Source organism: Aplidium turbinatum, chromosome 4, assembly GCF_918807975.1.
Source record: "Aplidium turbinatum chromosome 4, kaAplTurb1.1, whole genome shotgun sequence".
In the NCBI taxonomy this organism is placed as follows: Eukaryota; Metazoa; Chordata; class Ascidiacea; order Aplousobranchia; family Polyclinidae; genus Aplidium; species Aplidium turbinatum.
The window spans coordinates 12,293,961-12,438,139 of NC_137475.1; the positions used below are offsets into that span (position 1 = coordinate 12,293,961).

The 144,179-nt window shown below is 36.8% G+C and overlaps 5 protein-coding genes across 6 annotated transcripts; 1 reads left to right on the forward strand and 4 right to left on the reverse strand.

Annotated features, from left to right (window-relative positions):
* Positions 1–21,991: 21,991 nt before the first annotated feature.
* LOC145769530 (lactadherin-like) lies at positions 21,992–32,907 on the reverse strand. The gene is made up of 6 exons (XM_082581179.1): positions 32,743–32,907; positions 28,035–28,145; positions 24,338–24,385; positions 23,792–23,923; positions 23,178–23,359; positions 21,992–22,981 (listed from the first exon to the last, which is right to left on the reverse strand). Exons 1-6 carry the CDS (start codon positions 32,894–32,896, stop codon positions 22,844–22,846), a joined length of 765 nt encoding a protein of 254 aa, XP_082437305.1. The 5' UTR covers positions 32,897–32,907; the 3' UTR covers positions 21,992–22,843.
* A 13,347-nt stretch (positions 32,908–46,254) lies between these two features.
* Positions 46,255–61,166, reverse strand: LOC145768517 (protein Wnt-3a-like). Of its 2 annotated transcripts, none has more exons than XM_082580025.1 (7): positions 61,035–61,166; positions 56,904–57,086; positions 53,948–54,027; positions 53,375–53,491; positions 51,159–51,322; positions 47,195–47,391; positions 46,255–46,665 (listed from the first exon to the last, which is right to left on the reverse strand). In XM_082580025.1, exons 1-7 carry the CDS (start codon positions 61,142–61,144, stop codon positions 46,383–46,385), a joined length of 1,134 nt encoding a protein of 377 aa, XP_082436151.1. In that variant the 5' UTR covers positions 61,145–61,166; the 3' UTR covers positions 46,255–46,382. The 2 variants fall into 2 exon arrangements, with proteins under 2 accessions (XP_082436151.1, XP_082436152.1); XM_082580026.1 differs by lacking the exon at positions 61,035–61,166 and adding an exon at positions 58,116–58,132.
* Positions 61,167–77,659: 16,493 nt separating this feature from the next.
* On the reverse strand, positions 77,660–109,194 carry LOC145768813 (transmembrane protein 237-like). Its single transcript, XM_082580412.1, has 11 exons — positions 109,059–109,194; positions 108,062–108,148; positions 107,583–107,650; positions 106,762–106,852; positions 105,985–106,154; positions 104,783–104,973; positions 104,323–104,453; positions 101,458–101,534; positions 99,995–100,121; positions 99,534–99,637; positions 77,660–79,560 (listed from the first exon to the last, which is right to left on the reverse strand). Exons 1-11 carry the CDS (start codon positions 109,154–109,156, stop codon positions 79,532–79,534), a joined length of 1,173 nt encoding a protein of 390 aa, XP_082436538.1. The 5' UTR covers positions 109,157–109,194; the 3' UTR covers positions 77,660–79,531.
* LOC145769588 (uncharacterized) lies at positions 81,067–88,159 on the forward strand. Its single transcript, XM_082581244.1, has 7 exons — positions 81,067–81,249; positions 83,863–83,944; positions 84,582–84,711; positions 84,984–85,127; positions 85,440–85,594; positions 85,875–86,050; positions 86,907–88,159. The coding sequence occupies exons 1-7, from the start codon at positions 81,113–81,115 to the stop codon at positions 87,244–87,246; spliced, it is 1,164 nt and encodes a 387-aa protein (XP_082437370.1). The 5' UTR covers positions 81,067–81,112; the 3' UTR covers positions 87,247–88,159.
* Positions 91,897–99,145, reverse strand: LOC145768812 (gap junction beta-2 protein-like). The gene is made up of 7 exons (XM_082580411.1): positions 96,734–99,145; positions 96,308–96,398; positions 95,515–95,622; positions 95,039–95,150; positions 93,673–93,847; positions 92,919–93,095; positions 91,897–92,587 (listed from the first exon to the last, which is right to left on the reverse strand). Exons 1-7 carry the CDS (start codon positions 96,826–96,828, stop codon positions 92,326–92,328), a joined length of 1,020 nt encoding a protein of 339 aa, XP_082436537.1. The 5' UTR covers positions 96,829–99,145; the 3' UTR covers positions 91,897–92,325.
* Positions 109,195–144,179: the final 34,985 nt, after the last annotated feature.

The window sequence follows — 144,179 nt, forward strand, 5'->3', positions numbered from 1 at the left end:
AATCAAGAGCGAATTGGAAAAGCACTATACAAATCCAACGGCCGTTGGTTGGCTAAGCAAACGTCTGGTAGACGCTTACATTTTGCTAAAAGTCAATGAACCGAGCAACATTAACGCCATAGGAGCTTTAGACTGCGATTCCACAAGCAAGCTTCTTCAAGGAACACCCGTAAAGTCAATAAAATTTTTCAAAACGGCCATGATAGAAAACGAGGACAAACTGCGACCCGTCGTTCTTCTGCCTTTCTTGTGCAATGGTCATTTTCGTTTGTTACATTTTTCCATCCAAAAGGAGTTGTTACATTGCTATGATTCATTAAACAATGGCATGTCCAGTGATGTTTCAAAGTTCTTTCGTGACGGCGTAGATTGTTTATTAAATGTCTTGGTTGATTACGGGCTATGTAAGGACGATTGTGCCGTAGACACTAAACACATCTTGATGCAACCAGACAACAATACTTGTGGAGTGGCCGTTTGCATGACAGCGGATATTCTTTGCAACAACAGCAATGAAAAGCTTAACCAAAGAAATTTGGATGTTGATTTTTTCACAACCTATCGACATTGGATTGGATGATATATTACATCGTTACAAACGCTATCAAAGCTCATCCTGATTTAATGATTCTATCTGGAACTCCTAATAGCAATCTTCCTCCTGGCTTAGTAAATGTAGGTAACTCCTGTTGGTTGAACGTTGCATTGCAAGCGCTTAAATTTGTAATTATAACATGTGATGTGCCAATATCGTGGCTGGAAAACGACAAAGGTATTGCAAAACTAGACAGAAATTTATTTCTTATAATGCATAATCTTATTGTTAACAGAAACGTAGAAGAAAAACTACTTAAAAACACATTGAATGATATAAGAAGTAAATTTCCACTGGATTTGCAACATGACCCTGCCGAATTTTTTAGCGAATCGTCATTGCCATTGTTATTAGAGCGGTCTGATATAACATTGGCACTGGAATACGTCACGTATCACCAGTGTATTGAATGCGGTTCAAAAAGTGAGCTTCATAGAAATAACGAAAAAGTATTATTTCTACCAATGTACCACTGGATTTCGGAAAATAATCTTTTATATCCTTATATCTAAAGAACTTGCTCGTTGACAACGAAATGTCACCATGTTGTAAATGTACAAGTGTGAACTGCACTACGAGTAAACAAATATTTAGTTTCCCCAAAGTTTTGGTTCTGTCTTTAGGTAGAAATACTGGTGTAATCAAATCCAAAAGATGTGTCACAGTAGATGAAACTTTTACTCTTGAGGATGCAAATGGCGTTGAATGTAATTACAAATTCGTAAGTGCCATTGCACATTTTGGTGAAGGGAAGGAAAACGGCCATTACATTTGTTATTGTCTAGAAGGAGCCAATGTAGTTTGGGAATTTAATGACAAAAAAGTTCGATGTATTTCGTTCTGCGAAATGACAAAGGTAATACAGGATCGCGGATACTTGTTTTTCTACGTAAAAGCTAAAGACTGAATACAGCAAAAGAATCCGCAGCATCCTACTCGATTTGCTGAACAAATGTTTAGAAGTTTATGTTGTGCTCAGAGAATACAAATTATTCTTCATTAACTGATACCTACTACATAGCCGAGTGGTGAGGTCGGCTGCATAGCCGAGTGGTGAGAACTTGGAAAGGCAATCGAAAGAGCACCGGGTTCGACACCGTTCAAGAGCATGCGGGTGTGTCTTTGGCAGGACACTTAAAGGCATGCCTGAAAGTGGACACGAAGATTGGCTTCATTGCTTTCGTGTCCACTTAATCCAAATCTTCAACCACCAGGTGTAAGTCTGGATACGACAAACAAACCTAGTGATTTCTAAATCAAATCATTGTAGATGCTGTAATCTATTAAAACTTAAAAAAATACCCATTCGAAATGTATAGCCTATAATCGCTTTCTAGAGAAATTTAAGTTTTCAAATTAGGATCTCTTCAATTTACACATCATTTTGTCAAATTCTGAAAAGTTCAATATTGATAAAGCATTAACTATTCTGTACAATTTTTTTGCACTACTCAAGATGTGCTGTATAAGCAGGTGTAATATGGCTACTGGCGACAGGTCCTGCGTTAACAAAAAACCTAACGACCGTATAAGGTTGCCTCAAAGGTGCGGTGGGAAAACCTTACAACAATACAGAACTTAATGAACAAATGTAACACAAGGAATTTATTTTTGTACAGGTCTTTTCCATTATTTTCTGCAATTTCCAATTTTTCAACTATCTTTTATAAACGCTCAATTGAAGGCTTGCCAAAACGTCAAAATCATTATTTAATTTTAAATACGCAAGATATTTCCCCCATTTTTAAATCATTCTGCTCGCGTTTCCTTCGTCTGCCCCACCACGAGTTTGCCACCCCTGGAAAGGAAATTTAATTCTGAACACGATTCAAAAATAAAATTCCGAAAAATATATCGGGAAAATATTTTTATAGACGCTTAATTGAAGGCGTGCATATACGTTAAAAACTCTATTTATTTTTAAATACGTAAGACATTTCCCCATTTTTAAACCATTCTGCTCGCGTTTCCTTCGTCTGCCCCACCACGAGCTTGCCACCCCTGGAAAGGAAATTTAATTCTGAACACGATTCAAAAATAAAATTCCGAAAAATATATCGGGAAAATATTTTTATAGGCGCTTGATTGAAGGCGTCTATAAACGTTAAAATCTCTATTTTTAAATACGTAAGACATTTCCCCCATTTTTAAACCATTCTGCTCGCGTTTCCTTCGTCTGCCCCACCACGAGCTTGCCACCCCTGGAAAGGAAATTTAATTCTGAACACGATTCAAAAATAAAATTCCGAAAAATATTTCGGGAAAATATTTTTATAGGCGCCTAATTGAAGGCGTTTATCAACGTTAAAATCTCTATTTATTTTTAAATACGTAAGACATTTCTTCCATTTTGAAACCATTCTGCTTGCGTTTCCTTCGTCTGCCCCACCACGAGCTTGCCACCCCTGGAAACGAAATTTAATTCTGAACACGATTCAAAAATAAAATTCCAAAAAATATATCGGGAAAATATTTTTATAGACGGTCAATTGAAGGCGTCTATAAACGTTAAAATCTCTATTTATTTTTAAATACGTAAGACATTTCTTCCATTTTTAAACCATTCTGCTCGCGTTTCCTTCGTCTGCCCCACCACGAGCTTGCCACCCCTGGAAAGGAAATTTAATTCTGAACACGATTCAAAAATAAAATTCCGAAAAATATATCGGGAAAAAAATTTTTATAGACGCTTAATTGAAGGCGTGCATATACGTTAAAAACTCTATTTATTTTTAAATACGTAAGACATTTCCCCCATTTTTAAACCATTCTGCTCGCGTTTCCTTCGTTTGCCCCACCACGAGCTTGCCACCCCTGGAAAGGAAATTTAATTCTGAACACGATTCAAAAATAAAATTCCGAAAAATATATCGGGAAAATATTTTTATTGGCGCTTGATTGAAGGCGTCTATAAACGTTAAAATCTCTATTTTTAAATACGTAAGACATTTCCCCCATTTTTAAACCATTCTGCTCGCGTTTCCTTCGTCTGCCCCACCACGAGCTTGCCACCCCTGGAAAGGAAATTTAATTCTGAACACGATTCAAAAATAAAATTCCGAAAAATATTTCGGGAAAATATTTTTATAGGCGCCTAATTGAAGGCGTTTATCAACGTTAAAATCTCTATTTATTTTTAAATACGTAAGACATTTCCCCCATTTTTAAACCATTCTGCTCGCGTTTCCTTCGTCTGCCCCACCACGAGCTTGCCACCCCTGGAAAGGAAATTTAATTCTGAACACGATTCAAAAATAAAATTCCGAAAAATATATCGGGAAAATATTTTTATAGGCGCCTAATTGAAGGCGTTTATCAACGTTAAAATCTCTATTTATTTTTAAATACGTAAGACATTTCTTCCATTTTTAAACCATTCTGCTCGCGTTTCCTTCGTCTGCCCCACCACGAGCTTGCCATCCCTGGAAAGGAAATTTAATTCTGAACACGATTCAAAAATAAAATTCCGAAAAATATTTCGGGAAAATATTTTTATAGACGGTCAATTGAAGGCGTCTATAAACGTTAAAATCTCTATTTATTTTTAAATACGTAAGACATTTCTTCCATTTTTAAACCATTCTGCTCGCGTTTCCTTCGTCTGCCCCACCACGAGCTTGCCATCCCTGGAAAGGAAATTTAATTCTGAACACGATTCAAAAATAAAATTCCGAAAAATATATCGGGAAAATATTTTTATAGGCGCTTGATTGAAGGCGTCTATAAACGTTAAAAACTCTATTTATTTTTAAATACGTAAGACATTTCCCCCATTTTTAAACCATTCTGCTCGCGTTTCCTTCGTCTGCCCCACCACGAGCTTGCCATCCCTGGAAAGGAAATTTAATTCTGAACACGATTCAAAAATAAAATTCCGAAAAATATTTCGGGAAAATATTTTTATAGGCGCCTAATTGAAGGCGTCTATAAACGTTAAAATCTCTATTTATTTTTAAATACGTAAGACATTTCTTCCATTTTTAAACCATTCTGCTCGCGTTTCCTTCGTCTGCCCCACCACGAGCTTGCCACCCCTGGAAAGGAAATTTAATTCTGAACACGATTCAAAAATAAAATTCCGAAAAATATATCGGGAAAATACTTTTATAGGCGCCTAATTGAAGGCGTCTATATACGTTAAAAACTCTATTTATTTTTAAATACATAAGACATTTACCCCAGTTTTAAACCTTTCTGCTCGCGTTTCCTTCGTCTGCCCCACCACGAGCTTGCCACCCCTGGAAAGGAAATTTAATTCTGAACACGATTCAAAAATAAAATTCCGAAAAATATATCGGGAAAATATTTTTATAGGCGCTTGATTGAAGGCGTCTATAAACGTTAAAATCTCTATTTATTTTTAAATACGTAAGACATTTCCCCCATTTTTAAACCATTCTGCTCGCGTTTCCTTCGTCTGTCCCACCACGAGCTTGCCATCCCTGGAAAGGAAATTTAATTCTGAACACGATTCAAAAATAAAATTCCGAAAAATATTTCGGGAAAATATTTTTATAGACGGTCAATTGAAGGCGTCCATAAACGTTAAAATCTCTATTTATTTTTAAATACGTAAGACATTTCCCCCATTTTTAAACCATTCTGCTCGCGTTTCCTTCGTCTGCCCCACCACGAGCTTGCCACCCCTGGAAAGGAAATTTAATTCTGAACACGATTCAAAAATAAAATTCCGAAAAATATATCGGGAAAATATTTTTATAGACGCTTAATTGAAGGCGTGCATATACGTTAAAATCTCTATTTATTTTTAAATACGTAAGACATTTCCCCCATTTTTAAACCATTCTGCTCGCGTTTCCTTCGTCTGTCCCACCACGAGCTTGCCATCCCTGGAAAGGAAATTTAATTCTGAACACGATTCAAAAATAAAATTCCGAAAAATATTTCGGGAAAGTATTTTTATAGACGCCTAATAGAAGGCGTCTTTTAACGTTGAAATCTCTATTTGTTTTTAAATACGTAAGACATTTACCCCATTTTTAAACCATTCTGCTCGCGTTTTCTTCGTCTGCCCCACCACGAGCTTGCCACCCCTGGAAAGGAAATTTAATTCTGAACACGATTCAAAAATAAAATTCCGAAAAATATTTCGGGAAAACATTTTTATAGACGGTCAATTGAAGGCGTTTATCAACGTTAAAATCTCTATTTGTTTTTAAATACGCAAGACATTTCTTCCATTTTTAAACCATTCTGCTCGCGTTTCCTTCGTCTGTCCCACCACGAGCTTGCCATCCCTGGAAAGGAAATTTAATTCTGAACACGATTCAAAAATAAAATTCCGAAAAATATATCGGGAAAATATTTTTATAGGCGCCTAATTGAAGGCGTCTATAAACGTTAAAATCTCTATTTATTTTTAAATACGTAAGACAATTCCCCCATTTTTAAACCATTCTGCTCGCGTTTCCTTCGTCTGCCCCACCACGAGCTTGCCACCCCTGGAAAGGAAATTTAATTCTGAACACGATTCAAAAATAAAATTCCGAAAAATATATCGGGAAAATATTTTTATAGGCGCCTAATTGAAGGCGTCTATATACGTTAAAAACTCTATTTATTTTTAAATACGTAAGACATTTACCCCATTTTTAAACCATTCTGCTCGCGTTTCCTTCGTCTGTCCCACCACGAGCTTGCCATCCCTGGAAAGGAAATTTAGTTCTGAACACGATTCAAAAATAAAATTCCGAAAAATATATCGGGAAAATATTTTTATAGACGGTCAATTGAAGGCGTCTATAAACGTTAAAATCTATATTTATTTTTAAATACGTAAGACATTTCCCCCATTTTTAAACCATTCTGCTCGCGTTTCCTTCGTCTGCCCCACCACGAGCTTGCCACCCCTGGAAAGGAAATTTAATTCTGAACACGATTCAAAAATAAAATTCCGAAAAATATATCGGGAAAATATTTTTATAGACGCTTAATTGAAGGCGTGCATATACGTTAAAAACTCTATTTATTTTTAAATACGTAAGACATTTCTTCCATTTTTAAACCATTCTGCTCGCGTTTCCTTCGTCTGCCCCACCACGAGCTTGCCATCCCTGGAAAGCAAATTTAATTCTGAACACGATTCAAAAATAAAATTCCGAAAATTATTTCGGAAAAATATTTTTATAGGCGCTTGATTGAAGGCGTCTATAAACGTTAAAATCTCTATTTATTTTTAAATACGTAAGACATTTCCCCCATTTTTAAACCATTCTGCTCGCGTTTCCTTCGTCTGCCCCACCACGAGCTTGCCATCCCTGGAAAGGAAATTTAATTCTGAACACGATTCAAAAATAAAATTCCGAAAAATATTTCGGGAAAATATTTTTATAGACGCCTAATTGAAGGCGTCTATAAACGTTAAAATCTCTATTTATTTTTAAATACGTAAGACATTTCCCCCATTTTTAAACCTTTCTGCTCGCGTTTCCTTCGTCTGCCCCACCACGAGCTTGCCACCCCTGGAAAGGAAATTTAATTCTGAACACGATTCAAAAATAAAATTCCGAAAAATATATCGGAAAAATATTTTTATAGGCGCCTAATTGAAGGCGTCTATAAACGTTAAAAACTCTATTTATTTTTAAATACATAAGACATTTACCCCATTTTTAAACCATTCTGCTCGCGTTTCCTTCGTCTGTCCCACCACGAGCTTGCCATCCCTGGAAAGGAAATTTAATTCTGAACACGATTCAAAAATAAAATTCCGAAAAATATTTCGGGAAAACATTTTTATAGACGGTCAATTGAAGGCGTTTATCAACGTTAAAATCTCTATTTGTTTTTAAATACGCAAGACATTTCTTCCATTTTTAAACCATTCTGCTCGCGTTTCCTTCGTCTGCCCCACCACGAGCTTGCCATCCCTGGAAAGGAAATTTAATTCTGAACACGATTCAAAAATAAAATTCCGAAAAATATTTCGGGAAAATATTTTTATAGGCGCCTAATTGAAGGCGTCTATAAACGTTAAAATCTCTATTTATTTTTAAATACGTAAGACATTTCCCCCATTTTTAAACCATTCTGCTCGCGTTTCCTTCGTCTGCCCCACCACGAGCTTGCCACCCCTGGAAAGGAAATTTAATTCTGAACACGATTCAAAAATAAAATTCCGAAAAATATATCGGGAAAATATTTTTATAGGCGTGTCGCGGTACTCCCCTCCATGGAACCCAAATGATAATGTGTTTTGTGCGTCACTGGGGAGACAGCTCGTAGTAGCACGTGATTGGTCCTCTTTTCCACAGTTCTGGAATGTGACGTTAGATTTAGTGAGAGCGCAGTGTTTGTTTCTTCGTTATGAGAGATGCGCTCCTCTCTTGTAAGAAGCCATTTTTATTTCTGAAACTTGAAAAAGAAAGTTAGTTCGTTTTGGACGTCTGCTTAACGGTCGCTTATTACAGTCAAGCACTGGATATATGTTTAAATGCATAATCGATTTATTTCGGATCTTGTATCAAAGTAATGGTTATATATTGGAGATACAACCCTCAACCTTTGGATGTACAGTAACGTGGAATAAACTACTGGACGCAGTGAACAGTGAATACGGTAATAAGTAGGCTACGCAGTTATTGTTATACAGTTACACGGTCGCGTCGCCGAAGCGACTTCCATCACAGTTGTTTCGTAGACCGTGTGATGCTTAGCAAAAGGCTAAGCTGGTGACCCCAACTCATCCATAAGAGGAAAGGCGACATTGGTGACCCCGACGTGATTGGATTTGGAACGTTGCAACAATTTTTTTATGTAACTTAACTTGGCCTAATTCAACCAACATGGAGTTTATTGTTATTGTAGTGTCACTTTTGGCTATTGTGACGTCATTTTTAACTACCTTACTGTATTTCGTAGTGCGTAGCATTAATACTAAGGCAAATAATAACGCCACAGAGGCTTTTCACACTGCTGCACAAAATATTATGAACTTGTCGGCAAACGTACCAGTATCAAAAAAACTTAAATTACCTGTGTTTACTCATAGCAATGTGCAATTATGGTTATCATTGTGTGAATCTGCATTCATGCAGCACCCTGACATGAGCTCACGTGATAAGTTCGATTGCATCGTACAAAAATTTGATCCTAAGCAATTGGCTGATATGACAGAAATTTTGGATAATTGTGTACATTGTGATTTACCGTATGAAAATTTTAAAACTTTGATCACTGCCGAGAATATGAAGTCTTCTACGGAGAGACTTCACGAGTTCTTACATGGTAACAAAGATCGAGGCCTTAAGCCGACCGAGCTCTTAAAGCGTTTACGTCAGTTAGTTGCTATAAACGGTCGTGTTCCTGAGAATTTTTTTCCTCTCCTTCGCATAGTTTTTCTTGACCGTCTTCCTCCTGGAGTGCGACAACTTTTAACCATCTGTAAGGGTGATGATCTTCAAACGCTCGCCGAACGAGCAGATGACATCATTGCTGCGGGAGAGCCATCTAATTCTGCTCCCACGCAAGATACCAATAAACAGCCAGAAATTAACTTCCACTTGGAGAACCGCATTTCTTCACTCGCGGACCGCCTGGAGGAGCTCCAAACCTCCATTACTGCTTCTTCTGACTCTCGTTCATGTACAACCTCGATGTCTACACTGAGCTCGCCTGCGAATTTTAGGCGCTCGGAGCCGAGTACCTCTACTCCGAAAATTACGGACTCCACCGACTTCAAACCCAAACCGAGGTCCAATGAATCAAGGCGTGTTTTATGCTATTACCACCTCACATATGGTAATAAGGCACATCGCTGTAAAAAACCTTGCTCTTGGGTCCCAAGAGGCAAGCCAAAAAACGAATAACGCCGAGGGATGGACGAGTGGGCAGCCTCGGCTCCGCAGGACCTATGACACATTCCGCTCTTTTCATGATTCTTGACACTCTTACTGACATTAACTTTTGTGTTGATACAGGATCGACCTTTTCGTTGTTGCCGCGTTGTTATACCGACGTTTCCGAACCGCAATCCAGTCTACGCGCAGCTAATCACACTGCGGTTAACATTTTTGGCGAAAGACCATTGACTTTGTCGCTTGGTTTTGACCGCACATTTGAGTGGACGTTCCGCGTTGCAGACGTAGATTTTCCCATTCTTGGACTGGATTTCTTACGCCATTTTTGTTTAACACCTGACGTTGTTAACGGCCGTCTCCTACAGACGACCCCAGCCGATCCCTGTGTATCGAGTACTGACTTTGCTTCTGATACGGATTTGTCTACTTCACCTACTGATGCTTCTGAAGTTCAACTCTATTCTGATGCCTGTTCACCTTCTGCGAGCACAGCACAGATTCCTGCTGAACTAGCTTTCCTAGAGGAAGAGTTTCCTTCTGTTTTTGAGCTGGAGAACTTCAACCGTCCAGTTCGCCACACAACGGAACACTATATTCCTACCAATGGTCCACCTGTGTGCCAACGGGCACGACGACTATCTCCAGAAAAGCTGGAGGGTCTCCGCAAGGAACTGCAGACGCTCCTTGACTTGGACATTATAGAACCGGCGAACTCTCCATACGGTACACCAGTACACCTTGTACCCAAGCCAAATGGGCGGTACAGAATCACGGGTGATTTTCGCTTGCTCAACAAACAAACCACGAAAGACTCCTACCGCATACCCTATCTTCACGACTTTGTAGACCACCTCTCTGGATCCACTATCTTCTCCAGCCTGGATCTCGTGAAGAGCTACCACCAGATACCCATAGCAAAACAGGATCGTCACAAGACGACCCTTGTGACTCCAATGGGGAGTTACAACTTCAAACGTACAGCTATGGGTCTCTCGGGTGCCGCACAGACGTTTCAGCGCTTCATGGATGAAGTGCTGCGGGGTCTTCCCTATGTCTATTGTTACATTGACGACGTCCTCGTCCATTCTCGAGACTTAGAGGAGCACAAACGCCACCTATCTCAGGTGTTCAAACGTCTTGACCACTACGGTCTCATCCTCAACAAGGAAAAATGTTCCTTTGCGGTACCCGAACTGAAGTTCCTAGGACACCAGCTCGACTCGAGCGGCATACGGCCGCTTCCTGGCAAAGTCTCAGCTATCCTGAACTTTCCTCTACCCACCACCGTAAGACAATTACGATGTTTCCTGGGTATGCTCAACTTCTACCGCATGTTCATACCACACTGTGCGGAAATCCTTCAACCTCTGTACACTTCCTTACCGCCTGGTAAGTCGTCAAAGAAACCTCTGATCTGGACTGACATCATGAAGCATGCTTTTGAGACTGCGAAACAGAGCCTCGCGAAAGTCACGTTACTCTCTCACCCCGTTCATGGTGCTCCCATCCAACTAGTCACAGACGCGTCCGATACTGCCGCTGGCGCTGTTGTTCAACAACTCATCGATGGCGAAGCCAAGCCGCTCATGTTTTTTTCTCGTTTCTTTAATACAGCTCAACAGAAGTATAGTGTCTTTGACAGGGAGCTTACAGCCATGTACCTCGCCGTCCGACATTTCTCCTACTTCCTTGAGTCACGTGATTTCACAATCTTTACAGATCACCGTCCGCTAGCTGCAGCTTTCAGCGCAACGATGGCGAAAGCCACAGCACGACAGTTACGTTACTTGGCCTACGTCAGTGAGTTCTCCACTGATGTTCGCTACTTAAAGGGTAGTGAAAACTTGGTCGCAGACTGTCTCAGTCGCGCTGCAGTCAATGCCATTTATGAAGATGGTATCAACTTCGACTTTTGTGACCTGGCCATTGCTCAACACGATGACACCTCCTTAGCTGACTTTCGTATGAGTCCTACCTCTCTTACGTTGGAAAAACGACTCCTACCTGAACACGGCATCTCCATCGAGGGGGATACCTCAACTGGACGCTTTAGAGTCCTGTTGCCGACGACGTATCGCCAAACAGTTTTTAACAAACTGCACAACCTCAACCACGGAGGAATCAAATCAACACAACGCCTTATTGCTCAACGCTACGTTTGGCCTGACATGAAGGCTGACATTAAAGCTTGGGTTAAGACATGTGTCTCTTGTCAACGCGCCAAAATTCAACGGCACGTCTCGGCGCCTCTAACTCATTTTCCTACTCCTGACAAACGTTTTGCGAATGTCCATGTTGATATCGTTGGAGAACTACCTGAGTCCAGCGGATATTCGTATCTCCTCACCGTTATTGACCGCCACACGCGTTGGGTCGAAGCCCTACCGTTGACCAGCATTACTGCACGTGCATGTGCTGATACCTTTCTCTGGGGTTGGGTATCACGCTTTGGCGCCCCTGTCACCATGGTCACTGACCGTGGTCGACAATTCACCTCTCTCCTGTGGAAAGAGCTATGCCAATACCTTGGGTGTGATCATCGTACAACTACTGGTTACCACCCTGCTTGCAACGGATTAGTTGAAAGGGTGCATCGCACACTCAAAACTGCCATCAGAGCTCAATCCAACCCAAACAACTGGTTCTCCCACCTCGGATTGGCACTCCTGGGCACTCGTGCAGTGATAAAGGAAGATCTTGGTTTTTCTTCTGCTGAAGCCACACTTGGCACCACCCTTCGTTTACCAGGTGATTTTTTTGCAGACCCTGTTGTAGGTCCTGTCAATTCCCACTACGTGCGTCAGTTACGTGATTTTGTCAACAATTTTCCTTACATACGCCCGCGTCATGGCAAACGCTCTGTTTATATGGACGCTGACCTTGACACATGCTCACACGTTTTTATACGACATGATGCAGTGAAGGGACCGTTACGTCCACCTTACGACGGGCCTTACCGTGTAATCGATCGTTGTGAGAAGTACTTTACCGTTGACATCGCTGGTCGCACTGATACAGTTACCATTGACAGATTAAAACCTGCTTATATGGACACTTCCCCTGATGAGGATTTTTCAAGTCATGCCGAAACGTCACTGCCGTTTCGAGACGATACGTTCTTAACTTCTTCGACTTCTTCTATGCAGTACGTTCGTTCCCAGGATGATCCTAGGGTTTCTGACGAGCTCCCAGTCTCATCGACCGCTTCACACTACGTGACACGTACCGGCAGAGAAGTCAGGTTACCTACTCGTTTCCGGAAGTGATGAACCCTTGCCTTTACCGTACCTTTCTGCTGTACACAGTTCCTTTTTTTTACCTTACCTTGAGTCTAGGGATTCTGTGTTCGTGTCCCTTCGTTTCTCTGGTGAGTCTTGAACATCTTTGAGTATGAGTGTGATTCAAAATTTTTGACTTACTTTAGATACCTTCCTTATGAAGGACTCTTACTGCCTTGTATATACTTCGTAGATATTCACCTCCAACACTGCTGTAGACTGGGTGACACAACTTTGAAAGATCAGAAGAAATCTAAGGACTGATTGGACAATTACGGACATTATGTCATCGCGAGCAGGGATACTCTGCATGTCGATCGCTCACGCGATACTGCGGCCGTTCCGCGGGATTTTTATCACATCCGGATTGCTACTCGGAATGACCGTCATGCTAGAAGAACAACGATCATTCTTCTCCGCCTGCTTCATGCCGTAACAACGACCATCAGCCGATTCACCCAGAACTACCAATATTTTTGTCATTTCGTTTTGTATTCTTGTCGTGTGTTCGCATAACTTCGTACCCACTTAGAGGGGGAGCTATGTCGCGGTACTCCCCTCCATGGAACCCAAATAATAATGTGTTTTGTGCGTCACTGGGGAGACAGCTCGTAGTAGCACGTGATTGGTCCTCTTTTCCACAGTTCTGGAATGTGACGTTAGATTTAGTGAGAGCGCAGTGTTTGTTTCTTCGTTATGAGAGATGCGCTCCTCTCTTGTAAGAAGCCATTTTTATTTCTGAAACTTGAAAAAGAAAGTTAGTTCGTTTTGGACGTCTGCTTAACGGTCGCTTATTACAGTCAAGCACTGGATATATGTTTAAATGCATAATCGATTTATTTCGGATCTTGTATCAAAGTAATGGTTATATATTGGAGATACAACCCTCAACCTTTGGATGTACAGTAACGTGGAATAAACTACTGGACGCAGTGAACAGTGAATACGGTAATAAGTAGGCTACGCAGTTATTGTTATACAGTTACACGGTCGCGTCGCCGAAGCGACTTCCATCACAGTTGTTTCGTAGACCGTGTGACGCTTAGCAAAAGGCTAAGCTGGTGACCCCAACTCATCCATAAGAGGAAAGGCGACAGGCGCCTAATTGAAGGCGTCTATATACGTTAAAAACTCTATTTATTTTTAAATACGTAAGACATTTACCCCATTTTTAAACCATTCTGCTCACGTTTCCTTCGTCTGTCCCACCACGAGCTTGCCATCCCTGGAAAGGAAATTTAATTCTGAACACGATTCAAAAATAAAATTCCGAAAAATATTTCGGGAAAATATTTTTATAGACGGTCAATTGAAGGCGTCTATAAACGTTAAAATCTACATTTATTTTTAAATACGTAAGACATTTCCCCCATTTTTAAACCATTCTGCTCGCGTTTCCTTCGTCTGCCCCACCACGAGCTTGCCACCCCTGGAAAGGAAATTTAATTCTGAACACGATTCAAAAATAAAATTCCGAAAAATATATCGGGAAAATATTTTTATAGACGCTTAATTGAAGGCGTGCATATACGTTAAAAACTCTATTTATTTTTAAATACGTAAGACATTTCCCCCATTTTTAAACCATTCTGCTCGCGTTTCCTTCGTCTGCCCCACCACGAGCTTGCCATCCCTGGAAAGCAAATTTAATTCTGAACACGATTCAAAAATAAAATTCCGAAAATTATTTCGGGAAAATATTTTTATAGGCGCTTGATTGAAGGCGTCTATAAACGTTAAAATCTCTATTTATTTTTAAATACGTAAGACATTTCCCCCATTTTTAAACCATTCTGCTCGCGTTTCCTTCGTCTGCCCCACCACGAGCTTGCCATCCCTGGAAAGGAAATTTAATTCTGAACACGATTCAAAAATAAAATTCCGAAAAATATTTCGGGAAAATATTTTTATAGACGCCTAATTGAAGGCGTCTATAAACGTTAAAATCTCTATTTATTTTTAAATACGTAAGACATTTCCCCCATTTTTAAACCTTTCTGCTCGCGTTTCCTTCGTCTGCCCCACCACGAGCTTGCCACCCCTGGAAAGGAAATTTAATTCTGAACACGATTCAAAAATAAAATTCCGAAAAATATATCGGAAAAATATTTTTATAGGCGCCTAATTGAAGGCGTCTATAAACGTTAAAAACTCTATTTATTTTTAAATACATAAGACATTTACCCCATTTTTAAACCATTCTGCTCGCGTTTCCTTCGTCTGTCCCACCACGAGCTTGCCATCCCTGGAAAGGAAATTTAATTCTGAACACGATTCAAAAATAAAATTCCGAAAAATATTTCGGGAAAGTATTTTTATAGACGCCTAATAGAAGGCGTCTTTTAACGTTGAAATCTCTATTTGTTTTTAAATACGTAAGACATTTACCCCATTTTTAAACCATTCTGCTCGCGTTTCCTTCGTCTGCCCCACCACGAGCTTGCCACCCCTGGAAAGGAAATTTAATTCTGAACACGATTCAAAAATAAAATTCCGAAAAATATATCGGGAAAATATTTTTATAGACGCCTAATTGAAGGCGTTTATCAACGTTAAAATCTCTATTTGTTTTTAAATACGCAAGACATTTCTTCCATTTTTAAACCATTCTGCTCGCGTTTCCTTCGTCTGCCCCACCACGAGCTTGCCATCCCTGGAAAGGAAATTTAATTCTGAACACGATTCAAAAATAAAATTCCGAAAAATATTTCGGGAAAGTATTTTTATGGTCGTTTTTGTGATGCTTACTTTTCTTGCCATATCACATATAGCAGTCTTAATAGATACGATTTTTTGTCTAACTTTTCGCAATTGCAGTTGCTTTATCTTTGACAAGTCGAGTTTTTTATTTAAATTTCTGTGTTCACTGTTCATTTGGCTATGGAAAAAATATAAGATTTGCTTTGATGTGGTAACGAGAAGTGATTTTATCAGCTTCCGAGTGTTGCTACTTTCATCGCATTGTTTATCGCGCAAATTTTTACGGATCATTTTTTTAGGCGGATCGCGCAGAATTATTCTGCCAGAATGACGGTGGTCAAATGACGTCAGAAACTTAGCGGATCAGTACTGAATATTCCCGGACAAAAGTCTGAAATACAGGTTCCGTATCGGGTGGCCCAGCTCAAATATCCTATTTTAAAACCTCAAACAAACCGAACTTATGGCATACGCTGAAGCAATTTTATTTTACTTTACGTTTAACCGCAATATGCGCAGGCTACTCGTCAAAGTTGGAGACATAGCAGTCATAGCTCACTATATAGGCTATCACTGGACAAAATACATAAAGGCATTTAAGCTCATTTTTTCAAGAAAAAAGGGGGGAGTAGCCTAAGCATTACGTACAAACATCTGTAGGATTGCCCCATGATCAGGGGCGGCGAAACGATTTTTGACTGGGGGGGGCAAGATTATGAAAAAAGGGCACTTTTATTGCTGAAAGGCTATTTTTTTTTTTAAAGTTTTAAGATAAGATATAGCAATAATGCTCATCATTGAGTAATGATACAAGTGTCCGGTATACAAAGAACAATGGCACGGAAGAGCATCATGCTATGTTATAATAATGTAGGCTAACCTACTGTGATACAGAATTTTGTGTCTTGAATATTATTTTGAGGCAGAAATGAAAGATTATAATTAGGATAAAAGCGAATAGCCTAACTGAAATTGTTAAATCTTATTGTAAAATGTGCAGTAGCTTACATGACCTTAAAAGGGCACCATTGCCTCCTTCCCCCCATCTACAGAAAAATTGAGGGCAGGAGGGCATCCGCCCCCCCCCCCCCCCAGCCAGCAAGCCCATATGGGCTGATGTACGGGCCCCATGTGAGCTGCCCATATGGGGCCCATACACATTGTGTCCGCGGGCATCACATTGCCCCCATATAAGCTTCCCATATTCATTTATGGGTTTCATGTGGGTTGCTCACACTCAACTCACAAATCTAATATGGCCTGCTCATATGTAACCCACAAATTTAATACAGGCTGCCCATATGTAGGCAGTAGGCTATATCAGGTAGGCTATATATATAACTGCAGACAGATGCCAAAGTGCTCAAACTGCAAGCAGTGAACTTTGCGCAATGCATAGCAAGGTGCCCCCAGTAAAGTGCTCAATCGGCGTAAGTCAAAAGCGTCAAGTGTTCAACTGTTTTATTTGCATCAACTGCACACGGGTACAAAGGATTGACACAGCGAGAGAGCACAAACAAACATAGCCAGGTCGAAGACTTTAGGAAACCGGCCTGCCACACCCCGCGGCGGCGGGGAGCGGCGTGATTTAGGGGTGACGATGCACCGGGAGGGGTAAGTCCACCAGCTTAGGTTGCGGGGGCCAGGCTGGAGAGTCGAGGTAGGCCTACCTGTGGAGGGAGAGTGTGGATCGAAAACGTTACATGACCCGTCTGCTAATTTAGAATGGTGGAGCGGGCCAGGGAGACAGGCTCTTTCTGCATAGCCCAGAAAGATGGCCTGCGACGGACCGGCCGACCCGTCGCGTGTGGACGCTGGAACCGGCAGTAATTGACCGCCGGGCGGCGCCCACGTCTCCTTCACGCAACCTCGGCGCAGGTACTTGACTCTTATATCCGGTCTGCCAGTAGGCAGAGCGGATAAAATTGGGGTCTACCACGAGGAAGAGAGTCAACTATTTAAGAGTAATTTGGCTCTCGTGGACTGCATTTTTTTTTACTGCAGTTTTTTTTTTTCTTTTTGCACAACGCTCAGAGTTCAAGATGGATACCACTACATCTTGCAGGTTTACAATTTTCCATAAGAAATGGATTTGTTTCCTGTCTCATCATTAATGCGTCCGCTCCGGGAGCTGTCCATACACCCAAACACTCAGCAGGCACACCATACTTACATGGAAGATACCTACCAGGGAGGCGAGGGACCCACTACGACCGAAGGGACCCACCGCGGTAGATGGTAATCTGTGGATGTAAATGTTTGGTTAGTGGCTGCCTCAAGCTGATGTGTCTGTCTCGACTTTTCTCTTGCTGATCTTGGAGCAGACTAGGAGATGGCGGGTCAAGCATGAGAACTAGCGCGTTTTGGTAGATAATTAGTTTTTATTTTATTTGAGTTTGTTTGCGTGTGTGTATCTTCTTTTTGCCCGCTTGAAGAAGGGCACCTGTTTGGAGAAGACGGGCCACTGCAGTCTACCTTCTTCTTTTCACAGTCGTTTAGTCTGTTCTCTTTTAAAGTCTGTCTTTGAGAGTTTGAGTGTGTGTATTTTTCAATTCCCCGCTTAAGTTATTTCATAATATACCGGTAGTGCCTTTTTATCGGTAATAGCCTATCGTGAGAGTTATGAAAGCGATACCGGTTACACAGTTATATAGCTTTAGAAACACGAATGTGGTCAGCTAAATTTTGTGAGAGTGGCATTTGCAGGGGCGCCGGAACGAAAATTGACTGGGGGGCAGGATTATGAAAAAAGGGCACTTTTTTTAAGTTTTAAGATAAGTCATAGCGATAATGCTGGGCAGTCGTTAATCGTTTTTCCCCTATTAGCCATATAAATTGAAATGTGAGACAGATGAAGATAAATGAATGAAATATATTGACATAGCTTGAACAAGTAGAAACAAAAGATAAATTTCACGTTCACAGCGTCACAATCTGCTGCAAAGAATAAAATGTGTCTACGGAATAATTTGTATAGGCCTACAATATATTATAGACAGTGACGATCGGTGAGGGAAAGCAAGGAAAGCAGTGCTTACCTGAGCGAAAACTATGCAAAGTAGGCTATAATGACTGAATTCTAGGTTTAACTTCTTATTATTTTTATCATGTCTATTTTAACTTGAAAATTACTGTATTCGTGACTAGAATTACTCGTAACGCTTGTGAGTAGTCTAAATCCTCACCAAACCGCATGTCTTGCCTATAAATGCCAATTAACGCAAACGCTTCTGTCAGAAACAACCACTGAGGCTCTAGGTAAGCAACTATCAAAGTTGCTTACCCAGATTCAAAAATGTCAAAAAACGCCTTCGTTTTATCCAATCATCACTCGTTTTGCAAAACGTCACCAGCTGCTTAGCCAATCAGATGTGTTATGGTAAGACCAGGTGAGTCTTGCTTTCCCAGTGACGTCAATGCATACATTCGCTAGAGCGGCTAGACTAACTCGTCAGAATGGTGCTCGTCACGGTACACAGCACAAGCATCATAATGCCGAAATAATTGTTGCTGTTTTTTGTTGTCTCCTCGCCATGTACTGTACTTTAGCTTACTAGCTTTCATAGTCATGCCTTTGCCCTTTTTACAGCGTTGATGTAACGTTACTTCGCCAATGAACGTTCAGGTGCGGCTGCAATATTTAGTTTGTTAAGCTTCTATACGCAGGAGGCAAACTTATCCAGCTTTTTGTACAAATTGCTTGCGGTTGTAATGTTTAGACCTAAGTGTTAGTTTTTGTAGTGTAGGCCTAACTGAATATCTCAGAATGAACATTCATGACGAATTAAATATTTAGACAACTATTATTCCATGTCTAACACTGGATTTTGGTCCTGCAACGTTAAAATTAAGATTGTTCATGACTTCTAAACATTAAATGGATGTATGATCACGACATAGGCGAAGCACAATTTGACAGATTTTTATGTTTGATTTGTTTTGAAAATGCTCTCAGAGCGCACCAAATTGGAAGTGTTTTTCAAAAATTTCTGGGGGAGGCCCCCCAGACCCCCCGCTGGAAGTGTTGCCTTCGGCAACACGCCTTCGAGCTTCGCCCGACGGTTACGCCCTTCGTGCCTAGGCCTACTACCTTGCTGCAGCATATTTACAAGTTGCTTTCCCAACGGTTTAAGCCACCGAACGTCACTGGTACACGATGTACTGCCCGAAGGGTGTCCACATAAACAACATTCCTGAACTGAGATGGCACCTGTTTTGCAAGAACTTGGCGGAAAATCAAAACTTGTCTCCAACAATTGGTGCATTAGAGGAGCACGTTGAACGCGTGCGAGTTCAGAGTCGTGTCTGGTGCCAAGCCACTGTCATGTGGCAACAGTTCGTTGATCCACTTCAGCATGACTACCATCAGGATGAATGTGGGATTTTACCTATCACCACAAAGATTCTACCTGCACCACAAGCCATTATTCAGCTGGTCCGATGCCAATGCAAAACCAACTGCTCAACCCAGAGATGTTCGTGTCGAAGGAACAACTTGACCTGCACCGACTTGTGCCCGTGTGGGACAGACTGCGAAAATGACGTTGACTGTAATGCTGGAAATAAGACTCAGGACAGTGATAACGAAATGTGACATATAACAACTGTTCAGTGTGGTAGTGTTTGTATGGGTGTGGTGATGTACATTGGTAGCGGTAAGTTGAAAATGATCCTCGCTATCAGACTATGCAGATATTGTAAATAACGACAGCTGTTGGAAAATTGAATTGTTTTTTGTTTGTCCAAAATATGACAGTGGTGTGCAGGCTTGTTTCTAATGAATTCCTTAGTCAATATACCTTAGCACTAGCATGTTGAATGAAGTTTATATCTCAACTACTAAGTAGTAATGTAACGAAATATAATTTCGGCGGCCATTTTGAAAACCAATATGGCTGATAATTGCAAAGTGGTTAACGCTAGGTATCTATGTATGCTTCTAATGGATGCCTTGACCCCTAAAACATAGAATTAGCATGTTTGATAAAGTTTCTAAGTTTATTAGGAGCCGAGCCTATATCAAAATATATATTTTGCGGCGGCCATTTTGAAAATGCAAAATGGCGGCCATGGTGACATCTCTGCAAATGTAATCAACGTTTTTCGGATTCCTCATGGTCTAAGCTTTCCGAAAATGTATAGGTTTGCTAATCTCCAAAAATTTTGAACGAAACTCTTTTGTTTGACATAATGAACCTAACTAATACCTTATATGTAGCTATATGGTGTTTTGTGGTCACAAATTCCTAGCGTGGCACTTTTATATTGTTGTAGCTTTGTGATGTCAATGTCTGTACTAGCCGTGATGATTGTCGACTGCACTTCGGTAGGTGAATACTCTGCATAGAAAGGTGCTTAAATTGGAAAAATAGAGTGTACTGTATGACTGCATCAAAAAGTAAACTTACTCAAAATGCGATCTTGCACTTAACAAAGTTAAGCTACAGTAAAACAACTTGACTAATTTAAACATTCTCGGTAGGCGATAGGTATGGTGTCCGGTAATTTCATCGAAGTAATTTCATCGTGGTAATATCATCGTGGTAATTTCATCGCATGGTAATTACATCGCAGTATATCACATCGTCAGGTAATTACATCGCAGTATGAGAGCTGTGTAGGCTACCAGCTGCGGGGCGACGGGAGCACCGCCCTGAAAGGGCCGGCTCCGGCAAGAGCACGGTCGTAGGGGACCCGAAAGATGGTGAACTACGCCTGGGCACGCCGAAGCCGGAGGAAACTCTGGTGGAGGGCCGTAGCGATTCTGACGTGCAAATCGATCGTCAGACCTGGGCGTAGGGACGAAAGACTGATCGAACCGTCTAGTAGCTGGTTACCTCCGAAGTTAGGGTTAGGGTTTGGGTTAGGGTGGGTGGACGTTAGGGTTAGGGTGGACGTTGACGAAGACGATTAGATTACTGACGATGTGGTGTCTTGCAATGTACTTAAAATGCGATAATGCGATGACAATGTATGCGATGTAATTACCATGTGACGAAATTACTGCGATGAAATTACCACGATGAAATTACCACGATGAAATTACCGCGATGAGATTACAGTGAATCGATAGGTATAGGCAACAGTATAACCTCTGGAGAAAATGCAATACGCTTCGAGTACGGGTCGCTTGTTTCTAATTTTCATTCAAATTAAACCTTTCAAGAAATATCACAAATGTATATTTTGCACTGTTTATTATTTTATAAACCGCATTTTGCGTTACTTACGAGTTTTGGTGGGCCACATTAAAATTGTCACTTATTTTTGTCCTTGAAATTCGGCACAAAATTAGGAAGTAACAATTAGTAGCCTACATATAGGCTTGTCCGGTTATTTTGACTTGTTGGTCTTGCAGGTTAAATAGACCTTTATACTGTGGGCTACAAGTTTTGAACTTCATACAGCTTCAACGACAAAATGCCAAAAAATTCTAGGAATCCTGTTCTAAGAAGCCTATTCTGCTCTTGGAAGCTTACTTAATTTTCTTCATCATTAAGCGATACAACTTAATTAGTAGGCTATGAGCCCAGACGACGGCGCAGAAGTTCTCGAGGATCTGATCACCCCTGATGTAGAATCTAGACACCGTACACAAACGCCTTTAGAACTGTTTATGCAATACAATATACAATGATAGTCATACAATGATACAATGATGGGTTTTCATAACAAAGCTGCACATAATAAAAAAAATTCTGTTGTTGTTCGTGGAGAAACATTTTACACAAATATAGAACCCAAGTATCCTATACGGTTGCTTGCAGTTTTTAGTTGAAACCAACTGCAGCCTTTAGTTCTACTGTAGTAGCGGATCTATGAAAAAATTTAGCTGAAGACCAGACTTTCAATGACGTAAATTTTAAGCTAAATGAAGAATGCAATTTTGTGAATAAAAAATAATGAAAAAAAAACTGGCATGAGGTCTGGAGGCTTGTCGCCTTAAAGAACTTAGCAATTTTGTTTTATTCGCTCTCTTTTCCTCTAAAAGTCACAGTTTGTCCAACCAATCATCCAAAGAAAGAGTAGATTTCTAAACAAGCTGAAGTTACAAGAGTTAGTTTAAAATTGAAGTTAATTTTCCATTTTCCTTTTTTTTTTTATAACCATGAACGAATTTCATTATACACTTATTTTCTGACGACATTTTGCCTTTCTTATAACTTAGTTTTTTAGAAAAACTAAGCTAAAAGTCGTTTGTTAAAAGGTCAGCTTTTTCCTATGCAAAAACTGCTCATGATTAGAAAAAGCGATGATTTCTTTGACAAATTTTTAGAATGCTGTAGAATCCATGGATGTTTTTTTTTTATTAGCATTTGAATTCAGGTTTTGGCCGTGAAAGCTCGTGTGCAATGACAAGGCCTATTTACAGTATTTTCTTGATCATGCACAAAAGTCATTTTGTCTGAAAATTTCTTATCCAACGTTGTCAAGCATTCAAGTTAACTTTATTAACAAGTTAACACTTCTATTCTAAATACAGGCGCTTCATGATAACTATCCACAACCAAACGAAGGTATCGAGCAACGATCGGTTTTGGAAATTTGTTTGTTACTAAGCTGTTTTGATCTCTGTTAGCTTGGAAGACCTGCAATTAACATAATAACACATTAAGTATTGCTAATTTGCTCTAGACAGATAAAACCAAGCAACCACACGGCAATTAACATAATAATACATTGAGTTGCTAATATTCTATAGTTGTATAAAAAATTAATCTAATTTGCTATAATAACGGTAGCCTATAGTTTATTCATTGTCGCTCTAAAAAAATGCACTGATACCTTTTCTGTTCCATTCTCAGTAAAAATAAACTGAAGTTGACTTAAACTATTTCCGTAAGAGATCTTGAAGCCCGTAACCCACTGTATATAAATAGGCGACTTTCGTCCTTGTGTGATGACCCCAGTAATAACGATAGGAGATCTGAAATCTATCTGTAGCCAGGCACCAGGCCGACGATTTGCTGCAATAAAGTTAGTTTAAAAGATGTCTCATGAAAATTTATTTTTTGTGACATCATATCAAGTTATTTTGATACAGTGGGCCTACTAAAAAGTTATAAACACTGAGCAGTGAGCAGTCTACTCACTACTAATTCTGATCAGCTTTGTGGTTTGCACTCACATTAGGCTTATATCTGATAGAACAAAATTTTTTGAACGTAGCCTACAGAAGTTTCATGATCGCATGACTTAATGCCACTTTGCTGTATTTTTTTTACACGAAAAAGCGTAGTATTGCCTGGAAAATGAGTTTACTAAGGCCACAACTGGAAGCTACTTTTGCATAATTTTCAAAGGACTTGTTTTAGGCAAAAATCAATAAAAATTAATCAGCATGTAAAGTAGGCCTATGTAGTATTTACGAAAAAAGTTAAACAATTATTTCATCTTACCCGGTGCCCAGCCGTCGTTATTATCAAGCCTTGCTTGCCAAGGCGCGTGAACAGGATGCGGATACGAGGAAGACGCACTCATCTGGCCATTCGCAATTCTTCGATCTTTCAATCCAGCGTAGCAGAGTTTCACTAAACAGCACAAAGAATACACATAATTTTTAATTTTATTAGCACTGTAAATTTCTTACCTTAATCAATCCTATCATGTGAGTGACATAAACTCAAACTACAAATTGCTACATATTTATGGAGTTGGGTTACTGTTAAAACGTATTGCTATGGAGTTGGGTTAAAATGTGCGGACAAGCCAAAGTTCTTCCGATGTAAACTCTGATATTTGAATAGAAAACCGCAAGCCTCTGCGGTAAAATCAATTTTTAAAAATGAACTTTTTCTATGAGATAAAGTTGTCACTGTCATCTGCAAACCATAAAGTAAACTTTGTTTGTATGACTTTTCTGAAACTCTTGCAAGTGAAAGATAAGCTCTGAACGATTGTTCAATTTTAAAAGATACTTTTAACAAGCACTTAATAAACATTACCTTTGTCTGTATGGCTGTGCTGGAACTCTTGCAGTTGAGAGATAAGTTCTGGAACAAACCGATCAATAAATACTACTTTCAACGTTAATTTTTTTGCTAATGTATTATAATTAGTCATAATAAAGCCATGACCGCTTATAATGAATGAATGTGGAAGAAACATAGCTGCGATGGAAAAGTCGTGCTTTAAAAGTCAAAGAAAGAAACAAATTACAAAAGTAAAGTTAAAACTGTTGGTAGTAGGAAAGAAATTAAAATAAAAACGAAAATAAAGATAGAGAGCCTGCGTTAGAAAGGATATTATGGAAGTGGGGTGGAAAGAACAGGATGAAATTACTTCTCGCGTGCCAACCTTCTCGTGGTGAGTTCTCGTATCTGAGCAAAAATCACGCTAATTGCAGCAAACCGAGTCATACTGTATTAGTGAATTTCAGAAGTGGTAAAATAACTTTTCCAATAATATGCCTACCACCAGACTCGGAGATTGAATGGCTAAACGTAGATGTCAGCGTCGAAAAAATCGTTCACATTGAAAAACTTCGGCCATTTTCCCTTTTCTAATTTGACCAATTTGCATTAAGGCTATAGGTTATATGCAATTTTGTAATAATAGTAAGATACCCACACACGAAAAAGACTCCTAACAGACAAAAATAAAAACGTATGCGTAATGGCGCCAGAACTTTTAGATTTGCGTGAATTCGGCAAACGAACTTTGAAGTATAACTTATACTTACATTAGGCTAATTTCTACAGTACAGATATGAAAATGGAGAAGGCCACTGAGCATTCCACCCCTCAGTAGGTTTATGTGTGCCATAGCCTAAACCTTGCAAAACAAGCACATTTCTAAATCAGTGGTGCAAACTACACAGAAATTTTCTATGGTGAAGGAGAGGTTGAAAATAAATTGTGTGAAGGTATACGAACAGAACCATAGTAGGCTAACCACCTGCTACTCCGCGCGGCAGAAACAAATCCGGCTTATAAAAGGTTAAAAAGTGTAGGCTTGTAATTATACTCATTATGTCAGAGCTGCTAGATTGTTCAGTGAATCTAATCGACTTTTTGTTTTTTTAAGCTATGTATAGGCTGAGAATGCAATTCACTGTCCACAAATAACCTATCGCGCACGATATTTGGTCGGTCTTTCCTAAGTAGTCTAGAAAAAGAATTTTCCTGAGAGTTAAGATAAGATTACATCAAAACTCTTGTCGTAGTGTTTCACTTTTTCTTTTACTTTTTTACAATTTGCTCAATGGTGATATAAACTTTTGAAAATATCTTACAGTCTTACATCCTTGTTGATGCAGCATTTCAACTTTCATGTCATATTGTTAAACCAGCATTACGTTATAAAATATTTTTTCAATTATTACAAATAATAGAGCCATAATCTGAACCAGCATTGTCATTGGCTCGCTAACAAATCAAAAAATAACCAGGGTCAAATTAATTTACACCTCACTAATCTACAATTTTACGATAAGTTAGGTGAAGTTTGTTGAAAACAATATTTGATTGCTTTTCCCGAAACATGATAAAATCGCTATAAACTAGAGGTGTTTGAAGCAAATCGGACAAAGTACTTCATTTCGTTTGAAAAGATTAACTCGAAAAGAAAAGCTGTGCAAAGACATTGCGTAATGAAAATTAAGAAAATTTTAAAATAGCCTACAGTCCAGAGGTGTGCAACCATTATTACAGGAGGGCCAGATATAAATAACTGGGTGAAACCGCGGGCCGCACGTTTATATATGATTTCTAGTAGTTGCAGGCACAGAAAAGTAGTTTTTTTTGTTATTCATGTTATTCTTATGGCATTATAAGAGATTATCTCCTAGCAGAATTAATATGTTGACGCATGAATTTGTGAAGAAAACTGCTATACAAATTTATTGTAACACCGTCTTTAAATGAGTTCAGTGATAAGTTTGCAGCTTGCTTCTTTTCCCGACGGCTTTTTCCAAATTTACTTTAATAATGGAAGTGCTCGCAAGTCGAAGCCCGTTTTCCAAGTGTTCGTTTGTCAGAATCGATCAATAAGGAGATTTCTTGACGCTCATTTAGAAAAAAAATTGTTCGCACAAATAGGTTGAGCTATTTTTGAAGCAATGGATTTTTTTGAAATGTGGAAAATCATCTTGATTGAGATGTTTTCGATAAAAATTGCCAAGATTCATTTCTAAGTACTTTGCTTTCAAATCCGTTTTCTCTTGAAGATCAATCAGTTCAAGTTGGATATCAGCTGGTGCTCTGTCAATGTCTGTGTCGAATGGCGAAAAGAATCCTCCAAACAAATATTTATGAGATTTGAAGTCCTTGAAACGAGCCAAAAATTCATACAACAATTTTTCAAATTTAGTTTTTCTACTCAGAATGCATGTGTAGCCTATGTGAGCTTTCCAAAGTCGTAATTTGTTCATAAAGCCTTTCATGTGACCACACATTTTTATGTTCCAAATAATTAAACACAATGGATTAGTGGTGGCCAGTGAGAGATTACTAAAGTGGCTAACAGAAGATGCGAAATCTACAATAAACCACTCCACAATGAATTGTTCACACGTACCAGACTAAACTAAATTATAAACACGTTTCGCAGGCCGCACACAATTCAATATTGGCACATCTTTGCGGGCCGCACAATTTTTCGGGGGCACGTGCCCCACTGCCCCCGTGCCCCTGAGACTCTACGCTACTGCTGTGTAGCATAGTGGAGCAGCACTGGACGGAGTTTATCAAATTAAATCGCCTTAGAGCTAGAAATAGCACAATTTCTTGAGTTTTGAAATGAGATCATTCAAACGAAAAAAAAAGAAAATTCACATTGTAGCTGATTGTCTAGCTCAGGGGTGACGAACCATTTTGCGGTCGTGGTCCACTTTGTCAATTACACATGAGTTATCGGGCCACACAACTTTTTAATCGTAACTTACTATGAAATCTTTTACTGTAGAAGAGACTCAAAACATTATTCATGAAAAGTAACAAACGACCAAAAATACAAGGTGAAGTTGGTGAATAGTGTTTTCACAACTTTACCTTATAGCTTTCCTATTTTCTAACTTTAAACCCTGAAAGTTAGTGTTTAGGGCAAGAAAATAGCTATGGAAAAGTGTACCAGTGAAGGCATAAAACAGCTTTGAGATGTCTCTTGTCTTTAATGCATGAGTGATTGTCAAATAGTTTTGCGGGCCGCACAAAATTCTTTGACGGACCACATGCGGCCGGCGGGCCGCAGGTTTGTCACCTATGGTATAGCTCATTGTGCTACTTTGTAGGTTATAGCACCTACAGAAATTTAATCTTTTGAGCAAAACTGTTGAGAATATCCAACAAACAAGGAGTGTTCCAACTTATTATACCAAATACCAAATTATTCACACTCAGAAAAATAAACCAAGTTTCGGGCCAGGTTCAATAAACAAAAAAGACATATGCAAATACAGCTCTCTTCGTGTTATGTCTACCATAATAATATAAACCGGACGCTTTTCCCCAAACATACAGTAGCAGTCTGCTACTAGCAGACACAACATCTTTTACCGCTTCCCGTAATACACCGTTACAAATTACTGACACAAAGAAATAAATGAGCAAGTGAGTGTGAGCGAGTAAACGAATTAATATGCGATTGAGTGAGTGTGACAAAGAATCAGTGAGTGGTAAAATGAAGGAATCAATGAAAATATACCTGATTGCTGTTCTAATTTTCTTTCCAGATCTTGGATTTTTGTTTCCAGCTTGACAATGTCTTTCATGGCGTCATCAGTTTTTCCTGGAATTCCTACATCTCCCTTTTCCCCTTCAAACCAATATTAAATTTAATTTATACTATACTGCACTACGGAGGCTATGGTAGCCTATACCATATATGCAATATTTGTCCCAAGTTTCCAAGACACACATATTTCAGTATGTGCAATTGTGCATCGCAAAGGAAGTTGAAATAAAAAGAGCAAAATTAAAGAGAAGTTAAAGAAGAAAAATTTAAAGAGACATAGTCCAAAAATTTCTAAATTTCATCACGAACTGATCAAGAACGAATAGCCTACCACAGGGGTCACCAAAATTTTTTGTATGCGGGCGCCTTTGACACTTAGGAGAGCTGTGGCGGACCACACAAATAAAATTTTAGGTAGGTTGACTCTTATGCTAGAAAAGAACGCATTTCGTACCCAGTATCCAGCGTTACATGCTGTTAATATTTATCTTAGAATACCGCAGCAACAAAATTAGTCGAACAACGCTTCTGCCAGGCCAAGCTTCTTTAACAATACTTTTGACTTCTTTAACATTGCCTAATAAACGAGGTCACTTGTTTTGCGCACTTATAGCGAGGCGAGCGGTTTCATGAGAATATTCATCGCCAAGCAAGAGTAGTGTTGTCACTTCACTTCACAAAGATATCTTGCAATTAACAGTTTCAGTAAACATGGAAATGTTTGACACATTGCTATACAGGCAACAATATCACCTGCAAACATATCAGCAAAAATAGGCTCCAATAACAGGGAGAAAGAAAATAGCACCATGAAACAAACGCTTGTGGAAATCACTGAAAAAACGTTTCTATCGTATAACTCATGAACGGTGTTCCCACTAAAAAAGCAATGAGTTGGTTTTTCATCCTTTTTGTGAAAGTCTATAAAACCGTCTTTCCTTGTTTATTAGATAACTGTGACTTGCAGTGCTTTTCAGCATGGCAAGAATTGTTGATTAACAACATTTTGCAGTAGCCTAGCCTATTAAGCTAAATATTTTTTTAATACCAGAAAATTCTTTCAATTTATAGCCTATATTTAATATTTTTCTAATTTATTATAAATTGAGTTGGCACACCGACCTATTTTGGCAACAAAAACTTGCATAAAGGAACACTGCTCGTGAAACCCAATAACGATGAAACGCACACTAGGCCTATAAGTTAGTTTTTACAGAACATTTATAAACTTAAAATAAGCAACTCTATGCTCACAGACATTTTCGAAATTCGAAAACAGACGTTTTAATCAACCACTGGGACAGTGTGGCTGGACATCGCATTGGAATAACTTTAAACGACTCCTCCCTACCTAGAACTACAATCTGATTGATCGGTCGGTGGAATCGTATGCAAAGCGAAAATGATGTACGCTTTCCGGAAAGTATTTTTTTTGCCTTCATGCTGTTTAACTCCCCAAGCAAAATATGTTTGGTTATGGCCAGGGCCGGATTAAGGTTTTATGGGGCCCTGGGCTGAGCTGAAAGTGGGGGCCCTTATCAAGTGACATTTTTCGCTAAAAATTAATGGTGGAGTGGGGCTACGACACGGGCCCAGTTGCATGTATCTGTGGCACCGAGCCCCAAACAGTGGACCAGTGGCTTAGCCAGAAAAAAATTTTGGGGGCCAAATATTTGATGAATTGAAGAGAACAACAAAGTGTTTGATTTAAAGCCATCGCCACTTGATGTGCAGTGGCGTATCCTGGTGGGTTGAAGCAATAAAAGTGGTAGAGGGGTTAGAGCGTGCCGAAGGCTCGCGTATTCTAGGGGGGTCCGGGAGCAAGCTCCTCCGGAAATTTTTGAAAAATTACACTCAAATAATGGATTATAGCGCTTTCTGAAAACACTTTTAGGGTAATATTTGTATGAAATTTATTAGCAGATAAACAGCTATTAACTTAATGAAGATAGCTTTTACACACGAACGGGCAAAAACTGCGGCTAAAATTAGAGAACACTAAAAACTCAGCTACACAAAAACTCAATAACTACACAAAAACCCAACAGAGTAAGCCATTCTGAAATTGCTTCCACGAATTAGTTCAAAGAAACGTAAATCGCGTAAATTTTGCGCGATTTACGATTTGCAAAATTTATTGGTGTCTTTCTGTGTGTCTAAAACAAGTCCTTGGGGATGTTAATATAGTCAGATGTCTTGGAAAACGATATAAATTTCTACACACTTTATTATTTTTCAACAAAGGGCTCAACTTCGAAATCCAAACTTGGAAAATTTGGGGTGGGGGCATGGCCCCTTTCGCCCCCCTGGCTACGCCTATGCAGAGGATCACCTTCTTGTTTGCCCTCGGCTTGCCACCCGGTGCAGTAGGTGGGACCTGTCAGTGTATAACTCCGTTGCGGAAGAATGTGTCAATCTGTGGTGTAGCCTATCAACGAACTTTAGAAGACTCGATAAGAAGAACTGCATCATATCAAACTGACCATCTTGTATGAGATAATGTCTTCAAAACAGGCAAACCATCTAGGAATTTTTGATGGACTTGCCAACGATGAGTAGACGAGACGAGCCATCAATAAAGGCTTTGCAACAATTCAAAAAAGCTCAGCGGTCAGCGGCAGAACGGCATGTTTCTACACGAACATTTAGGCTACCGATTAAATTAAGTGAATGTGCTGTGCAAGGGACATACTGTAATGAGCTACACTACATTTCTCGCGCAGAAGAGCTTGAAGACCGTTATACTTGCCACTCATGTTGGCAGCATTATCATAACTGTGACCCGTAATCCCTACCATTTTCAGATATGAAAGTATCAAATAAATATGTTTTTTGTTAAAAAAACGAAGAAAAATTGAATATCTGGGGTTGGGCAGGGGTGCTGCAGCACCGCAGCACATATGGGTGAGCCGCCCTTGCTTGTTTGAGATACGAATTAAAGCAGTAATCTCCAGCTGTGCAACTAAAAAAATTAGTAGATTTTTTCTTTGAGATGGGGGCCCACAAAAGTGGGGGCCCTGGTCTTCAGCCCAGTCCGCCCCCCCCTTAATCCGGCACTGGTTATGGCCTACTTGTCCGCTGATACCTTCCGCGGGCCGCACATAACGGCTTGGTGATCCCTGGCCTACCATAACCCAATGTCTAATGCATCTATCATAAGCTTACATCAATTCATTAATTCGCACCAAGTGTATCAAATCAGTTATGTTATAGAGTCATTTGTCAAAAAGTTGTTCATGCTAATTGGATTTTTTCAATTCGCTCAAGCAGTCTATACGCCATTACTACGTTTTGGCTCTTTTTCAATTTTGGTCGTAAAATAAGCAATATTTTGTTTTCGGTTTCACTTGAAATAAAGATCGTGAAATAACAGTTCCTTGTATCGAGTAACATGGTAATTTTAAGCACATTAATTTTTAGTCATGCAGACTAAAAACACGCTTACTAAAATGCGGCAATAATGCTTGACGTAGATCAGGCTACATGGTATTGCATGAAATCGCTCCGAAAAATTTATTTGAAAATTAATTATTGTGGAATAACTTCTATTTATAATACGAAAGGCAAATAAACAGACAGTACGACTCAACTAGGCTATATGACAATAAAATAGTTGAACAATGATGATTCAACTACGATATTATAACTATATAGGCTATAGAATTATAGATTATGAAAATAGGCGTGGATTTGCCGCCATAAATTTTAAAAAATAAATCAAAACGTTAATTTTAATCTTTACTTGAGATTAATTTTGACGAAAATGCAAAGCCAAATGCTTGTCTTGAATGTGCTGAACACACTTACTAATGAACCCATGTATTTGCAATTAAAATCGTCCAACTGACCCAAAATGTCGACAAGATAAGAAGGCAATTTAGCCAAAGTAAATCTCAGAAACGTTGGGACAAGTTGTGTGATTTTTGTCGGAAACAACAACACATGTAATTGTTAAATCAGAGTCGCTTTAAAGCGCTTTTTATCATACTTTTGATATTTTGAGGCCGAAAGTCTGTCTTTTTACCACTCCAGGTTGACGATGATATTTCCCGGATTGCATGAAAAAGCTACCATAAAACAGCCAGTGTTAGGTTAAATTATCCAAGACGCAAGGATCTTCCAGTTCATTAAGTGGGTTGAAGATGATATTATAATCGTAAATGATGTGATCTGCCATCTGTTCTTCAGCAACACATTCACAAAAAAATGCAACCCCCTTTAATACATTATTTTGCGGAAAATCCGACACCGTTGGGCCAATGGAACGATTCGACTGGCGTCGGGAATGAATTTGCAAGTAAGGCCACGGTGTCATGCAGTATTGTAGACAGCTATTAGATCTAGAATGATGAGCTCTGACGTTTGCTTTAGCTTTAAATCAATCCTCGACGTCCTGGGTGGAGCAACCTGATCCAGAGAGGATTTCACACGCGGAAATTCAGCTTGCTCCTTTGGTAGGAGCAGATCTACAATTGGAGAAAGGCGTAGATCAGTCTTTCGAAGACTTTGAAAGGAACAGAGGGAGAATGACGATCGATAGCTTGTTGGGTCTTCGGGTGGCTTGTAAAGCTGAGAGATCGCAACTACTGAATGAATTGAAATACTGAAGGTCGAAATACTGCAGGTTTAACAACACAAAACGTAACTTGAGCTGGGAATGTTACAAATTGATTATTACCTTTAATTCCAGGCAATCCTGTAGAAAACTGAAAGAGGGCGCTAATGGCCCCTCTTTCAGTTTCGTCATCGTCTCCACAAGTTAATTTCACCTCCTTAGCGCTTTGAGTAAGTGTCCAAACAAACACAAAGAAAAGCAAGGCTAAGAATTTCATATTTACTTTAAATGGAAAACCTACAAACAGTTAACAGTGATCTGTTAATAAAAAAGTATGAAAAATGACTCACCTCCCAACCCACGTAATTTCCAAAAACATACTATATTTACTCAGTTTTTGTAACATTTTCTGGCATAATGATTATAATTTTCAAACTGTGACTTTTTCAAAATTTCTATGGGCATTTTGCAACAGTTAGGTAAGGGTTTGGTTATTAAACTGAGCAATACTTTCATTTTCAAAAGTCTTTTAGTTTTAATTTTATGTAATGTTGTAACTGACGTCAAATAATTTATTTTCATACAATAGGCCTACATTGCCAAAACTCTCCATAAAAAATTGATAAAAACTTTTGCGACCACGGACGTATACACACTTCTTGAGATTTTAACCATGATGACCAAGGACGTATCCATACGTCCAAGTTTAAAGGGTGTTTCAAGCAAAAAAATGTAAATGATGGCAGATCCATCCATAATCTTTACCTGTCCTGATTCATTCTGCTGTATCTCCTAAGGTATTGCGGGCAGAAGCGAAGTAAAATTTTTCTCATGTGCAGAATTGTTTTGGCATTCGATTAAACTAAATCTTTTTCATATTATTGTATCATGCTTGGGCAGTAAAGATTATAATGAAGTATACATTTCTGCCAATTAATTTTTAATTTTTTTTAGAAATTAGAAATTAGAAAAAATACCGTTTGGAAAGTTGCTAGTTGTACATTGAATGTGTTAAATTTTATTGCAAAACTTTGCATCTTCGGGTAGCTGAAGGTGTATGCTTTCATTTGATGTCAAGATTGTGCGTCTACGTCGATCACATGAGATATTATTACGGCGTAAATACAACAGGTTTTTGTGAAAAATGTCTGGTTATTTAGATTAAAACGTCGTGACCTCAGTGGTTGCGAAAGAGTTAAGCCGACTGTTTACAAGCATGCTGAAACTTCTGTACGAAATTGCTTAGCAATGTAACAAGTTTGCGTATAGGTCTGGTGCTGTACTGAGTTAGGCTGAAACATCTCTACAAACTACAATGTCAATACTCAATAACTTTTAAGTCACTGTTCAGTTGAAACCGATAAACCAAACACAAGTTTACCCAAAGAACACGACATGATTGCTGTCAAAGTGAAAATAATACTTGGAAAAGATGCAGTTAAAAGTTACATTAAACAAGAGAAAAAGTTGCATTATGAATATTTTAAAAGCAGTCCGAATCATCTTATAGTATACGGCAGGGCTTCCCAAACTGGGGGTCGCGACCCCCCAAGGGGTCGCGTAACGAACTTCAGGGGTCGCAGAAAGTATATCAATTTGCGCAAGGTACTGCATAATAACACTTCTGTGCGAGATGCTGTGACAGTTATTAGCTTTATTAAAAGTCGCGCACTCAATAGGCTACCTGTATTTTTGAAAATGTGTGAGGTGAAATGGAATCGGAGTTAAAAACTCTTTTACTGCATCGAAGAAGCTTCAAGATCAAGTGGCGCTGGTTCGACTCTCGGGGTGTGCGCTTGAGCAACGCACGTTAAGGACTGCTCTCTATTCAGCGGCATCTAATGAATGGAATAGTTCCCCGGCAACAAGACTTCAACAATCGGAAACTTCACTTTGTCAATCTCGGTGACCGGGCCTGCGTCAGTGATTCAAAGCCTCTACAAGTATGCGAAACTGCCAGGATTAAGCTCTGCAAGAAGCTTTCCCAGTCCGAGGATAAAGATTCACTCAATCAATCAATCAATCAATCGTGCAGTGAGGTGGCTTTCAAAAGTCAAAGCTTTAAAATGGCTAGCCAATTAACGTTGAAAACCGATATCGTAATTTTTCCAACAGAATAAAATTCAGTCTTGGTCCACCACTTTCGCAATGACATCTAGCTTTTAAAATTATGTTAAATGTCAAATTTGCTTAAAAAACTAAACGAATTTAATTTGTCCCTCCAAGGAGAAAACATCAATATTTTGCATTGAAATCTAAAATTGATGCGTTCATCGAAAAATTGAACATCTGGAAACCAGAATTTCAAAATGGTTTATCTGAAATGTTCTCACTTCGCCTCCGGTCCCTACAGTTTAATGGTAGCCTACGGGGCCGGGAAAAATTTTAGGAGATTAAAATGGGTAGCGAGCAAAAAAGTTTGGGAAGCCCTGGTATACGATACTGATTGTTAAAATCCTTATTCCCTATTTTTGTATACTTGTAGAGGCTTTGAATCAATGACGCAGGCCGGTCAACGAGATTGACAGAGTGAAGTTTCCGCTTGTTGGAATTTCTTAACCTCAGCGTTAAGGCCTTAGTGTTGCTCACATGTATCAAATTAATAACACCATAGACTTAAGCCTAGCTGTTAAAGTATGAATAATTTTGATCACGCTTCTAAACTAACACAAACTGCATCTTGACTTCAACATAATCGCTCTTTGTGGTGTGATAATTCAGGTTCCATATCTAATGCCCATTGTAGAAACAAAATAATGAATTTTTAATTTCTTCGACAAGATGGGATAATTTTGTCAATAAATAGATGTTTTTTTTTAGTGGTATCTTCTATACTTTTTTTGCTAATGCTTGCTTTGCTCAACTAAACTGTTGTCACAGCAATTTTATGGTGTCTGGAGTGACTCTAGACAAACAAAATTTACCGATTTACAGCCTATTTTGCTAAATGTGTGATAAAGGTTTCGTATAGAGAGTTCGCTTTGTTGAACCATAGACAGACAAAACAAAGTAACTTCAACGCGTTTAACGTATTTTATTACACAAAGAAATATAACATAATTAAAACGAACTCAAACGTTTTCAATACGAACTTGTGTTCTCATCAGAAATTTCTGATAAGGACACAAGTAGCAAACGTGTCGAAAGCGTTTAAGTTTATTTTAATTATGTTATATTTTTTTGTGTAATAAAATATGTTAAACCCGTTAAAGTTACTTTATTTTGTCTGTCTATGCTAAATTTGAAATAATAAATATAAATAGGCCTAACTAAAAAACCTGACGTCTTCTTTTTCATAAGAACTTTTATCTTCTTTGCAACTTCAAAGGTTAAGGAGCTTTATCTTTTACTACCCTTGAGCAGTGACGGCGACTCGGTCAAGATGTTTTGACAGATGTCGAGCAGCCACTGAATTGACTCTTCATCCAGTTCACTCATACCATTTGGCACATGGTGGATTGCGCAGTTGCAAATGGTGGTCGGCGTTTGTTCTTCCTTGCCACACTCACAGATTGCTGTTCGAACTAGAAGCTGGCTAGATATTTGAGTTGTATAATGAAGGGCGAGGTTGTTGTTTTCAGCTCATGCAGCCAGACTTTCGTCCCTGTTAATGTACTTGTAACCCCAGTCGGTGTGCTGGCAGTTGAAATCGCTAGCGTAGATATTGGGTGAAGGGAGTACTTACATAGACAATGCATTTAGACGTGCAAATGATGACTTGTATATATTGATGAAGCTGTAATTTTCAGAGTTTAGGCAAATTCATTCTTTTTCATCATCGGCGGAGTTTCTAAGCGTCCAATTCAAGCTCTCATGAACATTGAACAAACGTAGCAAGGCTATGCGTTCTGCTTTGAATAAATCCAGCTATAGCGAGTATAGTGTGGAATTATTAGCTTATCTGCAGAAGCACATTGGGTCTCCTGAAGGAGAGTGACAAGAGCTCGGTTCTTGTGAATGAGCTGGTCAACTACATCAATCTTGCTGGATGTGATGCCGTCGGCGTTCAGCTGAAGCATGGTAGGAAGACGGTATTTGTTGACAGGGGAACTGCCGCGCTCTGAAAAGAGTGGTTCCAGTGAAGTCTTCAAAATTAGTTCACCAAATCACACCTGAGATGGATATTCATACAGTATTTCAGTTTCGGGACATGCCATATTTTTTGTGACACAGTGTGAAGGAAAGGGCGGGCAGAATTCTAACAAATTTACAAAAAATTGGTACTACAACGTGAAAATTATGAAAAGTATAACAAACGATAAGTTTCTGGGCAGCCGATTGTAGCATCGAATAGACAGCGATAGACACGTGTTTCGCCCATGAGGCTGGGCTCATCAGTATCGCACCGTATTCTTGCCACTTGGGTAATCGACCGCCGCTTTACCAGTCAGTTTAACTCTTATCCTTGTGGAAAGAAAAGAGCCAACAAAACCAGCAGGTTCCAGGGGTAGGACATGTGAAGCCATCCTACCAGAGGTAGGACATGTGAAACCAGGGGTAGGACATCACAGTATAACAAACGTTGATGCACATTGTATTGCAAAATCATTGTGAAGTAGAAAAATTTGGAGCTAATAATTTTACATACAGAAATAAACAGATGTTCGAAGTCTCTTTCCATTTGAATTTTCTCACCTGCTTCTAATTGTCGTAAGGACAAGGTCAATTAATATCTTTCTCAATATTAAATCATTAAAATATACTTAGGTTACTTGATAGTACCTATACGTAATATAAAAAGATAGCTTTGATTTGATGATTATTGTGAACAGTATTAGAGCACAAAATGCCCACAATGCAACCCAAAACAAAATAAAGTTGTTCATAGTTGTTTGAGGTTCAAGCTCTTGAGTCCCATACCACAGTATAAGATGTTAATACTTTTTAAAACCTTAATTTTTACAATTTCGATTCTCTCTTAGAAATTGTGCTGTACCGAAACTACGATGCCCTCCAAAGTGTTTTTCTATAGATCCTTTACTATTGTTAATATGATCATAACATTATTCCTGTTGAAGTTTCATCGAATGGAGTTATTTCTGTTGTTTTTAATGCAGCGATTTGCAGCAATAAAAAAAGTAGTAACAAAGCAGTTCCCAAGCTCAGCATATGTTGCAATGTAAAGTAAAATACAGTAAGCTACGATATATAATTTTCAAACACTTGAGTGCTTCACTAATCATTATTAGTTATTACCCGTCTGGATCTCTAGTCACAGTCACCAGATTTGCAACATGCCATCGCTACCGTATAGCCCATGCTTTATTCCGCACATCTGTCAAACAGGATTACTCAAAAAATCAACTGCAGCAACTAATTTATCCTTATCGACCCTAACGGCTAATACTCCGAAAAATAACTAACTGCTATCTGCACATGGTCTATATCGGCGGTTCTTAACCGGGAGTCCTCGAAGCGTTTTCAGGGGGTCTGTACAAATTTTATAATTATTAGCATGGTTGAGAAATTACGAAATTTAAAAATTGGTTATGCTTTATTTGTGTATTACAGTGACTCTCAAACTGTGCGTCGCTATCCGCCCAGGTGAGTAGGTTGAAATTTCAAAGACTGTCCCACAAAGGGGCGTTTCCATAACTAAAAAAAATTAATATAAAAGAGTTAGCCAAAATGTTTTTATAAGGCTTTGTATGTACAACTTAATTCGTTCTAAATAGCGGACTGTTGATCAACGCTTAACTTAGAAACACAAACGTGAGGCAACAGCCTGATAGCACTCACAGTTTTGTCATGATTGTGACGACAACGGAATATTGATTACAAATGAAATAAAAATAGAAATTCATTGTAAAAGTCGCAAAAATTCTATTAATTTGCAATAAAATTTATTGAAAAACATCAAATCATATATATTACTGACTTTTGATCAATGTATGCCAACGTATAGCCTGGCTTATAACATAACTTCTTTAATGTCATCAATTGCCATAAATGCGTCGCGAGTTCAGCAAATTGTTCTAACTGTGTCGCTTCGAAATTTATAAAACATTTGTTTTCGTTATGATAACATTAGAGACTACTAGAGACAATAATATTGAGATGCAATATAATAACATTTCAGATTTTTTAGAAGTCCGCGACCGCTTCGAGGTCACCAAAAGGGGTGCGCCAGGACAAAAAAGTTGAGAACCACTGGTCTATAGCGAAATATTTTTTCTTAAAAACAATAACACAAATTAAAACTAACACCACCGATGATTATTTTGGTCATAGGCAAGTATAGTTAACTCACCTTGTAGCTTGTCTTCTTTATCGTCCTATAACCGTGATTTGTTTCTGAGATAAGTCATCAGTCAGCTGAAACTGATGATGAACCAGTTGCCATTTGTTAGAGACAGACAATTTGGATGCAATGCAGATTGCAGTACAACATTATGTTGAAAGCTGCACACCAATCACTTTCATTGGGGTTATAGTAAAGACGTACTTCTACGCTATATAATGGTTATGATGGTGTACAGTACAACCAGTGTTTTTTTTAAGGTGTTTTGGGGGACCGAAACGGTCCCCCAAATTTCTCCAGCGGTTTCCCAAAATTTGGACTTGCAACTACAGTAGAAAAGTAATGGTTGTTTCTCGCTATGTCTTAAGCAAATATGGCTATTTTTTGGTATTTAAATGAAACACTTGCGGTCTCTTAAAACTACTTAGCGGTCACCCAAACCAAACCTTCAAAAAAAACCTGTGTACAACTATGCAAAAAGGCTACTCTATGCAAAAAAATGGATATTATTATAGATATTATTAGACAGAAAAAAAACCCAAACTGTTTTAAATCAAGTCAAACAATCTACTAAAAAATATCAAAGAAAATCAACTTCAATTTTTAGGACACGTGCTGCGAAAAGGAAAATTAGAATATCTCTCACAGGCAAAATTGAAGGGAAGCGTGCCCAAAGCAGACAAAGATTAACCTACTTAAACCAACAAGCCGACAAAACTAACACCAACATACACCTAATACACACAGCAAACAACAGAGAATCTTGGAAACTTTTCATGCAAGAGGCAGTCAATGCTTAGAATCAAGTGCGACAATAGAAGAAGAAGAAGAAGAAGTCTACACCCTACAGTATCTAGCCTACACCCATTCCATATTGGTGACCAGCCCTACATACTCTAAGTGATTCAATGCCTCTGCAAGTTGGCTATGCGAAACTCCAAGGATTAAATATTTGTAGGACTGAGAGTAAAAATCATCTTATTTAATCAAATTGCACATCACAAAAAAATTACAAAGAAACTAATTTTAACTTTAACCAAGACAAAGCAGTTTCTTTAATATTTTGTTTGAAATACCTCAAAAGAAATACATCAGTTGTTTTCAATTTTAACTGAGAACTTTATAAGGCGGCATGCACTTTTTACTTTAAGTTCTTTTGTTTATTTTGAATTTTCATCCCACTTCATTTTATTTCAACCCGTGTTTCAACTGTACACGAAAAAGGAATAACATAGATTTCAATGTAAAAGAATAAAAATAAAAGCACTTTGTATTTTTTCGAAAATTCTTGAGCCTTTTCAAAACAAAGTCAACTCCGGAAAGTCTAAAACCATATAGTAAGTAAGCCTAATTGTCCAATTAAAGCAAGTGATCACAGTAAATGGTAAAAAATACCTAATTAAAAATAAAACAATCAAGAAACAATCCTCGCCGCATGCCTTCTAACAACAAAAACGTTGGCCAACTAAGCTTCAGTACACAAAAAATGAAGAAATTCCGATTTTAGCTACTATACTGCAATGTCTGACTAACATTTTGTTCCATCACAGACAATTTCTTGGTTTATAAAAAAGAATAGACAAAATAGTCTATTACTATGACAAATCAATCAAGCTAAAATCGTATGAAAACAATAACTGCTTTTTTTAAATATGAAAGTTAGTGGGAGAGAAAGTGCATTCTCAATACACCCTTGCATAGTCTCATGACAATGACTGACAGTTGCAACTGTTATTCCAGGGTTCCAAACGTCGTAGACTAACTTTTTCTGTGTATGGTAGCCTATATCCGAAATCTCATTGCTCATTCGAATCCTATCATTGTCTTCTTATCTAGTTTTTAATTTGCAAACTTTACTATTATTTTAGCATGATATTGTCTTCCGGGCTTTATTTACTTAAGTTGTCTTTGCGTAACGCGTAGAAGCTTATAAAGACATAACGGAAGCATCAATAAGTTGCCTCATCGTTCACAAAGCCAGATAAAGCTTTTCTTCCGGTATTATTCAAACTTCCCAAGCTTCCGAAGAAAAACTTTGTTAAAACTTTTGATTTCTGAAGTTTTATTGTATGGGCGTAAACGCTAGTTCCACTAAAAGTCTAAGCCAATAATGTCAATGCTTTTGATAATAATGCATTCCCGGTTTACTTTTGTTATTTTTACCTATTCCTCCAGTTGCATCATTAAAATGTTTCTGTGGGTTCACATAGGTTGAGACGTGGCTGCTTCATTACATTTTGTTTTCGTTGAGTTTTCTGTGTAGTGCTGTGTGTTGGGATTCGTACTGAAGGAAATTTAATCTTTCATGTTTACTCTAGAGTTGGATCAATTTAATTACACGTTTTCATGCGATTGTAATTATAATTGTAGCCAAGTAGAAACTTTTTGTTGTGTTATTGTATTTGGTAACGATGAAATGGCATAGCGGATAAGGCGTTGGCTTTCCAATCATGTAAACCTTGTTCGACACCCGTCTAAAACTCACTTCTACCCAGAGTGTACTAAATTGGGCAGGCGTAGTTGCTGAAGGAAGGTGGAAAGAAAAGAACTGGCCATTCTACTCTCGTTAAAACCGAAGGCTTAGTGTGATGGAGAACCTTATCTTCTCACTCCCCGAAGCTCAGTAATAGAGTATGGGACCAATTGTACCCATATAAAATTTAGAAAAAAATTGGCCAAATGACAATCGCGTTTGGTGCGTTGCAACCAGTGGCTCCGAGAGGGGGGGGAAGTCGGGCCAGTTTCCCCCCTAGCAAAACATTATAAAGGAAAAACGAGTAGTTTTTTGTTTTTGCACTTTTGAGGGGGGCCCATTTTTAGTACTAAAGTAAAAATGTACCAACTAAATAATCAACAAATTCTTAAATGAAGTGCGTAGTTCCAAGTATTTCTCAATCATTGTAAATGTCACTCTCGATGCTTCTCATCACGCACAAATTATTTTCGTGTTAAGGTGGGCGATGTTGAACAGGTTCAAGACGTAAAATCTGAAGCTGAAATGATTTCTGTATTACTGAACGGTTTCGATTGTATTGATAGTGTCAACTTGAAAACTGGTGCTGTTTTGGCTAAGCGGGAACTATTTTTGCTTGACAACTGAACCTTAACTTCAACATCTGCGTTGGCCAGGCATAGGATGTTGTATCCAATATAAGTTATCTGGGAAAGTTACAGGTATCAGTCCAAGCACGATTAAAGAAAGTAGCCTAAATCCTGTATATTTTTTGTTTATGGATCATCATCAGTTATCATCTCCGCCTACAGCAGATTGCGCATCAACATAAGTTATTTGCTTCCAAGAGTGGCGATTTTGAGCCAGCTCGCCCAGTGTCGCCAAGTTGAGTTCGGTCCATGGTTGGATGTTGTCTTGTCATCGTTTTGGTTGTCTGCTACGTTTTCTTTTTCCTTCTACTTTTCCTTCTGTGCAAACTTTGCTGCTTCCGTATTGTAATCTTTTAGTGTGGCTGAACAGTTTTAAAACTTTTGATTTTATTAACTTATTGCTGCAATTGGATGTAATTTTGTCATAGTTAAAAGATCTTCTGTTTTCGTGTGGTCAAGTAGCCTTTTGTTGGTCATGCTTCTCTTGATGTGATTTTGGAAGGTAGTGATTTTTTTCTTTATTTGAGTGTTTTGTTTATGGATGTTGTTGCTTAAATCTAGTTGGAATTCATAATGTTGCCTACAGACAGCGTTGTTCAAATGTCTTATCATTTTTGGAGTAATTGATTATCTGTAAGCTAGTGGCATCTTTAAAGTTATAGCCCAGTCAGAGGAAAAATTCTGAAAAATCTAAAGAAAGCTGTCCTATCATCTTGCAAAGAAAATTGACTTCGAGAGGACAATCAAGGCGTGGTGCAGTCAAACCCAATGCTTTACATTACCCTTTTGCAATTGAAGCTCTAAAGACGTTTCTTAAATGCATCAAGTTGGAACCAACAAGAGCTTGATCGGAAGCTGAGTCAATGCTAAAGTAGCCTACAACTAGCAGTTTTAAATTTGTGACTGCTTTGCACTAAGTGGATTACGGTCCTAAACAAGATTCACTGATTAAGTTAATGAAATTTAAGGAAGATGTAATCTAAGTAAGAGAAAGCTGAGAAGAGTAGGCTACTACTCGCAAGCTAAAGTTGCATTGGCAATTATAAATTTAAAAGAAAATGATTTTCTTTTCTTGAGAACAGAACGCTTTTATAACTCCACTTAACTAGCTGAATCATTCGAAGGAAATGTATTCTATCGTACATTGCAAAGGATTCGATGGTTGTTGGAATTGACGAATGTATCAACAAACTCAAACATATCGTCCATGAGTTTGAAGTTCCATGAAAATTTCATCGTATGTCTGTTGTGCAGTTGCGGCATGTGGGACAAATTTAAACCATTTGTAGGCTACAACAATGACATTTTTCAAGACATTTTGGATGAGTTGGTACTTTTGACAGAAAGCCACACAGCAAACTTCAGCTCCAAACCAGAACGAACCACCCCATAATCTCTACACAACGAATCATTGATTTGCAACTTTCGAAAGGTTTTTCCAAATAGTTTTGTTATGATTTTTTTGTGTTCCGATAGCTACCTCCAACGGTTGCGTTTTGACAACGTGGTTTTAGCAATTATTGAAATTTGTAAAGAATTGTTTGCGCTCCAGTATAGGCCTATGACTCAAAACCGATTGAAAAGCCTAACTATACATGTTGTGCATCAATTCAGAAGTCGCAAAATTTTATCATTTGATGCTGTGATCCGTAACTTTGCATTGCAAAAAAGTCCAGAAAGGATTGAATTAAATCAGGGATGTCCAAAGTCTGGCCCGCGGGCCAACTCCGGCCCACGAGAAGTTTTTATATGGCTCGCGCCTGTTGTTGTACAATGTGCTATTTTTGGCCTGCAGACACACAAAAATCATATAAATTCAACTTGCAGTTTTTAGAAAAATTATTGTGGCTGTTGGCCGCGAAGACGTATTATCAAATCTGGCTCGCGTGGGAAAAAGTTTGGACACTCCTGAATTAAATGCTTGGTTGAACTATTTTCGTTACTTGTAAGCCTATTGTTTGTTTACAAAGCTTTCTAGACAAAATAGTTAGCCTCAATGGCATTTTGTGGTATTATGATTTTTACATTGAACGAAGTTCTTTTTATGCTGAGGAAAGTAGGCTAATTTCAGCTTAACACGAACATGCAAGGCAACATTTACTAAAAAATATTATGGGGCCCATTTTTCGTGTTGTTTCCCGACCAGTGCTGACTTCTCTCGGAGGCCCTGGTTGCAACCACTACGTAGTGTTAGGTTAGTTATCCGTCGCTCGTTTTCATTCAAGGTGGATTTCTACATATGGGAATAGCGACCTAAGCAAAAAATGTTTATGAAGAAAAGTAGAAAATTTTTTTTGCGATGCTATGTTAAAATGTAACTATGATAACCAGCTTTTTACTTCACGGCTGAAATGAAAGTAGATTTAAAGGGGACCTGAAATGAAAAATTAAAATTTTTTTGGTGATTCTTTAGTGTTTAAGTATTATATTTTTAGAAAAATTTTTTTGATATACCTTTTTGTATGGGAGATATAACCAAATGAAAATCGGCCACCTGGTGGCGCTATGTGTCTTTTGACGTCATCGGCGGGCAACCAATAAAATAGCTTCACGCATTTGCCTTAGAAACGTCGCATAGGTCATTGTACATTGAGTAATAGAAGATCAGCACAAACAAGATGTCTGAAACTAGACAAGGTTTTCTTCTTTGAACCAAAAAGACGGCGACTTGACAGCGAAGAACATCATTCTGATTCGTGCTCTGACAACATCAGTTCGGACAGCAGTCGGATGGAAAATTTGCATTGAAGAAAATGCAGGAAAATAATTTGCTTGAACCAAGTGGTTTATGTCAACTAAAAGTAGCCTATGTATTCAGAGTTGCCTACCCTGCCAATGTTTTACCGTCCTACTGACCTGTTTCAAAGTCTTGTTGTTTTCTCTCTTTGCTATTCGATCCAAACGCCCGATCGCACTCACAGACCCGTACCTAGGTCGATCGAGTTTTGTGGGTACTGCATTGACAGTGGCTTTCACATATCTTGAAAAATCAAAGACAGAAGGAACAGGAACAGCTTCAGGAATGAGCAGGTGTCTGGACTTGGTGCCTTGTAGCTCTGCCTGTAGATCACGTTGGTAATCGCTGGCCAGAAAATGATTGCTGCACACACGGCAGTGCTTGTTTACAGGTGGGTCTTTGAGTTTCATCGGCGAGATCCATTTCTTCAGCTTGTCGTCATTATTCAGAGGTAAACGATGAAAGGATACCTCTTTGACAATTCCCCGGTTAGTAGGCTACAACCGGGAGCCATACAAGAAGCCACCATTTTAACGGCGTAAAAACTCCCTTAGCACAAATTGTTTGCTGTTTCGGTAGCCAACGCGATTTGTTTCTTGTGCTTGCACGCAAAACAGTAGAGCTTGGATATGACATTGCCGGCCAATGACGTCATCAAAAATTTTGACCAATCAGAATCATACAAATCAAAAAAGGTTTTTTAGGTTTTTTAATTAATGGTAACACAAAAATAAAAAAATTGTTAAAAAACGTTTTATTTCAGAAAGATCTACAAATACAAAAGCCATGTATTTTCGTTGCAGTGCACCTCTAAATTTTTTATTGCGATTGCATTGATTTGATAAAATATTCGTGTTTGTGTGCATGCAATTGATTACGATTTTTGGTGTGTATGTTTAAACTGTACTGTTCATGTATTTCACTGAAGTTTAATTAACGTATTTAAAAATCATTTGGAGTCAAAATAAATTCTTGTTTTAATTGATAAAGAAATATACAACTTATCCGCAATGCGGAGTTTATCTATAAAATCAAATTCCAATCATTCACAAACACCCTTCAAACTTTGCACCCATTTCACTAGAGTTATTTCAAGCAAATAGTCTATACTGTGAAATTTTGTTGCTTTTCATATATTTTTGTCTTGGTGTTGTTCAAATTAAGCTTTTCCTGCAAAAAAAAATTGCTGCGTTTTTGGCTTAATTCCTTCAATCTAATTCCTTCAACGACTTTGAATTAATTTTGTAAAAACCTCAGAAAAAATTCACATGAAAGTACGTCCTACTGCAAAAATCTTGTATGGAAACAACTCATGGAAAAACGTTCTCGTAGATGGGACAACGAAAAAATTGTTTACCTATAAACTAACAACCTGATAACTAAAGCTGATTTATTTGACCGGTGTATCTGGCAATTTGTTAATTTTAAACAAACCTTATAAACTTCCGACAAACCCGTGAAGATTATTTTTACCACTCTCTGTACTGTAACACCAAGAACCAGAATGAATCCGAACATAAAACCAAATCTCATATTTATATAAATAAGCGCCAGCGCAAAGGCATTAAAATCAAAGCACACGAATAAGTTGTCAGCAACTCTTCTTTCGTCATCTGTCATCCCTCGTGACGTCACTTGCTTGTCGAGCTTCACATTTCAGATAGCACGTCATGAGTCGTGATGTCACTTGCAGGTGTGCTCTTTGTAGCGAATCTCACACTCCTCGCAGGTAACGTTGCAACACCAATGGAAGACACACTTGCACCTTTCGATGCGAGTTTTAGTCACTGTTTTGAAGCCCCTTCCACAACATAAAAGATCACATCCATCTGCGCCACTCGAAGTCGCGTTGCACACTCTGCCTCGAGTGCCTTCTATACCGAGTCTCTTATTTTTGTCGCAAAAGTTGGGAGAGTTTTCAAAAAACATTAAATCTTTGGTCCTTGGTGGTTCGAAAAACGGGTACCTAAAATACAAAAGCTTCTAGTTATCAAGCATTTATTTAGTCGTCATGTTTACATACCCATTAAGCATTTATACCAGGGTTACCGGTACTCAACTAATGTTAACAAAGGTCTAGTTTGACAAGTTGAATATTTTTAGCGATCCGGTAAATAAGTTATTTCACACGCAACCACGAAAGTTAAACTATCTGTACCAAACCACTTTTTTAGGTAAAATGTAACTCGAATTGGATTTCTGAGAAAGTGTTGGGGAGTCTGAGAGTCGAAGCCCCACAGCAACTAGGATAATCACAGTAAAAATTGCTTCCTCCCGGTATAAATCTGTTTAAAGATGCTCTGAAACGTGGCAATGAGGTTATTCTTCCAAAAGCTCAAGGTCCACCATCTACACCCAGAAGGTCCGGATTCGGACCAATGTCCGCCAGTTGAGTAGCCCTGATTTATTAGTGTATATCCGTGATCCAAACAAAAAGTGACAGTATTTTCTTGCAATCTACATAATTATAATGAATTTCAAGAATCCAAACGTACTTTGGTTCTAATGTTTCGACAGTTCCTCTTGCCTCGTGGTGGCGCCTTACAATCATTTCTGACGCGTCATTGTAGAGTCTCTTTAACGCTTCGCCAACTTCTTTAAAGTTAGGCAAAGCTCGCCAACAAGTTTTCAACTCACAACTTCCAGACAAACCATGACATTTGCATCTCAGTCGCATTTTGTCTTTCAAAACCTGCAAAATAAAGATCACTCTGTAAACTAAGCTCCCTCAGCGGTCTTAAAAGTGGGCATTTGTCAAGTGAATGGAGTAGGGGTAGGTCTATGAATGTGTTCTTGTTTCACGACTTCGAAATATTGAGTAACCTTTGTTCAATTTTTATACGATGATAGTAGATTTGTGCTTTAAATCGGAAATCAATTGCTCGGCCAACTACTTTACTTAAACTTCTTCGCTAGATAAAATAAACAATTTAGCCCTGTTTGAACGAAGAAGGACGCCACGTAATACGTTATTTAGTGGAGGCTTGTTTAGCAGGAGTTGCAGGTCCTCTAATTGTTTTAGTCTAATAGAGCGGTCTAAGAATTATTCCAGCTAAATTAATTATTTGACTTACTTCATTCATTACGTTTCATAGAGTATAGGCAGTTTGAATTGCAGCCCATCAAATACAAACTTTTAAATGCATTGATACAATTTCCTGCCTTGCTCTTTTTTTACAAGCCACGTCACAACAAAACAAACGTCATTCACAAGAGCTGAAATCCAATGCAGCCCATAACTTTAATACAAAAAATAACACATTTTTGAATAGTAAAAAATAATATTGTTATGGTATTATTCTAGCTAAGAGAAATAAAACATAGTACCTTTAGCGGGTTTAAACCCAAGACCGCAAACTAGGTTTAAACCCGCTAAAGTTACCGGGTTTAAACCGGGTTTAAACCCACTAAAGTTACTATGTTTTATTTCTCTATGGTTCAACAAAGCAAACTCTCTACCAAAGCTTTATTATTCTAGCTAAATTAATTAATTGGCTTAGACTAACAATATTTTGTTGTTCATACAACATACACTAACAATGATGTTTCTTTGAAAATTTAAGCTATTGAGAAGTTATTATTTTCATTGCTACAATTTATTTTATTCTATTTTTTCACAGTTTTCTGAATTCAAAATCGTCGCTTTGCATATTTACAGTAGAACGAAACGTCATTGACGCCGAAAACAATAAAAAATAGTCAGACACATTTTCAAAGTGTTGGTGTTAAAGATGCATTGCTTTTCTGTTAACTGACGCAAAAAGTGAGGCAAAATCATCATAATCCTCGCAACAGTAAATGGAAAGCTTCAATTTTACTGGCCCTTTCTTTTTTGTAATTTTAATCCAATTATCCACCGTTTTACTTCGTACATGTTATCATGCTAGCCCACAATAAGGTTGAACCTTGATTTTCTCGTGTAAATTGATCGCGTTTACACTTCAGACACAATGCCTTTCTTGTCAACATAAAACACCATAAATAGTTTACAATTCTTCAGTAACATGTTCTTATACAATGCATATACACTGTGTTGGAACGTGGTTGGAATTTATAAATATGAAATCAAATTCTTGATGCTGTAGAAGTTCAGCGATGCTTTCAAGTGTTAAGCTAATGCTTTTTCGAAATGGTCAAGTTAGTTTGTTGGAACTTGTTCAGTGGTGTTTGCGGTTGCGGTCTCAGGTTATAAACGGCTTTTGATTTGCTAATTTCAAATTTATTAGAAAAACGTCTTGATTCATCCCCCAACTTAGCAAATATCACAAATTTTAAAAGTTACGACTATTAAAAACCAGACTAACAAAAATGTCAAATTGATATCATTTAAAATCATTTTATAAAACTATCTTCGTGTATTTAGAAGATGTGAAAAACTTTTAGCATTTAATATTGCGGACGCAGACTCATGGAATGTCAGAAAATCAAAGCAGAAAATCTAAATGATAACAAATTTATGAAGTCATAAGCATGAAACAGTATCATCATTATGTTACATTAGAAACACTTAGTCACTGAACAAAGTGTTGGTGTCAACTGAGAATTGAATTAAGTGACTGCATACTACTTAAAATTACATTAATTTTACGTTCCTAGTGAAATCATGTTCGCAACGTGCCTACGTTTTGACAAGTCATCTGCTTATAAACTTGGAGTTGGCCATGGCTGTCAACCAACACAGGTGCAATAGGAAACGCAAGATAAAAATCGTCTATTTTTTGTCATTACAAGCAATTATCAATTTGTAAAAGCTCCTTTGACAAAATCTTGTTTTGTCAATGACTAGCCAAAATTTGAACATTTTCTTACGCCTGGTAAAACATAACTGTAAAGGGAGCGGCGTTTCTACAAATATAGACGATAATTTAAAATATCTGTATACTCGCGAAACTCCAATCTCGAAAGTGTGATTTATAATTTCAAGCTTTAATTTTTAATTTGAAAGTGATACGTCAACTTTAACACCTTTGTTGAACTTTGGTTTAGAAAAAAAAAAGATGTAGTTGCCTAAGTCTACTACAACCAGAGCCGGCGTTTCCATTAGGCGAATTAGGCAGTCGCCTAGAGAGCAGCCTTCAGGGGGGGGGGGGGGGGGGGGCGCAGAAATTTCTTTTTTATGCTTTTTTAACTTTGGTAATTTGTTTAAATAAAGATGTCTTTTTCTTTCAAATATTGTCGTACGAACTGCAGGCCTAAACTTTAATGCATTAAACTACAAGTTTGATGAGCTCCTCTGGAAATACGGACTTGCATTAATTTTGCAAAGTCGTCGCAAGAGCTTGTTCTACTTTTGCAATACGTTGGTGCAATCAAGCAGGCACCTTGATGCCAATAAGTGGAGCTGTGAACTAACAGCAATAACGAAGAGCGAAGCTGGTCAAAGTTGAAACTCATCAAAACGATTGTAGCCAAAATGATATCGGGCCCTGGTCCAAAAGTACTCACTGGACTATCTATTCATTCTATATCTCAACGCTAGTGGCTACGATATACATCGAGCCGGGCTATGTTCTTGCGCTCAACATGGCGAAATTGGTAACCATTGCGTAAATTTTAACTAGCATTCAATTTTGAACTGCTACTTACTACTGTAAAGTAACTTAATCAACAACAACTTGAGTTGCAGAAACCGAAAAAAATTCATAACTGTTATTGTTCACTTCTGTTATTGTCGCGTTATTGTTCAAATTATAAAGATATGGGGAAGGCCTTCTTCCTGCAGTGGAACAACAATGTCTGACAATGATGATGATGATGATTGTTCACTTCATACAGTGAAATGTCGAGCCAATGGGGGCGCAGAAACTGAACCTTGCGTAGGGTGAAAGTCTAGCGCCAGCCCTGACTACAACCGTCTGCCAAGGCAAAACTCAGATTTCAGACAGATCTCACTGCCAAAGAACCATGTAACGTACAGTTTGTTTAAACAATGCAACCTGCTCCTACAATTGCACAAAGAGATAAATTTTGCAAGCAGTTTCACAAAGCAAACACAGCAAACTAGTAACAGAGGAGTAGTTGATGAAGGAAAAGGTGTTGAACCAATCAAAGCCAACAGTGGAAGGCAAAATCGAAAAACTACACCCCTTTCAATTTTATTTTGCTTGAAAAAAGTATATGCATCAAAAGTATGGCCCTTGTCAGGTTTGTTAGCCCTATTGAAACAAGCTTGACGTTACCACAACGTCGTCAAACAATGAAGGAATGCTCATGCAATGAAGTCAAACGTCAAACAATGAAGGAATGCTCATCACATCAAATAGCCAGACACTAGAAGTGGCATTTTGAGCAATAGAGTTATGTGAGAGGGAAGGGTTGAATACGGCACTTCAGAGATCCAAACCTCATTTAAAGATCATACGAGTGTGATGCTTCAAACATAGCATTGCTTGCACAACATGACAACGTGACATTACGCTTGAGGTTTACGTTTTTTGTTACAACTATAGCAAAGCTTACCAATCGTCCAGCTTCATTGTTATGACGATTCATGATGGCTCGCGCGTGCAACCCTTGATCCCGCGCGTCCGCGAACTCTCTTGAGACCCCGATGCCAAATTCAACATCATGGTTGCACCCTCCCCATCTCCAGCCCCTCTCTTCTACGACTGAATTATCTCGCACTGCAAATGAATAAAAGAAAGTTGCAGATTTAAATGTGTGTAGATATTTATAGTTGTAGAGTGTGTAGGTTTGAAAAAAAAAAAAACAGTATTCCCTATGTCTAAATATGATAACGCACGCGCAATAAAATCGATTAAAAAATCTATGCTAACAAGTCAAATGTATGAGGAAGCCATTTTAGTTATCAGCTCTCCGCAACACCACTTTTCAAATTGCAAAAGCACTACCGAGGAGTGTAACAATCCACTTCAAATTGCGAAAATGAATGTTTACTTTCCTGTCACAAAACTACATTCTAAAGTCTGCATAATCAGACAAACTTTTATTTTGCATTACTTGCCGTAATTGCTTTTCGACAAGGAGAATAGTAACAAGCCTACGCCCTACAGCAGCAACTTTTGAACAGTGAAAAGAAAAAGAACAAACGCTCGTTCTGACAACACAGAGAATAAAACAGTGGTCAGCTCATGTAGGAAATAAACTTTACGAACTGCATCTGTTGATGTCATGAGCTGTTTTGTTTTTTAATCCATTTTAATTTAGGTAAATCCAGATACTGTCTGTTTGAAGATCTTCAAAGCAGGCAGTCAATTAAACAAAATTCGTTCTTTTACCGTCGACTCAGCCGAAGATGACGTTAGAGCGGCAAGGTAGGGCCAATCTAGTTCAAAGGAAGCTACCGTGGGAAATGACACTTTAAAGTTAAAGCTAATAAGAAAATTAAAGATTGTGTCAATTACAAACTGCCTGTGTGTTTCATGTTCTTCAGAATATGTTAAAATAGCTTGGATATTATCAGGAAAAATGATGTTGGTTCAAATACAACAAAATAGAAAATTAAACGTTTTTCCATGTGTTGTTGGATTATAAAACAAAACAACATTTACACATCACTTTTTAGCAAGAGTTTGAAGAATATTCGTAAGTTTTAAAATATCTTTTTTTTTTCTAAGTGATTCAAAATTGCGTGACTTGCTGACCAAAAACTTTCTATGCTGACCAACGTCAAAGCAAAAAAAAAGAAACTACATTTAGCGTAACATGTGTAATAATTTGTGTATATGTGATGTATCCTACCATACTACTTTACCATACAAATATATCTAATGACTTGGTTTGTTATACTGCCATGTTATAAACAAGTTCTAAATCTCATGCAACAACAAATAGAACTTGGAAAGAGCATGACTCAAAAACTATTTCAATTTTTAGGGCACATTATCAGAAAAGAAAAGTATGTATCTGTGCTTGGGTAGCTTGATCATGCCCGTTGAGAGAGTACGAAATTGACAACCTCTCACGCCTATCCAGGTCTGAGGTCTTCCGCACTTTCTCATTGCATGCACACTGCATGTATTCGTTTTCTTTATGTACGATTTGTTTTGTATCCAAACAAAAATAAATGACTGACTTCCTAGGGAAGATTGATCATAGAAGAAAGAAAGCAAAACGTTTTTTGAACTCTAAAACAATTAGACAGCCAGCAGTACTATGGGACACAGTCTAACAATGACCAAGGGCTGTTTACGAACTCAGCATCTGTTTCGTCAAAGGTCGTTCATCTTCTATTTTATGATACATACGATGATCTAGCTTAAGATGAAACTGGTTCTTTGAAGGATCTCAGGAAGCTCAGGAAGGAAGCTCAGGATTTCATATACTGATCACATCACAAATGCAGAAGTTTTAAACCAGGTACATCCAAATAAGGAACTATTGAACAACATAACTCCAAGGCAACTCAAGTTTCTCGGTCATATCATCAGAAAAGAAGATTTCGAAAATCTTTGTCTAAGCGGTCGCCTTCTCGGAAGACGTGCTCGTGGCAGGCAACGAACAACATTTATATCTAATTTTCAACGAAATGCATGAATCAGCCAACCAAGAACACTTTGGGACACTGCACGACAAAGGGAACATTGGAAGAATTTACAAACTGAGCATCTAGTTCACCAAAGGCCGCATCGGCTATGATACTGTAGTACCGTAGTAGGTTCTTTGAATCCAGTTGAACAACACTTATTTAATTCACTGATCTCAAAATGACTTACTACTTCTTCTGACGTCACAACCGCACGACAGCATCTTGCCCTTTGCGCATGCGCGAGTTACAGCATGAGCGACCCCTGCAGCGGCAATCGAATGGACGAATGCGGCTTCTCTTGAAGCTAGAACAGTGAAAAGTATTAATTATGCCTTAGCTCAGAAAACAACTATTGTTCTTAAAAAAGCTTAGTAGCCAAGTGGTTTTGCCTTCGACTCTGGTGCTGGTAGATGTGAGGTCGATTCCAGGTCGGATCTCGCCGAAGGCTTTATAAACGGCACCGGTTGTGTTATTTCTTGCATAATGCAGTGAGAATAAATCTGGTAATAATGTGATGACATCGTAAACCTGATGAAAATTTAAAATGCGCCTTGTCGTTAAAATACCTTAAGCTGTTGTAAAACGACGATAAATAAAACCAATAACATTATTATAATTACTAATAAGTTATTTGTACTTAGAATGAGCCGTCAAATTCAGATCAAGCCAAAGTGGTATCAAAAGTGTGGGCTAGCAGTCATCTTCTGAACATAATCAGTTTAAAAAAAGACATTTAAGTCACATGTTTGTTAGCTCTCACCAGTTTCAAGTACAGGTCCGAATACGCTCCTTCTTCTGTTGGGCTTGGTACGTCGAAGCGGTAAGGTGCTGCAGTTCCATCTGCGTTCACAAAGAAGTTCAGTTAGACAATGAAATTCATGCGCATTGGAAACATTGTTTTCAAAGTTGCGTTTTCTTAAACCAACTGAGTTGGCAAAAGATTGGATTCATTATTATTTCGTACCGGTCTTACGTCCGGTGGTTGAAGATTTGGATCAAGTGGACGGGAAGGCAAAAAAGCCAATCTCCGTGTCAACCTTCAGGCATGCCTTTAAGTGTCTTGCTAAAGACACAGCCCAATACTCTTGAGCGGTGTCGAACCAGCGCCCTTTCGAGTAACGTACCGGGGCTCTCACGACTCGGCTATTGGATTGTATACAACAACCGATCAAAGAAACAACAAAACTTTTTAGTCTTTCTTTTGTAGTTGTAAGGTTTAATGACCGTGCTAAATCTGTTTTGTTTTACAGATTTTAACCTACAACCTACTGTATGTTGGATGTAGCCTACATTTTAAGTCATTGTGCGTTTGCCAGATTTTTATTTGGTTGGTTTTGTTTTTACATATTGTTATTCAATCGTTTGTTTCTATATGCATTCCGACAATCAAAAATAAACTGAATCTCAAGCTCCTGAAAAATCTTTTTTGAAAAACAAAAACGAAATGAAAATGTCTATGATACAAAGTAAATACAGATCATCTGTAGTTTGTAAAGAATAAAGAAAATCAACATTGACTATCAATCAAGCGAAACCAAAGGATGAGACACTTATTTGTTATTGCTCGAGAACCGGCTGACCAAGCACATGCTGCACAATGGCCAGCTAGTTATACCTAATTTATTAATCATTGCTGGTGTGTATCTAACAACAAGTGATGATTGGTAGATAAATCAGGCCACCCGGGCAATCTGTTTTTTCGCATAGATGGTGTGAAAATGTTTGCTGTTTGCGTGATGTAATAACAATAACTGTGAAGCATTTCGTCAGTAACCGATTCGGCTGCAGTGCCGAATGGTGTGAGCCCTTGCACTGGTTCGACACCGCTCAAGAGCATGCGGCTGTGTCTTGGGCAAGGCACTTATAGACGTGCCTGATGGTGGACACGAAGATAAGCTTCCTTGCCTTCCTGTCCACTTAATCTAAATCTTCATCAACTGGTGCGAGCTTGGATACGACAAACAAAAAAGTACTGCATGTACAAGTTGGCACTTTGATAAAAATGGTAGGCGCAAATACAACTGAAAACTACTTGTTTTTGTCGCTACTGTAGCCTACTATGTGGCTTACCAAGACACATAAGAAAATTACTGTTGTCCAAATTAAGAAAATTTTTATTCATAAAAAATACGCTACTGCTGTCACCTGAAAGAATTTTAAACCGAGGCTTTATAAAATTAAGCTGTAAGATTTTGCTTTACTGAGTTTTGAAGTCACCGATACACTCCCAGTGATCGAGGTTGCCACAAAAAGTGCCAGTGTTTTTCGTTTACAAAGGCGGATGTGTAGCAAGCAAATATTACTAATATTTTGCAAGCCAATTCAGCGGCAGTTTTGGTCGCTCATGCTCAACTCGGTAACACAGGTGACTCGGTAACAAACAGGAAAAACAATATCCGATCAAACATAAAATTGGCTAGAGAGTTATTTTTGGTTTACCTAACTTTAAGCATTCATAGGATTAAACACATTTTCTTGTATCAGAACATCAAAAAAGATTTTTGCAAAAGCGTCAACAATTTCTGTTCGTTTTAACTAATCTTACGATAATAATACGCAAAATGTACACAAATTTTAACTTTAAGACCGTATTAAAATTTTCATGCCGCAAAAACTCTGAAGATTTGGCAAAACACCAACTCCGAACGCTAATCCTGCAATCATATTAGCATAGAAACGATTTTCAGCAATTATGGTGTGAGATCATAACCTTCTTACTCTTGCCTACACGTTCCTCTCATCTGGCCATATGTCGATATAACATTAAATGTGACGTACTTACGACTAGTTGTTGAGTTGTTGTTCGAACAGCACAAGTTTTAAGAAGAGGTTAAAAGAATGAACATTGGAATAGCTAAAAGAAAAATTAATGGAAGAAGATGCACAAATGAGGGAATGTCAAGGATGTTGAGGACACAAAGAGAAGTTAGATAGAAACAAGTAAAGGATCTACAAAAAAGTTAGGACACCAGAGTTTTCACAAAGCAAACAATGGACGGTAGAAAAGACAATGGATGCTGGAAAGGTGGAGTCCGAAAAGGAAATTACTTTGCTAAGAGATTTGAGGAAGCCTGCCTCCAGAATATTTTGACAAATTTTACTTTGTTTTGCCCATGTGCCCAATGCCACCGGGTAGATTAATGAACTGTGAATTGAGCAAGCAAGAAAGTTTTGCAAAATTGGAAAAGATAACATTTTTGGGATTTTGGGAAAGCATGTGACCAAGTGCCTCTTTGAATCCGCTACTGTCTGCAACTCTACTACGGAATAAGTTCTTGATGGATGTGATTATGAAGGCTTCGTAGCTTACACGTATTAGAAATGATAGTTCTAATTTTAAAATAAAGAAGAAGACGTATAAATTATGAAACAAAGTAAGCAGTAAAGGATGATTGCACCAGCATTAGATTATTTACAAATTAAGCAAACCGGTCAATAAAGAATTTTAATTTACGGACTGATTTTTCGTCTTACCCCTCAACCATGATTATAGTAACCGACTACTGATCCACCGATGAACTTTATGCAAACCGATTAGACAATTAGCTTAATCGACTGTTTGAAAGATTTACTATTGATTCATCCAACCTTAAATCTGCCGATTGGCCAAAAACTTGGTTACTCATTAGATTTTATATTGCGGTTATGAAAGAACTGCCTTAGATTGCCAATGAATTCAAATTCCTGATGTGCTGTTTTCCTAATCGCTCTTTTACCTTCGTGTTTTAAATTGATATTTGCACTGATCGATGCCAATCTTTATTCCAGTGGCGATACTTGGCATCAGCTCCACTCTTCGAGAGCAGTAGCGCAGTTGCTTGGGAACCAGTCCTGGTATCCTTGTGCATGTGATTGAGCCGGTGTTGAGAGCGCCATCACGCGGCGCCATTGCTAAAGACCTAAACAAAAAATGGAATTTACTTTATACAGTTTGTTTGCAATTGTTCGTGCTTTTATGATCGAAGTTAATCAGCTAAAGCCATCACCGTCTGATAACTGAATTGCCGTGTTTATAATCTGACAAGACTATCATGTAGAACCAGCCTTTTGTTGTTGATTGCGCGAAGTTGGAATAAACAGAAAGTTGTTTATGATGTAGCTGTTTGTCTACAATTCGGGGCAGGAAATTCAAACTTGAAAAATAAAATTCGAGGAGATTAGATCCGCAAAAATTCTCACAGTGTCGGAACACGAAGTTCACTTCATTATCAACGAACTCGAACTTGCAAACACACTACAAACTTGATATTAATAAAATGAATAAGGTTTAGACTTTTGTTTGCTTAAAATCATAATTAACTGACAACATGTGTGTTTCTTTTCCAGTTTTTGCCTGGTAGCATACATTGAAGCAGCTGTAATTCCTCACTACACAGTTTCATGACGAACTAATTTTCCAAAACCCTTCTTTACATATCAAGCATAGGAAAGCAATGCCAAAAAGAAATAAAAGTTGTTAGAATGACAGCATAAAGCACAAGATGTTAAACAAAGCTTTGGAACCACAAGCACACCAAGCAATTAACAAGGATTTCTCGATACGTTGATGACAATATGGATTTGTGTAAAAGTCAAACATGAACTTGGAAAAATCAAAGCAACAGAAAAAGCAGAAAGGAAGAGTGTTAATATGGTAATCAAAAAGAACAACTCAACAACTAACACACTTCTTCATGTTGGTTCAACATGAAACGACATAAACACATCCAAAACGTGGATTAAAGTATGTTAAGTCAAGTAAAAGTATGGTACAAAAAGTGTTAGTTTAGCCTGCACCAATGCATGAGCTTTATTTTGTTTCAGAAAGATGATTTCAAAGCTTGAAGCATTACAAGAAATAAGACAGCCCCAAAGATGTGTTGCTTGCAGCAACCAAACCAGCGGAGACATCAAACGAACCAAATGGTTGCCACCGACAAGGAACTTACTGATTTGTTGACGGGACCTGTAGAAATTTGATGATATTCCTGTAACAGAATAATCCGTTCAGTCTTACATGGTTGGCCAAAGGTAGACTGCTAAGACTGGTATGTTAGACGAGTGCTCGTTCAAGCATTAGCATCAACAAGTTTATTTTGCCCAATAATTCCATAGAAGAAGCTGAATGAAAAGACATTGCATTGTATTTTCTCGCAGCAACTTTATCTTCTTATAACTTGCTACAGCTTCAGTTCAAGGGACAACTTTTATAACTTTGCTATTTATTAAAATTGCATTGCAGACTATGTTTTGATCTTACAATCATGAACAAAAACAAAATATTTTGAAATATGGATAGCAAAAACTGCTGTTAAATTACTTTAATCAGGGTGTGCATGTTCTCAAGGGTGTGACCATAAGCTGGTAATTGGCTTCAAATTGAGCAAAATATTTCGAACAGAATAGGACAGGCACTTTAATGAGCGGATCACTGGTTTGATTTAGTTTTATTGAAACTGACAGATAAAAAGCGTCAATCTACAAGGAAACATTTCTTCGTTGAAGCAAAATGGTGAAATCTGTGTTACAAGGTGACTCACTCTAAACAATGACATCACCATTGCATTATTTGTGAATGAGAAATCGAATACGCACAATTATGACGAAATCATACAGACAATTGCTTTATTGTTAGCAAAGGTATCTGGAATGGAATAAATGTATCAAGTCAGAAACTTTCTCTCAAATTTCTCACGGCACACCAGTCAAATTGAGATCTTATCTGGCAATTTTCAAAGTTGCTTCAATAAAAATCCACTTCTGTGAAAATGAGATAAATTGAAAATGAAAAAAAGCTTCTCAGTATCTTCACGCCGACGCGTGTGTCCTAGTTTTATCTCGAGCTAAAAGTGACGAACCGTTGTCATTTGGTCTCACTTCATTAGCTTATCCAATCAGGAGATCGGTAACATAAATTTAAATTTTTTTGGATAACAAGGCTTGTGATTTCTACATGTAATAACATTGAAATAGCGTAAAAAAAATACGCATTTGTCAAGAAAAACTGCTAAAAGGAATTATCAAGCGTTATTTTGTTTCCAAAACAAAATATAACATTTGTCAAGATTATATACTTTGCACGTTGGTCAAAGCCAACTGTGCAGACGGGTCTAATTCAGTATACAAGGCTCCAATCAAATGTCTTTGCCGAAAAAGTAGCACTTTCGTAGTTTAGGGTATGGCAGTTAGCAAATATCTCCATATTTCGCTTTGTTTAAATCAGTGTTGTATAATAATCTTAAAAATGAAGTTGCTTGAAAGAAACCACTTCATGTTTGAAATCACGGCAAAAAATTAGTGCCTCACAAGCAAATAAAGTTTAGCTACTCCTACTTCTGAAATCGAAATGCAACAAGACATTGCTAACTATTTTACATCAAGTTATATCTATAAAGATACACAATCCTGATTAAGTAAGAACTGGGTATGAGACACCGCTTATTCGACTGTGAACAGATTGATTGTAAATCTTCATAAATCACAACCTTGACCCCATTAGCTATAATTGTAGTACGTCGTGCGACTAATGATAATAATTTAGTAAAGGGTGGTTTTAAAACAATCTCTACAAGACCATTGAAAAATGTATTGAAGTGATCGTTATACATCAGTTTGATGATAGAGAACGTTGTTTTAATGTTGCTTCGTGATCCATGCCATAACCACCTAACAGCAAGACATCTTTGTGGCAAAAAATTAAGGAAATTTACATAAGTGCTTCACCATAAAAACAAACTAAGCGCACACTTTCAATGAATAAACAATTAAGTTATTGCGTTAATTTTCTTATCTTCAAACAATTGGTGAGTAGGCGAATAAGAAAAGTCATGACACAAGACAGAATAATGAAAAAATTGGTTTCAAGTGATGACATTTTTTTGGAATTAATTTTTTAATTTCTCAAAAACGTATAGTTTTATTTTTACTTAAGAAATGTCGGTAGGCTACTGTTATTCTAATGTACGGAATTTTCTGGGTTCCTTGTTCGAAAAATCATGAAGCAGCTTTCACAAAAACACTACTTACTTTTAAAATTGACAAAGGTATAAAACGCGCAATGTTTTTATACTTCTGTCACTCTCAATTGTGTTTGTTTGGCGGCTGCAAGCCAACAACAGGTTGACAAAATAAACAAAAGTTATCATCATTATTATTTGGGAATTCGAAAGCTTTTATGATATTTGATAACTAAACTTTTATTGAGATGTTCATATTTTCATATTTTTCGCTTGTAGTTTTATATTTCCACTTTTGTAAACTACCGCATTTTCGGAAACTGACCAGTGACCAACGAAGCTATTGTGAAATTTATTGATACGTTTTTGCATTGTTTTTTTTTTTGTTTTTTTTTCCTGAATACAGAGTAAAATGCTTAGTCATCAAGAGAATTCTGCTGACCACAGGTCAATTGCGGTGCGCCAAGATTTTGAGACCCACCAGAAGCGCGAACCGTTGGAGATTGTGAGTAGCCTTTCATCTAAAAAGTTGTTCTCCCCAGGTTTGGATGGCAGGCTTTTGTGGGTTTAATGCAAGAAATTTTAAAGCAGTTAAGTCTGAGTTTAAATTCAGTTACCAAGGCAGAATAAAAGAGGGTTTCAGTCTCCTTTTTTGGACAAGTTAGGTGTCAGCTCGTGGTGACCTCTAGTCAGGCCTGGTTTTAAGTTTGACCCGGTAATGTAAGTTGAACTTGGATTATTACTCAAACTGCCTTCTTTTAAGCAAAAGATCAAGTTTCTTTGATGGAATGCATTTAACAATCGCTAGGCTCTGTTTACATCGACATAAAAATAAAAACAAAGGTAGCTTTTACTTTAGTTTGACAAAGCAAACAAAGTCTACAAAAATTCAAAATTGTTTGTGAAACTTACCACCAGCGAGGAGCACCTGAGCGGGCTTGGCAGTATGACGACACGCTGAGCACAATCCAAATACAAAACAATGAACGAATTAAAGACGTGACCTTGAACATGAAGGTCATGGGTCAAAGTTCCCTTGCTGAGCCACCTCAATCGGATCAGAAACGTTTAAAGTTTCTTATTTCCTTTAATGCTGAGACAAAACTTCTCTTGTGGTCTGTATGCTGGGACGTTAGTCTGCAAATGATTCTGCAGTCTCTGGTGAGAAAGATTTTTCTGTTTTTGTTAGTTGATTTGTTAGGCGTAAAAGTCAGCACTTGATTAATTTACAACGAGGTACACTTATTCAGCTGTTATGGAATACAAAAGCACAGTTGGCATTAGAGAGTGTGATATCTGAATTCGCTAATGAGAATTTTTTACATCTTCATTCCCATAAATACTTTCTTTGTTTCAAATAGCCTCTCTCACATGTTTGGCATGAAAACTATAAACGCAACATAAAGATCTGTTCTAAGTGTAACTCTTTACAGTAGCTTACTCCATGACCTATAGTATACAACTTAGTTTGTCTTTCCGTGAAAGTATGATGGTTAGTTCACTTAAAATTCTCGTCAAATTTTGCTTATTCGTTTAACATACTTTTCCAATAAAAAATTATGTATTGTTTATTTCAGTTCACCGTACGCATTATATTTCCATAAAAAGTATGTTTTCTCGGCAACTAAACTTCAATTCTCTGATGTAAACAAACCACAAATTTGAACTAAGTGAAGAATTGGAAAACACAACAACTGATTTTTAGTTTACAGAATAGAAAGTTTATGAAATGAAAAAATGTTTAAATATCCCCTTGTTTTTTAATGAAATAATAATTCATCAAAACTACCAAAGCAATAATTGTACCAGAGACAATGCCATTATCACTGCCAAACTTTCACAAAATAGATTTATCCTTACTTTTGAAATTTTGCAATTTAGATCAAAATGTTTTCATTTGTTACGACTTTTTGCAGTAACTCTGAGCATTCGCTCCTTGCTGGCATCGTATGAATAATAGTTTTTCTCCACGATCGTTATTTATTCGCTTCGCCTCGCAGTTTATGAATCAAAAATTTTTGACTCAGCCTTAATCAAAAGCCTTTTATCGATTAGTACCTTTAAAACTTCGCTTTCGCTCTCGTCTCGACAAAGTCTGAAATTGTAACGCAACAAAAAGTTTCCGGCCAATTAGCCACGGAACAGTCAATGATCGATTCTGGATTAACGCTTTGCCTTGTTTGACAAAGAGTCTACGAGACTTTGCAGCTAGCCTACTTCTTCGCTAAGATAACTATAGAAAGCGCTTCACTGATTTAAAAAAAAAACACTTTTCGGCACAAAGTTGCCATCAAACTCATTTGGCATTTTTAAAGTAAAATCAAAACAAAGTTTCAAATAAAAAACTTTACTATGACTTGTGTCTGCGATGAAATTGGCAGCAATGCACACGATATCCTTCTGATCGGTCTGCATATGATAAATGAAAGAAAAATGATGCGAGTCTGTTTAAACTCTCAAATCGCCTCCATAGATATTTTCGGAATCGAATTACAGCCAAATTGCCGATCGTTTTTTATCTCAAATTGTCCGCTTCAATATTGTCTGATTGACCCTTGATATTTTCCACATGTGTGAATCGAAACGGTTGCTATTGTCGCGTCACAATATAATGATGCATGACGACAATGGGTTAATAACTGGTTAATGGAAATAATTACTCGTTAATGACTGCATCTCTGCTGTGTGCCGCACAGACAGATACAACCAAATTCGAATGACGTCATCAACTCACGATCCGAATGCGGAAGAAAGGACCTGATCGTTGAAGTAGAACTGAAAAAGAAATAATTACATCTACTCAACGCCTTTGGCCAACTCAAACAACGTCAGAGCAAATGCGGTGTGAGGAAAACGAAATAAAATCTCAAAAAAGTTCTGTTCGAAAATTGATCTTATTGCATCATTTAAATAAAATTGAAAATCGCAAAATAATTTAAAAAAACCTAAGAAACCTGAAGCACAAATGGCCGTTTCTGATCACAATCTCAAACAGGAAGAAGTTCATTGCGACAAAATGAACAAAAAGTTGAATTAAAAACATGATGCCACTGACACATGTGATTAGGTGCAGCAATATTAATAAAAGCGATTGAGTAGGCATATTATTATTTGTAAACAAAAATACGAATGTTTTTATACCATAATTACTGTAATCACTGTCGCTCTACTGTGGCTTTGACGAAATGTAATTACTAAAATTTTTAAATCACACAAATTAACAGAATAAGATATTACGTGTTATTGCGTTTTATTGTCTGAAATTATTTTAATAAACCGTTTGTGATTTTTCGTTACCAAGTACCGAACACAATTAAAAACATAGTTATTCAAATTTTATAATAATTACAGATTTAAACTCGCTAGTAAGTCACCAAATACGCCATAGAACAAAATAGCCTTGTTCTCAGTTTGATGTTTATTTGAACATTACTATATTTTTTACTTTGCTTGATGCTTTTCATATCAAACAAACAGCAATGTTAGAAATGTTAACTATCACTGACGAGCAATCTATCAGTAACTATTGGATCTTTGTAATTTTTTATAAGTTACTCACTTAGTAATGGGAAGCCTTGAAGAATTCGGCAAGAACTCTCCTGCAAGAAAAAATCAAAGCATGAAAATACCGCTTTACGTGGAACAAAGAAGAATGCAAATTACAAGACATCGCTTTTGCTTTCATTTAAACCTATGGTGTCAAAGATAAAAATTTTCACCACTTACGAAGATTTCCCGAACTACACAAAGAGGCTGCCAGAGAGCACCCGGTCTTTTTGGCATCTTTGTCCAAGACACGAAGATCCTTCTATATCCTGCTGTGTTTTATGGATGGAGAGTGGTACAACAGTGGACTCTAAAGAGGTAAATAGATAAGTTTTATGAAAGTTTGTATCCTTGGTCTCAGAAAGTCTCTTCAGTGATTTGACTGGCGTTTTCGCACACTTATGAAGACTTGAGCCAATGCTACAAGTTCTGTGACCGAGACTGACGCCAAGAAGTTGCCACTTGTTAAAATTTTTCTGTAAATCAACAAAGCAAATGTTTTTTTTAGAATGTAGAATTGTATTCATGTTTGTTGAGTATCTGCTGACTTGCAGAAGGCGAGAACCATAAACAAAACGGGCTTCCATTAAAAGAAAACAGCTGACGGAACCATATGCAGTGCGAAGTAGGATTTTGTCAATAAAATTTAAGTTGTAAGCATTTGTTTACGTTCAAGATTTTCTTACAAAAAGCTTGCATTATCACATGTCGGATGACTCAAGCCATGTTATGTATCCATTGACAGCAAGGTTTTGTAAAAAGCCATGCATGACTTTTACTGTAGCTTGAGAAGCTATTATGTCATTGGTTTCTGCGATATAAGTTACAGTAGGTTATAGGTTTCGCCAAGCTGCTACATATGTTTATGTTTTCATGGGTATTTGTTTGAATTTTTCTATAAACAAAACAAACCTGTCCCACTTTTGTCTAGCGCAATCATGAAAAACTAATGCATGCAATTTAGATAGCCACGCACTTACGTAAGATGACGGATAATAATCAAATTTAGGTTGTGAGAATTTCTGTTCTCCTTGCTCTGCTAACCACCGCTTTTGGCGCTTTGAATAACCATGTGTCATACTTTGTTGTAAACAACGACGCACATTTTTTTAAGAATCATGTAATGTATTTTGAAATGTTGCGCAAGATGTGTTTTCATGGAGAGAAATTTATTTATATGCAAAATGTTTCGTAATTCCGAGTTGGCTTTTGTATCACGATAGAGATTTTTATCAAAAGTTTAAATTGTGAAGCTCAAGGTAGGGTTGTGATGTTGCGAACAGTTTCATGCAGTCTAAATCAAAATTACAAATTCTGTTTAAGTTTGTCAACTTAAATTTTGTTTTTCATAAACATATTCTACTTGCAACCAATCCTGAGCAAAATGAAATGTTATAGTTGTTAAAAATTTAAACAATTCCTTAATTTTTCTAATGATTTTGTCAAGCTAGCATAGCTGAGAATGGTGACTGAACCAACCAAAAAGAGATAGTTTTCATTGCTATCTGAAAATTGCCACGCTTTTAGTTTAAGCCATTGTTACCAAATTATATAGTTAAACCATCTCTGGTTAAACGTCCTTTCCAAATTGTCCTGGTTTACATCAAAGCAAGAATACCATGGAGTTGATGTCACAGTTAAATGACATCACAGACGTCAGATATATGACGTGATATTTTATGCGTATTTTTAGAATTTCAGTAATGTTTAATTATTTTACTCACAGTGATTTATCTGATGTTACAGCAGAGGTATATTACAAAAAATAAACCAACTATATATTGTAAATCTTCATTAGTGAACATGAAAGATTTAAATAACAAAAAACAAAACAATAGTATGAGTCAAAACCCAGACCGCAGTGCATTAACACTAGTAGCTTTTTCTTGCATCTTCTTCATTAAAATAGACAGTTTAGAAATTCCCTTTTCCCTTTTAAACTATTAGAGCATTAGGAGGAGGAAAGATTCTACCCTTTACCTTCTGAGAGTTGTTGTACACATCATCTTGATCTGCATTTTATGGAAGCCACTAGAGAACACTCTTCATGCAGCAGTAGGCCTACAACGAATTTTGTGCTGAAAATACTTTTTTAATCTCAAACCTAATCATTTATTGCACTTTTGAAAGGTCCTTCATTTCTAGATCTCATCAACGTCATTACAGACAAGAGCTTTCAGAGCGACTGCATCATGAAACGTATATTAACATTATTTTTGGTTTTTTTGAACAAGCTTTGCTGGTGAAACCCAAGTTGAAATCTAAAATAGAGCCGAAGATAGTTAAAAGTTTATTTTACAAAATTTTGCTTACACATAACTAAATGTTGTCTTTAATTTCTTTAAGCGTTCCTAAGCACTGTATTGCGGTTATTTTGTCGTGTGAAGCTTTTAGGAAAGTTTGTGCATGTAACGTCTTGAAAAAGCAGCGCATTAATACCGCCATAAACTGGAAATACTATTTTGTGGTTAGTGTAAAATGAATTTTACAACAATCATTGTTGATACAGGAAGGCATATGTTGCCCAATTAAATTAAATTATTATGATATTATGGACGACAAAATGTGAACATTTAACAAAAACGTTTGACTTTATATTGATCTAAAGTTTTTTCTGTATCTTTTGAAGTTTTGGTAAATAGATTTCGGTTAGAATACTGCAAAATAGAAAAATTTAAAATTGTTTTACTTTAGAATTCTTATTCACACGTTGTCATCAGTGTGATTCGTAGCTGGTGTAACACAAATTAGCAGTTCAAAGCACTTGACTTAAAAAAGTATTATGAATGCCAGTTTCCATACTGTTCAAACCTTTGTTTTCTTATTTAACAAGATTTTCTTTCGACGTTAACGTCAAGCCACCAAACGTCAAGTAGACGTTATAATAATGAATGAAACTGTCTGACATGAAATTAGAAAATTTTCCCCGAAGATGACTAAATATCCTTTAATCTACTGAATTTCTTTCTTCAGCCTCCAAGAGCGGTCGTCAATCACCGGGGAGGAAAGAAAAGCGGAAGACATGACGAAGCTCTTCGCCTTATGGGTCCCGGATGTTTTTCTCGGCCAGCCAGAGCTTTATGACTGATAAAAAAATTTTAGCCTATCACTGCATCATGCTGAGATGTGAATCAGTCACTTTTGTTGGAAACTTTGTCATAATGGATTCAAAATCGCCTGAACGCCATTCATTAGCGAGATTTGTATATCTCAGCGAATTAGTGGTCCTATTTCGTAGACAATCGAATTAAGCATCTTACCATATTTTAATGGCATTGAAAGAGAAAATGGATTTTACTAATTTTTCTTTTATTGAGTCATACTCACCATCAAAGACATAAATTCAATAATCAAATTGTAACAGATTAGCAAAGCTTCTTACACATGCAAAATCTGAGCAACAACATGTTTTTCTATAACAAAGAAACGCTAAGAAAATAAATCATGACAAGACTAGGAGGCTACTGTGATAAACATCAAAATTTTATTTCAATCTTATTAAGATTTGGCCTATACACAATACATAGCCTACACTACAACGAATAAATTATTGAAATCGTTCTGTGGTTGCAAAAAAAAAAATCTTCAAAACTTAACTTCAATTTTAAACCAAAATTATTATGACAGTCCAGTTTTGATGAATTTTGTCAAGTAGAAAGTGTGCGTCTTAATAAAAAAAAAAAAAACAAAAACATTATTGGCCCTAACAATGCACAAAAAGTCACCAAAACAAAGTTGAATATTTCAAAATTTTCTGGGGACAAGCCCCCAAACTACTTTCCACACTGTTTTATTTTTCAGACATTAACTTTTACAATGTCCTTTTCAATTTACAAATTTTGCTTTGTTGAAACTTTGGATCTCCCCCAAAATATCGCTACTTAATTCGACGAACACTTTCATTAAGCCATCTTGAAAAGTCCACTGCTCCGCACTGCCGTTAAGGAGTTTCAGCCTAAATATTTTTGTACTTGTAGGCCTACGCTCTAGCCTACATTTAAACTGTTTCAAACTCAGTTAGAAGAAGATTGAATTTGCAAGCCTGTACAGGATAATTGTGTGTGAAATGCTTGAATGAGAAAAGTTCGTTATTTTGATGTTCACACTTATTTAATTTTGTACACTGGTGCAACAAAATGTTCGTTCGTTACTAAATTGCTGTTAAAAAAAGCGTTTTGCTCAGGGCCGTTGATAGGATATTTTAGGCCCGATACCAATGAGATTCTTGGGCCTCAAATCATGATAATTCTAAGGAAAACGCACTATATTGAAAGAATATGTTGTTGGTTTTTCTATTTCACTGGCTTCCAGAAAAAATTGCAGGCCCCTAAAATCATCCGATCCCGGCTTTAAAATTACCCCGTGGACCCCCCGTCAACGTTACTTGTTATGCCTATTTGCCCTTATTGCTCATATGCCCTTTTTCCGTAATCGATGTGACTCGTGAAGATTTTAGCACTGGCAAATTGATTAAATTTACTACAACCACGCAATCATAAAAGCGACACCTGTTGTTGAAAAGCCTAACTTCTTTTTTGTTGTAGGCTATTCATAAAACATCTCTGGATCTTGTCTTGGGGATTTCTGAAATTAATCACTAATTGTTCGGACAAATTTAAAATCATCTGTCATCACTAAACTACGTCCCACTTCCTAATTATTGGAGCAACTGGCATATTTCATTTGAGAAACAGCGGTTGACACACTGCGTACTGCAACCGAACTGTAAAACGCTGCTGCAGGGCCGATGAAAAAATTTGGGAACGGTACTAGTGCGTTTCTTGGGTCTCCAAATCAAGACATCTTTTCAAAAAAAGAAAGAGACTATTTGTCAAACCATCGAGAAAAGGGGTAGCATTGGGTCTTTTTTTTCGAAAAAGCAAGAGGTCTCAGAGGATTGGATGCAAAACTATACCTAAACAACATCCACTGGTTTCTTGCAAATTCCTGGGCCTTTTTCGGACTTCTAAAATTATTTCGGGCCTAGTCCAAAAGTACCAGTTTCCACCTTCTCTCAAAGCCACTTGCTGTAGGTAGAGCAATGATTCGAAACATTGGAGTGTGGCATCATACAAAAAAAGAAAATAGCATATAGCCTACGCAACTCATCGCTAAATGCACAGACTTTCGCAATGAAGCTTTATGTTACAATAAAAAAAAGCATGTTGAAGGCATATCATAAAATTGTAGCAAAATAGTCAATGTGGTATTTTCGTCTTGTTTGTTGTGACATAGTGCGGTTTAGCATAACATATCAGCGTATGCTACTAACAAACGACTGGCGTCATTCCTGAACACTACAAAGGGCACAACAGGGTGCCGCGGCATCACCGAGAACCAATCTTAGAGATTAAGTTAACAAACCTTTGTTTCTCGGCAATCGAGTGTAGCAAGAACAACTCAGCGATAGACACGTGCTTCGCCCATGAGGCTGGGCTCATCAGTACCGCACCAGGAAGATCGCTCCTTCTCAATTTATCAAACCTATTCGATTTTAGCACAAGACTCTTTATATCTACTGTACAATGCATGCGTTACTTCAAGTTAAACATGAAAAACAGTCGAGATATAATTAAAAAAGAAAATAAAGAAAAGATTGTTTGATTATTGTTGCTCTAGTCTATGCGCAGCGCTGCATAATGAATTGTGTCAGGCACAAAAGGGCTACAGAGGACATAATGAAGCGGTAGCCACTTTACCAAGTCGAAATTCTGCCACTAAAAATAACTAGAATGAAACCGCCAACCAATCATAAGCTACGGTTTAAGTGACGTAAAAAATAGCAAAAAGAAGATGATAGAAAGCAAATTAAGTGATGGATTTTTGTCAGCTGGTTGGCTTAGGGTAGGGATGTCCAACCTATTATTATAGTGGGCCGCATTGTCACTTGAAATAAATCAATGGGCCGCAGGACCTATTACATTTCAAGAAAAATAGATACCGTACATCAAGAAACAATTAAAAACCATTAATTTCATCTTTGAAAATAGGAACAAATAACACACACATAGAAAGAAACAAAAATTTATTTCTACAACACAAAGTCAATGAGATTCTTGACATTGTTTTCCAGCTGAGAGGTTATCAACATTTGCATTAAAGGACGTTGTCTTGATTCTTAGGATGTTTGCTAAGTGTTTGTCGGTCAGTCTGTGTTCTTTCTGCAGTTTTGATGTTTTTCATGGATAAAAATAACTGCTTGCAACAATATGTGCTGCCCCAAATAAACATTACTTTTCTGGACAAATTAACTAATTTAATAAATTCATTGCAAGAATGTAATTCTTTGTAAATTATAGGAAGAGTGTGTTCTCTGTGGAAAGTTTTCAAACTTTCTCGACTTAGCACTTCAATCAGTTCAAGTTGGAATTCGGGTGGCGCTTTATCACACTGAAATGAAAATGGGTTACTGAATAATTTTAATATTCAATTTCAATCTTTTTAAAGTCAGAAAATCTGACTGTAAATTCTTCAAGCAAATCTTCACATAATTTAGCATATTTTTCATAGCTCTTTGAGATCTTTCAGATTGACTACGAAAATGTACAATTTCTCCAGTTTTCAATTGTGCTATGAAAAGTTTTAATATCCTGGTAAAGCTACTTATTCGCTCGAACATTAAACTACACAACTGACCTTTCTCTTGTAAATGCAATTTGAGCTCAGCTAGCACTTCTTTGAGGTCAAATAAGAAAGACAAATCATTCAACCATTCTTTATTTTCTATAAAGTTCACATTTTGTTTCTTTTTCTCCATGAAGTTAAAAATACTACTTGGAGTGAAAATGACTAGCGGGCCGCACAATAATCCTAGGTGGGTCGCAGGTTGGACATCCCTGGCTTAGGGGTTAGGGCTAGAAAGTAGTCATTTGATTGACGCGGCTTCGATTCCCATTTCATCCCTTCCTCGACAATGTTATGAATATAAAGGTTGTGTACAAACTTTTATTGGTGTGCTGTTAGCAAGCTAACCACTCGCCTACCTCTCTTGCTAACGAATTTACACCAGGCTCTGAACTCCCCCGGCTTTGGACACCCCACATTAGCCTGTATAATATACATTTTTAATATACGTATAATATTTGTCCGCCCCGTTAGCTCAGTGGTTACTCGCCCGGCTCAAGATCACGCGGCGCTGGTTCGACTCTCGGGGTGTGCGCTTGAGCAACGCACTTTCAGGACTGCTCTCCATTCAGCGGCACCTAGTGAATGGAATAATTCTCCGGCAACAACACTCCAACAATCGGAAAACTTCACTCTGCCAATCTCGGTAACCGCCCTGCGTCAAGAGCCTCTGCAAGTATGCGAAACTACCAGGAATAACCTATCAAGGCTTTATCAGTCCGAGGATAAAGATTCAAAAACCAACCAACCATAAGTTTCTACATTCTCAAATGCATATAACTGAATTATATCTGCATCCTAGGCAAAGGCTATTCTTCATTACACTTCCTTACCTTTTCCATGACCAGATCAAACCCGATATGCCAAAAGCATGGTCATTTAACAAATCTTGCGCAATCTTAAAATTTCCTGAACCGCAAAACTTACTATCTTTATCTAGTGATTGTTTTTTTGAACTTTTATTTGTCACATGACGCTAGAGTATTACTTCTAGATTCCATTGATGTTTCACTGGTCATTCTAGACTGACCAGAACAGAATTTACAGCAAATTTAGTGTAGAGTCTGTAGACCAGAGGTGTGCAACATACGGCCCGCGGGCCAGAGAACGGCCCGCGGTACCCATTTACGTGGCCCGCACATTCTTCATCAAGTAGCCCATTATTTTTAAATGCTTTTCACTGTTAGATCGGAAGATGTTGTTATTTGTAACATCATCATTAGCGTTATTGACTTTTAGCATTATTACATCATTAGCATTATTGTTGCGTCATTAGTAAGCGTTGTAGAAAACCGCCTTGTTCTTCTGGCAATGATTCAGCAAGGGAACGTTCAAATATTACGTAACGCCTTCGAGGGGGAGGGGGGGTTTATGCAAAGCGTTACGTTAGCGTCACATCGGGGGGGAGGGGGTTCAAGCAAAACGTTACGTAACGCTTTCGAGTACGGAATGGTAGTTTTTTGTGCTGAATTCGTAGTGAAAAAGCGTTACATGGGGGAGGGGGGATTGAAAAAAGCGTTACGTTGGCGTTACATGGGGGAGGGGGGGTCAAAAATTCGGAAAAAAAAGCGTTACGTAATATTTGAACGTTCCCTAACATAAATCTTACTTTATGGGTGCAGTGTGGTGAATATATTAATATTTATTCTACAAAAAGCTTAGCATAGTAAAAATGTCTACAAGTAAGAAAAGGAAGGTTGATTATGAAAGCCGGAAGTTCAACAATGAGTGCTGTATAAATTACTTCGTTGTTCAACACAATCTAGATGTTGTTTGCCTGATTTGTCAAAACACTATAGCAGTAGCCTAATGAAAGAGTACAATATCAAGCGACACTACTGTGCAAAACACTCTGCTAATTATTATAGCATGATAGCATTGCATTATGAGAGCAGTTCTTTTCAAAAATGAAGCTGTTCAAGACAAAATGCAGGAATCAGCTTACAGATGAGCACTTGTCAAGTCAACTTCGAGTTGCCACTTCCTCCGTCAAAGCTGACATTGGCAAGATCTCTGGACAGAGAAGATATCAGACATCTCATTAATCACTCACTCAATGTGTAACGATTGTGTGTACGTTTCCATTAAATAAATTTTTCATATAAATTCATATGTTATTCGATAGACTGGCCCTCAGCTTCATTATAATTGTACGTTGTGGCCCATTGAGATAAACAGTTGCACGCCCCTGCTGTAGACAGTCAGAAAGTTTTCAATTTGATTTGAGAATGGTTTTTGGGCCTAGGTCAAACATTTGCTGATGGCTGAAATCTGAAAAGCGGTTTTGGTCTAATTTTTAATGCAGAAATAGGTATAGCAATCTTCTTACCTGTGCCATTTCAGTTTTTGAGCTTAAACAAACATTAGCCTGTTTATTTTGAAAGTCATGTATTATTTCACTAAATATTTGTGGTTAGGGAAATCACTGTAAGCCTACTGAACTAAACTTACTTCTCATTTTACTGATTGGTGGCTGAAGCAGTGGCGCCGCCAGACCATCAACATTGGGGGGGCAAAATATTGACAGTGCAAGAGACTATGACAGTAACGTAGTTAGGAATTTTGAAAGGGGGGGGGGTGTTGACGGCCGGCAGGCGAAGCCCGATGGCGTGTTCGCCGAAGGCGACACTTAGCGGCGGGGGGTCTGGGGGGCCTCCCCCAGTAAATTTTGAAAAATTACTTTCAGTTTAGTGCATTCTGAGAGCATTTTCAACAAAATTGTGGGTATGAACATTCCTGTAAAATGGTGCTGTCCAGTGGCAGAGCAAAAGGATAAGATCATGTTTTCTTCGGCATTTTTCGGAAATAAAGCTGAGTCTCTATGTTTTCTTGTTGCTATTCTTGGCTGAGATATTTGAATGTTTGGTATTGGCAAAACTCGCTCTTTTAATGCAGTTTCGTTTAAAATTAGGAAAACTTTGTTTTAGAGACATAGCCTAGGTTGATTGCTTTTTTTTTTGCGAGATTATTATAGTTTTATTATTTATCAATTTTCTCCTTGGTTGATCCAAAAAGCGATCTTATTCCGGTAAGTCACTAACTTTTATGATTTGAAGTCAACCCAAAGTTTAGAAAATGTAACGTCATAGACGTCATACATCTTGATGAGTGTCGGACAAAAAGCTTTGAGACAATGAAGTTACTTTATTTCTTATATATTCAAGTTTTGTATAACGAATAGCTGTTTAGACGTTAAACTAGATAGAACAAGCGATCTCAGCAGTTACAGATGGCTTGCATCCTTGCACAGTTTGACGTGAAATTACATCATAGGCTAAAGCTTTTCTTGGAGACAATGTATTAACATCCGTAAATTCAATTTGAAAAGTTGAAACCCCCCCTCCCTTGGCTACGCCACTGGTGCAAGACAGTGATATATTATTTAATTTCTTTTGTTTTCTACTGCTATTGTCTACTGCAATATAGCGTACCAAAAGTCCCACATTTTTGACATGTCTGATCTGATAAAACAAAATAAAATTAAAAATAAATCACAGTTTGATTCCGTATGGGACTTGCAACTGCCATGGCTAGCGAAATTCTGCGTAGCTTTTTCCAGATTGAAAAACCATTTTTTACAAATGCACTTTCTGATTATCCAACAGTCTGTTAGTTAAATATGCCTCATGATTTTGACTAGTCTGTTAGTTGACAGAGAAATTATCAAATACTGCACTGAAACGCTGTGAAAACGTTTTTCCATGCTTGGAAAATACAGATGTCAAAACATAGTAGATATATCAAACGCAGAGGCGATCACATGCGTATTGCGTAGCCTATGACATTGTGAGAATTGAGGCTAATAAAAGTTAATGGAATAAATATACTGTGACGGCCACCGGACGTAGTTCAACTGCAATAAATAATCAGCCGGTGTTAAATGATTTTTTATTCTTAATATTTCTTCTTCCTATCCACGAAGATTTCATCAGGAAAATGCACAATATCAAATGATAAGTTTAAAATACAGCATTAGAGAACAATCTTTACATTTCTTATTAAAATGCCAAAAATGCAGTATGACTGAACAATACAATTAAAGTCATCATGCTTCTACATTTATTAGACGTAAAAACAAGCTTCACTGAAAGTAAAAATAGTCAATTAAAACGCCAACCTCAGCCAGCTAAATCTGCTGATTTTACATCGATTCAACGTTGTAGGGCGTTGAATCGATGTAAAAAATGCACAATCTTGCTCGCGGGGACGCAAGTGTTCCAATTTAAAGGCAATAAGCAACGCAATATCTTCAGAAATAAAAGAATGAGAAAAGAATTTTACTGCAAGTGAAACGTATTTTAACGTCTAATAAACGTAGGTACATGTTGACTTTAGTTTCATTATTTCGTCATACTGCATTTTTTGCATCTTAATACGTATACAATGTAATTGTTTGCTCATTTTGTGTTTAAAACTTTATCGTCATTATATTGCGCATGAAATCTTCGTGGATAGGATAAAGAAACATTAAGAATAAAAAATCATTTAACACCGGTGGAGCATAATTGCAGTTTAATAGAATAAACTTTAACTAATATTAACAGGGCTATAACACACCAAGTTGTTGAAAACTCGACAGGGAAAGCAAAATGTGGCCTCCTTAGCTTCTGAATACTCCAGCCAGAGATAGTCATCAAACCACTGGTTACTTAGGCTACTATACTACTTTAGTAGACTTCGTTGAGTTAAATGTATATTATATCCTTGAAACATTGAATGACCCACTGCTGTATGCACTGCCACCACTCAAGAACCAAGCAAGAGCCAATCTGCTGAACACTAAACAGCCGGTAACAATGCGTGGCAGGCAGCAGGCGAAGTACGTGAATAGAATCACAAAATCGTAATAATAACAGCAGCAAGAAGAGCAAGTTTAAAATAAAAGAGAAAGCATTTACCACCCCCTTGCGTCTTGAGTTTACTTCAGGTTGACTTTAGGTTGGGATCCAAATATTTAAAAAAAATAACAATATGTAATAATATAAAAAAATTAAAAAGATGGTACCCAAAACATTGGGGGGGCAGCTGCCCCGCCTGCCCCCCCTCTGCCAGCGCCACTGAAGTGGCTATTTTACCATCAGAGAGCTGAAGTGGGCCTGGTACCCGGAAGGGGGCCCGGTACTTTACCATCTGACGGCTGAAGTGGCTGTTCTAACCTCTGATGGCAATTCCTTTAGAATTTAGATCTACAGTATATTAAGATCTTGATAATGTTTGAAGTCGCGGAAAATCTTTCAAAATCTAGGCGCCTTAAATATTCCGGGCCCGGGTCCAAAAGTACCACCTAGACCTCCCTGTCAACGCTCCTGGTTAGGCTACTACACCGTAGCCTATAGAAGACACGTTATGTCAATACTACCTAATGTAGAAACAGTAGGTCTTCATAGCCTACCTACTGCACAGTAGGCTAGACTTACTGCATTGTAGTTCAGAAATAGTCTTATGAATTAGCGCTGCCTTTTCGTATTTGTGCTAAAACATTTAGTTACTTTATTGAAGATGGACGCTGAAAAAATGTTTCTATTGGTAAAAAACCTCGATGTAGCCTATTATTTTCAACTTTTAGTGCAATCGTGAATCCAGAGGAAGGCACTTAGTCAGGTGCCCAAAAATAAAAAAAAGGAATATTTTTCTAGCTTAACTTCATACAACGACATGGAGCGCGCTTGCTTCAAATCAGAAATGGATAAAGAGAGGACGAAGATGTTTGGCCATGCTCTTCAAAAACAGAAAAGTGCTGTTTTAGCGATAAAAAATTCCCATTTATTAACAAAAAGTTTGCAAGCAACAAAAAAGATTGTTAACATCTTCTTGTAATAAACGTTGTTAAAAATACCGGCTGCCTCCTTGACTTGTTGTTAAAATGCTTTCGAAGTTTAAATTTGATGTAAAAGCAAAGTTAACATAATAGTTTTGATTTTAAGATTATGGAAAAATAGCCTACAGAGTGCGTCTTATAGGCTGCCAGAAGCATTTTTATAGCCCAAAAATACCTACCGGTACTTAAAAGCAATCAACAGATACCAGCAGACTGCATGTGTTAAAATATTTTTGGGACGAGCCCCCAGCTTATTTCTGTATTTCTCAAATTATTGCATTGTCTTTGACAGAACTCCGATGTTTCCCAAATATGTTTTCTAGATTTGCTGATGCTTTAGAGTTTAGAAGTAGCTCATCTGGCTTTAACAAAGCATTGAACTAAGCATTGGGTTTAACCAGATTTTAGTGTAAAAATAAATGAAAACGAGTTCGTAATTTAATGGTTGGAGTGTTGGACTCTGAATCTGTAAACATTGATTCGATACCCAGTCAAATCATACCAAAAGTAGTAAGCTACTGACTTCATATTCTTGTTTGGCACTTAGCAGGGAACGGAATCAGGGCAATAATGTACACAGCAGGGCTTATAATACCCTATGCCTATACGGCTACTTTGACATAGTCTACTTTGCGAACCATTAAGAACGGCGTATATCTCCGATAAGTAGCTTACAAAGCTACATAAAAACATAAATTATTACTATTGAAAAAACACAATAAAGTAGCTTATATATATCATTGTTTCGGTTTTATGTATGGCATATTTGGATGAAACGAATCACCTTAAAACTTCATGGATAATGTTCTGCACAAAAAAGCTTTGGAACATTTTGGCAGAGTGGGCTGAAAAAATGAAAGACGCCTAAGATACAATATTGAGTGCACACCATTGAGTATATTAATGAAACTTAAAGTTTTCCTTCTCCTGATAGGCAATTAGTCCAAGTAGCCCACACTGTGGAATTATTGCTCACAGATGTTGAGTAAGCTAGTGATTAAATGTAGAATTCTTTTATCACGGGACTGGGAAAGCTTCTTTGAGAGCTTAATCCTGGTAGTTTCGCACACTTGTAGAGGCTTTGAACAACTGATGATCACCGACTTTGACAGAGTCAAGTTCCCACTTGTTGAAGTGTTGTTGTCAGTAAATTATTTCATCTACTAGGTGGCGCTGAATGTAAAGCAGTCCTACAAATGGGTTGCTTTGGCGCACTACAGCAGGCGAACCAGCGCCGCTTGATTGTGCAGTTTCTTCGTTTGTAAAGTCAGGCGTTTAGTTTATCCAACTGAGCTATATGGGGAGGACAGTAGGCTAGTGCTGGTGAATACAAAATTAACTTTGACTTCAGCACAAGTCGTTTGCAAAGATAAATCCAGAGTATTTATTACAAAAAGAGAATTCTAAAAAAGCCATAGCCTAATCTTTTTGGATTCTTAGCTTATATAAAAATATGTACGATTAATCAACGAACCACCTCAAAAGATCAAACAAATGATCAATACCTACCTACTTCATTCTACAAGCATGCTAAATTACGAAATTCTAGGATTAACTAAATTGTATTTTACACGAAAACCAAACGATAAAGCAGCACATAAGAAAATACACGACTAATAGGCTACTGTTTTTTCAAACACATCAAATAAAAACACAAATTTTTTTACACGTTAGCCTACACCAGTTGTGCACGAAAGAAAGTTCTCAGAAAGTAGCTTAAAACTTCGCACAGGCACAAAAGTATAAAAATACACAAAGAACTATGAAGCGCAAGGGAACACTTAAAACTCAAGGCTGCAAATAGTACAACTTTTCCTGTACCGATGCCTTATCGTATGTCAGAAATTGTACTGGTTACATGGTTAATCAAAGCAGAAGCTTGTCAGTAAAAAATCTATATTTTTTCACAGTTGTTTCGTACAGAGAACCTACAAAGACAATGTAGACAGTAGTTCGTAGATTGGAAGTTTCGCAGAACAGCAATTTTTGCTCGATTTCTTAACTGATCACCGATGAGTAGCCATTAGCCAACGTAGGCCTGTTTAAACGTTTAATCTTCAAATGATGTAGCCTAGTGACGGCAACAATAGCGGCATGGTGACTGCGAACAATGAGTGTGTGGAAGCTTTGAAGATTTTTCAATCCTTTGCACAAAACTCGAATGCTACTCAACGTTTTAAGCAAGCAAACGTTCGCGAGTCTCCTCAAGAGTGGCATCGATTATATTAGGAATAGAACACACTTTAATAAAGATGATGTTCAAAATCTAATCACCACCACACACTGACGACACCCAATGAACCATAAATGGTATATCAATTTCAAATATCGTTTTTCCTGAGCAAATGAGTTGTTCTAATTTTATTATTGAATGCAAATATTTTTATTATAAGACCTACGTGATCGTCTCTTTCTAAACTTTTAGGCCTATAACAACAAATTTCGTAAGATTCACTAAAAAATTCAGGGTTTTGAAGTTAAAACCTTAAAGGGATACTAAAGGAAAAACCTGACTTGGCGATTTTCCACGTTCTTTGTGTTTAACATACTACCATAAAACGATTTTCAATAAAATTTTGCCCCATTGCGGTCTGACCACCATTGCGCGCGTGCTTTTGTCAGAGCTTTCAAAACGAAATTGGCCTGAGCAGCGAAGCGTGCGACTGTACACTGTACAGTTACGTCACTACAGACTATAACAATCAGCTAATCGCGCAATAATTGTTACTACGGGCGATTTGACTGTAGGCTATGTATGTATGTACATCAAAACAACACATTTCAACATCAAAACATCAGACAGTTTGCTCAAAACATCAGATGTGGTAACGTGGCTTTTGTTATTGCTGTCTTTAGTGACGTATTCTCGAGTAGTGTTTGCACTTTTGGTTATTTTGAAAAAAAATGAAACATTGGACTTTGGGCCTTGCCAGCGCCTTTGAAAACGAATTTTTTTTGGTAATTTTTTTTGAAATGTATTCTTGAATGTTCAGTTTACTCATTTTAATGCTTAATTCTCGTTTGAAATTTTCATTTAGTATGCCTTTAAGACACTTTTATTTCAAATAAAACTAGAAGTAACGTGCTTGGTTATGTAACCTAAATTATAATGATGTCAGTTGAACACAAGTTTACAAAGCCAACAACGTCTTGCGTTGAAGGAAATTTTACAAAAAGAATGTGAAATCAAAGTGTGAAGCACAAGCACGCAATAATCAACTGATAAAAATTCAGAAGTTTCTATTTCTGTCAACATTTTATAACTTTAAGTCACTACAATAACTCCCTGCGTGTACGCCAAAATTGGAACTACACAACGGAGTGTTGCACTAGGCTAGATAGGCAGAAGACGATTCAGATGCTGCATGTTCAAACAAGCTCCACTAAGAATCAAGCCATCAAGGTTTCAATCAACTTCAATTTATGTTTCATCATTGGAAGTAAATAAATCTGAAATAAAAAAAGAACGTTTTACTTTGCCATGAAAGTGTCGTCTGTTACAAATAGTGGTGTTCTGAAATATCACAAGGTCAAATATAAAGTGAATGGTAGTTAACAAAAAGAACACAACATATAGTCAATAGGTTATACGAATCGACAAATCCAATAGCCGACTGCATAGCCGAGTGATGAGAGTCGTGGTACGAAGCTTGGAAGGATGTCAGTTCGACAAGAATAAACGGCTGCGTCTTAGGCAAGACACTTGATGAAATAACTGAAAGTGACACGAAGATTGACTTTCTTGCCCTTTCGTTCACTTGATCTAAATCTTCAACTCACCGAGGGTAAGTCAGTACATCTGAGATCCATTCTCTGGACGATGCGTTGCTGCAATATAACAGGCTACACAACTCCACCACAATACAAGGCCGTTCTACTCAAGAGCAAGGAAATTATGAGGTCTAAAAGAACAACAGACCCCATACTGAGCTGCATGCTGCTCATCAACATGCGATTTCATTGGGATTAATGCATACGGATCTATTATTGATTAATCATAGATTAATCATTCATCATTTTTGAATAGGATAAAAAGAATAATGATGATAAACTAAAAATCTGTATTTTACGTTTACTCAGCAATATCAAACGCAAAATAAATGTCAAATATGAAAAAGAAAAAGACCAAAACTTAAAAATCAATAAAAGTCCTTCTACACTGACTGACTGACTTCGCAATGGATAAATGACAATTGAGAGAAACAATTCCAAAATCACTTGCTCATTCAAACATGAAGGAAATTTTTCAAGCAGTTGTGCATGCAGCAAAGTCAGGGACTTTCTCAACCATTGTGATATGCATGCAGCAAAGTCTACATAGCGGTGGATGCCAAACCTAGAGACGCTAAGCTATGCGCGTAAACAATTTGATGGTAATTATAGTTGGATAGAATGACGTGATACCAGGAAACAAAGCAAAGTGTGGTACGTTATAGCGTCATGTGCTTGTTAATTCAAGATCAAGATATTGATGAATAAGTTGCTCCGCCCATTTGTTCTAATTATTGATTGGTTGAGCGCGGTTGATCGAACATTCTCGCTCTTAAGGATCCTAAAGCGACCACTAAGTGGCACAGTTAAGAGGTTAGTTTACGTCACGTTATTCCATCTCTTTGAAAACACGATATTCATGTAAGAAAGGTTCCCCAGTTGCGAGATCATATTGAGCAACCACTGGAGCAAGGGTAATGATCTTGACGTAGGTCAGAAGAGGTGACCTTGCATAACGCCATCGGTTTCAGATGAAAGCAATTGAAATATAGGCTACCCTCAACGTCGTTGGTGCGTGTAGATGCGCAGAATCAAACTTCCACGCAAGCATTAATTCCTGTTATTCATGCGTGAGAAATTCTGTAGCAATGACTAAAACTTTGAATATCTATAATTTTTAGAGAAGTGAAGCTATCTATTGTGTACAATCAAACAGTTACTCCTTCTATAGAAAAATAAGTTTTCTCAGGCATACACATGACAGTTTAAAACATGTCATTAAATTTTTGACATGACTAACGAGGACATCAAAAATCTCGTGAGCATTGATGAAGATTCAGAAGACTTCAGTGATGATGAAATAAAAAAGAAAAACAACAACAATGAATCAGATGAAAAAACAATTGATTTATTTTTCTCAGAATGCAGGTAAAATCACTATTATACATATAAGACTAAATCAAAATATAGTTATTACTATTTGAATTCTTAACAGCCTGTTTCACTTTTGTAGTATTAATAGTTTTCATTGTTTTACATATAAGACTATATGTACAGTAGCAAAGTCTTCAAATACAATCTAATAACTAATAATATCTGCACAATGTGCACATGTTTTCGCTATATTAATTTGAAAACTTTAAGGCCATTTTTACAGCTTGATGACAACGTCTGATAGTTGTATAATAAGGTACTACTATCTTTGTATTGCTTTGCGTACAACTACAAACCATTTGTTAATTGGGCAGAAATTTTACAACCAGTAAAAATATGTATCCTAAAATCTTAATAAGTTAAATACATAATGGTATATAACTAAATCAACTAAGTGATGTGTCATAATTTTTTCAGTGTCTTCATATGATGCCTGTTGTAGTGACATTGATGGTAGCCTGCAGTGTATGATAAAAAAATGATTTTTTATGATCTTCAACTGACCAGCTCGAAAGTGTTCTGAATGTTTTGAAATTTTTGAGGACACCATTCTTACGTGAAACCCGCTGTTGTTTGTACGATTTTCATTGTAAGCAAGGGGCTGCAACTCTTCTTACAGATGGGTAGAAAGGCAACCCCACAAACATCACTTGTTTGCTACGATGTGGCAGTGTGGGCCTAGTGTATAGCAATGCAACGCACAATATAACATATATCATTTAGATAAGTGTGTTTCATAGTGCAGCGTGCCTCGAAGTTGTAAATTAGACTCGATCAAACTTTTTCGGTCAAGATTTTTCGAGGCAAAACAACAATTCGACAATTAAGGAAAAATGGCATCTTGAGTTTTCCTACTAAATGACTGCCTAAAATAACAAAGCAATACTGTAGGACTAGTGTTTACAGTTTATAGTTTTGTGAAAAATGTACTTCGCTACACAACATGAAATTAACGGATTATTCCGAATTTCATCGGCTGAGAAATGTAAAAGGAACATTGCATGATGCGTTGATATGTATCGTTGACGGGGTTCTGGTGTAGTATGGGACCTGGGTGGTATAATTTAAAGTTTTGTGGTAGCACGACATTAAGCCTAAATCTAATATAAACCCAGCTTAAACCTTTTCCTAAAGGCTAACCGTGAATCAATGATCGTCCCTGAGGTTGGATTAACCACTCACTACAAAGAGAAGACCTGGGAGTTGATCTCACTCTGAAACCTCTTCAATTCAGATCTAAAGTTATACCAAAACACAAATATACAGCACAGACTACATTCGCAGCTTTTTCGGTGCATCGAAGGCAAATTTTGGCTTAAAAGTGCAACACAAAATCCTGATCGTGGATCTCAAACAACAGTGAGCTTGACAGTTAGTGATATGTGTCGTTGGGAATTATGTAAGGGTTGGAGACTGTATCGATTGTGTAAAGTGGATTTTAGTTCCCTAGTGATCGAGATAACGTCCATGATTCGGTTAAGATGGCAAAAACAAAATCTACATGTTGTGTTCAAACATAATACAGACACACAACGAAGTTTACATTGACTCAACGTAAAATACGGGGACGAGTGTGAAAACAAGAATGACTTCTTTACGTGATGATTGCATAACTTTGTATTATAAATGCAAACAAGCTCGCAGAAATAGTGGAGAAAAGCATATTAGCAATCCAAAGTAAAGGTAGTATGCACGTTTTCACTTTATGCCGTTTTACATCATGAATAAAAACTTTAATAGTTATCACTGCATTGATTTGGAAGATACTTTGTTTCGTATAGAATAATACAATAATATAATATAAATATAACATATACGTTTCGTGAAGATCAGAACGGCATTACGGAGATGACGTACCAAACTTTCGCGACGCCAAAAAAAAAACTTTTTCGTTTCATGTGACAGCGTTTGGCTTGTTCGGAACAATAACATATTCTTTCGCATTGTTGTCGTATTGCAGTTATCATACCACACTGCAGTACGCAGATGAGTGGTGTGTTCAGTGCAACCAGTGGCTGGGTTTTGTTGCTGAAGTCTTATGAGATGCTATAAAACACTTTAAAACAGTTGTGAAAATTCCGGTGCAATTGCATCACTCCAAAGTCCAATTTGAAGGTCACCAGAACAAAGCAACAACTTATCCCAGACAGCAAAATCCGTCATTTTTGCATTGATTGAACGTTTGCAGACGTTGAATAAATGTAAAAATGACGGATTTTATTGTTTGAGAAGCGGTCTATCGATTTCTATGCGCGCAAGCAGCATACATCACTGAAGCAATTAGCAAAACAATCTCCATTAATGGAAGGAGGACTTGCTGCAGAAAAATAAGACAATTTGCGCTGTTTCGACGCGTTTCGTATACAAGCGACCGCTTCGGCAAAATCACGCTGGAGTTACTTTATCAGCAGAATATTTTAGCTAATAAGACAAACACCAAAACAGCACTAAACCACTGAAATTTGTTTATCATTTCGCGACAAACAAAGCATAAAAAACGTACTTTTGATTAAACTGATTTTAAACTAATCGCTCAGAACGATGTGGTGAAACCGAATTGCTGCCTATTTACCACCACCACCAACCATTCAGTCGTATTCTTTTCAGGAGAGGCACCATAGAAGGCATCCGGACCCTATTTCAACAGTCACTCCCACAACTTGTCAACAGTTGCAACAAGAACGGCCAGGTAAGAAGCAACTGTCCTTGTGCTCATCAGTATCGCCCCACTAATTCATGCCATAGAACTCTCGAACTCTACTTTTACCAGTCACTTGAATTCTTATCGTTGTTACAACTGCATCGGAGAACACTGAACAAAAATGGTGGCGTAAATAAATACGTTAGATGAAACTGCGTTCTCAATCGCTAAGTAAAGCAATTACAATCGTATCTCCTTTATATCGGTTGTAAAATGTTGCAAAAGCTAACAAACGTGTTCTGGAAGTTTCCTTCAGACGTACTAGGCCTACCATATGACAAAAACGGTGCTTCACGATTCGACAAGGACACGTCAGTGGGAATGCTATAAAATGAAAACTTGTCGTATTCCATACCGAGCTATATTCTATTTTTAGATGTGAACTAAAACGCCAAGCATCATTTTAATGCAATGACTTTAATGTGTCAACTGCTGCTTCTAGCATCATCGAATTTGTTATTTTAATTGGATACACTGCTCAGTATTTCGACTTGTTTTCACCTGGTTCATTTGAAATAATATCGTAAGAAGAGTTGACAGAAAAAAACATTGCAATGACATCGAACTATGGAATTAGGGGTAATGGGAGAGTTTAAAAAATAACTGATGATTAATATGTTGCTAGTCGGGAATAACTTTGGCTTGTTCAACCAACAACATCAGCACACTGAAAGAACTGGTCAGCGTCAGCACCACTGACGTCAATATCGCTGATAATGATGGAAACACCCCACTTATGATGGCAGCGCAAGCAGGTAAAAAGAGAGTACATAATGAAGAAGTTTTAGTTAGTTAACAGCAAAAAATAAACAAATCTGCCAGGTAAATTAAGTTTTAAACTTGTAAAGCTTTTTGCAGTGTTTGTTGATGCTGATTTTTAGCAGTAGGCTAGAAGTGTAACAAAATATTTCAATCAATTTTTCGAGAGAATACTGCAAAACTAAATACCTAAGTTTATTAGCATCTATACCGTAATTCGTTTTGTTTGGAAAAGATACACTATCGGATTTGTATATCTTTTTCTCAGGATATGATGACGTCATTCGTTTCCTACTCTTTTTTCTGCGTCCGGAGCTTGATGTCAACGCAGAAGACAACAAAGGTTTCACTGCACTTATGAAAGCTGCTCTTAGAGGAAAATCCAATTGTGCACGGATGCTGATAGTGGCAGGTACAACTTCACAGCAGATCTCATCCCATATAGAATCTGACGCCAAACGAGATGAGATTGTTTATTTATTGATGCTGATGAATAACTAAATGATGTTCACTGTTCGATAAGTTTATAGACTACTAAATGGCGGGGCTAGTTACAATTTCTGCGCCGTCAACAACATAAATCGAACAGCAGACTACTACAAAATGTTTATCCTACAAAATAATGTGCAAGTAACATCGTTATTATTGTGTGAAAGCACCACTTAAGACCACTTTGACAACTTAACAAAATGAAAAAAAAAATCACATTGATTTGACACCAAAGGAGCGGATGTGACAAAGCGGGACTGGGGAAGAGGCTTGCGGGCTGATGAATGGGCCTTGCGATGTGGAATGAAAGAAACGGCGACTATCATTAAAAACGTGGCCCAATGCAACTTGAAAGAAGAACAACGCAAGGAAATGAATTGGGTTAAAAAGGTTAGAAAATAAAGCTTATAGTCCGCACTATGAAAGCGACTATAAAAAAATAGTGCGATAATATAGAGTAGATAGTTGAACTTGAAAAAAAAAAATGTAGGCAACGAGCAATTCAACTACAGTAGACTTAAAACGTGATACACAAAGTTTTTAAATATCTATAATACAGTAAAATAATTCAATGCCTAGCTTACTCGATTAATTCGTGCATTATGCATGTGTGATATCAAGCATTGCTGGAGCCACAGTAGCAATTTTATGAATAAAGTTTTAATTTTAGGAAAGAAATTCAGTCATCGAATTCTGTAGTTGGATAGGAAAGTGTTTAAAAAGGACACTACGCTGGGACAACGACCGTTGGACAGTGGAGGCGGGGGCCCTCTATCATTTGGCATCACACTCTGCAAGCCTGCATACTGGACTGGTGGCAATGTCGTTGCCAAAGCGAAACGAAAGGTAGGTCGTAGAAGTCAAACAATTCTTCTCACTGAACAATTACCGCATTAATTACAAGACTACAGGTGCTCAAAGGCTGAATCCAAAGAGAAAATAAAATCAATACAGTAAAATATTCATCAGGCATGCATCCATAGCACAGGCTTATCGATGAAAGGTTTCAAAGTGTTTTTCTATCTGAGAAAGCTTTATAAAAAAAATTATGAAAATATTATTATTCATCAGTATGTTTTCAAATTATTTGATTAGGTACATAATGGCAACACAACGACGTATTGAAGCATCGTTTTCGTCATCAATAACAATGTTAAGTTCTAGAAAGAACGTTCGCTTTACTAAGGTGACGTCAACGCAGCTGAATAACTGTCAATACTAAGTGGATTGCAGTAGCAAATGTAACTACCCAACATCAACCTCTCTTTGGTTTCAACACTTCCAGAGTTTTACATTCACATCAAATTCATAGCGTAAAAATGCATTGTAACAGGTTTACAGAGGCTACTGTATATGTTCAGTATGTATTTATTAAAAGAAGAACCTGAGCCTCACTAAAAACAGTTGTGTTCCTCGACCTACGTATACTCTGAGACACAAGGGTCCCAGGTCCCACATATAATCTGCTACAATGCTATCACATATGAGTACATGGTTAAAAAACACTAATGAAACGGGTGTTGTCGGTATCAGAAAGTTTTATCATTTGAAGCTCGCCATGAAAATTAATTCAAGATCCCATTCCCTCGATTAAGGTTTAAATATCACGTGCTAGAAAATTTAAATCATCTCAAAAAGATAGAATCGACTGAAGTACTGATGATAATTCAGATGTCACAAATGGAATTTTATAACTTTTTAGATCAAAGACAAAGGAGAAAGCTGCGTTATTGGAAGCGACAATGACGTGCACCAACGAACAGGGTGACGTCATTCAAAACGATGACGTCCTGCAAGTGGAAATGACGTACTCAAACTGTTCTCCACACTATATCAAACACAAAGTAACGCAAAGATGCTATACCAACAAAGCCCTAGAACTGCAGGAATCTATAAAGTCTTCTGCAATGAAACCAGAAATGGCCCCCAAGCTTGAGATCACTGCATCTTCCCCTACGAAACAAAAAAAGCCAAAACGACCAAAAGTTAACTACAATTATTTAGTGGTCCCAAAAAGACCGAAAAAGCAAAAATGTAAGTGAATATGTCGCCATCTAACAGACACTTTATACAAAAATGCTGTCAGTAGATGTCAGTATAGTGAGACAATGGGCGGTGTCAAACCGGGCCGATCTTTCAAGATCGTGTTTGAATATTCAGCTGCAAGTGTTTGCTTCATACATGGCTAAGATTAACCTTGGTATTTAAAACAGTATTGTACCCTGTCTCAATGCATAGTACAAAAAAACTCTTACCACAAAATGAAAGAAATTAAGCAACCGAGCGCAGCTGAAGCAGAGAAATACTGTAGCCTACTGCCAACATTAAAATCAATATTAAGATACTTGCCATGGCTTACCTTATTCCTATGATGCAAAACTAATAGGAATATATATTAAAACATTTTATGATGTCGAGTTTAATTACATGCAATTGTTTGTCGAAAATACTCTTCAAGACGACTATCAACGAAAGTGTAGAACGCAGCATTGAATATTGTCAATTCTACTGCTTACGCTTGCCTGCTTAGCCACTCTGGAAAAATTCGCAACCTTGACCTCAACAGGACAAGGTCGCAAAAATGATTTTGTTTGAAACAAAAAAAAAACACTGTTGCCGCGCATGAAGATCCTTAAATTATGAGACAAAAGTTGAGATTGAAAAGCTGGAGTAAGCAGCTGAAGAGCTTACGTTCCGTGCAATGCGAACGTAAAACTTCGCTTTTAAAGTTTGGTCTTTACGGAAGTTTGCCGAAACATGAAATAGAGTCAAATACTGTCTGCTGCCAAATTCGGCGTTCCATAAATAGGTTATACGTTATGTGAAGTGGTGATCATGCAAGTGAAAATGTTCTCACGACATATAGAACAAGACATCTGCATCTTTGTAACAACCATATCAAGACAACGTGCAGGAAACCAAGCAAGGACTTCTGCGTATAGTACATTTGAAATATTTTCACGAACACACTTCGCACTTCATCATCGTAGTCTACTTCATTTGACCACTCATACACTGCAATGCTTCATGTATTTTCACTGAGATGAATAAATTGTTATTGCTGGCACGCTGGTACAAATTGTTAACAAAACCTTTAGTTTTGGTTGTCACAAAGAAGCCACTGCATCCACACAAAACATGCACGTGGGTTGTTAATGATTCTTTCACGTCACAAAGTAATAACAGCAACTAAAGTGCTTCAAAATTTTCAAAGCACCATTACTGAAGTATTCCAGCATTTTAAATGAAACAAACTTTAAAATTCTTGAAGAATAAAGAAGAACAGAAGATCTTTTTTCCAGTGACATACGAATAAACTTCCCTCAAGTCTTCAGCAGAAGATTGCAAAGCCAAAAAAATGTAGGTTTATGACGGAAGCACAGATAAAAGATAGAAGAGTTTGAAAATTTCTAATCACAAGAAACGAAACAAAGTAGACAACCCTGAACTATTAGTTGTTACTGGTCATAACGTTCCTTAGCGGTAAAGTAAAATACGAAAAAAGCTCGTAAAAAGCTGCTATCTACTGTACATGAAGGCTATATCAAAAGAAGGTTCTTCCTGTAGCCTGCTGCATCAATGATCATTCGCAACACACACGTCACACAAACATAACTGTTGTTAAAAGTGGTTAAAGCTTATCGGAGGACCTCCATTAACGCAATCGACACCAAAGATGATAGATAGTCTTAAATTAAATTTAAAGTTTGAATAACTTCATACAAATCAAATGACGCTAAGGTGATAAACAAACATGACCTCTTTCTAATTATAGAAAGCAATGCATTAGCAGTAGGGTCACAGACAAATGTGTGAAAAGTCTTGAAGGAGTGTGGCAGTATAAAATTATTGAACACTCAAATGAGTTGTACGATGATGGTGTAAAAACTGTTTCAACATTCTGTGCGTGTTTTTTCTTCGATTCTCCTTAAACTGCTTTCCAGCATTTAGGCAACCTTCCTTTGTCCAAACAGCTGAGATCAAATTGTAATTCATAAAACGAATCACCGACCCATGAGAAACTGAAAATATCACATCTCCAGAAGCTGATACAGGCTACGAGTAGGTCCGAAAATAAACGAAATATCAAGTACTAATAGTACGTCACACGACGTACTAATCCTTTACAAGGTGTCAATGGCAAAATATAAACGGCAATTTGTATAAGAAGCGGAAACTGTAGGCTTCCTATTGAAGTAAAATGGCAAGAGCTAAAATAATTTAAAAAGGTATTTTCGTTTTAGAGCATAATATATGTCTGCAAAAAAAATAATCACGTTGTTGCAACGTGATTTGATGAAAAAAAACAAGCGCGGTGGAGACTGATATGACAGACAAGGATATTTACAAGTTATATTGGAAAGGACGTTGTCTAGCTTTCCCCAAATGATTTGAATAGGAAACTATTCATGACGTGACTGTCAACAAACAAGCAGTCCTGGCCCAATCGGTCCAACAATCTATGACGTCGAATGGAAGAATCACAGTTGATTGACAGCGCGGAATAATATCAAAGTAGAACTTGCATTTGTTTAGCAGAGAATCGAGTTTTGTGTACTTTGTAACAAAAAGTGGTCCCATGTTCGCCGCAAGTGAGAGTACGGAGGCCAATGATCGTTATTGACCATTTTTGTTTCAACAACTATGACCACCCAAGTTACTAAAGCGTGGGTTGAGATGAGAAGTGTTTTGTCAACATTCACATTTTGAACCCGGATCACAACGTTGAAATTGAAGCATCTTGTCCTCTTCGTCATTAATTTCTAAATGGCACAGTAGAATAAACTGTTTGTATTGTAACAGCAGCTTGTGACAGATATACACCACCAATAGCAAACCCATCCTAGACTATGACACCGCCAAACAGACAAAACACTCAGCAATCAGTCTGCAAACGTTAAATCAATGTAACAAAGGACATTTTCTGGCTGGGGAATTGCCACCAGTGGATCATGCAATCTTTTCTTCAAGAGATGTAGAAACAAATAGCAATATAGTACCATAACACCTTAAAAAATATAGGCCTGCTAATAACAATAATGTGTGTTGTTTTATATCACTGTATCCATCGCACGCTTTACAAAGCAGGTAGAGTCAGTGTATCCGTGTAGAGGCGCAGCCGATTGCATTATCATTAACGCGTTAATATTTGTACACTATGTATTACCTGAATTACTGCTTCATACGCAAGAAGAAAAAAAAGATTACAAATACTTCCATGCCATCAACTGAGATGAGTAACTTTCCATTATAAAATCTCCTTTTCATGAAAATTGCAACCCAGGTTTTTTTTTAAGTTTCAAAGAATATAACAAAACAATGGAAATCAACGTCAATCAAATTCTTAATAGTTGAGAAATCGCCATTTTGAATATCGTGTCATTGAAATCTATTATTTTGCAGCCTGCCCGGTAGCTAAGCAACCATAAAATGGCGGATAAGCTGAGCGCATTTGCATTGCAATGGTTGTGGGTTGTAGGACAGGTGAAAATCCAATGGACTGCTTTTGTGTGCTGAAAAACCAGCGGAAATCGTCGTCGAAAACAAAATCACCTGGTTTGTCGCAAATTGTGTTTTTTGTTCTTTTAAAAATAAATGTTTTCATGCGAATTAAAATTTAAGATTTCTCAATGAGCTTTTAATTCGTTCACACGCGATAACCACAGATGGTGTTATAAACAACTCAACAACAAGACCGTCAGGTCAGGTCACTACGATACAAATACGGAAAAGTAGTTTCTTCAAACACAATGACCGATCAACAAATGGTCATCACAATTACATTAATTCCATGTCTTAGAATACAAATCAAAGAGTATTTTCCACATCGGAAACCCTAGTTGACAGACGATCCAACCGGCACATGAGTGCTTTTTTGCATTGATTTGACGTCTGCAGAAAGTAAAACAAAGAAATACTTATCAAAAATATTTGTATGGGCTATATTGTTTGTGTTATTTAAGAGCCAAGCTAAGGTAGCTACAAAACTTCGCCCGTAAATCATTTTTAAAAAACACGTCAAGTGTATCTTATTCACTAGGAACGGTCGGTAAGTGATACTACACATTATGGTGCAAAGACTGAAAGAACTTGGTTCAAAACCAATCACAAATGTTGTGTGGTTTACTTTAACAAAGCTGTCAAGCCTGGAAACAACATTCAGTTTAAAACTCTTTTATTCAAGCTTAAAATAACATTGATGAAGTCCTCCGATTGGGAAGAATGAGATGGCTTGGGCACTTTGAGCGCAGCACTGGCTGGATCTCTCAGATCAGATGCATCAACATTGCAGCACAGCGGGATCAATGTAGACATAAAATTTCTTAGAAAGAACTTGTTAAGCGTGATCTGGACATGGACTCTGTCCACCCAACAGACCGCGAGGTGTGGAGAGAACGACTTTGCCCTCGACAGACAGACAGGCCACACTCTCAACATGAGGATTAATTCATGGTCGGTATAATCAAAATTGGTTGATGATGATGAAAGCTCTCTAAAAAAATAATAGTCTAAAGAAAATAATTTCCGTATTTTTCATGCCATCCAGCGCCGCAAGACCGGAGTCACTGGCCAATGGCTATTCTTTGTTGAGCTACAAAACCGAACAGACACAACCTGTCATCTCCTGAGGAAAGTAATGCATTACTAATAAAAAGCCTGTTGTGAATATACTATATAACCACCATTCTTAGTCAGTGGAGAGTACAATTTATTACGACGCGTATAACTAACACAGAAGGAAGTAACAACTGCAATGAATAAAACTGTAACGTATGCATCTCATGCTGAAGTACATCGCTGACAGCGAATGATGCAATTTAAGATTTTCTACACAAAACCACAAATTGACCTTAGAGTGACGTGACCAGGTGTGAAAATCCGAATGAGTTCTTATGACGTTATATTAGGTTCTTGTTAAGTCATGGATATGATGTCACAGTGATGCCATTTTGCGAGAGGTTAGTCTGATGGACTTGCTATTTGATTGGATAAATGCATGAACATTCGACGTGTGGTGGTCTACCACTCACGCCAACGCTCATCCTCGTCGCTAAGTGTTGCGAGCAAAGTCAACAGGTTGTTAAGAAAAGGTTAAAATATCGTCCGATGGCTTGACCAGGTCATAGATAACTGACGCGGTTCACTGGTTCAATGTCGGCAAGGTCGCTTTGCAAGGAGACATCAACAGATGTTGGATCCGAACTGCTGACGTAATGGCCCGAGTGAGGCTTTATTTTCACTCCCTGATGACCCACTCTAGGACTGCGTTCTGAGTAGTTGAGACGGTCGGCAAACCTGCTCGCGTTTGAAGGAGTGTATATCGGCGGAGGAGGGTGACGAGTTACTCTCTTGCGCCTCTGGTGTTTCTTCGCGTGAAAATGCCTGAAATTATTCAAAAGATGACAATCGATTGGATATGGAGTAACTTTTTTGCTTTTAAATCAACTTATAGTTCTGGATGACGTAAAAAAACTTAAACCTTTAGGTTAGGAGCTTACAATAGCCGCATAGCAGCTAAGATATTCCAATAAGGGTGATATGATGAAGTACAATGTAATAATAATAATCAAAATTTAAAATAAGAATACTAGGTTACTACGTTGCAGAAATTAGAACGAGTGGTGCCAAATAAAGGGGGAACTTCCCTGGAATAAAGAAAAACTTTAAAATTTATTCAGCAAACAACAACACACAATGCTTAACACCAGCTCACCTGCAGCCACTCCATGATATGTAGACCAGTTCCAATAGACTACAGAGCACGGAAAGTCCAGACACAACAAACATGTAACGAAAGAAAATGGTCTTTTCGTGAGGCCTGCTGATGAAGCAGTCTACAGTATGTGGACACGGCCACTGCGAGCATTGAAACACTTCAGGAATTGTCCATCTGAACATCAAAGTACAAAAGACCGTCGTTAAAAATGTGCATACGAATGTCACGAAAAGGCAGTACAAGATAAGACTTCCTCAAAGTGCATATCCGAAGTGGGCAACTGAGCGGAGTTGGACCTGTCTTATTACGTGGAACTTTTGACTGCGACAAAGGTAATCAAACAAAAGTTCCAAAAATGGTACATTTCATAAATTGTTGGTTACCATGGTGTCAACTCTCCGACACAATCAACCGACATATCTACAACACCAACCACAATAATACTAATAATATTTTCGAAGGTTAAAATACAAACGTTGAAAAGCCATGTATTTATTTCTTTGAATGCCAAAAAAAGTACATTCACGATAATTATACAAACCCTTTCGATTTCAAACGCGAGCCATGCACAAGTTGAATGGAAGAGTACGAGAGCAAAACCATTCGCAAAACCAAATCATCAAAACTACAGGCTCATTATACAAAGTAGGACAAATCTCTTGTATAGGTTAGTAGTAAAGCTGATACAAAAAAAGGCGAAAAAAAACGTCGCTGACATTTGTTCAAGTGTGAAGCAAATTTTTCAACTTACCTATAAAAATACACAGTATATTGCAGAAACACAAACACGCACTCGACCATTATCCTTAAGACGATGTGGAAGAGGTAGAAGCTCCATATGCAACGAGCACGTGACTTTTGCAGGTCAGATGGGATCACGTGACTAGTGAGTAGCTTCCAGCGCTTGGTGGCGCCGTGAAGTGTACCTGAAACAGCGAAGAAGGGGCATTAAACGTTTGTCACAGCTAGGGAAGTGAAATCGCGTCCATATAGTTTACAAGACGCTGGTTCAAAAGCCCGACGCGTCTCTACAGTCACAAAGCGTCAACAGGGTCACCAGTGGACGTTGTGTCTAGGCAAGATACGTTGCTGCCGTGATAAAATCGTTTGTTTTCGCTATGGTAAAATAACAACATATTAAAGAATCTAAAGATAGCTCGGAATATCATATGACACCATTTAGGAAGAAATGAGAATGTTGTGCTGCAGCCTATAGGTTGGTGTCAAATGTTATGCTTGACAATTCAGGAAGGGGAAGAAAAGCAAGAAAATAGCGTCACATGACATTTGAACAGGCCGTGCGTTCGCGTTTGCACGATTTAACGTTACTTGCAATGAGATGCAATAACGACAAGTCACGACACTGGTCGTTCTTACTAAACAACATAAAAATAACCCAACAGGGTATCTACCAGCTTGAAAACAAAATGGTGGCGCCGCTTGCTAATAAGCTGCTGCATATACAAAGAAGTTTACACAGATAGCATAAATATGAACAGATATGTTAATTACATATCTAAGTGTTGGGTTTATCAATTGACTGATATTTTGCAGCAATATGTGGGTGATGACTTACTTTATTATTTACATAAATTTATTCATACATACTCTCTTAGACTAAACCTAACACAACAAGAAATAATAAGTGACGTGTCGAAGGAATAATGCTGCGTTCAGGGATGTTAATGACATTGTTGCAACGTTCGTTTTGTCTCAATTTTTTCGTTAATGTGCTGTGTTTGCATTATTGCTTTTGGTCTGCAACACATAATTTATTAAAATCTACTACTCTCCTACGTTCTACACTAATATTCTTCTAAAATCCGGCTCGGTGGCTTAGTGTTAGCGTATCCGCCTTTGAATAGGTGGGTTCGATTCCCTACAGGGTCATACCAAAGACTTTTTAAAAGTGGTACTGAAACTTGTTCCTGCTTGGCACCCGGCAAAGGAATGCATAGACGGTAATATTGTATCCGGTTGCACTGAGACTGTCTGCTTTGTAAAGCGCGGAGAGCAACGCGTATCCGAGATAGATACAGCGCTATACATTAAAAACGTTTTATTATTACTCACACAACTACACTATAATAAGCAAAAGATTGAAATTTATGACCGACCTATGTCAAGTTTCTGTCGTGTCTGCTTCTTGTCAACAACAGTGTTGGCGTTTCCATCACAACTGGCAGCCTCTTGAAAATTGTTTTCATTCGGTGTCCTCTTTCGTGATACCTGTTGTAGTCAATAATGGAGTGGTGAGGAAGCATTAAATTACCAAAGGTTTCCGACATTTTAGTAATGTATTTTACGAACAAGATAACTGTTTTTTTTTTAGTTCAGATACATCGTTTAGTCAAAATGCACCATTTTTCAACTCAATCCACTACAAAGTGAGTAAGTTACTTATAAATTTTAAGTCGATGGCAATGTTGATAAGACACTTTAAATAAAGTTGTATATATAGAAAGTATTACAACAAAATTATAAAATGTAGGTTACAACTAATATCTTATCTTGATTTTAGTCGTTACTTTGAAATTCACAAAATTTGCCCTATTAACAAGTCTGAAAATGAAAACCAGCTGCTAAGACTTACCACGTGGAGAACATAGACGAAGTAAAAAGCGCCGGGTATAGAGACAGCTAGCATCTGCAGTCCCCACATTCGTATGTTCGATACCGGGGTGAACACATTGAAGCAAACCTAATAAAACCACAAGAAAGCTGCTGGTAACATCTATTGAAACAACAGTCAAAAGAAAATAGAACAAAAACCGCAGACAAATATTTAAACATCAATTTCGGATTTTTACTGAAACTTGTACGTAAAGAAAGATTTCTGGATTCCAGTACAAATACTCGGTAGTTTCAAAACTCAAAATAAGTCGGTGAATATAGAACAAACTAGAAAACGTACCACCCAGCGAATGTTCCTACGTAAGTTATTGCAACTCGATGCAAGTTAAGCCAAACTTCAGCAAAAATAAAAATTAAATGTCACGAATGACTTTGATAAAACTAATACCCTAATAGCCAGTTAACAAAATTTGACACTTTACATCGTTTCGATGTCGCTACTTACAAGACGTTGATTCGATGTAAAAACGGTAACTGTTTGGACAGGGTATGAAAACATAGTAGGCTACTCTACATCTGCATGTGTAGATACCAACTATATTGAAACAATAAAAAAGAACTGTTTTTATAACCAGTTAAAGTTTTTTTCATCTGTAAGTTTATGACAAAATATGAAAAAATAAATTAAACCTTTTTTCCATCAACTGCAGGCAAAACCAACTTTAATTTAAAACACGAAACACCTTGGCAAACAAAAAAACATTAAGACAATTGGTGTGGCAAAACATGATTGTGCTTACATAATGACTTACATTCTCACAGCCAGGCTGCTTGGTGTTGCACGTAAACTCTCGCTGCTCGTCACTCCAAACGTGCTCCCCGAATACTGTGAGAACAATCAACCTGTAATTGCAATCACTGATGAGCAGATTTGGTGTGCGCATTTCACAGGGAGAGCATGCATCAAAACAAACCCCAACTCTTCAGATAAATAATGGAAAGCGGATTAAGCGAACAACGTTGACTTGTGGAATATTGCAGATTGTGAAAATCTATTTTGCTAAAAAGTTTTTTTTTAATAAATGTCAAAAAAATACTGAAACATTAATTATACAGTATAATCAATCTTGAAAAGATAAATAGCCTATTGCTGAAAAAATATTTTACAACTTCTTGGTCATAATATACAGCAGCTATTGTGATGTAGAATTTGCGAAGAGTATCTGCTCAAACCTCACCTGAACAGTAGAATCGACATCACCCAGTACTTTCCAATCAGAGTCGAGTTCTTACTCAGTTTCAGCAAGAGATCGTCCACGTATTTCCAAGACATCTTTCTTTCGCAAGTTTTTCTTAAATTTATGTGCAAGACCACCTACTGGTTAAGCGTACGGCACAAGGACACTTGAGAACTCAACTACTGCAATGTTAAACTTGTGAAGCTCAATTTCTCATCGTGTCTATTGGAATGTCATCTCAATGACAAAGCGTTCATAACCTATGATTCACAGAGCTGTTCATAATCCAAGTAACCTAGCTTGAAAGTTCACTTGAAGTTAAATTATATGCCTGATGCAGTATGGTAAGATTTTTCTTCTCAAAGCTCAATCGAAAGATGGAAGACAGTCTTCATACATTTTACAAAACCCACTTCGGCGTAAAATAGAAGGGATGAGCAAATGGTGGGCTAAATAAATGGCTAACCCACTTGTGCTTTAAAAAATGTCTGATAACTTTTCTCACTGCTAACCGTCGTATACAGCCATTTGTCGTTAGCATAATTATAAAAGTGTCTCTTATGAAACGCACACAAAGATATAGCTTTGTGATGCGTTAACTGTATTTCATAACCACCAATACAAGCGACTATTATAAAAACTAAACGAATGTGGCATGCGCTTTGTCTGTGCTAGACATTGTCAAATAATAAGCCTCTCGTCAGCTGTTGCTAACTTGTTTCCCGTCACTCATCGCAGCAATTAATAGTCGATACTAATTAAGCTAAGGCTGTATAATCATATCAGCTTCTAATTACGACCGTGTTTGAATCAAAACAAGAACGTAATGAAATTTTAACGTTTGATGTGATAGATTTGATGTCTGGAAATGTCAAATCGACAAGACAAAGGAGTAGAGTGCCTGCTCTTTGCGAAATTTGTTTCATTAATTTGACTTTTAATGCAACTTTGTACTTGGCAAGAATTGGGAATTACAAAGATTGCATGTTACGTTTACTACATGCAGAATTATGCTGAAGTAAGGTGTTGAGGTACCGTATGATTTACAATTTAATTTAAAGATTTAAACTTGATGAGTCTTACAACGCTTTTACAAAGATTGCATTTCAATTAGGGAATCGGAAAAACTTTAATTTTAAGAAAACGACCGCACATAAACATCTCAAAATTTGTTTTAGAAATAGAAATACAAAGTATTCATTATATTTTTGTACTGTATATACAAACAGAATAACTGTATGCCAAACAATGCCAATGAGCAAAAATGACAAAAAAAACTCTAACCAAGGCAAATGGTTTCCATGCCCATAGAGTAGCCGAGAGTAGCAAATACAGAGTAGGTGGGTAGTTTTCGTCATTTATGGGAACGCTCTTAAATATTTTGAAGCGAAATTGGTTATCGCAATTTTACAGGTTGATTGAACAGCTTGAAAGCGGAGAGAGCATACATTTGTCATCAGTACAGCAAAACATGCTAGCCGCCCTTGTGATGAGATAGCCTACTTTAAAACTCTAAACGTTCCTTCAATTCCGAAAACGTGAAAACTAGAATCTAACAAACCGTAAGGAAACGTAAAAATCTAGCTGTGCTAGCTAGAAACAAGTTGCTTAAATTAATGTGTGCATGTAAATGAAATCATTTTAAAATGTGATGGATAAAAAAATAACCTAGCGAGGCACAAGGTGAGACGAAGATGAAAAAGAACTTATGCGAGATATACTGTTGAAACGAGCAACACTACACAAGTGATTTGAGGTACGGTGTCAGCCTGATATGTCTTTGTCAAGTAGCATAGAAAGTAACATAATTTGAATTGAAAGATAGAATAGCCTTCTTCATCACCAAAAAATTCACATGATATCATTAACATGTCCAGAAAGAAACGATAGTACTAGCTATAATAAGCGATATAACAGCACGTCAATGAAGAGAAAAATTGCAAAACCTTAAAAACGTTAAAACATGCCTGAAGTTGTTCATGTCGTACGGTACACGTATTTGTAATCGGTAGGTCGCTGCAACAGATGGAGTGTTACATGCACGAGATATTGTGAGCGTTTTTCTCGAAACATTTCTGATAAAAACTAAATTAAGTAAGAGTTTCGCCGTCGATAGCGTGGCCTAGCGTTTTAGAGTAAGGAAGGTAGTCATTTCGATGACTTGGGTTCGCTTCTCACCCTTGCCATTACTTTTGTTTTCTTCTGTAATTACCAAACAAAGTTCTCAAAGCAAGAAACTTTTTGGATGAGTGCTAGAAGAGTCACAATGCTGCAATCGGGCGATTTATAGGAAAAATCGCCCTATATTGAAGTGTGTAACGGTCAAAACACCCCAACTGCTGCAGCAACTCACAGATCACAAATACACGTACGGTACATGTCTGTAGCTAGCAAACCTAGCACTATAGTGTAGTTATATTATTTGACTGCAAACAACAAATCAGGTTAAAAAAAAAACAAATCTTGTAGCAACACCAAAAGTAACAGATCTACAATTCCCAATGACAATTATTATTGGTAGTACAGTAGTCCCCGTTGATTAAGCCCACCGTTAATAGGCCCATCCGCTTAATAAGCCCAATTTAGTCCAGTCCAAAATTACTGAATGTATAGGAGTGACAGAGAAACGTTCCCCGTTTAATAAGCCCAAAATCGTCCGGTCCAGAGGTGGGCTTAATAAGTGGGAACTACTGTATCAATAAAATGTTCACTTTAAACGTTGCAATTGCATACGTTTTTTTGCATAATTCATGTAAAGTAGTTTCAAATATGCGTCAAAAAGTGAGCTAAAGAAACATACTCTTGGCCGTGTCGTCTTCTGTGGGTCGAATTGCAATGAGAAGCCAACCAATCAGAGCAAACGAGGCCCGAAGAACGTTCAATGCATGCCAGGTTGATAACGTCCTTGAGAAACAATACCGGAAATTATTTGTTGGTTGTACGAGCGCAATCCAACACATCACAGCGAATATTGCTTACAATGGTTCATGATAAGGTCTACAGCTGTCAAATTGCAGATGTAATTGAAAAGATAGGGCAGAAATTTAAAATGTATATTAATCACGTGGTCGGGATAAGGTTTCAATAAATATCATTTTTTTAAATGAACAAAAACTTGGCACAAAATAACGTTGAACAACATAAGTTCAACAAGCAATAATTTCTTTTTGAAAAAGAACCTTTCAATGATCCCAGTTAGAGTGAAACAGCATGTTAAGGTTTTTAGTGAATAGTAACTCTATGTGATGTATCTGCCCATACCCGGCAGGATCTGCATTGGGATAGGCGTCGGTAATAGTTTCGTTGAGTTGTGCTTGTGTGGATATCCTCCCTATCCAAAAGTCAAGGCCACTCAATCCAACATTGAACATGAAGGCGAGGAAGTAAGCTGAACATACACTCATTCAAATTTGGGATTTTTGTTCTAGGCTTCACAATCCACATATTCTTTATATTGCCTTATTGTTAAATGACGTCGAAATAACATAAACCTTGGTTTTACAACATTTCGTTGTCAACCAGTAAAATGTAAAGTTCGAACGTGAGTGTTGCAGTGAGGGTTAAGATGAACTATCGACACAAAGCAAAACAATGAGGTTACTTAGACGTCTGCAGACGTTGAATCCATGTAAAAATGACAAATTTTGCTGTCTGGGAAGTAGGGTAATAAAAAGATTCCGAGCGGCACCCTCAAGGTAAATGGATTAGCAGAGAACTGACTATATCAATAGCCATTGTAACTTATTGATGAACTGAGTTTCAGTGTTTAGCATTTAAAAATGAGAAGACATGAGTGATGATCCCAGCTGCAACACGGCAGTCAAAGGCGTAGCCAGGGGGGGACAAATGGGTCATGCTCTTCCCAAAATTTCTAAAAAATTTACAGTCAACAATTGTATTTCTAGTATTTTATGAGCAGACGGTCGGTCATTAGGCCGGTGTTTATTAGGCCTGTTCCTTACTTACAGTATTAGTCTACGTTACAAACTCCTAATGATGAATTTACTACTCGTGTACTCGGCTATGATTTTCGCCATTGAAAAAGCATTGTGTCTTATTTCCAATCAATTTTAGCTAGATCGAGATTTGCACTCTGCGATTTCGGATTTTAAACGTTCAGCCACCTTATTATTTAAATTTTATATATTATATATGTAATTGTATATATTATTACATGTAATTTTATATATGAGAGTATTTTTGTTTCAGAAAAACTGAAATGAAAACAACGAAACCACAAAGCTTCAGGGTAGATATCTCGATAGATAGAAGAAATCTTGAGTTGCAGCAGCAATTGCAATTGCAAGAAAAAAAGTAAGAAACAAAAAGTTTTATGAACTTCTACCAGAAAAGATCTATGCTGTACGATTTGCGTATCATCTTGACAAATTAATTTGTGGCAATATTCAACTTTTTAAGGTGAAAGCTCTTAATTTTGTTTTCTAGTTTTGCTTTTGGCAGATCATATGAAAGCTGTGTTCTCAAAGGGAAGTGTGGAGTAACTAAGAATATAATAAGAGCAAAGACTAACATTTTAAATGCATTTACAAGCGAAAAGAGCCCACTCTTTACATATAATTCTGCAGCATTTAAACAATTCCATATTTTTCTTCATTTTTTAATGCATTTCTAAGATAGCATAAGTACTTTTGGAAGTCATTTTTTCGGGTAGTTTCATTATACGTATAAACATCACATCGCTCAAAGAAAGTTCAAGCACTCACCAACAACAGTCCACGCTCCTGGTTCGATTCGAGCCAAACTCATCACCTTGCTGCGCCCAGACTTTGCAAAATTAAATCTGAAAATTAAAAGTCCTTTCAAGTTAAGGCCGAAATAATATTATGATTTTTTTACTTGTTTATTTATGTTATATATGTTCATTTTTTTATCGTGGTAACAAACAATGTTAAGACAATTGACGTTAATAAATTTTATGTCTGTAATGTTATGAGGTTGTCAAGTGTCAGATAAAATTAGAGATGTACCGATACCAATATTTTGGCCGATACCGATTCCGATATCACTTTTTTAGGCCGATACCGATACTGATATTTTGGCCGATACTTTGGTGTTACAAAAAGAAGCAATTTTGGTATTTGCAAGGAATTATATCAAATGCCAAGTTTTACCTTATTTGCATAAAACTATTAAAAAAGCTTTCAATTGGCATAATTTATTAAAGATTCAAGAATCTAATCTCAGCCGCATTGTTCTGTCATAATAGTAGGTTTTAGTAATGATACACCACCGTAGTTGAGGACTGGGGTATAAGGGAAGAAACATTACATTTACATCATAATTGGGGTTTCTGAAAAAATAATAAAGGGTTTGCGCAAACTCTCCAAATAGGCTATCATAATAATTGATAATAAGATGTAAAATGTAAACCAAGTGATTTGTGTAGTCGTACAAAAACTATTCGACAAGTAATGTGCAATCTAAGGGCGCTTGTCATTTGGTTGAAAAGCTTTTGCCAGGCCAAATGTATAATTTTGCATCGTTTTTACATTGCTAAACGTTTAAAAAACCTGAGTAACTTGGTTGTTTTTAGTAAGCTGGTTCTATCAGTTTGTGATTTAATTTCCACCTTTTGTTTTAATAAACTCACCAAGCTCAAACAATGTCATGGCAGAATAAGTAGGCTCAAAATGAAAGCAATGGCACTGCGAATCCTCACTAAACTAATCAAAATGGTCTTGTTGCGCCTAAGATAACAACCTCCTTGTGAAGAAAGGAGCGTTCTTCCAGGCTATCAGCACAAGGTTGAGCACTCACTAGTACAGTGATCAGTTGCGATTCGCTAACCACAGCGGTGTAGCTTCCACACTAGCCATTTCAATTCTTGTCGATGTCAATGCTGGCTACAAAACGGCTGCCGAGAAACATATATATAGTTGATTGGATGGTCTAAATGGCTGGAGTGGAAGCCACACCGTTATGGTTAGCGAATCGCAACTGCTCGTTGTACTAGTGATTGCTCAGCCTTGTGCTGATGGACGGGAAGGACGCTCCTTTCTTCACAATGAGGTTGTCATCTTAGGGGCAACAAGACCATATATTGATTAGTTTAGTAAGGATTCGTAGTGCCATTGCTTTCATTTTGAGCCTACTTACTCTGCCATGACATTGTTTAAGCTTGGTGAGTTTATTACAACGAAAGGTGGAAATTAAATCACAAACTGATAGAACCAGCTTACTAAAAACAACCAAGTTACATGGGTTTTTTAAACGTTTAGCAATGTAAAAACGATACAAAATTATACATTTTTGCTACCAGGGTAGTCTGGGCCTGATTTTATCCTCTGCTGAGAGTAAAAAAAAACACAAATGATAAATATTGGAGAAATAGAGTCTCCTTCACAACTTAAGAATCGAACAACGCAAAACTGCTGAAACAAAACGTTTTGTTTGAATGAAAGAACCACTAAGCAAACAATGCCAAAAGGTGCGCGCATGAAGTCATGGGAGTGTGAGGTATCAAAAATTTGAACAGGTTGTTATTTTTCTACATTAATGTGACGTTAGTTACTACTTTAAAAAATCTATATCTTTGCTTCTGCAAAAAATCCCAAGCAAACACCTTTTTTTTTACAAGTTTAGTATCGGCCACAGTATCGGCCAAACTTTGCCGATACCGATACTCAAAAAATGGCCGATATCACCGATACCGATACATCGGTATCACTCTAGATAAAATTGACATCTTTTCAATGGTTTTGCTTTTACCAAAAAGCAATGCAATAATAACGACAACGACGAATAAAAATCCAACGCACAAGCATGTAAAGTAGGGGGTGACGAACCTTTTTGCGGTCGCGGGCCACTTTGTCAATTACACATGAGTCATCGGGCCACACACCTTTTTAATCGTAACCTACTATGAAATCTTTTAGAAGCGACTCAAGATATTATTCATGAAAAGTAACAAACGGCAGATGAAAGTAATAAAACACACACAGTTGAAATTATCTTCGAAACGAATCGAAACAATCGAATCGAAACGAAACAATCGAATCGAAACGAATCTAAAATCGAAACAAGCAGAATCGAAACATACAAGTACAACAGTAAAAAATAAAAACAAATCAACTTGAGCAAAAAAGATAGAGCGACAGCACATCCTGTTTGCTCAAGTTGACTAAATGTTTCGACCATTATGCTCCGAAACAACAAATCAGTTAATGAAATTTATTTTTCAAACAACGAACAAAAGCCCATGCAAATCATACAGCTGAAGCTACGGTATCTAATGCAGCATTGAAGCATAAAATATTAAAAACTAACATTAAAGCATTGAATTTTTTTGCTTAGTGGGATTTTTGGAAAGTTTTTTGCTTGACTAAGCGTTCAATATTAGGTCGAACAGACGATGTGGCAACTCTCAAATGCAAACTAAGATTTTCATCTGTCAGCCTCATCTGAAGGCATAAAACAGCTTTGAGATGTCTTTTGTCTTTTATGCATGAGCGATTGTCAAATTGTTTTGCGGGCCACACAAAATTCTTAGACGGGCCGCAGGTTCGTCACCTCTGATGTAAAGAATAGCTCTATGATAGTTGACACTCTGAAAATGAGAGCTTGCTTGCCTGTCCATAGCAGACAGGAAGCACAGAACCAATAGGATGTAGAAAGTCGTTTGTGCCGGTTGAGCTAACAAACTGTATTGCAGGAAGAAGTTGTCTTCCCCGGATGAACTCAAAACAAAAGCCAGGACTACCTAAAAAAGCATCAACGAACTGTTAAACTTGGTCATACTTGCATCAATTAAACGACTGGGCCTATTAATATTGAAATGAAGTTAAAAATATATTTTGTTGGCTGAGAAATCAACCGAATTTTATGAAGACAACCATATAAATTAACTTGGCATGAACAGTGCAAGGCGAAGCAAAAAAATGCTCAAGATAATATCTTTTTTAGATAGAGCAAAGAGTTGCAGTTTTTCCAAAATTTATTATAGAGCTGACTGCTGAGCTTTGGTTAATGATTTTCTATAAAAAAACAACCAAGACATTCTGTAGTTTGAACTGCCACAAAACGTCGTACATTCCAAATCGCCAGTCCGGCCAGAACTCCATGCAATAGAGTGCAGAAAAAAATGTAGGCGTTGTGGAAGCTTAAAGCCACTTGGGAAGTTTTCGTGATCAAGACGTCCACGTCGCTTCTTTGCATCGAGTGCTTCGCAGCTACGGCTTGTCTGGAGGCCAGCCATTCGTTGGAGTGGCTTATGAAACCGGCTGAAAAATAACAAAAAAAAATTCAAGTTAATTTTTTATAAAAAGAAGCGATAAAGCCATAAGAAAATCTAAGTTTTTGAACTACTCTTGGGTGTGGAAATACTTAAAAGCACAAAATTGTAAAAGCAGTAAAAACACTTTTAACAAGATGAATTGAGACTAAACTGCAATGTTTTTTTTTTTTATTTTGTTGATAAAAGAAAACGCAATTCACAAGGAAATAGTGTTCATAGATTGATTTTTTCAATGCAACTCTGTAAGGATTAGGCAAATGCTTCTCGTTAAACACCATTTTGATAAAAAACTGAATGCAGTAAAACGAAAATTAAGAATAGTGTTGAGGTGTTATAGTGTGTAAAATATTGTTGTAGATATTTTCAAGGATTTTATTGTGTTTGCTGAACTGAATGGATGCATTGAAAGTTAAAAAACCATAGATGCGTCACAATGCAGATCTTGTCAGCTGCGTGGCGCGTGGACGTCGCTATGATCATTTGGACTTGAAGCCAAACATTGCCGGACAAAATGACGCTCGTTCAGAATTGCCATATTGGCGGTTTTACAGCCAAATTTCTTTTAATGCGTTTAACAGGCTATTTTGTGAGTTTAGCATTTTGACATATTTTTAAATTTTGTTAGCATTTTCAACAGTTCTAAAAAACTCTGTTTTATCAATTCACAGTAGCCTATTTACAAAACATCAAATCTAAAAAGGAAACTTCGTCCACGCGTGGTGGAGTGGTGAGAACGTCTGACCACCGTTAAAATTACCTCGAGCGGTTCGACGCTCACCGATAGCCTGGTTTGACGAGGCACTGTATGACCAGCTTGAAAAAAAGATCACAGATCGGCTTACTTACTATTCTGTCCAAACTTTCAACAACCGAACATAAGTCTGGACACAACAAAACACGCTACTCTTGTCATAGATTTGACAGCAGTTCTTTAAATCCTTAAGCACAAGTTGCACATTAATTTCAACAATAATAATAGAAAAATGCATGAACTTACATGTGGTCTGCACGTAGACTTTCTTTTGAGGCTGGCTATTGGCTCCACCTCCCGCTACCCCAGGAAGAGCGGACATCGATGTGACGTGATCGATACGATCAACAGGAACAACGTCGTCTTCGCTGACAATGCTCGTTAGAGCATGACCGTTAGTGATCACTTCAGCCGAACTGTAAAAAAAAAAAACATTTTGTTCATAATTTCAAGAATTTAATTACCAAACATGTTACAGTTAGACAGGTAGTTGATACAAAAGTTTGATAGGTTAGAAAATACTCCTACAATATGTCTTACTTAGGAACAAACAACATCTGTTAACAATAACAACTGCATTATTGTAAGAAGAGAAATCTGAACCACAAGCGCTTTACTACATATTTGAAGACGAAACTTTCAACACAAAGTAACTTTTGTGAAGACTCTACAATCAAATAACAAAGCATTAGCATAGTTGTGTGTTTTACTTTTTACAAATAAATTATTATAAGACTTGGAATTACATCGACGAAGTAAAAACACAAGTCATACTGTTAACGGCGTTACTTATCTTCACAATCAAAAAGACTATATATCAATAAATATATGGAAAAAATTGAGTGTGTTTCATACTTGTATTGTTTCTTGATTTAAACTTTTAAAACATAGGATTTGCATATCAAGCAAATTTATTTTCTATTGCCAATAAGCAAGACTTTGTAAGTTATACTCTTACTTGAATGCACAACCACAGCATTAATCAAGACAAGAATGCATCAAGAAAATTAAACTGTTACATACCGAACCGACTGACTTTTGTTGGCCTGTCTTCGTCTTGTACGAGCTCGTTTCGACTGAGCAGATACTGTAGATTGATTTGTCTGATCTTCACCTGCACAAAGTCAAACCAATTTCAGCAAGCAAAAGTTTGGCTAGCTGATAAAATAAAATATCACCCATGTCGACAATTATGAAATGTTTTTGCATTGCTCTCAATATAACCTATAAGTTTCAGCACAGCTGCGCAGAGGCACAACAAAGTAGGCTGCATTACTACGCAATAAATCTATCTGCTTATTGATGTACAAAGTCCAGTGATGTTTTAGAAGGGTTTTGATGTGATCAATCAAAATAGTCCATCTAACACCCATAGATGTATTAGAAAGTGTTCGATAAATTCAAGTCAAACCACTTCAAAACCGCAATTGAAGAATTATCTACAAAATTAAAGCAAAAATAAAGCAAATACAAACTACAATCTAACATAAGCAATCTTGGCTATGTGTAAGCATGAGTTCTTTCAATGACTATTTCAAGTTTTTTGTACAATTCCACAAAATATTAACTAGTGAATGGCTTAAATCTTCAGGAGAGAAATGATCACAGCAGCAAGCAATGCTGCATCATTGAGAGCTATTAACAATTATGTTGGGGGTGGGCCATACATAATTATTATACATACATTAAATCTTTCTTTGTGACTGGTAAGGTTGCACAGGTCTTAGGTTGCAGTTAGTTATTATTTTTAAACCAAAGTAACAATCTTAAATTGAGGTATTTGTATGATGACTCTCATCTCAAAACAAATTGGCAAATGCAGAGACTAAGTATGAAAGACAAACCTCTAGCATTGAGTTCTGATATTGAATCTACTCTCTCTTCTGCCAGAACAATTGGTTGAGGAGTTGGTCTGAATGCACAAAGAAAAAAATAATTTCCATTTACAAATTGTATGCTTCACAGAAAAAACAGAAGCAAAAAACTTCGACATGCTAGGCACATAGCAGCATAAAAATAAGTGAGCCACTATTTTGCATCTGCATCATAACATTTTATCGTATATTGTCACATAATAACTACATAGCCACACTATCCAGAGAAGAAATTAAGCTGATTTTTCAAGTGTTAGTACAATGCCTGTTCTCCACTTGACCATGCAGCCGAACAACACAGTAAGCGAAGCAAAATAAAAAAGTGAAACAGTGGGTATGTTTTGAAACCAAAAAAATGTGTTTGTGTAAACAAATATGCAAGCGTAGGCCTATTTTGTTCAAAACTTAGTAAGAAAACTTTTGAAATTTAGATCATTCCTAAGAGTTACCTCGGAGGTCGCTTACGTCTTGAACGTTGTGTGTTAGATGGCTTGTCTCTTACACTAACATCTTGATTGTATTCAGAATTTGAAGCTCTGAAATAATAACACAAAAACATTGCCTATCAACCTTTCGAATAAAACACAAGAGTTTCAGACTGTTATAATTTGGTAGTGGAGCATCCTAAAGTTAAACTATTTAATTTTAAAATGAAAGAACTATAACTCCTTATGACTTTTGCAAGGCTATGTCTTGCATTAGGAAGTTTGGAATTGAGTTTCACTGCCCCTTTCTGGTAAAATACATTTCAGTGAGACACCATCACCTTGTAACTTGTTGAATAGAAGTATACCAGACTGCATTGAAAAGTGTCTTTTAGTCAATTTTTTTTTTTTAAATAAAGACCATTCAAACAGCATCTGACAGGAAAAAATATGAAAACGGTGTTGCCTTTTATTCCTAACTTTTTTGTAGGCAGGAGCACTAACACATGATGATGCAAAATGCTAGCACAATCATTATATATATATGCTAAGATCAGACAACTAGTTTTCGCATTATCTAACAAGCAATGAGCCTGTGGAACAAGTAATACACATTACACAATACATGTTATATATAGCAAATACAGTTTAGAACTATTTTCTGCTAAATTAAAGAATGAGTCTAGCAATTTTTTTCTCATTTCACAAAACGATTCATATATCACATACGTAAGTTACTTTGTATGTTATAAAATAATGCTTAAATTCTATTCTCACATTGCTGTGAAGACTTAAAATAAAGATATCATACACAACAATATAACAATATAAAAGATTCTGTAATGATCTAATCAATTTGTCAATAAAATTCAATCAGTGAGTTTTATAATTTAACTTTTACGCATGGTACGGTACTACTTAAAATTTTGTAAACCAGACTGAAATTTATGGCTATCATAGCTGGTGGTTAAATATTAAATCAATAATATACATAAACAAACAAAAAATGCTAGTACCGTACCTGGAATTTGATGCATTTTCATCACTTCTGATAATACTTGATTCTAAATGGGGTAGAGCACGGCGTGGTAAAGGTCTCAAAGCAACACTGTTATCCATTTGACTAAAACAGGATTGAAGAACTCTTGATAACAGAAAGAATGCTAAAACAACCAACCGGTAAAAAAACTAGGTATTGGTTAGGGCACAAATAAAAGGCGGAAATGCAGAAATTTTTCTGGCGTAAAAATGGTGCATTGTCAGCAAAAGTGAAGAAGTAATGCCGATGTAGACACTGTAGAAAAGGTGGAAACCCTGTCTTGGCATCTATATTGTACAAATGTACAACACAGCAATGACGTTATGTTAAAAAAAATTTAAACATTGTTTTATGGCTGTATAGATTTATTTAGGTTATACTTTTCTATAGTTGTAAATCAAGGGCAGAACCAGGATTTTATTTCCAAGACAACAAAAACCAGACCTTCCTTCTCAACATTTTTTGATTGATTTTTTTGCCTTGATAAATTATCTTGGATTGCAAGTTGTTACTTAATCCGGTTTTAAGGCTATATGTTATACAATATAGCTTAGACGCCAAGATTGGGTTTCTGCCTTTTCTACAGTGGCTTTAATGCTTTACTTTTGCGGACAATGTGCCAATTTACCCTGGGGAAATTTCCGCATTTTTACCTTTTTGTGGTGCCCTATTGATTATAATTTACAATGGTTATTAAAACAAAAGAAGACGTAACATAGGGTGTACAGCATGCACATCAATATTGAACTTGATATTAGATGGAAACCAGGAGTGCAGGGTATGGAAATGCAGCACACCCTCAAATTTTCACATTTAATTTTACACACTCATTAACTCCAATCTAAAATACAACACAAATAACCATGTTATTGATAGAAAAAGTAGTATCACAAACTTGGGAGTGGGAGTGTCTGACAACCTTACATTTCACAAGCACATCAAACTCATAAGGTTTGGTTTTGAATCTTTATCTTCGGACTGACAAAGCCTTGATACGGTAGGTTATATATTCCTGGTAGTTTCGCATACTTGAAGAGGCCTTTGCCGAGATTGACAGAGTGAAGTTTTTGATTGTTGATGTGTTATTGCTGGAAAATTACTCCATCCATTAGGTGCTGCTGAATAAAAACAATCCCTAGAACGCGTTGCTCAAGCACACACCCCCAGAGTCGAACCAGCGCTGCTTTATCTAGAAGCATCTTTGTTCGCAAAATCACGCCGGGAAGAAAATATTTCACCACAATATCTCCCAAACGTCTATCCAACATTTACAAATTATACGTTTAACCAAAAACTGAAATATACTACTTTCCGACACTACTAAAGTAAAGTTGAAAATTTTGTTTTTGTCAACATTAGGCTATTAAATTGTTTGAACAGCTTGAATTAATGTTAAGCTGAAAAGTTCCTCTGGCTTCCTCCGTTGAACTAATTACCATTTATTTTAATTCTGAAAAGGTATTTTCATCATCACTAAGTCTCTTCCTCTCAATTCAATTTCTTTTGCATTGGTGGCGCAAACTTGTAGAAAACGATAAAGCAAATACATGAATTTTGCACCAACAAAATAACCTCGTAGAGAGTTGAAGGCAATGAAAAGCAAAGTTTCTCTATTGTGAGATTTTTCTTTTGCAATTTTGTGATCATGTCCTGAATAAAACACAAACAATTTGTCTTTTTGTTAATGACATTTCAGCATTTATTTTCGGTTTTCATATAAAAAAATTAAAAAAAATGTTTTTTTTTTCTTCTTTTCTTCATTAACAATAGATAATGCATAATAAAACCATTGTGATGAAGTGCGCCTTTCGTTTTCAGTAGTCCATCACTAGTGCACAAATAAATAAGTAAAAAAGTAATTAAAAGTTTTCTCTCTCACTTCGATAGCTGTTTTGAAGAACTTAGACGAAGTAAATTCCAATGGAGATAATTTTTAATAAAAGATTGGTTTAAGCCGTGGTGTAGCCTACGCAGGATTTTCTCAAGAAAGGGGGCCATTCGAAAATTTTTTAGAATTGAAACTCAAACGTATTAAAAAACGCCCATCTGCTAATAATTTAATTTTAGACAAGTCTTATGCGATTAACCGCTGAAAGTCATTTTCCAAGAAAGCAAAATAACATAGATTTACTGATAGCCTATTGTTCCCGACAATTTTCACCAAATCAAACGTCATATAAAAACCGTTATGGTCTACTTAACCTAGCTGGCATCTTACGTCATGGAAATTGCTAGAAAATGTCCAAATATTGCACCATCGGTCGTAAGACCTGATGAAATATTGCATTAGCCGCTTGAACACCTGTTTGAATGACTTCATAATTGTCTTTCATTATTGCGTCACAGTTACTGTCTACGTGCATTTGAGATACCGCAAATTATTCTAGTCATTCGTAAAATTGTTTGTTGGAAGTCAGTCGCAAGTTTAACTGTTTGCTTGGTGCTTGCTAGCTGGACAAATTTTCCGTCTTTTATCCAAGTAATCTGTTCTGTAGTGACAGTTTTAGAGGCGTACGGTGTTGCGTCCCATTTTCGATAGCCTCGGGCTAATTTTACAGGAATACACTTTTGAATAGACGTTTCAAAAGAGTGTTTATTTTTCGGTCATTACATGCAGACGAACGGATTTGGGAATCTTATGTTACAATTTTCCCACGAAGAGATTATGGTTTACCGCTGTGACCACCTATAACTGATTTAAAATAGTCATTCCAAATGATGATCAGAAATACAAAACCGATGGATGCATTCTAAGCTATGAAATTCAAGTTTTTGTAGCAGTATTGCCACATTTTTTTTTTAAATTAACGAAAAACGCTGCACCAACTAAATATGAATATAGGTGGGCCCGTAAACAGAGATGTATGCGCACTATCTGGGATTTTGGAAGCGGTAAATAGGGCCTTGCATGATTTAAGTTATTGAATATCGAGTTTCTGTGACAATATTTGCAACATTTTTTTCAAATAGGCTAGTCAAAAAAACATAAAACAAACTAAAATGAGTGGGCCTCTAAACAGCCTTGACCCCTTCCACTTCCCCTCCTCCCCCCTCCGGGAGCACGAAGGGCCGTCAACACGGCTCTGCTACCCAAGACCATTCTTGAAAATAACATGTTTAGGCCTACACCATAGCCCAGGGCCCAGGGGTCCGCAGATATTTGTTGACGCGACCCAAAAAAGAATACTTTTAATTCTTCGCGACCCAAACGTTTCGGAAGCATATAATTTTGCTCAAAATACTTTGCAATTTAATATCAGTTTCAATGCAGTCATCTCTGCTTGTTAAACCTACATCCGGACCGGACAATTTTGGGCTTATTAAGAGAGGGACAATTCTCTGCCACTCCTATACTTTCAGTAGGAATGGACCAAATTGGGTTTAATAAGCGGGTGGACCTACTTACTGCGGGTTTAATAAGCGGGGACTAGGTTATTAGGCCTATAGCTACCATTGAAAGTATAAATTCTCTTGTAGGCTAAAAAATTGTATGAAACTTATCACATCACAGAGTAGGCTATATGATTGTATTTATTTTTGTCAAACAAGTTATAGCCTATTTATAATAAGTTTAAACTGTTTTGCGACCCACTGTGGATGGTCTCGCGACCCAAACTTGGGCTGCGACCCACTATTTGCGGACCCCTGCCATAGCCTACACTCAATTCAACAATCAAAAATTTTGAAGGGGAGGGAGAAGGTCATAGCCCAATGCGTAGCCTGCGCTACTGGGTTGAAGTCATCTTTATCCTCAAACCAAAAAAATTGGGAGACTGGCAGTTTCGCATTCTTCCAGCTTAATTCTTCTTCAAAGTTATTCATGGCAGCTCCACAATTCTTGTAGACATCGAATAAAGCCAGCGTAAACAAAAACTTACAATGTTATGTTGAAACTCGGGTTAAATCAGTCTATTTTTTTAAGTCTGAATGTTACGATCAGTGACGTAGCCAGGGGGGGGGGGGGGGTTGGGGGTTACAACCCCCCCTTTTGGCACGTCACGATATTAAGAATGATGCTTTTAGTCTCTATGTCTCTAAAACAAACTTTGCCTAATTTTAAACGAAACTGCATTAAAAGAGCGAGTTTTGCCAATACCAAACATTCAAATATCTCAGCCAGGAATTAGCAACAAGGAAACATAGAGACTTAGCTTTATTACTGAAAAATGCCGAAGAAAACATGATCTTATCCTTTTGCTATGCCACCGGACAGCACCATTTTACAGAAATATTCATACCTACATTTTTGTTGAACATGCTCTCAGAATGCACCAAATTCAAAGTAATTTTTCAAAATTTTATGGGGGAGGCCTCCCAGACCCACGCCGCTGGGTGTCGCCTTTGGCAAACACGCCGTCAGGCTTCGCTCACCGGCTTTCAACCCCCCCCCCTTTAAAAATTCCTGGCTACGCTACTGGTTACGACTGGTGTCAAAGTTGACAGAAAATGTGATATGTGTTAATTCGGAAAATTTGCTCTTAATTTAAGTTACTTCACCAAAAAAGTATGTCAAACTTTGCTTCAAAGAAAAAGATTGACTGTTTTGGGGATTAGCATCATTTTTATTCCAAAAGTTATGGTATCGAAATCTGGTAAGAGACATCAGAATTCACATTTTGTCATGTTCCGCAAAGTAGGCTATCAATCTTGTTCATAGATGATCAAAAAACTCGCTTTTTAATTCAGTTTTCAGAGGATAATTTGGGCATGATGCAAATGAAACAGGCCATCTCTAAAAGTTGCAATTGCTTTTATTTCAATTAGTCGAAAACCGCTGGCTTCTAAACAGAGGTGGGGGGGGGGCTCAAATAAATAAACACTAAAATATACACATAGCCTACAGTCTAATAATAATATCAATTATCAAATAATAACCAAAATACAGCCTTGCATGATTTAAGCTATTGAATATCGAGCTTCTGCAGAATTGTTTCCAGTTTTTTTTTTTTCAATGTCAAAAACACTCAACAGACTAGAATGTGTGAGCCATAAAACAGCCGTGAGCCCTCCTCTAGGAGGTATAGGAGCGGTTAACACGGTTCTGGTGGATCAGTGACGTAGCTGAAAAGAAAAGTTTATTGTGGCAAAAGCAATTGTTGATGGGCAAACATTTTAATATTTGAAATAAAGAGTTTGTTTAAAAATATAGCCACTGAGTGCTGTCAAGCATTTATAAAACGTCATTCAACATGTAATACATTGTCATTAAAACGTTTTAAAATCTTATTTTTAAAACGTTTTTTTGGGGAGAAAAGGATAAAATTTTAAGTAAGTGATTGCTCTCCAAGCCCCCCTGAGCTACGTCTCTGGGGGGGTGTGACTGCGGTGCTTAGGCTATAATTAGTTATTACTGCGATATTTCTTCAATAAGTGCTGGCCAGCCCATACTAATAATGAACAGTCTATCGTTTTACTTTTTTTTAAATAAATGTTAAATAATATTTAAGTAATGTAATCATGTTTAATCGTGTGATACCTAACGATTTAATCTAACCATCACTAACATAAAGTTTATGTTTAAACACTTTATTGAGAAACCGTGAAATGTGTATGTGAAGTAACTTATGTGATTCCATAGGGAATGGTCACACTCGGAACGTTTCAAAGTGGGCTATATCGATTTGTACAAATATAGCCTAAATAGCAAAAAGAGTGAGAAAAGAACTTGTAAAATATAAATATAAACTCATTATGCTTTTTTTAAGCAGCCTCGTTAAAAGTTGACGTATTCATGCGTGTTGACGCAAATGAAGCTTGCGATACATCGTAAACGTCGGAGATTTATATCGTAACTGCCATGTTATTTTTGCAATCTACTCAAGCAAAATCCGAGACCCATTGGATACACAGCACGAGTGGATATTTTTGATTTTCCGTTCTGCGGCATTTTTTAAGCTATATTTCTGAAGAAGGCGTATTTGCGGCTACGTGTGGTCATTCGATTTCTTTGATTTTCTTTCAACTCACGTATATCCGACATAAAAGCATATAATGTGCTATTCCATTTTTATTGGCTGTTTTATTACATTTTAAAACAACAAAAAATTATATTAAGAACCAATAGAATAATGAAAGCAGTTTCTACAGTTTTTATGCGAATTGATAGAACGACTATGATAAGTGCTGGATTTCAAATTGCAGTTTTCAATTTTGATTGTAAAGTAAGAAGTAAGCTGCTTGCTACATTGTAGTTTTAACTTTTTTGGAAAATTTAACTTGCCGAAAGCGATAAACGTCAAGTATAATTTCTTGATACTTTCGCCGTTCTTTTATACACGAGGTATACCCGGTATTACTGTAGCCTACTTTGTTTAATATCAGCAGCTTACTATAGGTTGCAGTAGATTTGCTTCAAGATTCACTTTTGACAATCTTAATTTATTTATGATTTTTTATTAACACTAAATCTAATATTGAAACCTACACCTAAAGCCACTTTTTCGTTTTTATTTGCGATGTTTAAACGCCAGCTTATTTAATGCCAGTCTTCTGGATGACAACGTTCATCTATGACGTACTGTACTCCTCAGCATGAGAGCCTAACGTCCGTTTTCGTCACACAACAAAATTAACCGCTTCATTTCCATAAACCGACTACTTTCTTGAATTGTTTCGATTTGAAATCGTTGTTGTCGTTTATTTGTAACCTCGAATTCAAACCGTCAACCTGAAAACGCAACGCTATACTGTAAGTAGGATAAGCTGAGATCTAATTTTGCAACGTACCTAAACATAGAACAAAAAAATTCCCATTTTCTATGAAATTGAGAAAAACGACTTTTTATTACATAGTAGGCTACTTGTACACTTCTTTATATTGCTGTGCTGGGCTTTATATAAGATATCTAAATATCTAAATAAAATATTTAACACATAAGGCCCAATCAATTTTTAATAGAAGATGTGGAATCATTTTAAGAAATCTACAGTTAATCGCTGAGTGAAGTCATGCTTCTTACATAAGATCTCCGGCAAGAGAAATAAAATGAGAAGCCTACTTCAATTCATTTTCTAAAAATGTTTACGTCATTAACGTAGGTTGTGTTATTTTACAAATTGTCTCATGAAAGAGTATAGTGCTTTTAGCATAACTTGTTTTTTCACAAATTTTATTATATCTATAACATCCTCATCCAAGTTGCTATATCTTCTCTTACAACTAAATTTTCCTAAAAAAAAAAAAAAAAAAACAGTTCTAAAGCAGTAAGCTTATATAAATATAAATGCTTCTGACGAAATAACTGTAACCTACATAGCAAAAAAATGGAGGCCTGGAGTCATTGCCGCGTTGGTTTGCCTATAGGCCTATTGCATGCTGTAGCTTGCAGCCTACTTCATTTGGGACCTCAGACTGTGACGGCGTAATTGACAAATTTTGGGATGTCCAGTCTACAAAGCGGACCGCGTACGGCTCTCGACCGGGATTTTGCAGCTTGTGGAGTGATTTTATTTCATCAACGTTATCGTAGTGATGATGATGGCCACGGGCGGTCCAAGAGCGCACTTCTGTCAAAAGGGAATCTAGGAAACAATTATGGGGCACGAGAGTTTTATCGACGCAAATGCGAAATGAACAATATACAGTACGCTAAATATTCAAATCTAAAAAGTTCAAAAGTTGACAGAGGGTTTGGGAAGCTTATCTTTAGAAAATCTTGGCAATTTGTAACTTGTTTTGGTCGCTTTTTGCGTGTTTTATGCTCCAATATACTCTGTCATTTCTCTTAAAGACTCATACTTTGTAAGTTATTTGACTAAATTCTTCAAATTAAAAACAATTTCTGTATAAGATAAAGTCACACGGTTTCGCTTAAAATTCAAGGAAAGTTTCAAATCATGTTTTTTAAGGCCAGAGTAGGATTTCAATAACTTAGATTTCGCCGAAACGTCGCCTAGTCTTGTATAGTATCACGTAATCTTTGAAGAAAATTTCGAATATAGCCTACATTTAGGGTGTCTCCACCTCAACATATAGTAGATAGGCACACACTGGGCCGTTGAAAGGATATTTTGGGCCCGGTACCAATGAGATCCTTGGGCCCCAAATTAAGACATTTGTAAACAAAATGCACTGTATGCAAAGAATATGCTGTAATTTTATTCATGTTTTCGGACCCTTAAAAAGGTTTCGGGCCCCTAAAGATACCAAAGATACCAAAGATACCCACTGGACCATCCTGTCAACGCTACTGGGCACACAAGGCACATTTCATCTCACTTATTTTAACAAATTAACAACAAATTTATTTTAACGATGCTCGAAACCTCTTCAAGGGGCCTGAATACACGAAGAAACCACAGCGTATTCTTTGGGTACAGTGCGTTGTTCCTATAAATGTCTTGATTTTGGGCCCAAGGATTTCATTGGTACCATTGGTACCGGGTTCAAAATATCTTCTCGTACGGCCTTTAGGTCTATAAGATAAGTCATTGCTGTCAGTATGCCAACTACACTCAATGCTTCATAACGTTGTTTGTTGTGTTGCATAAGATCGTTTGTTGTAATGAACAAACAAAATCGATGATTTAAACCCAATCTAGCCAACAAGTTTTCCGATCAAGTTTTGACTTGTCGTTTTCTGTTAACTCAAACGCATGGAACAGAGTTCAAATCTCACAACAAAGATTTCGATTACTACGTAGGCGTTTGCATAGGTCTTATGTATACTTTCTCGCTACATTTTGTTTTTCAAAAGCACATGCTCCCTCATTTGCTAAGGCTTGTTGTTGTTCATTCATATGCCATCGTGTTTGTGATTAACTCTCCTGTGAAATAGCTTCATGACTTTTTCATTGACTAAAGGTTTGTTTTGAAAGTTGAAATAAACCAAAATAATAAATTTCTTCTATTGAATGTTAATTCAGTATTTAGGAAACACTTCCATGATACAAAACAAAACTCGCAACTTTACGACCTCAAATAAACATGTAGGCCTAGTAGCCTGTATTGTTTTTCACCGATAAACGTTCAACAAAACTTGTAGCCTATGTACATGGAGGCTATTATTCCGAAATGTAACCACGTAGGCGCAATCTTAAAATAGATTTAACCTTCGCGTCGTCCTAATGCAAAGAAGCTTTGAATTATTAATTTTACTAGCTGTAGCTAATATTTTTTTTACATCGACTGTTAAAAATATCTTTATATCAAGCTTGCACAATTCTCCATATTCCACCTCGTCTTGATCTTATAGCGATGAAATTAATGTTAGACTATTAGCCAACATAGGCTATTGTTTTAGGCAATAGCCAAAAAAATATCAACATTTTGACGTAAAAACTTGAATAATAAGTGAATAATTCAGGTACGAAATAAAAGTTCAGGTCAGTACAGTTTGTGTTTGTTTCTGACCATCACAAACAAAAACAATACATGTCAAACATAGCAGAGGTTTGAAACAGGTAAAAAGTCTTAAAGTAACTAAAATTAGCGTTAAGCTCAAGGTAATTTAAAGATAGCTTTTTATGCTAGTGAAATATATCGTTTGAATATCGTAAATTGCCCTTAATTTGAAAACATTGATGGTTTAAAATTTTTGCTGACAAACATTGCACCCAGATAAATGGAAAAGCAGATTACATTTTCACTTACGCTTTCTTTTAATTTCTGAACAATGTTTGATGGAATAAAGAACTACACAACACACAATAAAATGTAAAATTTTATTTATATCAGATTAAAACCAAGGCGAGACTTTCTGCTCCACTCAAGCAGAGAGATTTCCACTTCAAGTCCAAAGGCCTTTTCGGAGTCCTTGAGTTGTTTTGCGGGGTACGTGAAGGAATTAAATTTAGAAAAACTACTACAAATTGACCAGCACAGCACTTAATAGATTTGAGAACGATTCAGCAAAGTTTTCACCCTCAATGCATTTAAAGGTTTAAGGTTTTGCACGTTACAGTAGGTAGTTTTTATTAAGGGTCTGTGACAAAAAAAGTTTGTAGACCAGTTGTAACCTTGAGGGAAAAAAGCAAACTCTGTTATTTTGGATTGAATTAGCAAGAGACATTGATTCAACATAAAACAAACAAATTTTGCTGGTAGGAACACCATTCAAGGATAAACAATCACTTTAGTTCAAAGAATTTAGAAAAAAAGGCTAATTTAATAAGCATTTACGTGAGAAAGATACTTCGCATTGGTTATGTAAAGTAAAGTCGTTAAAGGTACAAATTTATTTGCTTCAAATGGTATAAAGATTAATTTATTACAATATTTCAAGCAAATTTGCTCGGGAACGTGTCTACTCCAAAAGCACTAGCTCGGTTCTTCCCTTAATAGTTTATCTTAGTTTCGACTATGTTCAGACAAACCGATGCTGTAGCTGTGTTGCTTGATCAGAATTCTAATCGTCTCATGTAGATCACCTGATACAATAGGCCACATCCACATGTAAAGCTATAAAGTACAATCGCTTTTTATTTGCATTAGCCTTGCATCAAATGACATGTTCTTGAAGAGTAATTTTATGCATAGCGAAAAATATATTTAATTGGTTTAATTGTCTGGTGAACATGTTCAGTTCTCTATTTCTACATGGTTATAGATGCGTTTTTTATGAAAAACAATCGAAAGCAGGATTTTTGGCCAAATAAAAAAGAAGGTCCACGTCACCTTTCCACGTCATCAAGGTTTTTTTATGTTCAATCGTTTTCAAATAAGGTCTTACTTCTTTTGAAATGCCATTTATTTTTAAAATGAATATCAATATCTTTAAATTAGCACAACTACGTGAAAATCACTTCATTGAAATAGAAAGAAACGTCAAGAAAATCAATGAGTGACGCAATTGACAGAAAGAATGCAAAATAAGCCACAAAATTAAGAAAAAATTCATTCACGCCAGCTTTGTGACGTCACATGTGGAATTCCCTTTTTTCCCGCTTTCCCAAAGCGGAAGACGATGATATATAAATCAGAATGCGACTGCCTGAGGCAGAGATCAGCGTTACCAAGAAGAGAGACGGTAGTGGCACTCATGCGTGACATATTTCAGATCACGTTCGGTTCATTGAAAAAATCATTTGACTACAGAGAAAGCCGTTCTCATCAGATCAATAATAATCGTGGGCATTCGGTGCTTTGTACTTCATTGGAAATTTGCAAAACAACAGCATAAGAGTCGTCACCCGACAGTGCAACTTAAAACTTTTTTGGGTTTTTACTAATGATAATAAATCCAAAATTAGAGAAAGCCATATTCAGAAATTTGTCATTCATCCTGAAATTAGATTAAGTGTTAAAATTATCAAATTTTTGAAATCATTAAATGAAACCTTTTACAAACATTAAACCTAAGTCAAGTTCAGTTTGTGCCACAATGAAATTTATTCAAACAAAAATGAGAAGATGTGTATGCTAAAATTAAAGTGAACTACTTTAACCAGCTAACTTATCAATGACTATCATGGTTAAAGATTGTTTTGATTGAACGTTCTTCGGAGGGTTTGGGCAAAGCTTCAAATAAATTATTTTTCCACAAAGTTGAAACCCATTGCCAAATTAAAATGTTTCACAAATTTTGAAAACATTTAATATTAAAGTTAGAGACTATAGAGATTATGTGCAGAAACTTTTTTGTCAGTTAGATGAAATTTACCATTTTGATATAGTTCGGTAGCTAAATATTTAAATGCATAACTTGTGGAAATTATTTCGATGTTGAATGCAAGATAGATTTAAATAAATCGAATAGTATCGCAATTAATCATAAAAAATAAAGACTATGATGAAAACGAAGATTTCAAATTTTTGAAATATTTTATTTCAATGCCAGCTTTCGTTTCTTGGTTTTGTTTTATCGGTAGGCACTTTAACATTACCCACTCGTCGAAAAGCGTACTCGCGATTCAGCTGATTTCAGTCATGTGACTCGACACGTGATATTCTGATCGAAAAATTTTGATAGTACAAAGAAATTTAACTGAATGCTTCGCTACAACTAGCGTTGCCTAATGGTTAGGGCAGAAGAGTAGTAATTTCGATTTCGTGGGTTCGATTCCCACCCTCTGCTAATACTATTTTTTCTTCTGCAACTGAACTGAACTGAGTGCAAGAAGGATGTTAATGACTGCAACCAATGGAGTTTATAAGGAAAATTGTAACTAAAACACAAAGCAATTTCACATTGAAAAGCAGGCACTCTTCGACGAGTGGGTGATGTTAAAGTGCCTACCTGTTTTATCCTGAATTAAGTTTCCGAATAAAAAATTGAAAATAAAGAATTCAGGTTTTCTCCATTTCGACAAAAAAACGCAATTTGTTTCGTTGTGAACTCGAAATAAAAGTTGTAGCTTTGTTTCATTTCAGGTTTCAAGCAGTCTGATATGCAGTGTTTTTAAATCTTTAAAAAACGTCATCTTAGCGCAAGAAAGTTGAATCAGGTTTGACAAGCATCTTGAATGAATGATAGAATGAAATCCTTGAATGATAGCTACAGTAGTTTCCATAAATGCATATTTTTCACAGAACAAAAAGAGTGACAAGATTTAACTTTTTTCACATGCATATATACATGAAAAAACGTGTATTGCCAAGTGGAAGGTGTGTTTCGTTTGTAAAAAAACAAAGAATTGCAACAAGTTAAAACGTGGAAAATGAAAAAGAGAAATTGGTAAAACTAATCTTAATTTGCAAACAACTTTTTGATGCATCACTGCTGTAAAATCAGTATTGTATCCAATCCATAGATGCGTTTATACATCTGTTGTTACTATTTGCTTATGATAATTTTGGTTTTTGCATATTCTTCGTAAAGATTATAGTTTCAATTTTTTTTTAATAAATCTAAGTAATGACGGCTTGAACTTTTTCGATCATGCCGATGTGTAAGTTGGATTCCGACTTTGCAATTCGATAGTAACCCAGTGGATAATCCTGATCTTAAAATTCGCGCGCTCTTCTTATGGTTGACATTGAACTGCAAATCGCAGACGAGCAGTCGCGAGAGAAGCACAAAAAAATGACGCAAGAAAAAACGTCTTGACGCAACGTAAATACATCGCGCTATTTCGAGTACAAAATAGGGGAAAAATATCTAAATCCGTCTCATGTGTGCTGACGATACGGAACAGCGATTTCGGTGCATTTTTGATACTCAAGTCTTCAAGTCAAATATAAGGCTGGTTTGGATCACGTCATTAAGTTAACAAGTTTAAACCAAGGGAATTTCCTTTGTAGACCACTTAAGGGGATTTCAAGATATCATTACGCACAGTTTCTATGTAAATGTAACGCAACTTGACGTCAATTTTTGTTTGGTCTATTTACTTCTGCATCAACGTACGCACGCGAGATGGCATTGTTTTGCACTCAACAGTGCAAAAAGCATTACTTTTTGTATTTATACGTTGATGAAACATTGTAAGATGCTTAATAGATAAAATGTAACTGCTGACATTTTCTTCTTTTTTTAGGCACTATAAGTATTCACATCATCCGTTTCAGATGCGAACAACTTTAAGCCACAGTCGATGTGGCCATCACGGCAGTTTTAAGCAAAAATAAACAGAAGCATAAGAAAGTTAAAACATAAATTTCAGACTTTGCAAACATTTATATTCGATTTTGAGTGGCAGGAAAGGAGTCGAATTATATGGACTTGTAAAAAAAAATTGTGTGAAGCCGAACCGCTTCCAGGAGCAATTTTATGTTCTACATGTAAGCAAGCAATTTGATCGTTTTTCGTTGGTTCATGGTTGATTTAAGATCGAAAGGAACGAGATTATCATCAATAGCGTTTGATTGTCGACAACATTCGTCTCCGTGTTTGATAAATCCTTTAATTTGATGACTCACAATTTGGATTGAAGCGATACCAACAACAGCAAGCTAGCCCGGAGCTGCAGGATAAACCAGGGTAGCAACCTGGTTCCACTTGGTACAGATGTTGTGTTGCTGCTTTGTTGCGAACAAAACTGGTTTAACTTCATCTAGTTATGCGATCATTGACATGCTTATTCTAGACCTATTGCTCCGCTTGGGCGCATGTTAATGTATCGTCCTCGAGGTTGCAATCCTTTTTTTTCAAGATTGTTGATATTGAGGTTATAAGACCTTATGCAAGACAACATTGATGGAACTGATTTTATATCATTAATGTAACGTTTTTTTCTTTGGTTTCAATACTGAAATGCAGTTAGGTTTCACTCAGAGGCGTATACTACATTTACATTATGATGACAACAAGAAGTATTTTAGATGCAACGCGTGAGTGCGATCTCTATTTCAAAAACTGTCAAGAAACGTAAAGTAAGATTTCTTTTTTTCAGCTTTAAATGCTTGACCTCAGTTTAACTATTATAATCACAACGAGAACATCCAGTAGGAAACATTGCCCGCAGAAAGCTTTTGCCATTTGAGGGCGACAGGGAGGCGAAGCTTGACAACGGTAACTAAACTCTTGAAAGTTGTGATACATGATGGCAATCATCTATGGCAGGGGTTCGCAAACAGTGGGCGTGACCCAAAATTGTGTCCCGAGTCCTTTTAGTCCACACTGGGTCACGAAATATTTTCATCTTATTACAAATATAATCAACGCGTCTGTAGTTTGGTTATTATTGAACTATAAAAAAAACTGATACCCAATGTTGAGCAGACGTGTCATCAGTGTAAAATAATTACTGTAACCCTTAGCTGCAGTTATTGTGATGAACAAAATAGAATGGAAGAACAACAAAATCAAGAAGCTTCCAAAATGTTTTGGTTTATAGAATTAAGAATTTGGAATTATATTTTAACAACCTCTTTTTTAGGGTTGTTTTTACCTGTTTTGTAGGTTTTTAGGAACAATTTTGTCGCAACCTATTTGTTAGGCTTGCGACAATAAGTATTTGCGGACCCCTGATCTATTGAATAAGCACTATTTAATATAGGTTATTGTGCGTTTATTAATCACTACAATAGTCATTGTTTGATAATAGTTAATTAATCGTTTTGCTTTAATTTTGTTGAATGACGTTTTATTGAAGGGAGGACTAATATTTTTAATTTTGTTGTACTGCTTAATATGGCATGAGCGCAATGGTTTTAATTTCTTATTTGTTTAAATGAAGTTTAGGAAAGCAAAATGCGTTATCTAATAACATAGTTATATTTTCCTTGAGCATACTCAATTACTGTTTTTTTGCAATCGTATGTTTCAGTTTTAGAAATAGTGGATGTAGGCCTAGGTTGCGTATTGTAACACATTTAGGTTACACATCACTTTCGAAACATTTTTTTTAACTAAAAAAGTAAAAAATACCAGTCTCCAATGGTATCTGATTGTTTCAATATAAAAAAACAAATCACCTTATTCAAAAACAGTTAAAATAAAATAAAACTTAGCATGTTGCAAACCCACTAAATAAATTTCGCTTTCATTTAACGGCTGTACGCTTGTGTTAAAATCATTTTAAGGCACCAGTGCTTTTGCTGCAACCTGCAATATTAAATTGATGAATTTGGTTTAACGTAGAACTTTTTGAAATGTAGGCTACTTATATTTATGATGGTATTCTGTTGAACATACAATAATGTAGTATGCTATTAAACGTTTTTTAATTACAACAGCTTTCTAAGCTGCATTTTTTGTGCAAACAACATTCATGTCACACGTGAGTCTGAAGTTCAAATCGCGTCCTAATTCAGGTTTTGTTTTCTTTGAAAAATCCTTAATATTTTTGCAAAACTCCCATGGGTTGTTTGTGTGTCAACTTGTTCCTAGAAGTTTTATCCGTTCAAGCAGAAACTATGTAATCTTTATAATCGGTTTTTGCTTGTAGTCAGTTATGTCTGAAGTGTCCACGTGTGCTGTAGCCTACTTCTGCTTGCAATGCGACATCATTCTCGCAGCTTTTTATACAAACAGGGCCAATTAGTAGCCTAATAACTTTCACTTGGTGCTTGAGTTTTCAAAATTACAACATTCAAAATTTGCTAGTAAATCGCCAATTTTTTTTTTAATTGTATATGAGGTGGTTGTTTCTGCATCCAAATTGCTGTAAAACCAGTTTCTATTGTCCAAAGCTTAGTCAACTTTCTGAAGTACAATTCAGAAGTGTTGCATGCGATATGACATCCAGACGACAAACCAGCGGCTCCATCATGTGCGATATAATGAGCCGTGTGTTGAACAATATTTTTAAAAATGGGTTTTAAAGTTGAGCAAAACTTAATAAGAAAAACAACTTTTTTAGAAAAAATAGCAAACTGATTGTTTGAAATGCAGCAAAAAAATGTCGTAAGCTGCTCGCTGTTACTTGAGTTTCACAAATCTGTTGTCCATGTTGCTGTCCTGCTGTACAGACTGCATCAACATAAGAGCTCCATGACTCAAAGAAAGCTAAGCGATGAACGAGAAAAGACAGTACAAATTTCACTTGAGATAGCGTTTTATTTATCTAACGGATTTGACCAAATATCAACAAACAGCAATCAACCCAAGTTCAAAATTAATATCTTCAAATCAAGAACGAAACCTTTGACTTGTCTTTGAAACAAGTTTTTTGAAGATTTAAGACAGTTGTCATTTTTGCAAAGTCAGTCTTGCCGTTGAAATACAGTGTGAACAAATATGGCGTATGCGATTCAAAATAAAATCTTCAGTAAAATTCAATAAGCAAATCATTGGAAAATGCAATTAAAATTAAGATTTGTTTCTTAATTCAAGGAGTTGTTTAAAAATTTAAACTATGTGTTATTTCTCGAAAGCCAGTGTTGCCATTGAAGAAAATTTAATCTTCAGTAAACTTGGACAGACTATTTGAAAATAAAAACTACAATTACGATTTGAGTTTTCAATTTTACAGCGCAGTTTAAATAAAATAGACGCTTTGTAAAATTTATATTATTCCTATTTCCGAAATACCAGTTCATTTTTAAGCAAACACAGAAAACTATATTTTTTTTACATTGAGATGAAATTGCATTTTGTATTTTTTTTTAATACGTAAACCTTCGAATTTATGTAGTTATCTTTTATTTTATGTATTGTTTTTGAACTATGCAATTCAATCCTATCAAGTTGCTATCAATTATCTGTCTACTTTTTTTTTTCACTGTTCCAAATCTATTAGGCTATCCAATGTGATCTTGCTGAAGCGAAAATCAATTTAAATTTATTACTTCAATAATATTTAATCAGTTCAAAAATATGTGGAAAGAGAATTTCTACCAGTTTGAACACGATGAAAGCCCACTGATACTGCACAAGTGTACAGCAAGTATTGGCGCTTATTGTGGTGAGGATCGGTGGTTCCGAGAATTTTTATTCTCGAACTAAGAAAGCTTCTTTGAAAGCTCTTGGCAGTTTCCCAAACTTGCAGAGGCATTGAATCGCTGAAGTAATCCTGCTCACCGAGATTAACAACGATAACAATATTGCTGTAATCTTCCTCAAAGCCTATAAAACTTCAAATCAACAATATGTTCGACAGTTAACCACAACAACAGTTTGCAGCCATATACTGTAGACAGTTGGCAATCTTAGTAATGAGGAAGTCTGCAGAATGGCCGAACTAGTTATGTGTCGCTATGAATTCTGGCACAACTTTAGTCATGTGTCGCTATGAATTCTGGCACAATTTTACTGTCGAACACATTGAATGAAAGGTTCAAACTAGCCAGCTAGCAAAAGTTTCCTTTTTAACATCGTTTAACATCGTTTCAAGGTCACCAGACGTTGAAACGATGTAAAAAGGGCACTTTCCGTTAGCTGGGTATAGCCTTCTTGACTTATAGCTTCACCTGGTGGGCTACAAAGCCTCGTCGATGATAGCAATCTTACTTCAATGTAGTGTTCAATCAAAACTAGCGGTTTATAATTTGTGCCGTTACTGGTCGAACGCAAACTTGATCTCCTCACCAGGTGCAGTTAGTAATCCGCGTGTAGAATATTATACGCACGCATGGCGCAAAATTCACACCATAGCATCTTGGAACAGTTTGAAGCAAGATAAATATTTCAGACAATCTTCATCCTTAGGACCCGAGCTGTTTCGCATACTTGAAAACGCTTAACCCGTAGATGTAAAGCTACGACGTATGCGTCTTACTGAACTGCGCGATATTTTCCCATTTGCTGTTAAAGTGATTTTGCATAAAGTACAAGCAGAGACGGGTTAGCCCAGCGAGAAATTAGGAACTTTTTCAATGAATACCTTTGGTTTTTGGCTGTCAGGCCGCCACTATCCTACATAAAAAGTGAAGATTCTTTATTTAGCGATACCAGCACTTTGAACTGAAATGTTTGCATTGCTCCGCCAAAAAGTGACGACTTTTATTTTCATTGAAAATTTAATGTCATAACATGGGGCCGCTTTTATTAACAAGTTTTCGAGCTGATTGATTTTGTTTTAATTCCTTCCTAGTTAGCCATGGGTAGCCGGCTTTACTTTCTTTTATTTTTTAAATCTTATTGGCCTATAACATAATTTATAAATAACATAAAAAAGTTTGAATCCATCAATAACTATCGTTCATTTTGTGCAGCAATCAAACATATGTAATAACTGCTTAACGATCTGTAGGCTACTGTTCAAAACCATTATAAATATTTGTTCTCATCTCAGCTCAAGCATCACCAACCGAAAGCATGAATTGCATCCTTGAAAGCATGCATGATCCATCGACCATGCCTAACTACTCGCCTTCCTCATCATCTTATTTTTCTCATCCATCATCCGAGGTAGTTGCATCATCCGCAGTGCGTGATATTGATGATAACTTTTTAGGGTTATTCAAAGAAGAAGAAATTTTCAACATAGCAAGTTCCTCTCAAATACAAGACACTCCAAGCAGTGCACATTCTGTGGCAAGTGAAAGTTTTGATGACAATTCTTCTGTTCTGGGCCTTTTTTTTAATGAAGTGGAGCCAGTCATGAATGCACCATGCAGCATTCCTTTGAACGTTTCGGAAACTCTGGGTGGTTTGAATGACTACAAGCAAGACCTTGATCAGGCTTGGCTGGGAGAGCTTTTCATGAAAACCTCATCAGAACCAGCATTTCATCAGCATGATGAGTGTCTTCCGTCTACTTCCACTCAATCAACTGAATCAGTGTTTGCGTCTTCTGCATCGTCTATAGCAGAAACAAATTACAATTTGTCAACCCAGCAATTTCCTTACAATGTTCGAGAATCTTCACAGGACCAAAAACAAACCACGTCAAATCTTGATTCTGGAGTGCCGATTTCATTGAACAATTGTGATCAAGATCAAACATTGCAGCAATGGCCACCTGTAGATATTTTATACAAACAAACCGAACGCCTCAGCAATGAAGCTTCACTTGGGCCTTTTCCTGTTTATGGTGAAAATTTGGGATGTGAATCAACCGGTAAGTAACGTTTTAGAGCCAAAAATATAGTCAGAACAAATTTGTAAATACACTTTTAGTCTACTTAAATATTCACATGCTGTGTCTATACGTTTACTTGTTGCCCAATTTTTTTTCTCCTAAAATTTTTGCTTTATTGCAAAGTATGTCAACTTTTTAACTGATCAAAGAGTAAAAAGATGATTTATTGCAGAAAAAGTTTGTAGATTTTGTATTTGGCTTTGTTGTTGCTTAAAGTTATTTGCTTATTTTAATTACATTGCAATGAAACTACTGTAAGTTCCTTACAACGATATCTTCGACTATTTAAGAACAAACTTTCATTAAAACAAAAAACAAAACTAACAAAACAAATCTCTCTTTAAAACAAAATTTAACAATTTTTTGTTAAAGTGTAATAAACAGCAAGTTTTGGAAAAAAACAAAACAACAAAAAATGTAAGTCTTCTATTCGTTTTCACACCACTCGTGTCACCCAAACTTTAATCTCTTTAGATGGCATTAAGTAGCCTACTCGCCTAATCCTCCACTTTGTGAATTTCTGGCTACGCTAATGTTTTTAGTCGGCAACATACCTCATATCTACCTCACCTTTTGCAACCACCTTTATTCAACAATAAAATAAATTACATAAACATTAATAAGACAGACAATTGCATTTATGAAACATCTTCTGGTTTCAAAAAAAGGGAAATTATATTTTTAAGATGTTCTATTTTCAATGGAACTAACATGTCGGCAAATGCGTTTCTTGCCTTTCGTGATGTTAAAGCAAAAGACCAATGTATTTTCCCATCGTCAGTTTCTTGTCACAAAGCCTCGATAGCTTACGTGGCAATCAAAATATAATTACAGTGCTTTTCAATCTAACTGCGGTATGAATAGCCCAATTTCTTACAAGTTTTTTTTTAAAAATGGATGTTGTTAGAGCTTACATACTAAGGCTGTTAGAAACGCCGTTATTGGTAAATATTTTCTTTTTCAAAAATACAACTTTGAAACGAAAAAAATTGTTTTGGGTTAAAATAAAATATTTTTAAATTTCTATATATTTATGTGCTAAACACTCGTAAGCTTGAAAAATTGACAAATTGCTTGTTTTCCATGTTGGGAACGAAACGAAATGTATTTTCTTACAAAACGAAACGATACCAAGATAAACACTTTTTCGTTGAAACGAACCAAAATATTAGGGGGATTTGAAACATTTTGTGTTGACCAATCTTAGTTAAATATTTTCTGCTACGTTGTTATAATTGGTCTTGATGAAAAACTTTTCCTTGCCACAGTGTGAGCCTTACGATTTGTAGATAGTAGTGTTTGATAAACAACTGATTAACTGAAAGACCCCAAAAATAAACTAGTAGCTGGTAGAGCCTGGCGTCTGTAAATACAAGAGGTGATAACCACATTTCATGAAAGATGAGTCGGCAAACATGAGAGTTATTGAGTTTTTTTTTAGGCTTGGGATGTGTAGTCGGTTCAGTGAAACTTGCACAGTTATGAAAGCGTTAAATCGCCACTATTAGATCCTCAATTTTTCATTATTTTGATGTTGATTCTTTATATTGTTATGTTAAATTTTTGGAAGTTCTGTCCATGCTGGGCAGTTATGGTTTTAAAGTCATGTTAAGCTAACCATCTTTAAAAAAGAACTTTCCGAATCTGATAGTTTATCACTGTGAGATATATTCAAAACTGCTTTGACATTCCTTAAATTTTTTTTTGTTTCATTATTTCTACATTAGCTCTAATTGAACAACTGATGAAACACAGAGTATTGATGAATGAATGGCCACATTTGTCAAATGACTTGATGTTTATCAAAAATGAAACATTAAAGGTTTCGTTAAATAACATGATATGCGTTCTTCTGGTGCAAACTAAGCTGAACTATCACAAGATGTATAAAGTGATAATCTGCTTTTATTCCGACGTATCGTCAATCAGACACGACTGACTTCTTCAGGGAGCTAGCTCAGGTAGCGACGAAACGTCGGAATATTAGAAGAATATTACATTATACATCCTTAGATAGTTCAGCTTAGTTTGCATCAGAAGAACGAAAATCATGTTATTTAACTGAATGCCTGGTGAACAACCTCATTCAATTTTTAAAGATTTTGTTATTAAATGTGTCTTGCGTTGGGATTTTATAACAAAATTGCTCAAAAAACATTTTTAAAAGTTGTTAAATTTTTTAGTAAGGTTTTATCTAATTTCACCTATATGTTTTTGCAGACCCTTATTATAACCCAGCACCTACCCAAACCCATTCATCACAACAAGCCCACCAAGTTTCGTTTTCCCGACAATTGTCTTGCGATAATGTTGTGACGCAAGTCAGTAGTCAAATTTCTTCACAACTTAGTTATTCTGATTCTTCAATTCCCCTTCTTCTTCATCCAAACGTAAAAAATGTTCCTGAATACGCCTCTTCTTCAGCACCACTCTTCCTCCACAACGATCACTCTCCTCCTATAACTCCGAGTTTTTCCCAGCAAGGATACTACGCAAGATATCCTTCAATTCAGCCATATTCACAAAACGTGGTGTCACAGGTACGTAAACATGATTATTTCAAAATAACGTATTTCACGCCTGACTGAGGAATTGATCGATGACTTGGATCCAATTTCTCTTCCGTTTGTTTCCATTGAACTTGCGTAGTTGCCGAGTCTGTTGACAAAATTCGGTAACTACTCTGTCAACACAGAATTTTCCTAGCAATTGCATGCAAATGCGAACGTTAAATATAGATTCAGAAGATGACTCGAATACTAGTATATTAGTTTAGCGTTGTTAAACATTAAATTGATATGTAAGGCACGCATTTACAAACTAAAATATGATGTTGCATGCTTTGATACCAGACTAACATCTTGAAATAGGAACATAATAAGTAAATTACCAAAGACTAATTGACCATTATCCTAGTGAAATTGAATACATAAATTGGTACTTTCAATCTATGCCTCAAATACGTCAACAATTGAAATGTCATATGAAAGATGGTAACAACACTTTCTGTTTTATTGACATCCTTACGTGATTTCAAAGAGACAGACGTTCCGCTCGAATGCGTGCCAAAATGTATCAAAATATGTTGTGTTTTGTGGAAGACAAGGAAAGCTTTTTTACAAATATTAAGGTTTTCAGTGATTTTGGTTGGAAATATTTGATCGCTTCAACCTCTTCTGCATCCTGTTTGACGCGTGTGCGCCAATAGCGCCATTTTAACGAAAAGCGCACTTGGCAAATCTAACTTACTTTTGACAAAAAACTAAGGTCAAGTTGCTAAATTTACCTGCAAGGGCGAACGGGGAGCCTTTTGTCATGCGTTATATCCCTAAAAACGTGACATAAATTAACAACTATATGAGGCAGGTCACCTTAAAATGCTTTTTTACCAGCTAGACTGGACTAACAACGTGACATAGCCCCCGGGCACCGGTCCATATATGCAATTGTGACGTCATAAAGAAAAACAGCTTTTCATGCGCTGATACAAAACTATATTTTGAGTGTTACAAATACTTTTATTAAATTGTTTTTAAAAAAACGTGCCTAAATTTACTTATGCACTCTTAGCTTTGCTAGAAAGAGTCAAGGTAGATTACTGTAAGTTAGTTTGCTCATGGTGGAACAATAAGAAGCGTAAAACCAGTTTTGACTGCTTTCAGATATTTTGAGTCGCCAAGTAAAACAACCCTTTCTCTTCTCACATGTGTGAGGTGACTTGCCAGAGACAAGCATTTTGGGCAGACTGTGAGGTGGAAGATTGGAATTGGCATTTGTTTGAGAAAAATATTAGTAGACAAAAAAAGGATTCTTGCATTATATGCAACTGATATAAGTCAAGTAGTGGGGTCAGTGATTTTAACAATTTCTAAAGCTATTCATTATAAAGAATTAGGTTTACTTAGTTATAAAGAATTGTAGGCTATTGTATGGATTTGTTTAGACCAGGCATATATTGAAAGATAGTTCAGGTTTTTAGTGACATACCTTTTTCTACTTGTTATTGACGTTGGTAGGTACACGTTGCAAACAGAAAAATTAAAAGGCTTGTAAAAATGCTAGGTAAAAAAAGAATAACAATACTTATCAAGCTTTTCCAAAAGTGATCTTAGTGACATTTTCTTTTTTTAAATGGCAACCCTGTGAGAACACATTGGTGCTATCATGCTATTCGGTTGTAAATGCTACAACATTTAACAAACCAAGGAAACTTTACTTACAATAATTGTACAGGTGTTATAAGTAGGATCTGGTAAAGCCAAATTGTTTTTGGGACCTTGTAAAGTGACTAAATGTACACCACTGTTAATTTGTTGGTTAAAACTTTTTCGTAAAACTTTTAGATTAAAACAAAGTCAAAAAGTTGAATTATATAAAAATTTGTCAAAATTATTTTGCCTTATGAAAATTGTTAGTCAGTTAATTTTTGTTTATTTCTGTGATGCTTTTCTCCAGAAAATATTCTGCTATGTAACTTATATTTTAACGAGTCTCCTAATTTAAATTTCTATATAAGCTATGTATTTATTAGTAAACACGATATTTCTTGCACAAACTTTGAAATCTTATAGGGTAGCGTACTTTTGAGGTGCTTGGTATAACAAAAAAAATGTTTTTTTATTGACAATAAAATGCTGTGGGGTTGATTTCACACACATGTACACGAACTACTCGATACTCCACTGCGTACATATGTAATAAAAGTAATGTAAATTAAGTAAGTGTTGAAAAAATAACAGTTTTTTCTTATCATGATCAGAAGTTTGATGCATTGGAAAAATTCAAGATTAGATTCGGATTTAGTGCCTCAAATTACCCTAAATTAGTTTTCAAAGTCGACGCAAGAAAAAAAAGTTGTCTTTATTGACCTGTGTGCTCGATACGAATGTGACTGCAAATTTTGATCATCACTGCATGAATGGATAGCCTGATTGTCATTTAATTGTTATCCAATTAAACCGATTTTTTTACCAAGAGACGACGGCGACATGTAGTGTAAAACTTCTAACGTCAATAACAAATTAAGTTTTTAAATTAAAATATTTGAAAATTGAAAATTAAATATTGAAATTAAAATATTTTCGTTTTGATGGAAATAGTCTTCCCCAGACTAGGCCTTTAACTTTTGAAAAAGTTTATCAAAGTGCGGTGGTAGGCCTATGTAAACGGTATCTGTAGTCGCATTGTTGGTATGTTGACCTCAAAATTGTGTGTGGCGGGCTTTTCGCATAAGTAGTGGATCCATGGGCATCATATATTTGTAACTATCATAAAGAATTGCCATTAAAATTCCGGATAAAACCGTCACGGATTTCTAGAATCACCGGATGCAAAACGACCTGCTCAGAATAAACTCGTTAAATAAAAGAGTTGCTGAATTTTTTTAAACCAAAACGCTAATCTTGTTTATCTCAGAAATGGACCCATGGTTGTTTCGTAAATTATAAACAAAGCAAAACATTTCGGAAATCTTTTAAAATATCTTTATCTTAGTTTGTGAACAATGCAGATAATAGGATAACCAATAACTTTTACTGTATATATCCTACTTTTAGTTTATAGCCCTCTGTATTAATTTTCCTTTTAATTTTTATTTAATACAGATTATTTTTTAGTAGATTTTGATGCAGGCAGTTTTGCAAGAAGATTTCAGCATGTTTGTAGGTTTAACAATTTAAACCACTGTATATCAACTTTTTATTAGGTCAAGCTGTAGCCTACTTCTTTGCTGTGAAAATAAACTTTAGGAAAGAAATTTAACATGAGTTTTGTTTTTCTAAGATGAGTAAATTGGATTTTTCGAGGCAAATACTTTCATTAGATCATACTGAACCACATGAAATCATAGCTAACTTCCGAGCCTCCTCTGATTTGCCTCATTTATCTGACGAAATTTTAGACAACAGCAATATCGGTAGATGCCATGACACCGATCAGCAGTCATCATCGTCATCTTTGGTTGGTTTTGAAGAGAGTTTGGCTACAGATTTGAACAATGGACTATTTGGGCTTTACCCAACTGTCTCCGCGGCTCAACAGTTGCTACTTCGAGACAGTGGTATAATAAGTGATTATAACTTTGGTCCGAGTTCATCTGTTTCTATTCCTCCAACAGTGTCAAATCCAGCCCCATTTCGTAGGTGGCATAGAAGAGCACAAGATGTCAGTTTAGCTGCAATAAGTCCACCTCTTTCGCACTGGTCCAATCAACCATCAGCAGTAACTCCTTCTTCTTCTTCTTGCGTCAGCACCGCCATTTTGCCTGAAAAAAGCCTTTCCCCTTCATCGTTTGATTCTAAAATACCAGCGGAAGATTTGTCTTCCATTTCTCCTGCTCGACAACTCACGACACTGACGACATCCAGCAGAAAGCTGCCCGAACAATGCTATTTGGATGAAGAACACTGCACCACCAAAGTACATACACCTAGTTACTTAACAGAAACACGAAAACGATATTTTTCATATGATAATTCCACAACATATGATCACAGCAGCCGCTTTTTGTCGTCAACCCACTCACTGCCAATCAGCGCACGGTATGACAGTAATCAAATTAGTGTGCGAAAAAAGCAACAGCACGAAGATATTTCAAACCAATCTAATGCTTCAACTTCAACTCATGAACTATCTCAACAGAATATTAGTTACAATCGAAGTGTGGATTCCCGCTTTCCTCACTCCGTTTATTGTAGTGATCACTTTGATGTTTCAACTGTGCTTCGTCATCCCTCTGTAAATATACCTTTAACTACCTCAAAACCTTCTACACATAGCAAGACTCCAATAAGAAGAAAAGCTTCATCAACAAACTCGGTTTATTCCCCCTTCACACTCCCCTCTGCTGTTTCAAGAAGAAACGAAATAAAAATTGAAAACATTCCGTTCAGTAACAGTTTCGAATGTCAGTCTAGCTATCAACACGAAGAGATAAAACAACAGGTAATTAGTCCGAACACTCTTCCATGTTGCTACATCTTGTACATGTAGCCTATGGGTGTGTGACGTCATCTATGGATACGTCGCTAACCAGAGTTACCACACATACCCATTAAAAAAACTTGTTCTTATTTAAAATCATATGATAATGCTTTGGTAGAGAGTTTGCTTTGTTGAACCATAGAGAAATAAAACATAGTAACTTTATCGGGTTTAGCATACTTTATTTCACACAAAATATAACATAATTAAATAAAATAAACTCAAACGTTTTCGACACGTACGTGTGTCCTCATCAGGAATTAAATCTGCAATACATAAAATGAAAAATCGTAAGATAAATTTGACTATGCACTGTAACTGTAACGACACTCTGGACTGAAAGCACAAACTGAACAAATGATACGAGAATGATTGCGAGTAAATTATGCGGTGGGAAACAGATCACGTGAGGTGTAGACTACAGGCATTGGACAAAACAATTAGAACACACACAAAAGGAACGATGAGCCACAGGCGAATAACTGCCGGTTGAGAGATGGATTGTTACGTTTGATTCTTAAGGCTTCCATGATCTTAGTCTGAAAATCAGATCTGCCTCGAGAGATGATTTTAAATTGGTCGATCGAGACATTGTCAGTGCACGTTTCACAAGAGGCGATGTGCTCTTTAACCTAACAACTAAACAACACTAACTAAACCTAAACTAAACCTAAACTAAAACTAAACTAAACCTAAACCTAACAACTAAAAGTGCAATTAAAGAGCACATCGCCTCTTGTGAAACGTGCACTGACAATGTCTCGATCGACCAATTTAAAATCATCTCTCGAGGCAGATCTGATTTTCAGACTAAGATCACGGAAGCCTTAAAGAATCAAACGTAACAATCCATCTCTCAACCGGCAGTTATTCGCCTGTGGCTCATCGTTCCTTTTGTGTGTGTTCTAATTGTTTTGTCCAATGCCTGTAGTCTACACCTCACGTGATCTGTTTCCCACCGCATAATTTACTCGCAATCATTCTCGTATCATTTGTTCAGTTTGTGCTTTCAGTCCAGAGTGTCGTTACAGTTACAGTGCATAGTCAAATTTATCTTACGATTTTTCATTTTATGTATTGCAGATTTAATTCCTGATGAGGACACACGTACGTGTCGAAAACGTTTGAGTTTATTTCATTTAATTATGTTATATTTTGTGTGAAATAAAGTATGCTAAACCCGATAAAGTTACTATGTTTTATTTCTTTAAAATCATATGCACTAGAAAATATTTTTTTTCTGAACAATCTTTCTCATTTTTGATTTGCCTAAAGAATAAAATGAAAATAACTTTTTCTCTGCTTTTCCACTGGTGCTCTGTCTTTGTGCGGTGATTAGCCTATGCATTTACAAAGCATTTATTCAGTCTATGTGCTAAACTAGAATTCACCAAAGTGTGGCTAAAATGATAACATCATGGTTATCGTTTTAACAATTGAATAGCCTACATTTGAGCGACCCACATGAGTGAATGACGTTTCGACAGTAACTTTACATTATTCAAAAGCAGAAAAGCATACCTTCATTTAGAGCTTATCTCGATACATGAGACAAAAATACCAGGTATTCTTACAATGGTGCCCCTAATTACGTCGTTGACCATAAACCATTTACGATCAGCCCAATGAGTAAACATTTAAAAGATTATACTATTGGTGTTATGGGCATCCCAGTTAAATACGATATTAAGTTATGCATGTTGTTCCGTTCATAAATCATGTGGACTGGACTGATCCAGGAACTGATCTCAGATATGCTATGCATCAGTTTTAGAGGATATCTTTTTCAGTTCCGAGTAGAAGAAAGTCTTTGACCACCATTAAATATTTTTTAATGATATTTTACCTTTCCCGTGCTGAAATGGTTTGTTTCTTACGATATGTTTTATTAGACGATCCAACCTGTGAGAAACGTTTAAGTATGAATTAGCTTCTAACACACAAAGCAAATGAAAATCTACATTAGCCTACATTGCATAAGGATAGATACTAAATCAGAAACAACGATTGGCCAAACACTGCATAGATACAGTACATTTTGTGCAATCTTTTTTGTCCTTCACAGTTTTTCTTTGTCAAGGCGTTTTGTATTTTTTGTAATGGCAACAATGATTACTTATCATGAGCAACTTGTATGCACCACATATGTGTTGTGAAAAACAAAAATTATTTCCCTGTAATAACAATTTTTTAAGAAAAGTATCGAAAACATTTTTAAAGGTGTTTTGGTGCGGTACCAAAGTGACCGAAAACGAAGTATTCACTTTGATACGGACTGTGTATTCTTTTTACTTGCTCATGCAGCAAGGAACTTATATTTAAAACAAAGTCTACCACTATTTCGCCATCTGGTAGTGATTCTAAGAAGTCTTATAAACATCGGTAAGATTTGAACCCCAAGCTACAACTTAGCCTGGTGTTATCACACCAGACAGCTATAGATGCTCATTACTTTGGCTAGGAGAGAAAAAATAGCTTCTGTTTATTGTTTAATACACAAAATTTAACGAGGCATTGCAAATTCGCGAAAAAAAATCGAATATTCAGAGATGTCTTAGCTAACTATTAATGGAAATTTATTTCTCCTAAAAGAAAGCGATTGGTATCAATACGATTCTTTCATATTTGTCGGTTCAGGACAGACTTCCCCACACGTTACACCTCCTAGCAATAGCGACGCCTGGGGCAATAAAAAAGAGTAGTGAATAAGCAAAAGCACTTCGTAATTTCACAACCAGTCATAATTTTGTCAGTTTTAGATCTTTAGAAACCTGGAAGATTTGCGATGCGCTATAAACTCATGTCTAACACAAAAGACCTACAGTATACTCGACTGTTTCCAGGTTTTGTGGTCCTGCTAGCTATATACATTCGCCGTGCTACTCAAACAATAATTCATTTAAACACGTTTTTAAACACTGGAAATTTTGCTACCTTGTCCTGCTTCTTGGTGTGCATAGTGTATTGCTCATTGTAATTTTCACCTCAAGTTGTATTTATGAAAGCAGTAGGCCTATTGGTTTCATTACCAACATCCTTTAGTTGTGAAAAGATGTTACGTCAAATCATACAAAAAAAAAATTACTTCAACGTTTTTGTTACATCTTGTAACAATAATGGGATCAACATCACATGACTAAAAATAATTTCACGTTTCAGAATCACCACCCAGGTCCATCTACGTCTACTCCCCCCTCTCGATCTTCAGCTTTACCCATAACCCAGGCTTCTTATGGCGGGTTTGGCGAAGGTAGCTGTGCTGTGTGTGGTGACAAAGCAAGGTGGCAACATTACGGAGTGTTGGCGTGTGAAGGCTGCAAAGGTTTCTTCAAAGTAAGAATATATTCTCAATACAGTACATGTATATTAGAAAAGGCTCAACCATGAATACTTACTACTAAACTGCTCGGTAGCTATGGTCCTTCAATTAATCTACTTATTTTGTTTTATCGTTAAAAATTTTGGGCCAAAGGAAAACTAGAAAATACAAAGAAGATTTAAAAAATTAGACTCTAATCAAGCTGATTTAGAATGTAGCCGAGGTTTATTAATTTAAATCAGAAATCCAAGATTTCAGTTTCATCTTGTTGGTGGCTTGCAATTTAGATTAGAGGTGTTTCCATAGATAATAATAGTGTTGTTTATCACTTTACTATATTTCTGGTGTTGTTCATCACAGAGACAGCTTTTTGCATGCTTATCTAAATCAATAAGCATAAAAATATTAGTGAAACACTAAAGATTGCGACGAATGGAGCTGATATCTTTGTCTTACGTCTTTCTAAATGCATTGGCAGTTGGCGAACAACTGCTCAAAAGATTAGGCTATGACTTGTATTATGACTTTTAATTAGGCTATCTCGAAACTAGCGAGTTACTTCTGTGGAAACATATTAAAATATGCGGCAATTTTATGTGGAAGGCAACAAGCTTTTAGCACTTATCGAAGTAGAGTTCTTCAAAGCACTGGTAAGCTAGTACGGTGCTTGGATATCCTCAATGCAATCTGTAAGAGATGTTATCGAGAAGACACGTGTGGGGTGACTCAAACTTGTTTGACTCCTTTTTCAGAGATCGGTTCAACGTGATGCCAAGTACGTGTGCTTAGGAAACAAAACTTGTCCAATAGACAAGAAAACTCGAACCCATTGCCCTTATTGCCGCTACCAGAAGTGTTTGAGAGTCGGCATGATAAAAAATGGTAAGAAATTGAAGCACCGTTCTTATTTTCCCACGTCAAACACAGTTTTGAATTCATCATGAGTTTACAATACATCTGTTCTCAAGAACTAAAATGGGCTAACTTTAACTATACACAAATAAAACCTAACAATCACACGGCATTTAACATAATGTAATAACGTGACCATAAACTAAAAATTACAAACGTTTTCGGCTATACACATGTTAGCTCTTTTCAAGTATATAACTGAGTGATGTCATACATAAATTGAAATTACAAAACTGATCCACACAATCAAAAATAGAAACACATAAGAATGAAACGGCATGCAGAGGAGAGGCGAAATCACATGACCCTTAATTGCAAAAGGTAAAACCACACATTACGTGAAGCAAAATTACGTGAAGATGAGTATTTAGCAGATAGTGCGTAATTCTGCTTCATGTGATTTTGGTTGGACTCTGAAATTTCAGTTGGATTATGAAATTAATTCCGCTTACAACTGTTACATCGGATATTTCCTAATTGTTATATTTTTGTAAAATTGGCAAACAAAACTACAAGTGGTCATCATGTTTATCACAAACTTTTTAAACTTGCTTTGAATCCTTGTCTAACAAGGCTAAATAGAAGATTACGATACTAACTACAACTTTTTCAATTAAAAACGCTGCAGCCGCAAATACAGATTTTCAATAAAGTGTGTTTATTTCTCGTTTAATAAATGCAAATGGAAATATCAAACGATTCGCTGCTAAACAAAGAGATTTCATGGAAAACATCAAAAAACAAATCAATTTCATTTGACGTTTTCCTTTAGAATAGCATCATATAACAAACTCTGGTATAAAAACGTGAACTTTGTGTGCTCAAACACAATCAAAGATTATATTTTCAACACTTGAGATGCAGAACTTGAACCAGCGTCTTTGGATGGTGGGGCCCTCAGATCACCGAACCACAAGAGCGCTTTAGTTAGGGATGTCGGTCCTGCTCAGATCACGTAATTCAGTTGATTGCAGTTGTGGAGACGTGCAAAACATGATGACAGACTATAGTCTTACAAAACGTTTTCAGCAGTTTTTTAAACAGGTGTCATGAGTAATTTGTTCAATTTCGTTTACTGTCGATCAAAAATGGGCAAGGTCCAGCATAGAAATAGTTTTGAAATATAATTACAAACGTATAAAAAAAAAATTATTAAAAAAAAATTGATTCCTGTTCATAGCAGCAATTTATTTGCTTTTGCCAAATTATAAAAAAAACTATCCGAAATATCTCTCAATGTCGTATTTTTTGCGCTTCTGTGCATAGGATACTGTAAACACTCCTCGTTGAGTATTGCGGCGTTGTGTGGAAAGAAAGTTTTACACTTTATTTAAGTAGATTTAATTGAAGTTATTTAGAAACAGATATAATTTTAATTTGCTTAAACGTCCGATATTGCAAAAGATGCTTACATCCTTATCACCAGTGCCGGAAAAATGCAAGACAGCACATCTTCGATTAGCAGCCTATTTCACACTTCACTCGCCTTTGTTGTTGTTAGTCTTGAGATATTGGTTTTTGAGAGAGCAATCGATTACTGCAGTATAAACTTTTTAATCAATGATTACCTTGATTATAAAAGCAGACTCCGAATTAACGGTGTGAGCATAATGAATTGATTCTGAACATAAACACACAGAGTTCATGTCGGTTCGATTGAGATGGTTGCTTCTGGTTGTCGTTTTAGTGTTTATGTTATTAAAGCAAAGCTCAACAAGATGAAGAAGATGATTATGCTGGATTAGATTTTTAGACGTTTTTAGAACGAACTTACCAATTATGTTTTGTTGTTGATTTGACGTAGTAAATGGTTGAACTTATGCAAAAACATCAGGTTCAGTAGAGCAATTTTCTGCTGCTTCTGTAACAACAACAAATACAAACAACCTAGTCAAAACCAAAGCTGCAAGCTTTACTCAAACAAATTTAGTCACTCATAACAAAAGTTAAAAGTTAACGAAAATGCATTGAAATGGCATAAGTAAATTATAAACTCCACTGTACTTCAGAAACATCTGCACGTTCCTAGTTGCTGAAGTTATAAATCGATTAATATTTTTATTGTAAATACATCTGAAAGCTTCAAGTCACAGACAATGTTCATGCTTTAGCGTTGTACAACTACAATTATCGTTTCATATTACAAACAAAATATTCAGTTATTACAAATAACTTCATCATCTTTCACCCAACAGCGCTATTTATGACAAGATTATTGTTATGGGTGATTTGCAGTCAACTTTACGGCACTCTTTTACAATAGCGCTCGGCAATTAACCTTAGAGTTGGCCATAATCTGGACAAACTCTCACCACAAATACGTGGCTTGTCTTCAATCCAGGCAGCAAATTTTGTTGTTTTTGCATTGATTCAACGTCTGCGAACAAAATCATTAAGAAAGAAGAGGCTTTGCTGGCTGAGAAACGTGTAGGGAAGGAATTTTGTAAACCATCTTTTTGCGTTGATTCAGCGTTTGTAGACGTGGAATGAATGTGAAAAGAACGTGTTTGCCGTCTGGGCAGACATTGTTTTGATTGAAAGAAAAGTATCAATTTGCGGTGATCCAACGTAAAACGAAAGCGACTTCATGAAAATATGGAATTGCTTGCCAACGGCAAATTGGTGATGGTCGCGACGTGACACTCAAACAAATAATTCGTGGCCTTTGTTGCGCATTGTCGCGAAGATACGTGGCAAAGCTGGCGGAGAAGAATAATATTGCTACCTGAGGGGCATCGTGAGCTTTATAAATCAATTTTACCCTGACAATGGAAAACGTTTTAAAAAAAGGCTGCCAGATAAGAATTAGCCTTGCCGGACAACCAGGCCTTATCAAGTTCTCGGACTAATGTACCAACACGTACCAAGTAATTGGAAGCGCTAGACGATAGTTTACTGTATTATTTCATAACGTGGTGTGTAAACATTCATTCTTGTGGACAGTGCGAGTAAACACTAATTATATTGAATGCGTCACAAGTTTGTTGATTCACATGATTTGGCTCTTATCTTGCAAGATTTCGAAGAAGATCTATTTTTGGACGATGAACTTTTGTTAGGCTACTAAGAAAAGAAGTTACAGATCAAGCACTAAGTGTCGCAAACGCAATTCGTTCTGAAGCTGAACAAATTTTCTTCCAATTGAATAAAGTACAATTTGGATAGAGAGGTAGCTTTATTCAAGCACAAGCAAGCAATGCTTGGCAACGTCACAACATTTAACATCATAACAACAACAAAAATTAAAATAGTGAACGTTTTCGACTATTCATACAGTCCTTTTCCACCAAGCAAAGAACAGAATCAATTTTACATGTATAAGAATATTAAACAAACAAACAATATAACAATAACAAAAATATGGCCTTACCTATAGGTTGAGAAAACGTTTGGACATTTTCCCTCTGACCTTAATTTTTCTTCTGTCAACACTTGACCGATAGTGCTGCGGAATCATTCGGTGTGTGAGCAGAACAGCAGTTTCTCAGTGCATAGATAAGACCATATTTGTGTTGTTATACTGTGTGTTTCTCTAATATTTTTATACATGAAAAATTGTTTTTTTAAAGCTTGAAAACAACTATGTAAATAGTCGAAAACGTTTGCTATTTTGATTTTGTTATTATGTTTAATATTGTGTTGTTGTTTGTTTATAATTCAATAAAGCGTTAATAAAAAGAAGTTAACATAATAACTGCATAATGTTTAAGAACTATTTAAAACCTTTACCTTATCTTTAATTTCAATTCTGAGTATTGGAGAAAAACCATTGCTTATTTTGCAATGCAATCACTTTTTTTCATTATGTAGGTGGTACCATTTCAATTTATAAGCATTATTATTCAAGATGAAGTTTTAAGATATTTTTTTATTTTTAAACTTATAAAAAAAGAAATGTTAAAGGAAAAGTTGATTATTATTTTAAAATTCAAAAAAACTATTGAGAGCAGCATAAAACGCTCTCCCTGGGAGCGTGTTTGAGAAGCTTGCTATGCATGTCATGCAATCTTTTTAAAATAAAGTCAACATTAGCATGACCTCAATGTACAGAGCGTAAACGAAAACAAACTCTAAAAAAAGAATACAAACTGATCAAATAGACAAACGTCTCAATATCATACTTGCAACTGCTCAACTTGAGTGTAGTTTTACGAGGTTGTTTTAGTTTGGTCAGTGAACTTATGTTTTCAAAAATAACCAAGCTTTGATCTGGAAACAAATCTGTTGTAGTGAAATTTTCACAAGCACAATTATGGTCGAAAGTCAAAGCAAATTTTTTGGTCGTTGAACAATCTATGGTATCACAGCATATCATATAACGCATGTAAACTATTACAAGGAGCAAGATAGTTGAATCCTTTTTTACAACTTCCTAATTATTTACGATAGCCTGATACAGTTTGAGTCTAAATGCAAATAAAAAAAAAGTAAACTCTTGTTGCAAGAGAAAACAAAAAGTAGTGGCAGCAAAGCGTCTCGTTTTTCTATGCTTATGTTCGGTACAAAAATACCCTTTTACAGTTTTTCTAAAAAAAAGTTTGCAATTA

Coding starts and splice junctions, on each gene's coding strand:
- LOC145769530 (XM_082581179.1), bottom strand. CDS start 32,896: ATGAAATTCTTAGCCTTGCTTTTCTTTGTGTTTGTTTGGACACTTACT. Junction 28,146..32,742: donor AGGATTGCCTGGAATTAAAG/GTAATAATCAAT, acceptor ATTGGTTTGAAG/GGGAAAAGGGAGATGTAGGA. Junction 23,924..24,337: donor GCACAGCCATACAGACAAAG/GTAATGTTTATT, acceptor TGTGCTGTTTAG/TGAAACTCTGCTACGCTGGA.
- LOC145768517 (XM_082580025.1), bottom strand. CDS start 61,144: ATGACCTTCATGTTCAAGGTCACGTCTTTAATTCGTTCATTGTTTTGT. Junction 57,087..61,034: donor TCAGGTGCTCCTCGCTGGTG/GTAAGTTTCACA, acceptor TTTTTTGTTTAG/GTCTTTAGCAATGGCGCCGC. Junction 53,492..53,947: donor CGGACCTGTACTTGAAACTG/GTGAGAGCTAAC, acceptor TCACTGTTCTAG/CTTCAAGAGAAGCCGCATTC.
- LOC145769588 (XM_082581244.1), top strand. CDS start 81,113: ATGACTAACGAGGACATCAAAAATCTCGTGAGCATTGATGAAGATTCA. Junction 81,250..83,862: donor TTATTTTTCTCAGAATGCAG/GTAAAATCACTA, acceptor TATTCTTTTCAG/GAGAGGCACCATAGAAGGCA. Junction 86,051..86,906: donor TTGCCAAAGCGAAACGAAAG/GTAGGTCGTAGA, acceptor ATAACTTTTTAG/ATCAAAGACAAAGGAGAAAG.
- LOC145768812 (XM_082580411.1), bottom strand. CDS start 96,828: ATGTCTTGGAAATACGTGGACGATCTCTTGCTGAAACTGAGTAAGAAC. Junction 96,399..96,733: donor ATGTCGATTCTACTGTTCAG/GTGAGGTTTGAG, acceptor TTGCAATTACAG/GTTGATTGTTCTCACAGTAT. Junction 95,151..95,514: donor TCGTCTATGTTCTCCACGTG/GTAAGTCTTAGC, acceptor TGACTACAACAG/GTATCACGAAAGAGGACACC.
- LOC145768813 (XM_082580412.1), bottom strand. CDS start 109,156: ATGGATAACAGTGTTGCTTTGAGACCTTTACCACGCCGTGCTCTACCC. Junction 107,651..108,061: donor AGACGTAAGCGACCTCCGAG/GTAACTCTTAGG, acceptor TTGTGCATTCAG/ACCAACTCCTCAACCAATTG. Junction 100,122..101,457: donor AGGAGCGTGGACTGTTGTTG/GTGAGTGCTTGA, acceptor GTGTATGTTCAG/CTTACTTCCTCGCCTTCATG.